At 48.9% G+C, this 142,155-nt stretch overlaps 9 protein-coding genes across 10 annotated transcripts; 7 read left to right on the top strand and 2 right to left on the bottom strand.

The window, feature by feature from the left end:
* Positions 1-4,848: 4,848 nt before the first annotated feature.
* On the bottom strand, positions 4,849-5,397 carry LOC130041207 (high affinity copper uptake protein 1-like). The gene has a single exon (XM_056133267.1). It carries the CDS (start codon positions 5,395-5,397, stop codon positions 4,849-4,851), a length of 549 nt encoding a protein of 182 aa, XP_055989242.1.
* Positions 5,398-16,857: 11,460 nt separating this feature from the next.
* LOC130041206 (high affinity copper uptake protein 1-like) lies at positions 16,858-17,445 on the top strand. Its single transcript, XM_056133265.1, has one exon. It carries the CDS (start codon positions 16,858-16,860, stop codon positions 17,443-17,445), a length of 588 nt encoding a protein of 195 aa, XP_055989240.1.
* A 22,898-nt stretch (positions 17,446-40,343) lies between these two features.
* LOC130041205 (high affinity copper uptake protein 1-like) lies at positions 40,344-40,892 on the bottom strand. Its single transcript, XM_056133264.1, has one exon. The coding sequence runs from the start codon at positions 40,890-40,892 to the stop codon at positions 40,344-40,346; it is 549 nt and encodes a 182-aa protein (XP_055989239.1).
* Positions 40,893-53,226: 12,334 nt separating this feature from the next.
* On the top strand, positions 53,227-53,837 carry LOC130041204 (high affinity copper uptake protein 1-like). Its single transcript, XM_056133263.1, has 2 exons — positions 53,227-53,508; positions 53,571-53,837. The coding sequence occupies exons 1-2, from the start codon at positions 53,227-53,229 to the stop codon at positions 53,835-53,837; spliced, it is 549 nt and encodes a 182-aa protein (XP_055989238.1).
* Positions 53,838-56,675: 2,838 nt separating this feature from the next.
* On the top strand, positions 56,676-57,287 carry LOC130041202 (high affinity copper uptake protein 1-like). The gene has a single exon (XM_056133262.1). It carries the CDS (start codon positions 56,676-56,678, stop codon positions 57,285-57,287), a length of 612 nt encoding a protein of 203 aa, XP_055989237.1.
* A 22,441-nt stretch (positions 57,288-79,728) lies between these two features.
* Positions 79,729-80,208, top strand: LOC130041201 (high affinity copper uptake protein 1-like). Its single transcript, XM_056133261.1, has one exon. The coding sequence runs from the start codon at positions 79,729-79,731 to the stop codon at positions 80,206-80,208; it is 480 nt and encodes a 159-aa protein (XP_055989236.1).
* Positions 80,209-83,861: 3,653 nt separating this feature from the next.
* Positions 83,862-84,437, top strand: LOC130041200 (high affinity copper uptake protein 1-like). Its single transcript, XM_056133260.1, has one exon. It carries the CDS (start codon positions 83,862-83,864, stop codon positions 84,435-84,437), a length of 576 nt encoding a protein of 191 aa, XP_055989235.1.
* A 3,171-nt stretch (positions 84,438-87,608) lies between these two features.
* On the top strand, positions 87,609-88,217 carry LOC130041198 (high affinity copper uptake protein 1-like). Its single transcript, XM_056133251.1, has one exon. The coding sequence runs from the start codon at positions 87,609-87,611 to the stop codon at positions 88,215-88,217; it is 609 nt and encodes a 202-aa protein (XP_055989226.1).
* Positions 88,218-98,261: 10,044 nt separating this feature from the next.
* On the top strand, positions 98,262-137,713 carry GOLGA5 (golgin A5). 2 transcript variants are annotated; one of them, XM_056133516.1, is made up of 13 exons: positions 98,262-98,359; positions 100,403-100,970; positions 106,800-107,024; positions 108,780-108,999; positions 110,369-110,492; positions 114,013-114,216; positions 119,188-119,358; positions 123,483-123,611; positions 127,702-127,800; positions 132,302-132,527; positions 133,366-133,471; positions 136,334-136,397; positions 137,261-137,713. In XM_056133516.1, exons 2-13 carry the CDS (start codon positions 100,433-100,435, stop codon positions 137,339-137,341), a joined length of 2,187 nt encoding a protein of 728 aa, XP_055989491.1. In that variant the 5' UTR covers positions 98,262-98,359; positions 100,403-100,432; the 3' UTR covers positions 137,342-137,713. The 2 variants fall into 2 exon arrangements, with proteins under 2 accessions (XP_055989491.1, XP_055989492.1); XM_056133517.1 differs by lacking the exon at positions 98,262-98,359 and adding an exon at positions 98,945-98,977.
* Positions 137,714-142,155: the final 4,442 nt, after the last annotated feature.

Here is a 142,155-nt window from a genome sequence, read left to right as displayed (position 1 = left end):
CATGGAGCTGGAGAAGTTCTATAAAGAAGACCACACCTTCTACAAGATCATCGTGGGTGATTTTAATGCCAAGATAGGACCGAGAAGATCAGCTGAAGAACTTCACATCGGGACCTATGGCCTAGAATGGAACGAACAGGGTGAGAGATTGTCTGAGTTCATCATGTCGAACAAGACCATCCATGATAACTCACAGTTCCAGAAGGCAGAATCTAAATATTGGACATGGGAGTCTCCCGGTGGACGATTCCACAACGAAATAGACCACATCATATTCAATCAACGGTTTTGCCTGACCGATGTCGCTGTTATCCCAAAATTTCGAACAGGATCAGACCACTGTCTCCTTCGTGCAAAATTCTACTTCATAGTGCGGGGAGAAAGGGCTGCAAAGTTCAAAAAGAGAACTCCCAGAATGACCACCAACTGGGAACTCTTTGGCACTATTGCGGCAACAAGGGAAGATGCCATTGTTGACAACATTGACGAGGAATACGATCGACTGGTTCAGCACCTCCATGAATGTGCGAGGAACGCCAAGACAGAGATAGCCACAAAAAAACGCCTGTCTTCGAAAACTCTTGAGCTAATTTGCAAGTGTGGTTTGGTGCATGCCTTAGGCAACTGCAAGCTAACGTCCAAGCTCGCAAAGCAGTGCTGAGATGCGATCAAGGAAGATCTCAAAGAGAGAAGAGCAGAAGTACTTGTAGATGCGTCAGAAGCTGGGAAAAGTATTCCTTACACCCACCTGTCCTTCGCCAACTACAAGACAAAGAAGACTGCCCTCTGACGTCCTGATGGATCTATCACATCCTCCAGAACGGAAATGGAGAGGATTATTCATGACATCTACTCAAATCTCTTCGATAGCCATGTCCACTTGCCGACATACCAAATTCCACAGGATGGATATGTCATTCCCAACGTTCTCCCTTCCAAAATCCGACACACCATTTCGTCGGTAAAGAAACAAACAGCACCCGGCCCAGACAAGGTCAAACCTGAACACCTGAAGAACCTGCCATCAGTACTCATCAATACACTGGCTCGGCTCTTCACTCGCTACCTGTCTGAATGCAAGGTTCCGTCCCAGTGGAAAACCAGCAGGACCGTACTACTGTTCAAAAAGGGAGACATCCATGACATTGGCAACTATTGCCCGATCTGCCTATTGTCTGTCATCTACAAGTTGTTCACTCGAGTCATCATAAATAGGATTGGCAGAACACTAGATGAAGGACAACCATGCGAGCAAGTCGGGTTCCGCAAAGGATTCAGCACCATCGACCCTATCCACACGATAACCAAGCTCATTGAGGTTTCTCTGGAGTTCAAGATGCCGCTCTGTTTAACGTTCATTGATTTAAAGAAGGCCTTTGATTCTGTTGAGACGGAAGCGGTCATTGAAGCCCTAGCCAATCAGGGCATTCAAGCCCAATACATCAAGATCCTCCGTGAGCTGTATTGCGGATTCACTACCAAGATCTCACCATTCTACAAAGAAGTGATCGTTGATGTCAAGAGAGGGGTTCGGCAGGGTGATACCATTTCACCGAAACTCTTCAGTGCCACCCTCGAGAACATCATGCGACGACTGGAATGGGAAGGAATGGGAGTGAAGATAGATGGTCGGGACCTACACCACCTCCACTTTGTTGATGACATTGTTTTAATAACACCAAACATCCGCCAAGCGGCACAAATGCTGACCGACTTTGACCGTGAATGTGGAAAGGTAGGACTACAGCTGAATCTTACGAAGACAATGTTTATGAGAAACAGCCTCGTTCCTGATGCCCCATTCGCTCTCAATGGAATGACCATCTCCGAATGCAACAGCTATGTGTACCTAGGTCGAGAAGTCAACATGACAAATGACCTGGCAACCAAGCTACGCAGGAGGAAGAGAGCGGCTTGGAACACCTTCAAGAACGTTGAAGAAATAGCTAAGAGGACGAAGAACCTCTGGCTCCGGGCACATCTCTTTGATTCCACTCTTCTTCCTGCATTATCATATGCCTCAGAGACCTGGGCCCTATGCAAACAGAATGAGAACGCTATTCAGGTCTCCCAAAGAAGAATAGAAAGAGCTATGCTTGGAATATCACGTTTCACTCAAATGAGAGAAAAAATCCGGAGTTCCGACATCTGTCGACAATCAAGAATCAGGGATGCTGTCTCATTTGTCAAGGTTTCAAAAATCAGATGGACTGGTCACGTAATGAGATTTAAAGACGACCGCTGGACTAGAGCTATTACTGACTGGATTCCACGGGATGTCAAAGACCGCGTGGCCGCCCACCTACCAGATGGTCAGACTTCTTTGAGAAGATCACGAACGATCGGTTTGAGGCTCTTCATGATCCCAGAGCGAACAGATGCCATTGGGCTACACTAGCACGTGACAGGGACAAATGGAGACGTTACTGGCGTCCGCTCGAGCAAATCGACGACTAACGGGAAGTTAAGTGATTAAGTGAATAGCACTGCACGGTAGCACTGTCCAACCATTGTTCATCGATTTGCTTGAGTGGGCACCAGTAACTTTTCCATTGTGAAACTTGTTGTTACTGTTTTCAGCATATTGGATACGCCATTGTGAGCTTGCCAGGCTCTGCAATGCAGGCAGTATATTCTCGGTAACTTGCTGGGCTCTCTGAGAGGGACAGAGGAATCTAACCTGGGTCAGCTGTGTGCAAGGCAAATGCCCTACCCACTGTGCTATCGCTCTGGCCCACCAATAATAATAATGCACTGTCACTGTACACTGTCCCCCCATTGTTCATTGATTTGCTCAAGCCGGCCCAGTAACATCTCCATCTTGAGACTTGTTGTTAATGTGCTTGGTATATGGAATACATCACGAGAAGCTTGCCGGGCTTTGCCGTGCAGGCGAGATACTCTTGATAGCTTGCTGTGCTCTCTGGGAGGGACGGAGGAATCTAACTCAGGTTGGTCACATGGGCCATTTGGACCTCGTGCAAGTCAAATGCCCTACCCACTGTGCTATCACTCCAGCCCAATAATAATAATAATAATAATAATAACTTGTATCACTTTTATTACTTGTCATCCTATTGATAGTCGATTTGCTCAAGCAGGTGCCAGTAACCTAGTTCCTTTATGCACTCATTTAATTTTGGGTATTTAGGTTGTTTCCAGATTCTGGTTATTGTGACTGGTGCTGCAATGAACATAGGAAATGAAGATGGCGTTTTTGCTGTGTGTTTTTGGCCACTTGGGTATATTCCCATAAGTGGCACTGCTGGGTCATAAGAACTCCATGTCTAGTATTTCTTTGGAAAACAATCCCCATACTGTTTTCCAAGAAGGCAGGCCCAGTTGGCCTTCCTACCAGCACTGAACGAGTGTTTCTTTCTTCCCGCATCCGGGCCACCTTGTTCTTTTTCTTTTGGTAGTGCGGCAGACTCTCTGGTGGGAAATGATATCTCGTCGTTGTTCTGGACAGCATCTCCCAATGATTAGTGATGTGAGCAGAATTTCTGTTCACAGGACTGTGTTCCCCTTCCTGGGAAATAGAATAGTGCTGATATGCATTTTTCCTGTCTTGGATTTTTTAATTACTTCCATTGAGGCTTTCCATCTGAGATTGGCTCAGAGGGAGGGATTGCAGGGAGAGTCTCTAAGGAGGGTCAGGGTACTCCAGAGAGGACCAGGGAAGGTTTAGGGTGGGTCAGGGAGGGTCAGGGAGGGTCAGGGAGGGTCTCCTCCCAGACTACATAAGAGGAGGGGCCCTGACTAGCCTCACCTGGTGTCTGCCAGAGACTCTGAGAAGAGGCTGCAGCACGGGACTTCATCATCCTTCCAGACTCTTCTACGACGCATCTTTTCCTGGGACAATGGCCTATTTGCACGATCATGCAGGAGTGAGCCCTGTGGGCCATACCAGCGCCCTGGGATCTTCTCACCACCCCACGGCCACCCCATGGCCTCAATCCCATGGCAACACGATGAAGACGGCGCCCTGGACCTTCTACTACAAGAACATGGATCTGCTGTTTGCTAAACTGGCCGTTTGCTTCGCTGTAGCCATAGCTTTCCTGACTGTGTTTCTGCTAGCGATATGCTGCGATAAATTCAAGAGAGTTCGCGAGAGGCTTCTGCGCAAGAGCAAGTGGGGCTTTGTGCCCAGTGCTTGCCTTTCAGAGACCTGGAACGTGCCCCAAGCAGATGCCCCGGTAGCAGATGCTGATCGCTGCTCACCTCCAGCAGATGACCCTGCATGTGCCCCAGGTGGTCCTGTGCCAACTGCTGATGCTGACTGCCATGGCAACCAAGCATTCCTCAGCTGGCATCACTACTGGCTCTCAGGTGGAAAGAAGGCAGAGCTGGGGAAGTCAGAGAACCATGACAAGAATGTGGTCTTGGTCAAGGTCAGTGAGAGTGACAGTGGAAACTGAATCCCGCTGGGCGATGAGACCACATTTCTCGCCCCTACAGACTCCTCGACTTGCCACCTGGGTGGCAGCCATTCTAATGAGTTTGACGACCACGGAGCTAACGGGCAGCTACTTCTGGCCACTGTTTCCCCATGAGCTGCAAAACTCACAGGAGATGAAGTCCCTGGCTGCCCTGCCCCCTGGGTTTCAGGTCCACGTCCGTGCCTTGTCTAATGTACAGCCTCCCTCCTGGCTCCTCTGGTGACCGTGTTCCTGCTTTGTGTCTGTCTCTGGGGTTATCCTGGGGGAGGGCATGGACAGGGATGAGCTCCTTCAGCCTGAGCTTCGGCCAAAGGCGTTTGTTATTCTCAGTGAACCCAGAAGCCAAACTTGACAATAAATGCCTATTTGTGCTCTTTGATGCGAACTTTGCTCTCTCTGTTTGGGGTTAAACATCGAAAGGACATAGTAGAGGGCAGAGTTGGGCGAACCAATGACTGAGAGGAGAGTGTCCGAGGATGCTTCTCAGGGTGATGGGATCTTCCCTGGGAAGGCCTAGGTAGGCGTTGTAGGTCATGGCGGTCAGCATCAGCAGGTAGCTCAGGCCCACCTGGAACACGTGCAGCGCCATCTGCAGGAGGTGAGCGGTGCTCAGCAGCTGCGGCCGGGGCGTCTCCTTGGGGCAAGCTCCGTCGGGTCTGGGGAAAGGCGAGCACTGGGCATGGAGTCTCTCACAGGCTCTCTTGAGTCCCTTGTAGCCCAGGGCCAGCAGACACATGGCCACGACAGCCACAGCCATGGCCGCAGCCGAGTCGATCAGCAGCCCCGAGAACAGCAGCTCCAAGTTCCTGTAGCCGAAGTAGAAGATCATGGGCATCATGTGTGTGCTGCCCCCGTGGGAGTGGGGCCCCGAGGTGGCCGGAGGCTGGGGTGGAGGAGCCAGGGTGCTGGGGTGGCCCATGATGCTCATCCCGGAGTGATGGTGCGAGTGGTCCATGGTCCCAGGAATGAATGTGTCATAGAAGATTCTGGAAGTCTGATGGAGTCCTGCACTGCAGCCTCTTCTCAGGGTCTCTGGCAGACACCAGGTAAGGCTCCTCGGAGCCTTGACTCTTATGTACACTGCGAGGAGACCCTCCCCGACCATCCCCAACCCTACCTGACCCTCCCTGAACCTCCCTGACTCTCCTGGCCCTCCCTGATCCTCCCTGACCCTTTTTTAAACAGCTGCTTTGAAACACTAGTTGGCGTTCCTCTCTCTGAGCCAATCTCAAATTTTTTTTTAATTTTTTTTTTATTAGTGAAACACCATGAGGTACAGTCATAGATTTACAATTTTTTGTGCTTGGGTTTGATTATACAATGATCAGATACCCATCCCTCCACCAGTGCCCATTTTCCACCATCATGGATAATATCCCCCCCACCCCCATTCCCCCATCCCCCCCTGCCTCTGTGGCAGGGCAATCCCCTGTGTTCTCTCTCTCCTTTTGGGTGTTGTGGTCTGCAAAAGAATCTCAAATTTTAAAGCCTCAATAGAAAGTAACTGACAAATAGAAGACAGAAAAAAAAAAGATACATCAGCAAGGGCTCTATTTCGCAGAGATCGAGCAGCTATCCATCCCAGGAACACTTGATATTTGGTTCTGAGACCAGTCACCCAGCCCAGCTAGCTCCCTCCCTCCCTTGGGTAGGTTGCAGAGCCCTAGCATGCTGGTCTGAATAAAACCCTGCTTGAATTCCTGCAGGAATGTTGTCTGTCTGGTCTCTCCGTGCCTCCCAGTGCTAGGGAACTCCCGACCCCAACACAACAAGTCTCAAAAAACGTAGATGTTACTGGGCCTGCTTGAGCAAATCGATGAACAACGGGAGGGCAGTGCTATAATGCTACATGTGGGGCCAGCACACTGCCACGGGTCACTCCTGAGCACGCTATATTGTCCCCTGAGCCTATCAGGAGCAATCCCTTGTTACAGAGCAAGAAGCCCAAAGAATCACCAGGTGTTATCCAAAAAACAAACAAACAAACAAAACAAAACACCTGAGTTAATCCTGTCCCACCAGAACTCCACCTGGTGATCTTCCTTCATCTTTATTTCCTCTCTAAATGTGCCCACCTCCTCCCACAGTGCTCACCATCAACGCAATTCTTCTCCCCATTTCCCTGAGGAAATGAACCATCAGTAGAGGAAGTGAACACCCACCTGGGACACCCACCCTCTGTCTGGGCTGAGACCCACATCTTCACTGTGTCTCAGCAAGCAGTCCTCACCCCAGGAAGCCTGTTTCGAGCCCCTAAGCTGAAGGAGTGGAAACAGGGGTGAACCCTAAAACGTGAAACACAGCCCCCACAACCACAGCTTAAAAGCATCCTGTCTAAATAATCTTTGTGACTCTTTTCGGTTTATGCCTAGCTTATTTTTAAATTCTCCTAAAGAGCCTTGAATATAATCTCAGGGCTAGGATGAAAGAGACGTTACTGGGGCCTGCTTGAGGCAATCGAAGAATAACAGGATGATGAAATGAAAATTTTTAAATTTAAAGTAGCTTGGGGTCCTTTCTCTATCTCAGCTGCCTTTCCCCCCCCCCCGACCCCCAGCATATGAGACCAGATTCAAAGCCATGGAGCAGTCCTCCTGGGACCACCAAGTAATTGATGCTTGGAGGGCTCGCTCAGGATGAGAGATGTGTGCTGAAAGTAGACTCTGGATCGATCATGATGGCCAGTTTAGTACCCATACTGTGAACCATACACCCAAAAAGAGAGAGTAAGAGAAAATGTGCCTTCCACAGAGGCAGGTGGGGATGGGGGTGGAAGTGGTAGGAGGGATACTGGGAACATTGGTGGTGGAGAATGGGCACTGGTGAAGGGATGGTTCACGATCATTGTATGACTGAAATGTAATCACAAAAGTTTGTAACTCTGTAACTATATCTCAGAGTTACAAACTTTTGTGATTACAAAAAGTTTGTAACTCTGTAACTATATCTCAGGGGAGCGGGTTGAGCTTTCCTCCCCGCCCCGACCAGGGCTACGGCAGCCGAAGACCTCCAGGACCAGCCACCACCATGCTGAGACCACTCTCCGCACACATGAAGGTACTGGCAGAGGGACAAAGCCACGCGGGTTCCGGGGCCGAGACCTCCAAGCCTACTCGAATTGGAGTCGAGCATCTTCCACCCAATTCCTCCAAATTCCAGTAGGCGGGGGTCACACCCACCACCTGGCCCCCTGGCGCCGTGTAATCCCATCAGCGGCCAAGACTCAGAGACTATAAAATCCAGATCCCGGACGAGAACAGTGCAGTCTCTGCCCCCGCGCCTGGGTGTTCCTTCCCGGAGGCCCTTGGAGGGGAGCGGGTTGAGCTTTCCTCCCCGCCCCAACCAGGGCTACGGCAGCCGAAGACCTCCAGGACCAGCCACCACCATGCTGAGACCACTCTCCGCACACATGAAGGTACTGGCAGAGGGACAAAGCCACGCGGGTTCCGGGGCCGAGACCTCCAAGCCTACTCGAATTGGAGTCGAGCATCTTCCACCCAGATCCTCCAAACTCCAGTAGGCGGGGGTCACACCCACCACCTGGCCCCCTGGCGCCGTGTAATCCCATCAGCGGCCAAGACTCAGAGACTATAAAATCCAGATCCCGGACGAGAACAGTGCAGTCTCTGCCCCCGCGCCTGGGTGTTCCTTCCCGGAGGCCCTTGGAGGGGAGCGGGTTGAGCTTTCCTCCCCGCCCCAACCAGGGCTACGGCAGCCGAAGACCTCCAGGACCAGCCACCACCATGCTGAGACCACTCTCCGCACACATGAAGGTACTGGCAGAGGGACAAAGCCACGCGGGTTCCGGGGCCGAGACCTCCAAGCCTACTCGAATTGGAGTCGAGCATCTTCCACCCAGATCCTCCAAACTCCAGTAGGCGGGGGTCACACCCACCACCTGGCCCCCTGGCGCCGTGTAATCCCATCAGCGGCCAAGACTCAGAGACTATAAAATCCAGATCCTGGAACCGCGCGGCCGCATTTGTGGCCGCGCGACATCTTAACAGAACTTTTTTTTTTAATGACATCTTATTGTCTTATTCCTACTTTGGACAAACTTGCAGGCTATCGAATGTAGCCTGCCCACAGGGCAGAGTCTGGCAGACTCCCCGTGGCCTACCTAATATGCCAAATACCAGTAACAACGATGGGTCTCATTCTCCTAAATAGCCTTGAATATAATCTCAGGGCTAGGATGAAAGAGACGTTACTGGGGCCTGCTCGAGGCAATCGACGAATAACAGGATGATGAAATGAAATGAAATGAAAAACATAAATGAATATAAAAAACAGTAAAGTAGTTTAGGAGACTGAGTGATAGTACAGCCGGTAGGTTGCTTGACTTGGACACTGCCAGCAAGAGTTTGATCCCAGCATCCCATATGATCCCGCAGTCCTGCCAGGAGTGATCCCTGAATGCAGGGCCAGCTGTAGCCCTTGGTACAGTTGGGTGTGGCCCCAAACCACAAACAAACAAACAAACAAAATGAAGTAGTTTAGAAATCACTTGATCACTTGATCATATAATATCCCTTTACTCATTGATTTGCTTAAGCGGGCGCCAGTAACATCTCCACTCGTCCCTGTCATGTGCTAATATAGCCCAGTGGCGTCTGCTTGCTCCAGGAACATGAAGAGCCTCAAACTGATTGTTCAGGGCCTTGATGAAGAAGTCTGACCATCTTGTAGGTGGCAGCCACGTGATCTTTTGACATCCTGTGGAATTCAGTCGGTAACGGCTCTACTTCAGAGGTCGTCTCCAAATCACATTACATGTCCAGCCCATCTAATTTTTGACGCCTTGGCAAATGAGACAGCTTCCCTGATTCTTGATTGTCAATGGTCAGAACTCCAAATTCTTTCTCTCACTCGAGTGAAGCGTGATACTTCAGGCATAGTTCTTTCGATTCCTCTTTGGGAGACCCAAATAGCATTCTCATTCTGTTTTCGTAGGGCCCAGGTCTCTAAAGTGTATGTTAATGCAGGAAGAACAGGGGAATCAAAGAGATGTGCCCAGAGCCGGAGGCTCTTCATACTCTTAGCTATTTCTTTGACACTCTTGAAGGCATTCCAAGCCACTCTCTTCCTCCTGCGCAACTCAGGTGCCAGGTCATTCGTCATGTTGACTTCTCAACCTAGGTATACATAACTGTTACATTCAGAGATGTTTGTTCTGTCATAAGTGAATGGAACATTAGGGATGAGAACGTTTCTCATAAACATTGTCTTTGTGAGAGTCAGCTGTAGTCTGACCTTTCCACACTCATGGTCAAAGTCGGCCAGCATTTCTGTTGCTTGGCTAATGTTTGGTGTTATTAGAATGATGTTATCAGTGAAGCGGAGTTGTGTAGTTGCCAACCATCTATCTTCACTCCCATTCCTTCCCATTCCAGTCATCGCATGATGTTCTGGAGGGTGGCACTGAAGAGTTTCAGTGAAATGGTATCACCCTGCCGAACCCCTCGCTTGATATGGATGATCGCTTCCTTATAGAATGGTGAGGTCCTGGTAGTGAATCCGTAATACAGCTCACGGAGGATCCTGATGTATTGAGTTTGAACGTCCTGTTTGGCTAGGGCTTCGATGACTGCTTCAGTATCAACAGAATCAAAGACCTTCTTTAAATCAATGAACGTTAGACAGAATGGCATCTTGAACTCCTGAGAAACCTCAATGAGCTTGGTTAGCATTTGGATATGGTCGATGGTGCTGAATCCTTTTTGGAAGCCGGCTTGCTCACATGGTTGTCCTTCATCTGGTGTTCTGCTAATCCTATTCAGGATGACTCAAGTGAACAGCTTGTAGAGGACAGACAAAAGGCAGATCAGCCGATAGTTGCCAATTGTTGCCTACTGACGAAGGAAAAGAATGCTTGATTTTTCATTCCCCCTTTTTTGTCCTGCTCAAAGCTGGGCAACTTCCCAGTACAGGAGGTTTCAGTTTGGGGAAAATGCACCCTCGTAAATGATTTGTAAATGATGTATGAGGAACAGCACAGTCTCTATGAATATGTCAAAACTGTAACAAAGCAGGCCGCTCCGACCAGTAGCATTAGGTCGAAAGGGTCACCAGGTGGCTGACCAACGGTGCATGGCTCTGCCCACTGTGACTGACCAACAGTGCATGGCTCTATTCATCGACCCATCCACTTTCCCATGTCCCATCCCCTTTTCCTTTCTTTTGGGTGGGTTGTGCAAACATACTTAAGTCTGTACCTGTGCTCTGAATAAACGCACGCACGCATTCAGACCATCTCCTGAATGACGGAACCCTGTGTGACTTGAGTGCTGATTTCAACCTGACAGCTCTCCCCTGGCTCGGCCCCACAGCGCCGGATGCGGCAAGTGGAGGTCCCACTGAGATCAGGTACGAGGGAGAACCGGACAGGGCTCACCTGCGCATAGGCAGGGGGAGAGCCTGCGTATAGGCAGGGGGAAAACCCGCATATAAGCGGGGGATTAAACAGTGCATGGTACCATGGGAAATTCTGACTCAAAAACTCGGCTGGCCACCGAGTTGACTGAGTTACTGAAACAGCAGGGAACTGCTATTAAGTTTAGGACCGCGCTCGAGTTCATTACAGTAATAGGGGAAGTCAGCCCTTGGTCCCTGACAGGGGGAGATTTCAAAATCTGTGACTGGGAACAGGTTAAGATAGATCTACAGAGAGCCCTCAGAGATAGGGGGTCGGATAGGGTTCCCGTCGCTACATTCTCCCTCTGGAGATTGGTTAAAGATGCGCTGTCAACCACCTGTGTCCGGGTGCAGGAACAGCTGTGTGACCTCCAAAAAACCTTCGGGGAAATCCAGGAGGAAGTAACAGGGCGCTCTCTGCAGGGGGACGCTGGCAATGATATAGCAGAACATGAATATGCCGAAGTTCCCGTGATTTCTGAATGTGGGAGCCAGACTCCTCTTGCCCCCGATCTAGACACAGAAGAAAAGCAGCTCCTCTCTGGTCCCAGACCTCCCCACCAATCTTTGGGGGCGAGATACACTCTCGGCCATTGGCGCAGTTCTAGTCACACCGCCTGGCCACCTCCAGACCCCCCTCCGACCCCCGGTTTCTTTCCGGACCATAACCCATATTACTAGTGATTATCCAGCCCTGGGACAAGGGGACCCCATAACTCTGATGCCCGTGGAAGAACTGGAAGGGGCCCCAACCCCTGGGCCGGAACATAAGCCTTTTTAATTGGGGCCAATGTTGAGCGGCCTCCCCCCACCCCCATTACCTGGAAATCAGATGATCCAGTCTGGGTGGAGCAGTGGCCCCTACCTAAAGAGAAATTACAGGCCGCACATGCCCTAGTATCTGAGCAATTAGAAAAGGGGCACATTACCCCATCCACATCTCCCTGGAATACCCCAATCTTTGTTATAAGGAAAAGGACAGGCGGGTGGAGATTATTGCAAGATCTCAGAGCAGTCAATGCCACCATGCATCCAATGGGGGCCCTGCAGCCAGGGCTCCCCCATCCCTCCGCTATACCAAAGTCCTGGCAATTGTTAGTGATAGATCTTAAAGATTCTTTTTTCAATATTCCATTAGCTTGTAAAGATTGTCAAAGATTTGCCTTCTCTCTACCTTCCCCCAATTGGAGTTGAGCATCCTCCACCCAGATCCTCCAAATTCCAGTAGGCGGGGGTCACACCCACCACCTGGCCCCCTGGCGCCGTGTAATCCCATCAGCGGCCAAGACTCAGAGACTATAAAATCCAGCTCCCAGAACCGCTCAGCCGCATTTGCGGCCGGGCTACATCTTATCAGGACATCTTTTTATGACATCTTATTATCTCATTCCTACTTTGGACAAACTTGCAGGCAGGGCAGAGTCTGGAAAACTCCCCGTGGTGTACCAAATATGCCAAATACCAGTAAGAATGATGGGTCTCATTCTCCTAAAGAGCCTTGAATATAATCTCAGGGCTAGGATGAAAGAGACGTTACTGGGGCCTGCTCGAGGCAATCGACATTTGGGCCCTGAATCCTGAGCCGACGTGTCTCATTTGTCAGAGACCAGATTTGCAGGGTTGATCGGCAAATCACTCAAATTCACTTTACGCAGCTGAGAGAAACTAGCAAAGTGCAGCCCTATTCAGAGAGATATTTCTAATGGGCTTGGGAAGTCTCTTCCTTTCTCTGTTGCAGTAACCTCATCTTGTGGCCAGTACCAGAAAATGCAGGAGAAGAAGGAGTACAGACCGGACCCGTAAGAAACCCCGGATCTCTGAACGAAGAGATCCCCATCACCCCTCTACCCTACCCCTGCTCCTCTTTTCTGAGCCATGCTCCATTCTGGTCAAGCCACACTGGGTCCTGCTCGGTCTGGTAGAAATGTCACGAATCCTCCCCTGTGCCTCCTCACGGTTAAGGAAGTATGCCCTTGCCCAGGACACCCAATGACGGGCAACTTCCGTCACCGCCGCGCACACCTAAGACAGGGGCTAAAGCATTCTCCCCAATGACAGGTACCACGGCGGGGCGACGGACGACCTAAGACAGGGGTCCTGGTGTGCCATAATTGGAAAAAAGGGGTGAGATGTTGCCTACTGACCAAGTAAAAGAATGCTTGATTTTTCATTCCCCCTTTGTCCTGCTCAAAGCTGGGCAACTTGCCAGTACAGGAGGTTTCAGTTTGGGGAAAATGCACCCTCGTAAATGATTTGTAAATGATGTATGAGGAACAGCACAATCTTTGCAGATATGTCAATGCCATATCAAAGCAGGTCATTCCGACCAATAGCATTAGGTCGAAAGGGTCACCAGGTGGCTTACCAAAGGTGCATGGCTCTGCTCATTGTCCCATCCACTTTCCCACGTCCCATCCACTTTCCTTTCTTTTGGATGGGCTATGGAAACATACTTAAGTCTGTACCTATGCTCTGAATAAACACACGTATTCATGCCATCTCCTGAATGATGGAACCCTGTGTGACTCGAGTGCTGATTTCACCCTGACGGCCCTCGCCTGGCTCAGACCCGGAGTGCCGGACGCGGCATATGGTCACATTTTTCTGTGCTTTTGGAAACAAGTCGCACATATAGCATGTCTATGTTCAGATCTCCACTATTATCGGCTTGTGTGATTTTTTTTTAATTTGGTTTATGTGCTGGAGCGATAGCACAGGGGTAGGGTATATTGTGTTCTACTTGGCCAACCTGGCCGACCCGAGTTTGATTCCTCCACCCCTCTTGGAGAGCCTGGCAAGTTACCATGAGTATCTTGCCTGCACGGCAAAGCGTGGTAAGCTCCTTATTAGATACACCAAACACAGTAACAACACAGTAACAAATCTCAGAATGGAGCCCTTCCTGGGCCCACTCAAGAAAATCGATGAACAAAGGGAGAACAGTGCTACAGTGCTATTTGGTTAATGGGGGTGGTAGAACCACACTCAGTGATACTCAGGGACGAGTCCTGGCTCTGTGCTCAGGAGTGACTCCTGCAGAGCTCAAAGCACATTCCGTGTTGCTAGAGGCCAAAGGCTCTGGTTGCTTGCAGGTAAGGCAGGCATCTTATTTCCTGCACTATGTCTCTGGTCCCGAGTTTGTAAGATTTTTGCACGGAAAGTCAAGAGTGGGAACGTGCTACTTAGATTGTGTTTGGTCTCTCTGGCTTTAAAGTACTCTTCTTTTGGCTCACAATTTGGGGAGTATTTCACCCCAGGGCCACCAGGAATGAGGCACTCTTCACCCCCATGTCTTAAGCTCATTTGCACTAAACCTGGTAAAGCCCCACCTCTTGGAAACTGCATCATAAAGAGCCTCAAACCGATTGTTCATGATCTTGATGAAGAAGTCTGACCATCTGGTAGGTGGGCGGCCACACAGTCTTTTAACTTCCCGTGGAATCCAGTCGGTAACAGCTCTAGTTCAGCAGTCGTCTTTAAATCTCATTACATGACCAGCCCATCTGATTTTTGACACCTTGGCAAATGAGACAGTGTCCTTGATTCTTGATCATCGACGGATGTCGGAACTTCGGATTCTTTCTCTCATTTGAGTAAAACGTGATATTCCAAGCATAGCTCTTTCAGTTCCTCTTTGGGAGACCCAAATAGCGTTCTCCTCCTGTTTGCATAAGGCTCAGGTCTCTGAGGCATATGTTAATGCAGGAAGAACAGTGGAATCAAAGAGATGTGCCCGGAGCCAGAGGTTCTTCGTCCTCTTAGCTATTTCTTCGAAGCTCTTGAAGGCGTTCCAAGCTTCTCTCTTCCTCCTGCTCAGTTTGGGTGCCAGGTCTTTTGTCATGTTGACTTCTCGACCTAGGTACACATAGCTGTTGCATTCAGAGATGGTCGTTCCGTTGAGAGCAAATGGGGCGTCAGGAACGAGGCTGTTTCTCATAAACATTGTCTTCATAAGATTAAGCTATAGTCCGACCTTTCCACACTCACGGTCGAAGTCGGCCAGCATTTGTGCCGCTCGGCTGATGTTTGGTGTTATTAAAACAATGTCATCAGCAAAGCGGAGGTGGTGTAGTTGCCGACCATCTATCTTCACTCCCATTCCTTCCCATTCCAGTCATCGCATGATGTTCTCGAGGGTGGTACTGAAGAGATTCAGTGAAATGGTATCAACCTGCCGAACCCCTCTCTTCACATCGATGATTACCTCTTTGTAGAATGGTGAGAACCTGGTAGTGAATACGCAATACAGCTCATGGAGCATCTTGATGTATTGGGCTTGAATGCCCTGATTGGCTAGGGCTTCAATGACCGCTTCTGTCTCAACAGAATCAAAGGTCTTCTTTAAATCAATGAACGTTAGACAGAGTGGCATCTTGAACTCCCGAGAAACCTCAATGAGCTTGGTTATCATGTGGATATATTCGATGGTGCTGAATCCTTTTCGGAACCCAGCTTGCTCGCTTGGTTGTCCTTCATCTAGTGTTCTGCCAATCCTATTTAGGATGACTCGAATGAACAACTTGGAGATGACAGACAATAGGCAGATCGGGCGATAGTTGCCAATGTCATGGATGTCTCCCTTCTTGAACAGTAGTACAGTCCTGCTGGTTTTCGCCTGGGATGGAACCTTCAATTCAGACAGGTAGCGTGTGAAGAGCCGAGCCAGTATATTGATGAGTACTGATGGCAGGTTCTTCAGGTGTTCAGGTGTGACCTTGTCTGGGCCGGGTGCTGTTCGTTTCTTTACTGACGAAATGGCATGTCGGATTTCAGGAGAGAGAACATTGGGAATGACATATCCATCCTGTGGAATTTGGTATGTCGGCAAGTGGACATGGCTATCGAAGAGATTTGAGTAGAAGTCATGGATAATCTTCTCCATTGCCACTGAGCCCACTCGAGTAAATCAATGAATAATGGGAGAACAGTGCTACAGTGCTATTTGGTTAATGGGGATGGTAGAACTACACTCAGTGATACTCAGTGACGATCCCTGGCTCGGTGCTCAGGAGTGACTCCTGAAGAGCTCAAGGCACATTTTGTGTTGCTAGAAGCCAAGGGCTCTGGTTGCTTGCAAATAGGGCAGGCACTTCATTTCCTGCACTGTGTCTCTGGTCCTGAGTTTGTAGGATTTACATGTGGGCAGTCAAGTGTGGTAATGTGCTGCTTAGATTGTGTTTGGTCTCTCTGGCTTTAAAGTACTCTTTGTTTGGCTCACAATTTGGGGAGTATTTCACCCCAGGGCCACCTGGAATGAGGCGCTCTTCACCCCCATGTCTTAAGCTCATTTGCACTAAACCTGGTAAAGCCCCACCTCTTGGAAACTGCATCTTCTGGCAACCAGAGAATTTACACTTGGCCCAGCCCAGAGACTCAATCAATAATCATGGTATTTTGAAATCAGCTTTCACATCATTCTTGGGCTCTATTTTGCTTCATGTGAACCCACTTGAGAGGGCAGAGTGATGGTACAGCGTGTAGGGCACTTGCCTTGCACACGGCTGACCTGATTTTAATCCCTGGCATACTATCTCAAGCACTATCAGGAGCAATTCCTGAGTCCAGAACTCCAGTAACACCTGAGCATCTCTGTGTATGGCCCCAAACCAAAAGAAAAAAAAATCTTAGTCTCAGAAGGGAGAACTGCTTTTGCTCCAGAAGGATCGATTCTCCTCCTACGTTAATGAAACTTGGATAGACCTAAGAATATTATTTCTCTTTTTGCTTGTTTTGAGATTTTAGCCATTATGACCAGCAAAGCTGGTCTGAAGAATTGATCTCTCAGTCAACAAGGGAGGGTGTCTTGGGAGGGTCTCTAGGGAGGGTCAAGGAGGGTTGAGGAGGGTCAGGGAGGGTCAGGGTGGGTCTCCTCCCAGTGTACATAAAAGGCAGGACTCCTCCGACCCTTACGTGGTATCTGCCAGTGACCCTGAGAAGAGGTTGCAGTGCAGGACTCCATCAGACTTCCAGATTCTTCTGCGACACATCCATTCCTGGGACCATGGACCACTCGCACCATCACTCCGGGATGAGCGACATGGGCGACCCCAGTGACCCGGCCCCTCCACCCCAGCCTCCGGCCACCACGGGACCCCACTCCCATGGGGGCAGCGCACACATGATGCCCATGACCTTCTACTTCGGCTACAGGAACATGGAGCTGCTGTTCTCGTGGTTGGTGATCGACTCGGCTGCAGCCATGGCCGTGGCTGTCGTGATCGTGTTTCTGCTGGCCCTGGGCTACGAGGGACTAAAGGGAATCCGCAAGGGACTCCAGCGCAAGGCTCAAGAGCGGCTCCGTGCCCAGTGCTCCACTTTCCTCAGACCTGACGGAACCCGCCCAAAGGAGACATCCTGGCCGCAGCTGCTGAGTGCCATTCACCTCCGGCAGACGGTGCTGCACATGCTCCAGGTGGGCCTGAGCTACCTGCTGATGCTGACCGCCATGACCTACAACGCCTACTTCGGCTTGGCCTTGCTGGCAGGGGCTGGCGTCGGCTACTGGCTCTTTGGCGGGAGGAAGGCCGAGGACATGGAGTCCCAGACCCATGACGTGAACAAGGTCGAGCTCCATGAGATTGGCAGCTGAAACTCTCCTGGCCTGCAGGAATGAGCCCTCACCTCCTGTCTCTCCTGAGCCCTCTGGATCTCAGTGGTTCTGAGTTTGACTTGCTCAAGAGGCAACTGCTCCTGGACACTGTTTCCTGTGAGTGGAAACACTCACAGGAGATGAAGCCCCTGGACCGCCCAACATCCTGGTCTATGTTCTGTGTCTTGTGTAATGCACGGACTCGATCCCTGGCTCCCCAGGATTTATGCTTTCATTTATGTGTTGTGCTTGTGATGGTTTCTTTTTTTCCCTTTCATCATGAGAACTGTTGCCAAGTGAACCCAGAACCAAAATTTCACAATAAAACGCTTGATCTTTTGGGCTCAATGAGTGGGAACTCTCTACAGCATGTTCTTGTGTGTGATAATCTTGCCAGGAATTTCTAGCATAGACACACGGTGGAGTGTGAAGATCAGGAAGAGGGGCGCTGCCCATGGATTTCTGTTCTGGGGGAGGCAGGCTCTTTCACGAGGGTCCTGCTGCTCTTTGGGTTTAATAATCATGTCAATTTGGGAAGTTTCTCATTTCGCCAGAGAGAACATACAGGGGGTTGGTTGTGTGCAGTTAGCAGGGTTCAATCCTGGTCTCCCAGGCTCTTTCCCCCTCTTGGTACTGGTCCATACCTGATGGGGTATATTTGGAAATCTTATGTAGCACCTGAGAGCATAAACACCAGAGCTGTTGGATTCTGCTCTTGGCATATGGGACATGGAGGATTTGAACTCGCGACCACACTCTGTAAGGCAGGCGTTCTCAGATACAGTGCTCTAGCGAAGCACTCCTCATGTCTTTTGTTGTAGGGTAGTTATTATTATTATTGTTATTATTATTTATTTGGCAAGGGGGTCAATCCAGCTGATCTCCACGTATAACTCCTAGTTAGTAATTCTGCACTTGTGGTAGGGCTAGGGGGACCATAATGGGTGTCGGGAATCTAACCCAGGTCAGCAACATACAGGACATATGTCCTACTCTCTGTAATATGATTCAGGTCCCCAAAGCAATATTATTTGATCTTCACACTTGGTCACCCATTCTTTGTAATTGGATTATTCTGTGGCATAAATAGTGGTTCTTCCTGAGAGACAGTGCAATGGTCAGGCTTGCCTTGCATGCGGCTGACCAAGGTTTTTATCCCAAGCCCTCCATATGGTCTCCTGAGCCCACCAAGAGTCATGCCTGACCAAAAAACCAGGAGTGAGTCCCCTCCCAAAAAAAGGGTGCCTCTCCTATAGGCCCACACTAGCCGATAACCTGCAAAGGCCCACATCCTAAAACGTCACAGCCAGATTTGGATTCCACACTCAGTTTTCTTTGGCAAAAACCATTCAGTCACCAGCAATAGTTTCAGATTCATTTTTTTAAAAATTTATTTATTGAATTACCGTGAGAAAAGTTACAAAGCTTTTAGGTTTAAGTCTCAGTCATACAATGATCAAATACCCCTCCCCCACCAGTAATTATTTTTCACCACCAAGAACCCAAATATATCCCCCTCCACCGATGCCTGTGAGGCAGTTGATTTCTACTTAATTCTCTCTCTACTTTGAATACATTCATTATTTTGACAAAAGATGCACCATTATTGTTTGGAATTTCTCCCCAACAATCAGAACTGCTGAAAAAGCATTCTGAAATAATTTGTTTCCCATTGCTGGTTGTGAAAACCCTATGATGTCAAGCGGGCGCTATTGCGGCCACAGGATTTTGGATTTCTGATGCTTTATTAATTGATGGTGGGATTTCTGCCAAGAGCCGGTTAATTATGAGATTGTTTTTTGTGTGTCTGGTGCCATGGCCGTGCCGGAGAGCCGCTCATGGGGGGCAACTCCTGGCCTCGGTTGGGTGTGAAGGATGAGCCGGTTCTCAGATTCATTTTGATTCACTTGGATATCAAGCTCAACAAGAGCCGTGTGCATTGAATTTTGATATTTGGATCACATCGAGGCAGACAGGCTTTTTCATTTCTATTCCTCATTTATTTTGCGGGGCTGGGGTTTCCCCCCCGGGACTGGAGCCAGCAAAGCAAGAGCCGGCTGTGTATAGGGGGCCATGGAAGGGACAGAGCCCCGCCCCCAAGCACAGCAGTGAGACAGGAGCCCTGGAGACACACTCCCAGCCCTCCATCAGCATTTCTACCCTTGAGGTGTTAGAAATTGCCTTTTCTTTTCATCCCTTCCCCCACACCAAAATATCTCTCCCAGCCCTCAGGAAAAAAATCCCAGTGGTGCTTGGGGTTCTCTCCTGGCAGTGCCCAGGGGCCATATGTGGTGTTGTGGTGTTGGAGATGGAGGCAAAGTGTGTCCCAGGCTGTGCTGCCAGTCTTTTTTGGAGACAGAGAGGCCACATCAGTGCCTCTGTGCCCTCTGCTGGAACAGATGTTTGCCAACAAATCCCTTTGCCAACCAAGGGGATTTTCCCAGGTGTTGTTCATTAGGGGATTAGTTTACTCTGTGGTGGCTTCTTTGTCATGGTTTGGGGGCTACATGTTGGGATGCTCTGGGGGTAATCCTGGCTCAGGACTCAGGAATTTCCTCTGAAATTGTTCAGGGAACCCTGTATAATTACTGTCTTTACTGATATCCTCTAGTTGATGAGTTATTCTTACCATACTTATTTTTTGTTCGTTTTTTTTTTTGTTGTTTATCTTTTGTTTTGCTTTGGGATCACAGCAGTAGTGTTCAGGTCTTCCTCTTGGTCCTGAAGTTAGGGATCATTTCCAGCAGGGCTCAGGGTTCTGGGGATTGAACTTGGATCAGCTGTGTGCAAAGAAAACATCCTACCCACTGTATTACTGCCCCAGTCACTTTACTTTTTTTTATTGTGAAATGATATTTTATTTTATTTATTTTTTAATCATTTTTTATTAGTGAATCCCCATGACGTACAGTTATAGACTTATAAATTTTTGTGCTTGGGTTTCAGTTATACAATGACCAAGTACCCATCCCTCCACCAGTGCCCATCCTCCCCCACCACAGGTCCTAGCATCCCTCCCCCCCCATCCTCCCCCATCCCCCCCCCCGTCCCACCCTGCCGCTGTGGCAGGGCATTCCCCCTTGTTCTCTCTCTCTTCTTTTGGGTACTGTGTTTTACCAGAGAGGCATTGAGTGTCAATCATGTTTGGTCTATAGACTGCTTTTAGCATGTCTCTCCCACCCAGGGGGGGTCTTCACAACACCCTTTATTTGGTGCTCTCTTCTCTATCTGAGCTTCCTTTTCACCTAGCACATGTGGCTGGCCTTCAAGTCATGGAGCAAAATTCCTGGTACTAATCTCAGCCATTCCTGGGTGTTAGTCTCCCGTTTTGCTGCTTTATGTTCCCCAGATGAATGCAATCTTTCTGTGTCTATCCCGCTCTTTCTGACTCATTTCGCTTAACATGATACTTTCCATGTAGTACCACTTGTATGTAAATTTCATAAGTTCATCTTTTCTAACAGCTACATAGTACTCCATTGTGTAAATATACCAAAGTTTCTTTCACCAGTCATCTGTTCTCGGGCACTCAGGTTTTTTCCAGATTCTGGCTATTGTAAAGAGTGCTGCAATGAACAAACAATTGCAGATGTCACTTCGACTATACCTTTTTGACTCTCTGAGATAGATTCCCAGGAGTGCTATAGCTGGGTCAAATGGGAGATCAAATTCTAATTTTTTGAGAATCGTCCATACTGTTTTCCAAAAGGGTTGGACCAGCCGGCATTCCCACCAGCAGTGAAGGAGGGTCCCTTTCTCACCACATCCGCGCCAGCACCTGTTGCTTTTGTTCTTGTGGATGTGGGCCAGTCTCTGTGGTGTGAAATGATCTCTCATTGTTGTTTTGATCTGCATCTCCCTGATGATTAGTGATGTAGAGCATTTTCTCATGTGCCTTTTTGCCATTCGGATTTCTTCTTTGCGAAAGTTTCTGTTCATTTCCTTGCCCCATTTTTTGATGGGGTTGGGTGATTTCTTCTTGTGTAGTCTAACCAGTACCTTGTATATCCTTGATATCAACCCCTTGTCGGATGTGTATTTGGTGAATATTCTTTCCCATTCTGTAGGCTGTCTTTGTATTTTGGTCACTGTTTCTTTTGAGGTGCAGAAGCTTCTTAGTTTAAGATAGTCCCATTTGTCTATCTTTGTTTTCACTTGCTCAGCCAGTGGTGTGGCATCTTTGAAGATACCATTAACTTCAATATCGTGGAGAGTTTTGCCAACTTTGTCTTCAATAAACATTATGGATTCCGGTCTGATGTTGAGGTCATAAATCCATTTCGATCTTACTTTTGTGCATGGCGTTAGGCAGAGATCTGAGCCCACTATTTTGCATGTAGCCGTCCAGTTTTGCCAGCACAATTTATTAAAGAGGCTTTCCCTGCTCCATTTCGCTTTTCTTGCCCCCTTATCGAAGATTAGATGATTATATGTTTGGGAGGAGATGTCAGTATATTCAACTCTGTTCCATTGGTCTGCAACTCTGCCTTTGTTCCAGTACCATGCTGTTTTGATTATTACTGCTTTGTAGTAGAGCTTGAAGTTAGATAGGTTGATTCCTCCCATTTTCTTTTTCCCAAGAATTGCTTTAGCTATTCGTGGGGGCTTATTGTTCCATATAAATTTCAGGAGTGTTTGCTCCATTTCTTTGAAGAATGTCGTGGGTATCCTTATAGGGATTTCATTGAATTTGTACAGTGCCTTAGGAAGTATTGCCATTTTGACAATGTTGATTCTCCCCATCCATGAACAGGGGATATTTTCCCATTTCCTCATGTCCTATTTAATTTCCTGAAGTAGCATTTTGTAGTTTTCTTTGTACAGATCCTTTACTTCCTTAGTTAAGACGATTCCTAGGTACTTGATTTTCTGGGGCACAATTGTGAATGGAATTGTTTTCTTCATGTCACTTTCTTCTCTTTCACTATTTACATATAGGAAAGCCATGGATTTTTGCCCCAGTCACTTTAGATTCTTTGCACATAATTGTTTTAGCTGCTTCAATGACCATATGTGGGTTTTTTTTCTTTTTGGGTCACACCCGGCGATGCACAGGAGTTACTCCTGGCAGTGCTCAGGGGACCATATGGGATGCTAGAATTGAACCTGGGTTGGCTGCGTGCAAGGCAAACACCCTACCCACTGTTGCGTTGTTGCTCCAGTCCCTGACAATGTATGTTCAACCCAACATCTCAGACCATTTATAATGATTGTTCTCACCCTACCTCCACCCCCGTGCATGGTTACAATCCTTTTTTTTCTTTCTGGCGACTCCATGGATTCTTAACTCTTAAGGTACATATAATAGCATCTGTGTTTTGATCTCCCTGGGTGTGTGTGGGGTTTTGTTTCGGGGAAGGAATGGTAACTTCTGTCTGTTTATGACTGACTTGAACTCCTTTTAGAGAGTTCCTCTCTGCGATTGTATATTCCAACTGATGTTGCTGTTCAGTATGACTTACCCCTTGTGTCTATTTCCAAGACTGTGTGTTACATCAGTGTCAACACAAAAAACATCAGTGAACCAAGGACTAATAGAGTGATGCTGAGACATCTGAAGCCAGTCAGGCTTTCGCCCTTTCCTGATGGATCTTTGACATCAAGAAGAGTTAGGGAACTCCTTCAAAGCCCAACAGCTTTAAGACTGCCCTGACTTCTATTCCAGTAGTTTTGCCATAGTCTTCCACCTGTCTGCATGGTCCTTTAAGGATGTGTGAATGAGGGGCTCCCCACATAGTCTCTGAGCTTCCACAGGGTGGACACAGTGTATTGGATCTGTACTGCATGGTGCTGCTGATTGCAGCCCACGTCTACCATCAGTTACCTTTAAGCCCCTGTTAAATCTTTGCAACCTCAGGCGACGGTGGTGTTAGCATTCCTAACTGAGCTTCCTCCTGAGACTCTTCGTACTCTACTTCCGGCCAAGTCAGTCTCCAGTAGGCACACAGCTGCTGGATTTCCAGCTCTCCTGGACCACTAGATCACAAGGAGGTGGAGGTAGAGGAGGCCTTTGGAAGCCCTTCCTGGCTCAAGTGTCAGAAAACTTCACTAATCTTTATATATATATTTTTTATTTTTATAAAAGTAGTTCACAGTAGTTCATTACAGATAATATTCAAAAACACCAGTCCCATCACCAAGCACCTTCCCACCACAATAAGAGGTGTGTGAGGGTTGTTGCATTTCATTCTGGAGCCATTTAAGCCCGAATATAAGAGAATACAAGCAAGTATGTTAGAAACCAAACAAATGTGTGATACTTTTGATAAGTAAGTGAAGTCGAGTATAAGAGGTCGCATGGCCGCCAATGCAGCCACACGCTCCAGAAATTCTGCGGTGCTCTCTTCTGGGAGCTTTCGTTTATAGTCTCTGGGTCTTGGCCATTGTTGAGTTTATATGGCACTGGGGCCAGTTTGTGGGTATGACTGCCAAACTACTGGAAAACTGGGGAGCTGGGAGGAGGAGGACGAGTCCCCATCTGAGCTTGCTTGGAGATCTCAGTCATGGGTTCCCATGTACCTGGGTTTTCCTGCCAATCTGCTCTCCATGGAGGTTCATCCTATCTTGAGTGAGGCTCGTCCCTTCTTGGGTGAGGTTGTCGAAACACTCACTACTCTTACTTAAGGTTCAGTTTTTATAATGCTTCATTTTTGTTTTTCTTTTGTTTTGTTTTGTTTTTGACCACACTCAAGGATGCTCAGGGGTTTCTCCTGGTTCTGCACTCAGGAATCACTCCTGGAGGACTCAAGGGACTGCCAGGATTGAACCCAGGTTGGCCATGTACAAGGCAAGCTCCCTACATGTTGAACTATCTTTCTGGCCCTACTTCATTTCTGTTTTGCATGTGGTCAATTGTTGCCTACTGACCAAGTAAAAGAATGCTTGATTTTTCATCCCCCCTTTGTCCTGCTCAAAGCTGGGCAACTTGCCAGTACAGGAGGTTTCAGTTTGGGAAAAATGCACCCTCGTAAATGATTTGTAAATGATGTACGAGGAACAGCACAGTCTCTATGGATATGTCAAAACTGTAACAAAGCAGGCCGCTCCGACCGGTAGCGTTAGGTCGAAAGGGTCACCAGGTGGCTGACCAACGGTGCATGGCTCTGCCCACTGTGACTGACCAACGGTGCATGGCTCTATTCATCGTCCCATCCACTTTCCCACGTCCCATCCCCTTTCCTTTCTTTCGGGTGGGTTGTGGAAACATACTTAAGTCTGTACCTGTGCTCTGAATAAACGCGCGCATTCATGCCATCTCCTGAATGACGGAACCCTGTGTGACTCGAGTGCTGATTTCACCCTGACGGCCCTCCCCTGGCTCGGCTCTGCAGCGCCGGACGCGGCAAGTGGAGGTTCCACCGAGATCAGGTACGAGGGAGAACCGGACAGGGCTCACCTGCGCATAGCAGGGGGAGAGCCTGCGCATAGCAGGGGGAGAGCCTGCGCATAGCAGGGGGAGATACCGCATATAAGCGGGGGAAACAGTGCATGGTACCATGGGAAATTCTGACTCAAAAACTCGGCTGGCCACCGAGTTGACTGAGTTACTGAAACAGCAGGGAACTGCTATTAAGTTTAGGACCGCGCTCGAGTTCATTACAGTAATAGGGGAAGTTAGCCCTTGGTTCCTGACAGGGGGAGAATTCAAAATCTGTGACTGGGAACAGGTTAAGATAGATCTACAGAGAGCACTTAGAGATAAGGGGTCGGATAGGGTTCCCGTCGCTACATTCTCCCTCTGGAGATTGGTTAAAGATGCGCTGTCAACTACCCGTGTCCGGGTGCAGGAACAGCTGTATGACCTCCAAAAAACCTTCGGGGAAATCCAGGAGGAAGTAACTGGGCGCTCACTGCAGGGGGACGCTGGCAATGATATAGCAGGACATGAATCTGCTGAAGCTCCCGTGATTTCTGAATGTGGGAGCCAGACTCCTCTTGTCCCCGATCTAGACACAGAAGAAAGGCAGCTCCTTTCTGATATAGAGGATATTAAGAATAAAATTAAGCAATTGGAAACTAAAACCTCGGACGGGGCAATCTCCCTAGAACCGCCCAGGTCCTCCCAGTCCCCAGTCTCTCCAGTTGCCCCACCACCATATATAGAGCCCCCTGCTACTCAGCTCCCTCCCCCGCGCATCGACCTAACCCGTGAAGGACGTGAGCCTAAGGGAGTAACCCTCCTCTGCCATCAAGGCTTCCCGGTGCTGGAACGCCTTGATGCACAGGGCCGTCCCCAACGGCGGCATGAACCCATCGGTTTTAAAGAACTTAAAGGCGCTAAGGAAGCAGTGACAAATTACGGATCTCAGGCACCATTTACTCTCTCTTTGATTGAGTCTTACCAAGCTGATTGGCTGACCCCTAGTGACTGGCAACAACTCTGCCGAGCAGCTCTCTCAGGAGGGGATTACCTCCTGTGGCGCAGTGAATTTCAAGAGTGCTGCTCAGAGGTCGCCAGGCTTAATATCCAAGCTGGCAGGCCTCAGCATAACACGGACATGTTGACGGGCTCGGGACAGTACTCCTCAATCGATGCTCAAATAGATTATGAGGGAGGCACCTATGCCCAAATTGCAGCAGCTGCCATCAAAGCTTGGAAACGCCTCCCCTCTGGCAGCCCCGGAGAGCAAATCTCCAAAGTCCTTCAGGGACCGTCCGAGCCCTATGCCGATTTTGTTTCAAGATTGCTGCAACTTGCAGGGAAAATTTTTGGCAATATAGAACAGGCCATGCCCATAATTCAGCAATTGGCTTATGAGAATGCCAACAAATTCTGCCAAGAGGCCCTTAGGAACAACCGTAGAGGGACCCTTAACGACATGCTCCGCACATGCCGTGACATAGATGCTACTCACATCCAGGGCCAGGTTATGGCCGCTGCCATTAAACAAGGTTTCCAGGCTTTCAGGGATTCCCCACAAAAGCCCCAGCAAGGCTGCTATCAATGCGGACAGCCAGGCCATTTCAAAAAGGAATGTCCCAATAACCCCTTGAGGAAGAAGGGGGGATCACCTGGGCTGTGTCCCAGATGCAAGAAAGGCAATCACTGGGCAGCCGAGTGTCGTTCCCGACGGGATAACTTAGGCAATCCACTGCCGCAGGGAAACGGCGGGAGGGGCCTGCCTCGGGCCCCACAAGCCTTCAGGCACGAGGCCTATCAGACATCGGGTCAAAGCATCAGCCCGCTCCCGATAGCTTCCCTCCCTCTGTCAGGGGCTCCTCAATTCCCAGCTCAGGTCTAGACCTTTATGCCTCTGTCCGGGCGGTACTAACACCATCTATGGGAATTCAAAGTTTGGAGACGGGGGTCTATGGCCCCCTACCGCCCGGAACCACTGGCCTCATTCTAGGGTCAGAAAAGGCTCTCCTGCAAGGATTGCAGATACACCCAGGATCTATCACAGAGAGCTACATAGGACAAATTCATGTCTTGGCAGATTCCCCCCGTGGCATTGTGACGATAGAAAAGGGACAGCTGATTGCACGCCTGCTCCTCCTCCCGACGTGGCAAGGCCCCACCTCGACGCTCTCGGTCCAGGGTCAGACAAACGGAGACTTCTCAGATAATCCAGCCCAAATATTTTGGATTGCCCATATGGCTTCCCGACCACGCTGTGCGCTAAGAATCAACTCAAAGGAATTCTCTGGGCTATTAGATACTGGGGCGGATGTCTCAGTGATATCCAGTAAATATTGGCCTGCCAACTGGCCTGCCACAATGGCTACAGCCGTTTTGCAAGGACTTGGCCAAGTCCGACCCAGCCGTAGCGCCCAAGTATTGACCTGGGAGGACGCCGAGGGCCGTAAGGGCCAGTTCCAGCCTTATATTGTCCCAGACCTCCCCACCAATCTTTGGGGACGAGATATACTCTCAGCTATGGGCGCAGTTCTGGTTACAGCATCCAGTCACTCGCAAACATCCCCAGTCTCCTTTAAGACCATAGCTCATATCACTAGTGACTGCCCATCCTCCGGGCAGGAAAATCCTGTGACTTTAATGCCCATTGAGGAACTGGAAGAAACTACCCCTTTTTAATCGGGGCCACTGTCGAGCGGCCTCCCCCTACTCCAATCACCTGGAAATCAGATGATCCAGTCTGGGTGGAGCAGTGGCCCCTCCCTAAAGAAAAATTACAGGCCGCACATGCCCTAGTATCTGAGCAATTAGAAAAGGGGCACATTACCCCATCCACATCTCCCTGGAATACCCCAATCTTTGTTATAAGGAAAAGGACAGGCGGGTGGAGATTATTGCAAGATCTCAGAGCAGTCAATGCCACCATGCATCCAATGGGGGCCCTGCAGCCAGGGCTCCCCCATCCCTCCGCTATACCAAAGTCCTGGCAATTGTTAGTGATAGATCTTAAAGATTGTTTTTTCAATATTCCATTAGCTCCTAAAGATTGTCAAAGATTTGCCTTCTCTCTACCTTCCCCCAATTTTCAGGAGCCCTATCAGCGCTACCAATGGGTAGTCCTTCCCCAGGGCATGACTAATAGTCCCACTATGTGTCAGATATATGTTGCAGCGGTTTTAGCACCAGTCCGGGCTCGTTTCCCCAATGCACTTTTGATTCATTATATGGATGACATCTTAGCCGCCTGCCCCACCAAAGACCTGTTACTTCAACTCTATGATCATGTCCGGGTCGCCCTGGAATCAGCAGGCCTTGTAATCTCCCCGGACAAGGTACAGCTCTCTCACCCATACAGATATTTAGGATACACCATAAACAAGGTGGGAATAGCGCCTCAAAAAATACAGTTTGCCACCTCTCATTTAAAGACTCTACACCAGTGGCAACAGTTTTTGGGAGAACTCCAATGGCTCCGACCATCCTTCTCCCTGCCCACGGGAGAGCTCAAACCTCTTTTCGAACTATTGAAGGGGGATTCTGACCCCTCATCACCTCGTCAATTGACCCCAGAGGCACAATTGGCTCTTAGAAAAGCAGAGGATGCCTTAGAAGAAATGCAAATACACCATATTGATTATAATCTACCACTACAATTTATAGTGCTTGCTTCAGAGTTTGCCCCAACTGGAGTTTTCTGGCAGATTGGTCCATTATATTGGGTCCACCTCTCTGCTTCCCCAACCCGAACGGTGATTCCCTATCCCACCTTAGTTTCTCAATTACTCTGGAAGGCCAGAACCATAGGGTGTGCACTCTTTGCTAAGGATATGGACATATTGGTCGTTCCCTATTCCAAAGACATGATTAATAATCTGATGCAATATGATGATTCCTGGTGCCTTTTTGTCTGCTCCTTTAAAGGCCAAATTACACAGGTATATCCCAAACATAAACTCCTGCAAAGCTTCAGGATTTGCCCTATTATCTTCCCTCGAATTGTTAAGACCACCCCCCTTCCGGGCGCACGGACCCTCTTTACTGATGGCTCTAAAAGCGGTCGAGCCGTAGTGGTTGATGGGCAGGTTGTTCACGCCATACAGCTTGCAGAAACCTCGGCGCAATTTGCAGAAGTATCGGCTGTATTATTGGCCTTGCAGACATTCCCTAATGAGCCCCTCAATATTTACACTGATAGTGTGTATGTTGCCAATATCTTCCCCCAATTAGAAACAGCACCCCACATAGGTGAGGCCTCGAAAATTTTATCTCAATTACAAACATTGCAACTGTTGATTTGGGCCAGAAAGGACCTCCTCTTTGTGGGTCATATTAGAGGACACTCTGGCCTCCCGGGACCCTTTGCAGACGGCAATGAATGAGCAGATAAAGCAACCCGCTTAATAATGACATCCCTAGAATATGATAAGGCCATGCAGCTACATAAAAAATTCCACCTTAATGCCCAGTCTCTTCGTTTTCATACGGGTTGTTCCAAAGTCGAGGCTCTCTCCATAACCACTGTCTGTCCCGCTTGCGCTCCTTATATACATTCCCCGTCCCTAGGAGTCAATCCTAGAGGATTGAGAGCAAATGATATTTGGCAAATGGATGTGACCCACACTAACTCATTGGGTAACCGGCATTATCTCCATGTCTCGATAGACACACACTCGGGCATGATTTTTGCCTCACTACATGCCAGGGAAAAAACGAAACATGTTATAGATCACCTTACTGCCGCTTTCTCATATATGGGAAATCCCAAGCAAATTAAAACTGACAATGGACCGGCCTATACAAGCCGTGCCTTTCATTCCTTTTGTGAAACCTGGGATATTGCACATACAACAGGCATTCCCTATAACCCCCAAGGACAGGCTATCATAGAGCGAGCGCACCGACATCTCAAAACTTACATTTCTAAAACAAAAGAGGGTGAGATCTACCAAGGCTGTCAAGGGCCAAAAGCGCTCCTATCCACAACCTTATTCATTTTAAATTTTTTGCTCCTCGATGATTCAGGCCGCAGTGCAGCCCAACGTCACTTTGCTACTCCGGCTCCCCTTAAAGCAATGGTGAAATGGAAGGATCTGTCCTCAGGAACCTGGCAACCACCAGCAGCGATACTTGCCAGAGTCAGAGGCGCAGTCTGTGTATATCCAACTAATGCAGAAAAACCCATTTGGGTACCGGAACGCCTGGTCAGGCCAATACATGAGCCCCCCGATCATTTGTCCCCCACAGCTGGGAAAAATAATGAAACTCACCTCCAGGGTACTTAGCCCTGAGACAAACTTCTCTTTTTCCACAGGAACAAAATGACCACAACGACGCTTGTCGCCTGGACCCTCGCTATATTATTAATGAAGGACCCAACCGAAACTCATGCCAATCGACACCAACCATTCAAGCAGACCTGGGTCATAAGGAGTGGAGAGGACTATGAGGTTTGGAGTACCACAAGCTGCGACGCAGCACCCCTTAATCAGTGCTTCCCTGACTTATATTTTTCCCTGGAAGACGCCTACCCCTTTCAGGATGGTTTTGAAAGGCCCGGGGCCAGAGCCTCTATGAGACGCAATGGCTTTTTCACCTGCCCCGGGTTCCGGACAGGCCAATGGAGGAGAACCTGCAGTGGCCCTGAATCTTACTATTGTGCCAGCTGGTCTTGCATAGATTCTAATGATGGCTATTGGAAATGGTCGGTTGACCACGACCTGGTTAATATTTCTTATGCCGTGCCACTGAGATATGGCTCATATTCTGTGCAATACCACCCCCATATGCTTCTGGTCAAAATCTCCTTCACTGATAAGGGAAGGTCGGAGACCCGATGGGTCAACGGCCTGAATTGGGGACTTATGTGGTATAGCAGGCCATGGCATGGGGTTATCCTGCAGATCCTCTTGAAAATCGAACCCGTGCAGCAGGTTCCGCTAGGCCCTAACCAGGCACTTGAGGCTCCAAAACCCCCTCTTAAGCCCACCATCATTACCACGGCTGGCCCTAAGGCGACACCAGCTCCTGTTACAGCCGGCCTATCCATCCCAAAACCCAGTTTTGGCCCAATCATTAACCCCCTCAGGAGTCTTATCGATGCCACATATCAGACTCTGAATGCTACTGCCCCAAACCTGACTGAAGCCTGTTGGCTGTGCTATAGCCCCACACCACCGTTTTATGAGGCTATGGGTATTAACGCCTCCTACAATGTTAATTACAGAGCTCCTGGAGAGTGGAAGGCCCGCCCCCAGGGATTGACCATGACCCAAATTAGCGGTCAAGGGACATGTGTAGGTACAGTCCCTCAAAACAAGAAAGAGTTATGTGCACAGAATGTGGAGTCCCCAGGGTGGAGTAACTCCGCCTGGATCTCACCAACAATGGGAGCTTGGTGGGCCTGTTCACGTTCAGGATTAACTTCCCACTTGGCAGGCTCAGTATTTAATGCCTCCCAAGAATTTTGTCTTATGGTTATTATTGTCCCAAAAATTATATACCACCCTGCTTAGGTACTCCTTGACTATTGGTCCAATTCCCCTGATGTCCTGCGTAGAAACCGCAGGGAACCCATATCCACACTAACCATCGCCACTCTGATTGGCATAGGCTTGGCAGGTGCCGGCACTGGCATCGCTGCTCTGGTAACCCAGTATTCTGGCCTATCTTCTCTAAGAGCAGCTATTGATGAGGACCTGGACAGAATAGAAAAATCTATTAGCCATCTTGAAAAGTCCTTGACCTCCCTGTCGGAAGTAGTCTTGCAAAATAGGAGGGGGCTCGACTTGCTCTTCCTTAAAAACGGAGGGCTGTGTGCAGCGCTGGGAGAAGAGTGCTGCTTTTACGCCGACCACACGGGAGTAGTCCGAGATTCCATGGCTAAGCTGAGAGAAGGCCTGGAATGGCGTAAAAAGGAGAGAGAGGCTCAGGAAGGGTGGTTCGAGTCTTGGTTTAATCAATCCCCCTGGTTCACCACCCTGATATCTACTATAGCAGGCCCTCTGATCATACTATTACTGATGCTTACATTCGGACCCTGCATCCTGAATCGACTTGTCTCATTTGTCAGAGACCAGATTGGCAGGGTTGATCGGCAAATCACTCAAATACACTTTATGCAGCTGAGAGAAACTAGCAAAGAGCAGCCCTATTCAGAAAGGTATTTCTAATGGGCCTGGGAAGCCTCTTCCTTTATCTGTTGCAGTGACCTGATCCCGTGGCCGGTACCGGAAAACGCAGGAGGAGAAGGAGTGCGGACCGGACCTGTACAGGAACCCTGGATCACTGAACGAAGAGATCCCCATCACCCCTCTACCCTACCCCTGCCCCTCTTTTCTGAGCCACGCTCCATTCTGGTCAAGCCACACTGGGTCCTGTCTGGTCTGGTAGAAATGTCATCAATCCTCCCCTATGCCTCCTCACGGTTAAGGAAGTATGCCCTTGCCCAGGATACCCAATGACGGGCAACTTCTGTCACCGCCGTGCACACCTAAGACAGGGGCTAAAGCATTCTCCCCAATGACGGGTACCACGGCGGGGCGACGGACGACCTAAGACAGGGGTCCTGGCGTGCCATAATTGGAAAAAAGGGGTGAGATGTTGCCTACTGACCAAGTAAAAGAATGCTTGATTTTTCATCCCCCCTTTGTCCTGCTCAAAGCTGGGCAACTTGCCAGTACAGGAGGTTTCAGTTTGGGAAAAATGCACCCTCGTAAATGATTTGTAAATGATGTACGAGGAACAGCACAGTCTCTATGGATATGTCAAAACTGTAACAAAGCAGGCCGCTCCGACCGGTAGCGTTAGGTCGAAAGGGTCACCAGGTGGCTGACCAACGGTGCATGGCTCTGTCCACTGTGACTGACCAACGGTGCATGGCTCTATTCATCGTCCCATCCACTTTCCCACGTCCCATCCCCTTTCCTTTCCTTCGGGTGGGTTGTGGAAACATACTTAAGTCTGTACCTGTGCTCTGAATAAACGCGCGCATTCATGCCATCTCCTGAATGACGGAACCCTGTGTGACTCGAGTGCTGATTTCACCCTGACGGCCCTCCCCTGGCTCGGCTCTGCAGCGCCGGACGTGGCAGTCAATTTTCTGAGTTTTGAAACAATGGTCTGAATCACAACTTTGTGCATTTGTCATTACTTCTTGGCAAGAGGATCACAAAGTTCTTGACCTCATCTTTATAGAAGTGGGAATAAAGAACTGCTTGTTGAGGGGCTGGAGCAATAGCACAGCAGGTAAGACATTTGCTTTGCACACAATTGAATCTGGTTCAATTCCCAGAACAGCTATATGGTCCCCTGAGCATCAGCAGGAGTGAACTCTAAGTATAGATCCAGGAGTAAGCCCTGAGCATTGCGGGATGTGACCCCAAACCAACTAACCAACAAAACATAAGACCTATTCAAACCTTTTACGGGAGAGGGCTGAGAATACCCAGCAGTTCTCAGGGGCCTATTCTTGGTTCTGTGTTCAAAAGTGACTCCTGTGAGTCTCAAGGGACTCAAGGTGGTGCCGGAGATTCTAACCAGGGTCAAGCCACCCGAGCCACATCTGATGGAAACACACCTTCTCCTCTCCCTTTACCCTTCCCTTCTCAATGTCTTTGCTGTGCTGATCAAGGAGTGGTGCTGGAGGTGGGGGTCAAACATAACATTTGGCTGTTGCAGAAAGGATTGGGCTGCTCCCACACTTGGCTGTCCAGGGTCACCACTCCATTAGCTGGCACACTGGCACACGCGCCCCTGGGGAGTGGACCCTTTTCATTGTGAAGGTTAGGCATACTCTGAGCCTTGTGCTCCCCTCTTGACTGGCTGTGCTGCTCACACATTCACTCAGTGTTTTTGTGTGTGGGTGGGGTAGGGGGTCACACCTCATGGCTGTGGTGGTCATACGTTTTAGTTGAGATGCTGCTAGAGCTGCAGCCTTGAGTTGGGCTGCTCACAGGTTCAGAGGCTGGTGCTGCCGGAAGCTGCCAATGATGCCCAGGTCAGAGCAGAGCTTCAGGGCTCCGGAAGTACAGCCATTGGGATGTGTTCAGTCATTCAGCAGCCACAGCATGAAAGCAGTGGCATAGGAACCCAACACAAAGAAAGAAGAAAAGGACAACAGAAAAGAATTCCTCCCAATGTTTTACTGGACAGCACGGGTAAGGGATAACTTTAAGGAGTAAATGACCTTACACTCGTTTCTTAACTTCTTTGAGTTTTAATTTCCAGGACTTTAAAATGAGGATTCTTGGGGACTATATTACAGTCTGTCGATAGGACCAAGTTGCCCAAATGCAGAGAACAGGTAACAACTGAGTATTTGTTGAATCACTGATAGCGGATTGTAGAGAAATTCTGAAAGGAACATTATGCATGACTACAATACTGTAGCATAGAGAGTCCACTCCGTGCTTTGATTCTCAGCCAAAAGATGACCTTGTTAGACAACTCTCCACATTTAAAGTACTTAATCCACGCTGAGTAAAATGAGTCAGAAGGAGAGGGAAAGATATAGAATATCTGCATTCATTTGTGGGATAGAAAAAAATATATATATATATAACTAATTTCCAAGGCCAGGGAAAACAGGGGCCATGAAGTCTGGTCAATGGTTGGGAGCTGGCCACAAGAGTGTCTAGGGGATAGATAGAGAAGGAACCAGTAGGACAATAGATGGAAATGACCAGGAACTAAGTGTTAAAGGTAGGTAAAGGGATATACCTGCGAACCTGGGTGTGGCCCCCAAACCAAATCACGATCACAACCATCCTGCTGTTTGTCAATTTCCTCGAGAAGGCCCCAGTAACGTCTCCTTTGTCCTAGCCCTGAGATTTTTTAAAAAGTGCCATATAAAAGGCTCTTCCAGGGTTAGAAGAATGAGACCCATCATTGTTACTGGTATTTGGCATATTGGGTACACCAAAGGGAGTTTGCCAGACTCTGCCATGTGGGCAGGTTACATTCGGTAGCCTGCCAGGTTGTCCAAAGTAAGAATGAGATAATAAGGTGTCGCACGGCCGCAAATGCTGCCGCGTGCTTCCAGGAGCTGGTTTTTCTAGTCTCTGTGTCTTGGGCTATTGATGGGATTACACGACGCCAGGGGGCCAGTTGGTGAGTGTGACCCTGCCTACTAAAATTTGTAGGATCTGGGTGGAGGATGTTCATCCCCGATCCAAGCAGGCTTGGAGATCTCAGCCCCGGGACCAGCATGCCTTTGTTCCTCTGCCGGTAACTTCATGGGTGTGGAGAGTGGTCTCAGCATGGTGGTGGCTCGTTTTGTTCATGTGTTCATAAACACATCACAGGTTAATTTCAAAAACCCTTTTACTCCGAAAGTTAATTGTCACTAGCAAATGAAGCATTTGAAGATTCCTATTCAAGCCAAATAATTAAAATAGCTACACTTAAAACGGTCATTGGTCTGACCGAGACAAGAAGGCACGAATCTCACCATGCCATTTTCAACACTGGAGAAGAATTGTTCCTCGGAACATGCGACAAAAGAGGTGTCGGAGGCGTCGGTGTCCTTGTCAACACAAACTTGGCCAAGAGCATTGATTCATTCGAATGCCTAACAACCCGAATCGGACGTTTACATTTGAATAGATGTGACTCACTGCCTACAGTTTCTATCTTCGTTGTCTACGCACCAACATCTCATTATGATGAAAGAGAAATCGAGAAGTTCTACATGGAGCTAGAGAAGTTCTATAAAGAAGACCACACCTTCTACAAGATCATCGTGGGTGATTTTAATGCCAAGATAGGACCGAGAAGATCAGCTGAAGAACTTCACATCGGGACCCATGTCCTAGAATGGAACGAACAGGGTGAGAGACTGTCTGAGTTCATCATGTCGACCAAGACCATTCATGGTAACTCACAGTTCCAGAAGGCAGAATCTAAACGATGGACATGGGAGTCTCCCGGTGGACGATTCCACAACGAAATAGACCACATCATATTCAATCGACGGTTTTGTCTGACTGATGTCGCTGTTGTCCCAAAATTTCGAACGGGATCGGACCACCATCTCCTTCGTGCAAAATTCTACTTCACAGAGCGGGGAGAAAGGGCTGTAAAGTTCAAAAAGAGAACTCCCAGAATGACCACCAACTGGGAACTCTTTGGTACTATTGCGGCAACATGGGAAGATGCCATTGTTGACAACATTGACGAGGAATACGATCGACTGGTTCAGCACCTCCATGAATGTGCGAGGAACACCAAGAGAGAGAGAGCCACAAAAAATCGCCTATCTTCGAAAACTCTTGAGCTAATTCGCCAGCGTGGTTTGGCGCATGCCTCAGGCAACCGCAAGCTAACGTCCGAGCTCGCAAAGCAGTTCAGAGATGCGATCAAGGAAGACCTCAAAGAGAGAAGAGCAGAAGTACTGGTAGATGCGGCAGAAGCCGGGAAAAGTATTCGTAATGCCCGCCTGTCCTTCGCCAACTATAAGACCAAGATGACTGCCCTCCGACGTCCTGATGGATCCATCACATCCTCCAGAACGGCAATGGAAAAGATTATCCATGACTTCTACTCAAATCTCTTCGATAGCCATGTCCACTTGCCGACATACCAAATTCCACAGGATGGATATGTCATTCCCAACGTTCTCCCTTCCGAAATCCGACACGCCATTTCATCGGTAAAGAAACAAACAGCACCCGGCCCAGACAAGGTCAGACCTGAACACCTGAAGAACCTGCTGTCAGTACTCATCAATACACTGGCTCGTCTCTTCACTCGCTACCTGTCTGAATGCAAGGTTCCGTCCCAATGGAAAACCAGCAGGACCGTACTACTGTTCAAAAAGGGAGACATTCATGACATTGGCAACTATCGCCCGATCTGCCTATTGTCTGTCATCTACAAGTTGTTCATTCGAGTCATCCTAAATAGGATTGGCAGAACACTAGATGAAGGACAACCATGCGAGCAAGTCGGGTTCCGCAAAGGATTCAGCACCATCGACCATATCCACACGATAACCAAGCTCATTGAGGTTTCTCGGGAGTTCAAGATGCCGCTCTGTTTAACGTTCATTGATTTAAAGTAGGCCTTTGATTCTGTTGAGACGGAAGCGGTCATTGAAGCCCTAGCCAATCAGGGCATTCAAGCCCAATACATCAAGATCCTCCGTGAGCTGTATTGCGGATTCACTACCAGAATCTCACCATTCTACAAAGAAGTGATCGTTGATGTCAAGAGAGGGGTTCGGCAGGGTGATACCATTTCACCGAAACTCTTCAGTGCCACCCTCGAGAACATCATGCGACGACTGGAATGGGAAGGAATGGGAGTGAAGATAGATGGTCGGCAATTACACCACCTCCGCTTTGCTGATGACATTGTTTTAATAACACCAAACATCAGCCAAGTGGCACAAATGCTGGCCGACTTTGACCGTGAATGTGGAAAGGTAGGACTACAGCTGAATCTTACGAAGACAATGTTTATGAGAAACAGCCTCGTTCCTGATGCCCCATTTGCTCTCAATGGAACGACCATCTCCGAATGCAACAGCTATGTGTACCTAGGTCAAGAGGTCAACATGACAAATGACCTGGCACCCGAGCTGTGCAGGAGGAAGAGAGCGGCTTGGAACACCTTCAAGAACGTTGAAGAAATAGCTAAGAGGACAAAGAACCTCTGGCTCCGGGCATATCTCTTTGATTCCACTGTTCTTCCTGCATTAACATATGCCTCAGAGACCTGGGCCCTACGCAAACAGGATGAGAACGCTATTCAGGTCTCCCAAAGAAGAATAGAAAGAGCTATGCTTGAAATATCACGTTTCACTCAAATGAGAGAAAAAATTCTGAATTCCGACATCCGTCGACAATCAAGAATCAGGGACGCTGTCTCATTTGCCAAGGTGTCAAAAATCAGATGGGCTGGTCACGTAATGAGATTTAAAGACGACCGCTGGACTAGAGCTGTTACTGACTGGATTCCACGGGATTTCAAAAGACCGCGTGGCCGCCCACCTACCAGATGGTCAGACTTCTTTGTGAAGATCACGAACGATTGGTTTGAGGCTCTTCATGATCCCAGAGCGAACAGATGCCATTGGGCTACACTAGCACGCGACAGGGACAAATGGAGACGTTACTGGCGCCTGCTCGAGCAAATCGACAACTAACGGGAAGTTAAGTGATTAAGTGAATAGCACTGCACGGTAGCACTGTCCAACCATTGTTCATCGATTTGCTCGAGTGGGCACCAGTAACTTTTCCATTGTGAAACTTGTTGTTACTGTTTTCGGCATATTGGATACGCCATGGTGAGCTTGCCAGGCTCTGCAATGCAGGCAGTATATTCTCGGTAACTTGCTGGGCTCTCTGAGAGGGACAGAGGAATCTAACCTGGGTCAGCTGTGTGCAAGGCAAATGCCCTACCCACTGTGCTATCGCTCTGGCCCACCAATAATAATAATGCACTGTCACTGTACACTGTCCCCCCATTGTTCATTGATTTGCTCAAGCCGGCCCAGTAACGTCTCCATCTTGAGACTTGTTGTTAATGTGCTTGGTATATGGAATACATCACGAGAAGCTTGCCGGGCTTTGCCGTGCAGGCGAGATACTCTTGATAGCTTGCTGTGCTCTCTGGGAGGGACGGAGGAATCGAACTCAGGTTGGTCACATGGGCCATTTGGGCCTCGTGCAAGGCAAATGCCCTACCCACTGTGCTATCACTCCAGCCCAATAATAATAATAATAATAATAATAATAATAACTTGTATCACTTTTATTACTTGTCATCCTATTGATCGTCGATTTGCTCAAGCAGGTACCAGTAACCTAGTTCCTTTATGCACTCATTTAATTTTGGGTATTTAGGTTGTTTCCAGATTCTGGTTATTGTGACTGGTGCTGCAATGAACATAGGAAATGAGGATGGCGTTTTTGCTGTGTGTTTTTGGCCACTTGGGCATATTCCCATAAGTGGCACTGCTGGGTCATAAGAACCCCATGTCTAGTATTTCTTTGGAAAACAATCCCCATACTGTTTTCCAAGAAGGCAGGCCCAGTTGGCCTTCCTACCAGCACTGAACGAGTGTTCCTTTCTTCCCGCATCCGTGCCACCTTGTTCTTGTTCTTTTGGTAGTGCGGCAGACTCTCTGGTGGGAAATGATATCTCGTCGTTGTTCTGGAAAGCATCTCCCAATGATTAGTGATGTGAGCAGAATTTCTGTTCACAGGACTGTGTTCCCCTTCCTGGGAAATATAGGAGTGCTGATATGCATTTTTCCTGTCTTGGATTTTTTAATTACTTCCATTGAGGCTTTCCATCTGAGATTGGCTCAGAGGGAGGGATTGCAGGGAGAGTCTCTAAGGAGGGTCAGGGTACTCCAGGGAGGACCAGGGAAGGTTTAGGGTGGGTCAGGGAGGGTCAGGGAGGGTCAGGGAGGGTCTCCTCCCAGACTACATAAGAGGAGGGGCCCTGACTAGCCTCACCTGGTGTCTGCCAGAGACTCTGAGAAGAGGCTGCAGCACAGGACTTCATCATCCTTCCAGATTCTTCTACGACGCATCTTTTCCTGGGACAATGGCCTACTTGCACGATCATGCAGGAATGAGCCCTGTGGGCCATACCAGCTCCCTGGGATCTTCTCACCACCCCACGGCCACCCCATGGCCTCAATCCCACGGCAACACGATGACGACGGCGCCCTGGACCTTCTACTACAAGAACATGGATCTGCTGTTTGCTAAACTGGCCGTTTGCTTCGCTGTAGCCATAGCTTTCCTGACTGTGTTTCTGCTAGCGATATGCTGCGATAAATTCAAGAGAGTTCGCGAGAGGCTTCTGCGCAAGAGCAAGTGGGGCTTTGTGCCCAGTGCTTGCCTTTCAGAGACCTGGAACCTGCCCCAAGCAGATGTCCCGGTAACAGATGCTGATCGCCGCTCACCTACAGCAGATGACGTTGCACGTGCCCCAGGTGGTCCTGTGCCAACTGCTGATGCTGACCGCCATGGCAACCAAGCATCCCTCAGCTGGCATCACTACTGGCTCTCAGGTGGAAAGAAGGCAGAGCTGGCGAAGTCAGAGAACCATGACAAGAATGTGGTCTTGGTCAAGGTCAGTGAGAGTTACAGTGGAAACTGAGTCCCGCTGGGCGATGAGACCACATTTCTCGCCCCTACAGGCTCCTCAACTTGCCACCTAGGTGGCAGCCATTCTAATGAGTTTGACGATCACGGAGCTAACGGGCAGCTACTCCTGGCCACTGTTTCCCGATGAGCTGCAAAACTCACAGGAGATGAAGCCCCTGGCTGCCCTGCCCCCTGGGTTTCAGGTCCACTTCTGTGCCTTGTCTAATGTACAGCCTCCCTCCTGGCTCCCCTGGTGACCGTGTTCCTGCTTTGTGTCTGTCTCTGGGGTTATCCTGGGGGAGGGCATGGAAAGGGAAGAGCTCCTTCAGCCTGAGCTTCAGCCAAAGGCGTTTGTTATTCTCAGTGAACCCAGAAGCCAAACTTGACAATAAATGCCCATTTGTGCTCTTTGACGCGAACTTTGCTGTCTTTGTTTGGGGTTAAACATCGAAAGGACATAGTAGAGGGCAGTGTTGGGTGAACCAATGACTGAGAGGAGAGTGTCCGAGGATGCTTCTCAGGGTGATGGGATCTTCCCTGGGAAGGCCCAGGTAGGCGTTGTAGGTCATGGCGGTCAGCATCAGCAGGTAGCTCAGGCCCACCTGGAACACGTGCAGCGCCGTCTGCAGGAGGTGAGTGGCGCTCAGCAGCTGCGGCCGGGGCGTCTCCTTGGGGCAAGCTCCGCCGGGTCTGGGGAAAGGCGAACACTGGGCATGGAGTATCTCACAGGCTCTCTTGAATCCCTTGTAGCCCAGGGCCAGCAGACACATGGCCACGACAGCCACAGCCATGGCCGCAACCGAGGCGATCAGCAGCCCCAAGAACAACAGCTCCAAGTTCCTGTAGCCGAAGGAGAAGGTCATGGGCATCGTGTGTGTGCTGCCCCCGTGGGAGTGGGGCCCCGAGGTGGCCGGAGGCTGCGGTGGAGGAGCCGGGGCGCTGGGGTGGCCCATGACGCTCATCCCGGAGTGATGGTGCGAGTGGTCCATGGTCCCAGGAATGGATGTATCATAGAAGATTCTGGAAGTCTGATGGAGTCCTGCACTGCAGCCTCTTCTCAGGGTCTCTGGCAGACACCAGGTAAGGCTCCTCGGAGCCTTGACTCTTATGTACACTGCGAGGAGACCCTCCCCGACCATCCCCAACCCTACCTGACCCTCCCTGAACCTCCCTGACTCTCCTGGCCCTCCCTGATCCTCCCTGACCCTTTTTTAAACAGCTGCTTTGAAACACTAGTTGGCGTTCCTCTCTCTGAGCCAATCTCAAATTTTTTTTTAATTTTTTTTTATTAGTGAAACACCATGAGGTATAGTCGTAGATTTACAATTTTTTGTGCTTGGGTTTGATTATACAATGATCAGATACCCATCCCTCCACCAGTGCCCATTTTCCACCACCATGGATAATATCCCCCCTACCCCCATTCCCCCATCCCCTCCCTGCCTCTGTGGCAGGGCAATCCCCTGTGTTCTCTCTCTCCTTTTGGGTGTTGTGGTCTGCAAAAGAATCTCAAATTTTAAGGCCTCAATAGAAAGTAACTGACAAACAGAAGACAGAAAAAAAAAAGATACATCAGCAAGGGCTCTATTTCGCAGAGATGGAGCCGCTATCCATCCCAGGAACACTTGATATTTGGTTCTGAGACCAGTCACCCAGCCCGGCTAGCTCCCTCCCTCCCTTGGGTATGTTGCAGAGCCCTAGCATGCTGGTCTGAATAAAACCCTGCTTGAATTCCTGCAGGAATATTGTCTGTCTGGTCTCTCCGTGCCTCCCAGGGCTAGGGAACTCCCGACCCCAACACAACAAGTCTCAAAAAACGTAGATGTTACTGGGCCTGCTTGAGCAAATCGATGAACAACGGGAGGGCAGTGCTATAATGCTACATGTCGGCCCCAGCACACTGCCACGGGTCACTCCTGAGCACGCTATATTGTCCCCTGAGCCTATCAGGAGCAATCCCTTGTTACAGAGCAAGAAGCCCAAAGAATCACCAGGTGTTATCCAAAAAACAACAAACAAACAAACAAACAAAACAAAACAGCAGAGTTAATCCTGTCCCACCAGAACTCCACCTGGTGATCTTCCTTCATCTTTATTTCCTCTCTAAATGTGCCCACCTCCTCCCACAGTGCTCACCATGAACGCAATTCTTCTCCCCATTTCCCTGAGGAAATGAACCATCAGTAGAGGAAGTGAACACCCACCTGGGACACCCACCCTCTGTCTGGGCTGAGACCCACATCTTCACTGTGTCTCAGCAAGCAGTCCTCACCCCGGGAAGCATGTTTCAAGCACCGAAGATGAAGGAGTGGAAACAGGGGTGAACCCTAAAATGTGACACACAGCCCCCACAACCACAGCTTAAAAGCATCCTGTCTAAATAATATTTGTGGCTCTTTTTGGTTTATGCCTAGCTTATTTTTAAATTCTCCTAAAGAGCCTTGAATATAATCTCAGGGCTAGGATAAAAGAGACGTTACTGGGGCCTGCTCAAGGCAATCAACGAATAACAGGATGATGAAATGAAATGAAATGAAAATTTTTAAATTTAAAGTAGCTTGGGGTCCTTTCTCTATCTCAGCCGCCTTCCCCCCCCCCCCCCGACCCGCAGCATATGAGACCAGATTCCAAGCCATGGAGCAATCCTCCTGGGACCACCAAGTAATTGATGCTTGGAGGGCTCGCTCAGGATGAGAGATGTGTGCTGAAAGTAGACTCTGGATCGATCATGATGGCCAGTTTAGTACCCATACTGTGAACCATACACCCAAAAAGAGAGATTAAGAGAAAATATGCCTGGCACAGAGGAAGGTGGGGATGGGGGTGGAAGTGGTAGGAGGGATACTGGGAACATTGGTGGTGGAGAATGGGCACTTGTGAAGGGATGGTACACGATCATTGTATGACTGAAATGTAATCACGAAAGTTTGTAAATCTGTAACTGTATCTCACAGTGATTCATTTAATAATATTTTAAAAACATAAATGAATATAAAAAACAGTAAAGTAGTTTAGGAGACTGAGTGATAGTACAGCCGGTAGGTTGCTTGACTTGGACACTGCCAGCATGAGTTTGATCCCAGCATCCCATATGATCCCGCAGTCCTGCCAGGAGTGATCCCTGAATGCAGGGCCAGCGGTAGCCCTTGGTACAGTTGGGTGTGGCCCCAAACCAAAAACAAACAAACAAACAAAATGAAGTAGTTTAGAAATCACTTGATCACTTGATCATATAACATCCCTTTACTCATTGATTTGCTTAAGCGGGTGCCAGTAACATCTCCACTCGTCCCTGTCACGTGCTAATATAGCCCAGTGGCATCTGCTTGCTCCAGGAACATGAAGAGCCTCAAACTGATTGTTCAGGGCCTTGATGAAGAAGTCTGACCATCTTGTAGGTGGCAACCACGTGATCTTTTGACATCCTGTGGAATTCAGTCGGTAACGGCTCTACTTCAGAGGTCATCTCCAAATCACATTACATGTCCAGCCCATCTAATTTTCGACGCCTTGGCAAATGAGACAGCTTCCCTGATTCTTGATTGTCAATGGTCAGAACTCCAAATTCTTTCTCTCACTCGAGTGAAGCATGATACTTCAGGCATAGTTCTTTTGATTCCTCTTTGGGAGACCCAAATTGCATTCTCATTCTGTTTTCGTAGGGCTCAGATCTCTAAAGCGTATGTTAATGCAGGAAGAACAGTGGAATCAAAGAGATGTGCCCGGAGCCGGAGGCTCTTCATACTCTTAGCTATTTCTTCGACACTCTTGAAGGCGTTCCAAGCCACTCTCTTCCTCCTGCGCAACTCAGGTGCCAGGTCATTCGTCATGTTGACTCCTCAACCTAGGTATACATAACTGTTACATTCAGAGATGTTTGTTCTGTCATAAGTGAATGGAACATTAGGGATGAGAACGTTTCTCATAAACACTGTCTTTGTGAGATTCATCTGTAGTCTGACCTTTCCACACTCATGGTCAAAGTCGGCCAGCATTTCTGTTGCTTGGCTAATGTTTGGTGTTATTAGAATGATGTTATCAGTGAAGCGGAGTTGTGTAGTTGCCAACCATCTATCTTCACTCCCATTCCTTCCCATTCCAGTCATCGCATGATGTTCTGGAGGGTGGCACTGAAGAGTTTCAGTGAAATGGTATCACCCTGCCGAACCCCTCTCTTGATATGGATGATCGCTTCCTTATAGAATGGTGAGGTCCTGGTAGTGAATCCGTAATACAGCTCACGGAGGATCCTGATGTATTGAGTTTGAACGCCCTGTTTGGCTAGGGCTTCGATGACTGCTTCAGTATCAACAGAATCAAAGGCCTTCTTTAAATCAATGAACGTTAGACAGATTGGCATCTTGAACTCCTGAGGAACCTCAATGAGCTTGGTTAGAATTTGGATATGGTCGATGGTGCTGAATCCTTTTTGGAAGCCGGCTTGCTCACATGGTTGTCCTTCATCTGGTGTTCTGCTAATCCTATTCAGGATGACTCAAGTGAACAGCTTGTAGAGGACAGACAAAAGGCAGATCAGGCGATAGTTGCCAATTGTTGCCTACTGACCAAGTAAAAGAATGCTTGATTTTTCATTCCCCCTTTTTTGTCCTGCTCGAAGCTGGGCAACTTCCCAGTACAGGAGGTTTCAGTTTGGGGAAAATGCACCCTCGTAAATGATTTGTAAATGATGTATGAGGAACAGCACAGTCTCTATGGATATGTCAAAACTGTAACAAAGCAGGCCGCTCCGACCGGTAGCATTAGGTCGAAAGGGTCACCAGGTGGCTGACCAACGGTGCATGGCTCTGCCCACTGTGACTGACCAACAGTGCATGGCTCTATTCATCGTCCCATCCACTTTCCCATGTCCCATCCCCTTTTCCTTTCTTTTGGGTGGGTTGTGCAAACATACTTAAGTCTGTACCTGTGCTCTGAATAAACGCACGCACGCATTCAGACCATCTCCTGAATGACGGAACCCTGTGTGACTTGAGTGCTGATTTCAACCTGACAGCCCTCCCCTGGCTCGTCCCCACAGCGCCGGATGCGGCAAGTGGAGGTCCCACTGAGATCAGGTACGAGGGAGAACCGGACAGGGCTCACCTGCGCATAGGCAGGGGGAGAGCCTGCGTATAGGCAGGGGGAAAACCCGCATATAAGCGGGGGATTAAACAGTGCATGGTACCATGGGAAATTCTGACTCAAAAACTCGGCTGGCCACCGAGTTGACTGAGTTACTGAAACAGCAGGGAACTGCTATTAAGTTTAGGACCGCACTCGAGTTCATTACAGTAATAGGGGAAGTCAGCCCTTGGTCCCTGACAGGGGGAGATTTCAAAATCTGTGACTGGGAACAGGTTAAGATAGATCTACAGAGAGCCCTCAGAGATAGGGGGTCGGATAGGGTTCCCGTTGCTACATTCTCCCTCTGGAGATTGGTTAAAGATGCGCTGTCAACCACCCGTGTCCGGGTGCAGGAACAGCTGTGTGACCTCCAAAAAACCTTCGGGGAAATCCAGGAGGAAGTAACAGGGCGCTCTCTGCAGGGGGACGCTGGCAATGATATAGCAGAACATGAATATGCCGAAGTTCCCGTGATTTCTGAATGTGGGAGCCAGACTCCTCTTGCCCCCGATCTAGACACAGAAGAAAAGCAGCTCCTCTCTGGTCCCAGACCTCCCCACCAATCTTTGGGGGCGAGATACACTCTCGGCCATGGGCGCAGTTCTAGTCACACCGCCTGGCCACCTCCAGACCCCCCTCCCACCCCCGGTTTCTTTCCGGACTATAGCCCATATTACTAGTGATTACCCAGCCCTGGGACAAGGGGACCCCATAACTCTGATGCCCGTGGAAGAACTGGAAGGGGCCCAAACCCCTGGGCCAGAACATAAGCCTTTTTAATTGGGGCCAATGTCGAGCGGCCTCCCCCCACCCCCATTACCTGGAAATCAGATGATCCAGTCTGGGTGGAGCAGTGGCCCCTACCTAAAGAGAAATTACAGGCCACACATGCCCTAGTATCTGAGCAATTAGAAAAGGGGCACATTAACCCACCCACATCTCCCTGGAATACCCCAGTCTTTGTTATAAGGAAAAGGACAGGCGGGTGGAGATTATTGCAAGATCTCAGAGCAGTCAATGCCACCATGCATCCAATGGGGGCCCTGCAGCCAGGGCTCCCCCATCCCTCCGCTATACCAAAGTCCTGGCAATTATTAGTGATAGATCTAAAAGATTGTTTTTTCAATATTCCATTAGCTCGTAAAGATTGTCAAAGATTTGCCTTCTCTCTACCTTCCCCCAATTTTCAGGAGCCCTATCAGCGCTACCAATGGGTGGTCCTTCCCCAGGGCATGACTAATAGTCCCACTATGTGTCAGATATATGTTGCAGCAGTTTTAGCGCCAGTCCAGGCTCGTTTCCCCAACGCACTTTTGATTCATTATATGGATGACATCTTAGCCGCCTGCCCCACCAAAGACCTGTTACTTCAAATCTATGATCATGTCCGGGTCACTCTGTAATCGGCAGGACTTGTAATCTCCCCGGACAAAGTACAGATCTCCCACCCATACAGATATTTAAGATGCACCATAAACAAGGTGGGAATAGCGCCTCAAAAAATACAGTTTGCCACCTCCCATTTAAACACTCTACAAAAATGGCAACAGTTTTTGGGAGAACTCCAATGGCTCCGACCATCCTTCTCCCTGCCCACGGGAGAGCTCAAACCTCTTTTCGAACTATTGAAGGGGGATTCTGACCCCTCCTCACCTCGTCAATTGACCCCAGAGGCACAATTGGCTCTTAGAAAAGCGGGGGATGCCTTAGAAGAAATGTAAATACACCATATTGATTATAATCTACCACTACAATTTATAGTGCTTGCTTCAGAGTTTGCCCCAACTGGAGTTTTCTGGCAGACTGGTCCATTATATTGGGTCCACCTCTCTGCTTCCCCCACCCGAACGGTGATTCCCTATCCCACCTTAGTTTCTCAATTACTCTGGAAGGCCAGAACCATAGGGTGTGCACTCTTTGCTAAGGATATGGACATATTGGTCGTTCCCTATTCCAAAGACATGATTAATAATCTGATGCAATATGATGATTCCTGGTGCCTTTTTGTCTGCTCCTTTAAAGGCCAAATTACACAGGCATATCCCAAACATAAACTCCTGCAAAACTTCAGGATTTGTCCTATTATCTTCCCCCGAATCATTAAGACCACCCCCCTTCCGGGTGCACGGACCCTCTTTACTGATGGCTCTAAAAGCGGTTGAGCCGTAGTGGTTGATGGGCAGGATGTTCACACCATACAGCTTGCTGAGACCTCGGCGCAATTTGCAGAAGTAACGGCTGTATTATTGGCCTTGCAGACATTCCCTAATGAGCCCCTCAATATTTACACTGATAGTGTGTATGTTGCCAATATATTCCCCCAATTAGAAACAGCACCCCACATAGGTGAGGGCTCGAAAATTGTATCTCAATTACAAACATTACAACTGTTGATTTGGGCTAGGAAGGACCCCCCTCTTTGTGGGTCATATTAGAGGACACTCTGGCCTCCCGGGACCCCTTGCAGAAGGTAATGAACGAGCAGATAAAGCTACCCGCTTAATAATGACATCCCTAGAATATGATAAGGCCATACAGCTACACAAAAAATTCCATCTTAATGCCCAGTCTCTTCGTTTTCATACGGGTTGTTCCAAAGTCAAGGCTCTCTCCATAACCACTGTCTGTCCCGCTTGCGCTCCTTATATACATTCCCCATCCCTGGGAGTCAATCCTAGAGGACTGAGAGCAAATGATATTTGGCAAATGGATGTGACCCACACTAATTCATTGGGTAACCGGCATTATCTCCATGTCTCGATAGACACACACTCGGGCATGATTTTTGCCTCACTACGTGCCGGGGAAAAAAAGAAACATGTTATAAATCACCTTACCGCCGCTTTCTCATATATGGGAAGTCCCAGGCCAATTAAAACTGACAATGGACCGGCCTATACAAGCCGCGCCTTTCATTCCTTTTGTGAAACCTGGGATATTGCACATACAACAGGCATTCCCTATAACCCCCAAGGACAGGCTATAATGGAGCGAGCGCACCGACATCTCAAAACTTACATTTCTAAAACAAAAGAGGGTGAGATCTACCAAGGCTGTCAAGGGCCACAAGCGCTCCTATCCACAACCTTATTCATTTTAAATTTTTTTGCTCCTCGATGATTCGGGCCGCAGTGCAGCCCAACGTCACTTTGCTACTCCGGCTTCCCTTAAAGCAATGGTGAAATGGAAGGATTTGTCCTCAGGAACCTGGCAACCACCGGCAGCAATAATTGCCAGAGTCAGAGGCGCAGTCTGTTTATATCCAACTAATGCAGAAAAACCCATTTGGGTACCGGAACACCTGGTCAGGCCTATACATGAGCCCCCCAATCATTTGTCCCCCACAGCTGGGAACAATAATGAAACTCACCTCCAGGGTACTTAGCCCTGAGACGAACCTCTCTTTTTCTTCCACAGGAATAAAATGACCATACCGACGCTTGTCACCTGGACCCTCATTATATTATTAATGAAGGACCCTACCGAAACCCATGCCAATCGACACCAACCATTCAAGCAGACCTGGGTCATAAGAAGTGGAGAGGACTACGAGGTTTGGAGTACCACAAGCTGTGATGCAGCACCCCTTAATCAGTGCTTCCCCGACCTATATTTTTCCCTGGAAGACGCCTACCCATTTCAGGATGGTCTTGAAAGGCCTGGGGCCAGAGCCTCTATGAGACGCAACGGCTTTTTTACCTGCCCGGGTTCCGGACAGGCCAATGGAGGAAAACCTGCGGTGGCCTTGAACCTTACTACTGTGCCAGCTGGTCTTGCATAGATTCTAACAATGGCTATTGGAAATGGTCGGTTGACCACGACCTGGTTAATATTTCTTATGCTGTGCCACTGAGATATGGCTCATATTCTGTACAATACCACCCCCCACAATACCACCCCCGAAAGCTTCTGGTCAAAATCTTCTCCACTGATAAGGGAAGGTCGGAGACCCGATGGGTCAACGGCCTGAACTGGGGACTTATGTGGTATAGCAGGCCATGGCATGGGGTTATCCTGCCGATCCTCTTAAAAATCGAACCCGTGCAGCAGATTCCGCTAGGCCCTAACCAGGCACTTGAGGCTCCAAACCCCCCTCTTAAGCCCACCATCACTACCACAGCTGGCCCCTAAGGCTGTTACAGACAGCCCATCCATCCCAAAACCCAGTCTTGGCCCAATCATTAACCCCTCAGGAGTCTTATCGAAGCCACATATCAGACTCTGAATGCTACTGCCCCAAACCTGACTGAAGCCTGCTGGCTGTGCTATAATCTCACCCCACCATTTTATGAGGCTATGGGTATTAATGCCTCATACAATGTTAATTACAGAGCCCCTGGGGAGTGAAAGGTCTGCCCCCAGGGATTGACCATGACCCAAATTAGCGGCCAAGGGACATGTGTCGGTACAGTCCCTCAAAACAAGAAGGAGTTGTGTGCACAGAATGTGGAGTCCCCGGGATGGAGTAACTCCGCCTGGATCTCACCAACAATTGGAGCTTGGTGGGCCTGTTCACATTCAGGATTAACTCCCCACTTGGCAGGCTCAGTATTTAATGCCTCCCAAGAATTCTGTCTTATGGTTATTGTTATCCCAAAAATTATATACCACCCTGCTGAGGTACTCCTTGATTACTGGTCCAATTCCCCTCATGTCCTGCGTAGGAACCGCAGGGAACCCCTATCCGCATTAACCATCGCCACTCTGTTTGGCATAGGCCTGGCAGGTGCCGGCACTGGCATCGCCGCTCTGGCAACCCAACATTCTGGCCTATCTTCTCTAAGAACAGCCATTGATGAGGACCTGGACCGAATAGAAAAATCTATTAGCCATCTTGAAAAGTCCTTGACCTCCCTGTCGGAAGTAGTCTTGCAAAATAGGAGGGGGCTTGACTTGCTCTTCCTTAAAAACGGAGGGCTGTGCACAGCGCTGGGAGAAGAGTGCTGGTTACGCCAACCACACTGGGTTAGTCCGAGATTCCATGGCTAAGCTGAGAGAAGGCCTGGAACGGCGTAAAAAGGAGAGAGAAGCTCGGAAGGGTGGTTTGAGTCTTGGTTTAATCAATCCCCCTGGTTCACCATCCTGATATCTACTATAGCAGGCCCTCTGATCATACTATTACTGATGCTTACATTCTGTTACATACTGTTCCTGCGCCTGGCTGTTCCTCGCCGGGGTCCCTTGGAGGGGAGCGGGTTGAGCTTTCCTCCCCGCCCCGACCAGGGCTCCAGCAGCGGAATACCTCCAGGACCAGCCACCACCATGCCGAGATCACTCTCCGCACACATGAAGGTACTGGCAGAGGGACAAAGCCACGCGGGTTCCGGGGCCGAGATCTCCAAGCCTACTCAGATTGGAGTTGAGCATCCTCCACCCAGATCCTCCAAATTCCAGTAGGCGGGGGTCACACCCACCACCTGGCCCCCTGGCGCCGTGTAATCCCATCAGCGGCCAAGACTCAGAGACTATAAAATCCAGCTCCCGGAACCGCTCAGCCGCATTTGCGGCCGGGCTACATCTTATCAGGACATCTTTTTATGACATCTTATTATCTCATTCCTACTTTGGACAAACTTGCAGGCAGGGCAGAGTCTGGAAAACTCCCCGTGGCGTACCAAATATGCCAAATACCAGTAAGAATGATGGGTCTCATTCTCCTAAAGAGCCTTGAATATAATCTCAGGGCTAGGATGAAAGAGACGTTACTGGGGCCTGCTCGAGGCAATCGACATTCGGGCCCTGAATCCTGAGCCGACGTGTCTCATTTGTCAGAGACCAGATTTGCAGGGTTGATCAGCAAATCACTCAAATTCACTTTACGCAGCTGAGAGAAACTAGCAAAGTGCAGCCCTATTCAGAGAGATATTTCTAATGGGCTTGGGAAGTCTCTTCCTTTCTCTGTTGCAGTAACCTCATCTTGTGGCCAGTACCAGAAAATGCAGGAGAAGAAGGAGTACAGACCGGACCCGTAAGAAACCCCGGATCTCTGAACGAAGAGATCCCCATCACCCCTCTACCCTACCCCTGCTCCTCTTTTCTGAGCCATGCTCCATTCTGGTCAAGCCACACTGGGTCCTGCTCGGTCTGGTAGAAATGTCACGAATCCTCCCCTGTGCCTCCTCACGGTTAAGGAAGTATGCCCTTGCCCAGGACACCCAATGACGGGCAACTTCCGTCACCGCCGCGCACACCTAAGACAGGGGCTAAAGCATTCTCCCCAATGACAGGTACCACGGCGGGGCTTCGGACGACCTAAGACAGGGGTCCTGGTGTGCCATAATTGGAAAAAAGGGGTGAGATGTTGCCTACTGACCAAGTAAAAGAATGCTTGATTTTTCATTCCCCCTTTGTCCTGCTCAAAGCTGGGCAACTTGCCAGTACAGGAGGTTTCAGTTTGGGGAAAATGCACCCTCGTAAATGATTTGTAAATGATGTATGAGGAACAGCACAATCTTTGCAGATATGTCAATGCCATATCAAAGCAGATCATTCCGACCAATAGCATTAGGTCGAAAGGGTCACCAGGTGGCTTACCAAAGGTGCATGGCTCTGCTCATTGTCCCATCCACTTTCCCACGTCCCATCCACTTTCCTTTCTTTTGGATGGGCTATGGAAACATACTTAAGTCTGTACCTATGCTCTGAATAAACACACGTATTCATGCCATCTCCTGAATGATGGAACCCTGTGTGACTCGAGTGCTGATTTCACCCTGACGGCCCTCGCCTGGCTCAGACCCGGAGTGCCGGACGCGGCATATGGTCACATTTTTCTGTGCTTTTGGAAACAAGTCGCACATATAGCATGTCTATGTTCAGATCTCCACTATTATCGGCTTGTGTGATTTTTTTTTAATTTGGTTTATGTGCTGGAGCGATAGCACAGGGGTAGGGCATATTGTGTTCTACTTGGCCAACCTGGCCGACCCAAGTTTGATTCCTCCACCCCTCTTGGAGAGCCTGGCAAGTTGCCATGAGTATCTTGCCTGCACGGCAAAGCGTGGTAAGCTCCTTATTAGATACACCAAACACAGTAACAACACAGTAACAAATCTCAGAATGGAGCCCTTCCTGGGCCCACTCAAGAAAATCGATGAACAAAGGGAGAACAGTGCTACAGTGCTATTTGGTTAATGGGGGTGGTAGAACCACACTCAGTGATACTCAGGGACGAGTCCTGGCTCTGTGCTCAGGAGTGACTCCTGCAGAGCTCAAGGCACATTCCGTGTTGCTAGAGGCCAAAGGCTCTGGTTGCTTGCAGGTAAGGCAGGCATCTTATTTCCTGCACTATGTCTCTGGTACCGAGTTTGTAAGATTTTTGCACGGGAAGTCAAGAGTGGGAACGTGCTACTTAGATTGTGTTTGGTCTCTCTGGCTTTAAAGTACTCTTCTTTTGGCTCACAATTTGGGGAGTATTTCACCCCAGGGCCACCAGGAATGAGGCGCTCTTCACCTCCATATCTTAAGCTCATTTGCATTAAACCTGGTAAAGCCCCACCTCTTGGAAACTGCATCTTCTGGCAACCAGAGAACTTACACTTGGCCCAGCCCAGAGACTCAATCAATAATCATGGTATTTTGAAAACAGTTTTCACATCATTCTTCTGCTCTATTTTGCTTCATGTGAACCCACTTGAGAGGGCAGAGTGATGGTACAGCGTGTAGGGCACTTGCCTTGCACAAGGCTGACCTGAGTTTAATCCCTGGCATCCTATCTCAAGCACTATCAGGAGCAATTCCTGAGTCCAGAACTCCAGTAATACCTGAGCATCTCTGTGTATGGCCCCAAATCAAAAGAAAAAAAAAAACATCTTAGTCTCAGAAGGGAGAACTGCTTTTGCTCCAGAAGGATCGATTCTCCTCCTACGTTAATGAAACTTGGATAGACATGAGAATATTATTTCTCTTTTTGCTTGTTTTGACATTTTAGCCGTTATGACCAGCAAAGCTGGCCTGAAGAGTTGATCTCTCAGTCAACAAGGGAGGGTCTCTTGGGAGGGTCTCTAGGGAGGGTCGAGGAGGGTCGAGGAGGGTCGAGGAGGGTCAGGGAGGGTCAGGGTGGGTCTCCTCCCAGTGTACATAAAAGGCAGGACTCCTCCGACCCTTACGTGGTATCTGCCAGTGACCCTGAGAAGAGGTTGCAGTGCAGGACTCCATCAGACTTCCAGATTCTTCTGCGACACATCCATTCCTGGGACCATGGACCACTCGCACCATCACTCCGGGATGAGCGACATGGGCCACCCCAGTGACCCGGCCCCTCCACCCCAGCCTCCGGCCACCACGGGGCCCCACTCCCATGGGGGCAGCACACACACGATGCCCATGACCTTCTATTTCGGCTACAGGAACATGGAGCTGCTGTTCTCGTGGTTGGTGATCGACTCGGCTGCAGCCATGGCCGTGGCTGTCGTGATCGTGTTTCTGCTGGCCCTGGGCTACGAGGGACTCAAGGGAGTCCGCAAGGGACTCCAGCGCAAGGCTCAAGAGAGGCTCCGTGCCCAGTGCTCCACTTTCCTCAGACCTGACGGAACCGCCCGAAGGAGACATCCTGGCCGCAGCTGCTGAGTGCCATTCACCTCCGGAAGACGGTGCTGCACATGCTCCAGGTGGGCGTGAGCTACCTGCTGATGCTGACCGCCATGACCTACAACGCCTACTTCGGCTTGGCCTTGCTGGCAGGGGCTGGCATCGGCTACTGGCTCTTTGGCGGGAGGAAGGCCGAGGACATGGAGTCCAAGACCCATGACGTGAACAAGGTCGAGCTCCATGAGATTGGCAGCGGAAACTCTCCTGGCCTGCAGGAATGAGCACTCACCTCCTGTCTCTCCTGAGCCCTCTGGATCTCAGCGGTTGAGTTTGACTGTGCTCAAGAGGCGACTGCTCCTGGACACTGTTTCCGGTGAGTGGAAACACTCACAGGAGATGCAGCCCCTGGACGCCCAACATCCTGGTCCACGGTCTCTTTCTTTTGTAATGCACGGACTCCATCCCTGGCTCCCCGGGGTTTATGCCTTCATTTATGTATTGTTCTTATGATGGTTTCTTTTTTTTCCCTTTAGTCATGAAAATTGTTGCCCACTGAACCAAGAACCCAAACTTCACAATAAAACACTTGATCTTTTGGGCTCAATGAGTGGGAACTCTCTAGAACGTGTTCTTGTGTGTGATAATCTGGCCAGGAATTTCTAGTATGCACACAGGGTGGGGTGTGAAGATCAGGAGGAGTGGCGCTGCCCATGCATGTGTGTTCTGGGGAGGTTGGCTCTTTCACGGGGTTCCTGTTGCTCTTTTGGTTGCAATAATATTGTCAATTTGGGAAGATTCTCGTTTGGCCAGAGAGAACATAAGGGGTCGGTTGCGTGCAGTTAGCAGTGTTCAGTCCTGTTCTCCCAGGCTGTTGGACCCTCTTGGTACTGGTCCATACCAGATGGGGCGTATTTAGAAATCTTATGTAGCACCAGGGAGCATAAATACCAGGGTTGTCAGATTCTGCTCTTGGCATATGGGACATGGAGGATAAGAACTCACGATCCAACTGGTGCAAGGCAGGGTGGGTTGGGGGGTTGGGGGTGGGTGGGATACTGAGATCCATGGTGGTGGAAAATGGGCACTGGTGGAGGGATGGGTACTTGATCATTGTATAATCAAAACCCAAGCACAAAAATTTGTAAATCTACAACTGTACCTCATGGTATTTCACTAATAAAAAAATCTTTAAATAAAAAATAAAATAATAAAAAAGGTGCTGCTCCTCCAGGCCAACACTGACCAATCTCTCTCAAAGGCCCAACCCTAAAACCATCAGAGCCAGAGTTGGATTCGCACATCAACTTTCTTTGGCAAAAACCATTCAGTCACCAGCAATCGTTTCAGATTCATTTTGATTCAACTGGATATCAAGCTCAACAAGAGCCTTGTGCATTGAATTTCGATACGTGGATCACTTTGAAGCAGACAGGTTTTTCCATTTCTATTCCTCATTTATTTTGAGGGTCTGGGGATTACTCGACGGGACTGGAGCCAGCAGAGCAGGGCCAGGCTGTGTCTAGTGGGCCATGGAAGGGACAGAGCCCCGGCCCCAAGAACAGCAGCGAGACACGAGCCCTCGTAATACCCTCCCCAGCCTCAATCAGCATTATCTATACATGTGGTGTTAGAAATTGCCTTTTCTTTTTTTATTTGTTGTTTAACAGTGGGTTGTTTACTCTACTTGGCTTCTTAGTCATGGTTTGTTTGGGGGCTACATGTTGGGATGCTCTGGGGAAAATCCTGGCTCAAGACTCAGGGCTTGCCCCTAATGTTCAGGAACCCTGCATAATTACTATCTTTGCTGCTATTCTCTAGTTTAAATATTGTCATAATTTTCCTTAGATATTTTTGGACAGAAATGTGATAGTTGCTTCAAGAACCTTGTTTTCTAAATCCTCCATCTCAGATCATTTATAATAACTATATCCCAAGTGTATGGTCACATTTTGGTACCATACTAGTTCTTTTGTAAACTAGTGACACATATAGTATTTCTATGTTCAGATCTCCACTATTATCGGCTTGTATGATTTTGGGGGGGTGTTTCTGGGGGTGGTAGAACCACATTTAGTGATAATAAGGAACGAGCCCAGATTCTGTGCTCAGGAGTGACTCCTGCAGAGCTCAAGGCACATTCCGTGTTGCTAGAGGCCAAAGGCTCTGGTTGTTTGCAAGTAAGGTAGGCACCTTATTTCCTGCACTATGTCTCTGGTCCCGAGTTTGTAGGAGTTATGCGCGGGCAGTCAAGTGTAGTAACATGCTGCCTCGGTTGTGCATGGTCTCTCTCTGGCTCCAATGTACTGGGCTTATGTGCCTCAATTCTCTGTCCAGTGGCCCACAATTTGGGGAGTATTTCACCCCACAGCACCTGGAATGAGGCGCTCTTCACCCCCAGGTATTAAGCTCATCTGCACTAAACCTGGTAAAGCCCCACCTCTTGGAAACTGCATCTTCTGGCAATCAGAGAACTTACACTTGGCCCAGCCCAGAGACTCAATCAGAATAATCATGGTATTTTGAAGTCAGCTTTCACATCATTCTTGGGCTTTATTTTGCTTCATGTGAACCCACTTGAGAGGACATAGCGATGGTACATTGGGTAGGGCACTTGCCTTGCACACGGCTGACCTGGGTTCAATCCCTGGCATCCTATCTCAAGCACTGTCAGGAGGAATTCATGAGTGCAGAAGCCCAGGGAACCCTGAGCATCTCTGGGTGTGGCCCCAAACCAAAAGAAAAAAAATCACATTTTAGACTCAGAATGGAGAACTGCTTTTCCTCTAGAAGGACCGATTCTCCCCAACGTTAATGAAACCCGGATAGAGCTGAGGATATTATTTCTCTTTTTGCTTGTTTTGAGATTTTAGCCATTGTGACCAGCAAAGCTGGTGTGAAGAGTTGATCTCTCAGTCAACTAGGGAGAGTCTCTTGGGAGGGTCTCTAGGGAGGGTCGAGGAGGTTCGGGGAGTATCAGGGTGGGTCTCCTCCCAGTGAACATAAGAGGCAGGACTCCTTCAAGCCTTACGTGGTATCTGCCAGAGACCCTGAGAAGAAGCTGCAGTGCAGGACTCCATCAGACTTCCAGAATCTTCTACGACACATCCATTCCTGGGACCATGGACCACTCGCACCATCACTCTGGGATGAGCGCCATGGGCCACACCAGTGCCCCGGACACTCCTCACCACCGTCCGGCCACCACGGGGCCCCACTCCCACGGGGGCAGTGTGCAAACGATGCCCATGACTTTCTACTTTGGCTACAGGAACGTGGAGCTGCTGTTCTCGGGGCTGCTGATCAAATCGGCTGGGGCAATGGCCGTGGCTGTCGTGGCCGTGTTTCTGCTGGCTCTGGGCTACGAGGGACTCAAGAGAGTCCGCGAGGGGCTCCAGCGCAAGACCCAGGAGGACCTCCGTGCCATGTGCTCCCCTTTCCCCAGACCTGACAGAAGCCACCTCAAGGAGACGCCCCGGCTGCAGCTGCTGAGCGCGACTCACCTCCTGCAGACGACGCTGCATGTGCTCCAGGTGGGCCTGAGCTACCTGCTGATGCTGACCGCCATGACCTACAACGCCTACCTCGGCCTGGCGGTGGTGGCGGGGGCCAGCGCTGGCTACTGGCTCTTTGGTGTGAGGAAGGCAGAGGACGTGGAGTCCCAGACCCAAGACGTGAACAAGGTCGAGCTCCATGAGATTGGCAGCGGAAACCCTCCTGGCCTGCAGGAATGAGCCCTCACCTCATGTCCCTCCTGAGCCCTCTGGATTGCAGCAGTTTTGAGTTTGACTGTGCTCAAGAGGCGACTGCTCCTGGACACTGTTTCCTGTAAGTGGAAACACTCACAGGAGATGAAGCCCCTGGACGCCCAACATCCTGGTCCACGTTCTGTGTCTTGTGTAATGCACGGACTCCATCCCTGGCTCCCAGGGTTTATGCTTTCGTTTATGTATTGTGCTTATCATGGATTCTTTTTTTCCTTTAGTCATGAAAATTGTTGCCCAGTGAACCCAGAAGCCAAACTTCACAATAAAACGCTTGATCTTTTGGGCTCAATGAGTGGGAACTCTCTACAGCATGTTCTTGTGTGTGATAATCTTGCCAGGAATTTCTAGCATGCACACACGGTGGGGTGTGAAGATCAGGAGGAGTGGCGCTGCCCATGGATGTGTGCTCTGGGGGAGGTTGGCTGTTTCACGGGGTTCCTGCTGCTCTTTGGGTTTAATCACTTAATCACTTAATCACTTAACTTCCCGTTAGTCGTCGATTTGCTCGAGCGGGCGCCAGTAACGTCTCCATTTGTCCCTGTCGCGTGCTAGTGTAGCCCAATGGCATCTGTTCGCTCCGGGAACATGAAGGGCCTCAAACCGAACGTTCATGATCTTGACGAAGAAGTCTGACCATCTGGTAGGTGGGCGGCCACGCGGTCTCTTGACATCCCGTGGAATCCAATCAGTAACAGCTCTAGCCCAACGGTCGTCTTTAAATCTCATTACGTGACCAGCCCATCTGATTTTCGACACCTTGGCAAATGAGACAGCGTCCCTGATCCTTGATCGTCGACGGATGTCAGAACTCCGGATTCGTTCTCTCATTTGAGTGAAACGTGATATTCCAAGCATAGCTCTTTCTATTCTTCTTTGGGAGACCTGAATGGCGTTCTCATCTTGTTTGCGTAGGGCCCAGGTCTCTGAGGCATACGTTAATGCAGGAAGAACAGTGGAATCAAAGAGATGTGCCTGGAGCCGGAGGTTCTTCATCCTCTTAGCTATTTCTTCGACGTTCTTGAAGGCGTTCCAAGCCGCTCTCTTCCTCCTGCGCAGCTCGGGTGCCAGGTCATTTCTCATGTTGACCTCTCGACCTAGGTACACATAGCTGTTGCATTCGGAGATGGTCGTTCCATTGAGAGCGAATGGGGCGTCAGGAACAAGGCTGTTTCTCATAAACATTGTCTTCGTAAGATTTAGCTGTAGTCCTACCTTTCCACACTCACGGTCAAAGTCAGCCAGCATTTGTGCCACTTGGCTGATGTTTGGTGCTATTAAAACAATATCATCAGCAAAGCGGAGGTGGTGTCATTGCCGACCATCTATCTTCACTCCCATTCCTTCCCATTCCAGTCGCCGCATGATGTTCTCGAGGGTGGCACTGAAGAGTTTCGGTGAAATGGTATCACCCTGCCGAACCCCTCTCTTGACATCAACGATCACTTCTTTGTAGAATGGTGAGATCCTGGTAGTGAATCCGCAATAGAGCTCACGGAGGATCCTGATGTATTGGGCTTGAATGCCCTGATTGGCTAGGGCTTCAATGACCGCTTCTGTCTCAACAGAATCAAAGGCCTTCTTTAAATCAATGAACGTTAAGCAGAGCGGCATCTTGAACTCCCGAGAAACCTCAATGAGCTTGGTTATTGTGTGGATATGGTCGATGGTGCTGAATCCTTTGCGGAACCCTGCTTGCTCGCATGGTTGTCCTTCATCTAATGTTCTGCCAATCCTATTCAGGATGACTCGAGTGAACAACTTGTAGATGACAGACAATAGGCAGATCGGGCGATATTTGCCAATGTCATGGATATCTCCCTTCTTGAACAGTAGTACGGTCCTGGGTTTAATAATCATGTCAATTTGGGAAGATTCTCACTTGGCCAGAGAGAACATACAGGGCGTTGGTTGTGTGCAGTTAGCAGGGTTCAATCCTGGTCTCCCAGGCTCTTTCCCCCTCTTGGTACTGGTCCATACCTGATGGGGTATATTTGGAAATCTTATGTAGCACCGGGGAGCATAAACACCAGAGCTGTTGGATTCTGCTCTTGGCATATGGGACATGGAGGATTTGAACTCGCGACCACACTCTGTAAGGCAGGCGTTCTCAGATACAGTGCTCTAGCGAAGCACTCCTCATGTCTTTTGTTGTAGGGTAGTTATTATTATTATTGTTATTGTTATTTAGTTAGCAAGGGGGCCAATCCCGCTGATCTCCACGACTGACTCCTACTTAGTAATTCTGCACTTGTGGCAGGGCTAGGGGGACGGACCATAACGGATGTCGGGAATCTAACCCAGGTCAGCAACATACAGGACATATGTCCTACTCTCTGTAATATGATTCAGGCCCCCAAAGCTATATTATTTGATATTCACACTTGGTCACCCATTCTTTGTAATTGGATTATTCTGTGGCATAAAGAGTTGTTCTTCCTGAGAGACAGTGCTATGGTCAGGCTTGCCTTGCATGTGACTGACCAATGTTTTTATCCCAAACCCTCCATATGGTCTCCTGAGCCCACCAAGAGTCATGCCTGACCAAAAAGCCAGGAGTGAGTCCCCTCCCAAATAAAGGGTGCCTCTCCTATAGGCCCACACTAGCCGATAACCTGCAAAGGCCCACATACTAAAACGTCACAGCCAGATTTGGATTCCACACTCAGTTTTCTTTGGCAAAAACCATTCAGTCACCAGAATAGTTTCAGATTCATTTTTTTTTAAATTTTATTTATTGAATTACCGTGAGAAAAGTTACAAAGCTTTCAGGTTTAAGTCTCAGTCATACAATGATCAAACACCCCTCCACCACCAGTAATTATTTTTCACCACCAAGAACCCAAATATCTCCCCCTCCCCCGATGCCTGTGAGGCAGTTGATTTCTACTTAATTCTCTCTCTACTTTGAATACACTCATTATTTCGACAAAAGATGCACCATTCTTGTTTGGAATTTCTCCCCAACAATCAGAACTGCTGAAAAGGCATTCTGAAATAATTTGTTTCCTATTGCTGGTTGTGAAAACCCTGCGATGTCAAGCGGGCGCTATTGCGGCCACAGGATTTTGGATTTCTGATGCTTTATTAATTGCTGGCGGGATTTCTGCCAAGAGCCGGTTAATTATGAGATTTTTTTTTGTGTGTCTGGTGCCTTGGCTGTGCCAGAGAGCCGCTCGTGGGGGGCAACTCCTGGCCTCGGTTGGGTGTGAAGGATGAGCCGGTTCTCAGATTCATTTTGATTCACATGGATATCAAGCTCAACAAGAGCCTTGTGCATTGAATTTTGATATATGGATCACATCGAGGCAGATAGGCTTTTTCATTTCTATTCCTCATTTATTTTGCGGGGCTGGGGTTTCCCACCCGGGACTGGAGCCAACAGAGCAAGAGCCGGCTGTGTCTAGGGGGCCATGAAAGGGACAGAGCCCCGCCCCCAAGCACAGCAGTGAGACAGGAGCCCTCAAGATACCCTTTCCTCCCTCCATCAGCATTTCTACCCTTGAGGTGTTAGAAATTGCCTTTTCTTTTCATCCCTTCCCCCCCACACAAGTATCTCTCCCAGCCCTCAGGAAAAAAATCCCAGTGGTGCTTGGGGCTCTCTCCTGGCAGTGCCCAGGGGCCATATGTGGTGTTGTGGTGTTGGAGATGGAACAAGAGAGAGAGAGAGAGAGAGAGAGAGAGAGAGAGAGAGAGAGAGAGACAGAGAGAGAGACAGAGAGACAGAGAGACAGAGAGAGAGAGAGAGAGAGAGAGAGAGAGAGAGCTGCTAGCCTTCTGAAAACACAGGACCTCGGGCAGGGACAGGCCTGCGCCCTGTGTTCTCTGTGGGGAAGGCAGCTGCCCAGGGCTGGGCCAGGCTCTGCCCATCAGCCATCTGGAGAAGGACCAAGGGAGGCTGCTGGGTAGGACACAGCGGGGGCAAAGTGTGTCCCAGACTGTGCTGCCAGTCTTTTTTGGAGACAGAGAGGCCGCATCAGTGCCTCTGTGCCCTCTGCTGGAACAGATGTTTGCCAACAAATGCCTTTGCCAACCAAGGGGATTTTCCCAGGTGTTGTTCATTAGGGGATTAGTTTACTCTGTGTTGACTTCTTTGTCATGGTTTGGGGGCTACATGTTGGGATGCTCTGGGGGTAATCCTGGCTCAGGACTCAGGGATTTCCTCTGAAAGTGTTCAGGGAACCCTGTATAATTACTGTCTTTACTGATACCCTCTAGTTGATGAGTTGTTCTCACCATACTTTTTTTGGTTGTTGTTTTTTGTTTTGGGATCACAGCAGTAGTGTTCAGGTCTTCCTCTTGGTCCTGAAGTTAGGGATCATTTCCAGCTGGGCTCAGGGTTCTGGGGATTGAACTTGGATCACCTGTGTGCAAAGAAAACATCCTATCCACTGTATTAGTGCCCCAGTCACTTTAGATTCTTTGCACATAATTGTTTTAGCTGCTTCAATGACCTAATGTGGGTTTTTTTTCTTTTTGGGTCACACCCGGCGATGCACAGGAGTTACTCCTGGCAGTGCTCAGGGGACCATATGGGATGCTAGAATTGAACCTGGGTTGGCTGCATGCAAGGCAAACACCCTACCCACTGTTGTGCTGTTGCTCCAGTACCTGACCATGTATGTTCAACCCAACATCTCAGACCATTTGTAGTGATTGTTCTCACCCTACCTCCACCCCCGTGCATGGTTACAATCCTTTTTTCTTTCTGGCGACTCCTTGAATTCCTAACTCTTAAGGTACATATCATAGCATCTGTGTTTTGATCTCCCTGGGAGTGTGTGGGGTTTTGTTTCGGGGAAGGGATGCTAACTTCTGTCTGTTTATGACTGACTGGAACTCCTTCTAGAGAGTTCCTCTCTGCAATTGTATATTCCAACTGATGTTGCTGTTCAGTATGACTTACCCCTTGTGTCTATTTCCAAGACTGTGTGTTACATCAGTGTCAACACAAAAAACATGAGTGAACCAAGGACTAATAGGGTGATGCTGAGACATCTGAAGCCAGTCAGGCTTTGGCCCTTTCCTGATGGATCTTTGCCATCAAGATGAGTTAGGGAACTCCTTCAAAGCCCAACAGCTTTAAGACTGCCCTGACTTCTATTCCAGTGGCTTTGCCATAGTCTTCCACCTGTCTGCATGGTCCTTTAAGGATGTGTGAATGAGGGGCTCCCCACATAGTCTCTGAGCTTCCACAGTGTGGACACAGTGTATTGGATCTGTACTGCACGGTGCTGCTGATTGTAGCCCACACCTACCATCAGTTACCTTTAAGCCCCTGTTAAATCTTTGCAACCTCAGGCGACGGTGGTGTTAGCATTCCTAAATGAGCTTCCTCCTGAGACTCTGGCTCTTCATACTCTACTTCTGGCCAAGTCAGTCTCCAGTAGGCAAGCAGCGGCTGGGTTTCCAGATCTCCTGGACCACTAGATCACAAGGACGTGGAGGTGGAGGAGGCCTTTGGAAGCCCTTCCTGGCTCAAGTGTCACAAACGTTCACTAATCTTTATATATATATATATATAAAAGGTAAGGTAAAGGCCCTCCCGTTGATCGTCGATTTGCTCGAGCGGGCCCAGTAACGTCTCCATTGGAGACTTTGTTGTTACTGTGTTTGGCATATCGAATACTCTCGGTAGCTTGCCGGGCTCTCCGAGAGGGGCGGAGGAATCGAACTCGGGTCGGCCATGTTGGCCGCTTGTAAGGCGAACGCCCTACCCGCTGTGCTATCGCTCCAGCCCATATATATATATATACATATATATGTATTTTTTATTTTTAGAAAAGTAGTTCATTACAGATAATATTCAAACACCAGTCCCATCACCAAGCACCTTCCCACCACAATAAAAGGTGTGTGAGGGTTGTTGCATTTCATTCTGGAGCCATTTAAGCCCGAATATAAGAGAATACAAGCAAGTATGTTAGAAACCAAACAAATGTGTGATACTTTTGATAAGTAAGTGAAGTCGAGTATAAGAGGTCGCATGGCCGCCAATGCAGCTGCACGCTCCAGAAATTCTGAGGTGCTCTCTTCTGGGAGCTTTCGTTTATAGCATCTGGGTCTTGGCCATTGTTGAGTTTATATGCACTGGGGCCAGTTTGTGGGTATGACTGCCAAACTACTGGAAAACTGGGGAGCTGGGAGGAGGAGGCCGAGTCCCCATCTGAGCGGGCTTGGAGATCTCAGTCATGGGTTCCCATGTACCTGGGTTTTCCTGCCAATCTGCTCTCCACGGAGGTTCATCCTATCTTGAGTGAGGCTTGTCCCTTCTTGGGTGAGGTTGTCGAAACACTCACTACTCTTACTTAAGGTTCAGTTTTTATAATGCTTCATTTTTGTTTTTCTTTTGTTTTGTTTTGTTTTTGACCACACTCAAGGATGCTCAGGGGTTTCTCCTGGTTCTGCACTCAGGAATCACTCCTGGAGGACTCAAGGGACTGCCAGGATTGAACCCAGGTTGGCCATGTACAAGGCAAGCTCCCTACATGTTGAACTATCTTTCTGGCCCTTCTTCATTTCTGTTTTGCATGTGGTCAATTTTGAGTTTTGAAACAATGGTCTGAATCACAACTTTGTGCATTTGTCATTATTTCTTGGCAAGAGGATCACAAAGTTCTTGACCTCATCTTTATAGAAGTGGCAATAAAGAACTGCTTGTTGAGCGGCTGGAGCAATAGCACAGCAGGTAAGACATTTGCTTTGCACACAGTTGACCCTGGTTCAATTCCCAGAACAGCTATATGGTCCCCTGAGCACCAGCCGGAGTGAACTCTAAGTATATATCCAGGAGTAAGCCCTGAGCATTGCGGGATGTGACCCCAAACCAACTAACCAACAAAACATAAGACCTGTTCAAACCTTTTAGGGGAGAGGGCTGAGAATACCCAGCAGTTCTCAGGGGCCTATTCTTCTTGGATCTGTGTTCAAAAGTGACTCCTGTGATTCTCAGGGGACTCAAGGTGGAACCGGAGATTCAAACCAGGGTCAAGCTCCCCGAGCCACATATGATGGAAACACACCTTCTCCTCTCCCTTTCCCCTTCCCTTCTCAATGTCTTCGCTGTGCTGATCAAGGGGTGGTGCTGGAGGTGGGGGTCAAACATAACATTTGGCTGTTGCAGAAAGGATTGGGCTGCTCCCACACTTGGCTGTCCAGGGTCACCACTCCATTAGCTGGCACACTGGCACACGCGCCCCTAGGGAGTGGACCCTTTTCATTGTGAAGGTCAGGCATACTCTGAGCCTTATGCTCCCCTCTTGACTGGCTGTGCTGCTCACACATTCACTCAGTGTTTTTGTGTGTGGGTGGGGGTAGGGGGTCACACCTCATGGCTGTGGTGGTCATACGTTTTAGTTGAGATGCTGCTAGAGCTGAAGCCTTGAGTTGGGCTGCTCACAGGTTCAGAGGCTGGTGCTGCCGGAAGCTGCCAATGATGCCCAGTCAGAGCAGTGCTTCAGGGCTCCGGAAGTACAGCCATTGGGATGTGCTCAGTCATTCAGCAGCCACAGCATGAAATCAGTGGCATAGGAACCCAACACAAAGAAAGAACAAAAGGACAACAGAAAAGAATTCCTCCCAATGTTTTACTGGACAGCACGGTTAAGGGATTTCTTTAAGGAGTAGATGACCTTACACAAGTTTCCTAACTTCTTTGAATTTCAATTTCCAGGACCTTAAAATGAGGATTCTTGGGGGCTATGTTACAGTCTGTCGTTAGGACCAAGTTGCCCAAATGCAGAGAACAGGTAACAAATGAGTATTTGTTGAATTACTGATAGTGGATTGTAGAGAAATTCTGAAAGGAACATTATGCATGACTACAATACTGTAGCATAGAGAGTCCACTCCGTGCTTTGATTCTCAGCCGAAAGACGACCTTGTTAGACACCTCTCCACATTTAAAGTACTTAATCCACGCTGAGTAAAATGAGTCAGAAGGAGAGGGAAAGGCATAGAATATCTGCATTCATTTGTGGGATAGAAAAAAAAAAAATATATATATATATAACTAATCTCCAAGGCTAGGGAAAACAGGGGCCATGAAGTCTGGTCAATGGTTGGGAGCTAGCCACAAGAGTGTCTAGGGGATAAAGGGCAGTTAGATAGAGAAGGAACCAGTAGGACAATAGATGGAAATGACCAGGAACTAAGTGTTAAAGGTAGGTAAAGGGATATGCGTGCGAACCTGGGTGTGGCCCCCAAACCAAATCACCATCACAACCATCCTGCTGTTCGTCAATTTCCTCGAGAAGGCCCCAGTAACGTCTCCTTTGTCCTAGCCCTGAGATTTTTTAAAAAGTGCCATATAAAAGGCTCTTCCAGGGTTAGAAAAATGAGACCCATCATTGTTACTGGTATTTGGCATATTGGGTACACCAAAGGGAGTTTGCCAGACTCTGCCATGTGGGCAGGTTACATTCGGTAGTCTGCCAGGTTGTCCAAAGTAAGAATGAGATAATAAGGTGTCGCACGGCCGCAAATGCAGCCGCGTGCTTCTAGGAGCTGGGTTTTCTAGTCTCTGTGTCTTGGGCTATTGATGGGATTACACGACGCCAGGGGGCCAGTTGGTGAGTGTGACCCCTGCCTACTAAAATTTGGAGGATCTGGGTGGAGGATGTTCAGCCCCAATCCGAGCAGGCTTGGAGATCTCAGCCCCAGGACCAGCATGCCTTTGTTCCTCTGCCGGTAACTTCATGGGTGTGGAGAGTGGTCTCAGTTGAGAGTGGTGGCTGGTTCTGTTCATGTGTTCATAAACACATCACAGGTTAATTTCAAAAACCCTTTTACTCCTAAAGTTAATTGTCACTAGCAGATGAAGCATCTGAAGATTCCTTTTCAAGCCAAATAATTAAAATAGCTACATTTAAAACATTCAAAATGAAACAGCACAGGACTGCTGATATAGTTGAGCACATGAGAGAGACCACATGGCCTTCAAAGGACACTAGTTTCAGTGCAGCTGGCTGTGTTCCTTATAAATTTTTTAATGGCTAGAGTAATAAACAATAATAATAAATGAAATATTAACGGAATATGTTGTGGCTGTGGTCATACAAGCACAATGTTCAGCCAATCATCACTGAAAATGAATTAGTTTACTTTTAAGGTACAGTAACATCCAAACATATTCCAAAACCTCAAGTAGATGCCTGAAATCTCCACCCCACAACAGACAAACATATGTAATATATGTGCTATAGACACATTTTACTCTATCCATGTACATATCTATGATAAAGCCTTACTAACAAATTGCACGGCAAAAATTTAACAGTAAAAAATAGGACAATTATAACAATATACTACAATCCCCCTAACCAAATAATAATAGTAATAATAATAATAAATAGCACTGCACTGTAGCACTGTCCTCCCATTGTGCATCGATTTGCTCAAGCGGACACCAGTAACGTTTCCATTGTGAGACTTGTTGTTAGTGTTTTTGGCATATTGGATACGCCACGGTGAGCTTGCCAGACTCTGCCATGCGGGCAGGATACTCTTGGTAACTTGCTGGGCTCTCTGAGAGGGACAGAGGAATCAAACCCGGGTCAGCTGTGTGCTAGGCAAATGCCCTACCCGCTGTGCTATCGCTCTGGCCCACCGATAATAATAATGCACTGTCAATGAACACTGTCCTCCCATGTTCATTGATTTGCTCAAGCGGGTCCAGTAATGTCTCCATCGTGAGACTTCTTGTTACTGTGTTACTGTGTTGGCATATGGAATACGTCATGGATAGCTTGCCGGGCTTTGGTGTGCGAGCGAGATACTCTGGATAGCTTGCTGGGCTCTCTGAGAGAGGCGGAGGAACTGAACTCAGGTTGGTCACATGGGCCATGTGGGCCATGTGCAAGGCAAATGCCCTACCCACTGTGCTATTGCTCCAGCCAAGTAATAATGATAATAATGATGATGATGATGATGATAACTTGTATCACTTTTATCACTTATCATCCCATTGATCGTCGATTTGCTCAAGCAGGTACCAGTAACCTAGTTTCGTTATGCACTCATTTAATTTTGGGTATTTAGGTTGTTTCTAGATTCTGGTTATTCTGACTGGTGCTGCAATGAACATAGGATGTGAAAATGGCGTTTTTGCTGTGTGTTTTTGGCCACTTGGGTATATTCCCATAAGTGGCACTGCTGGGTCACAAGAACTCCATTTCTAGTATTTCTTTGGAAAACAATCCCCATGCTGTTTTCCAAGAAGGCGGCCCAGTTTTCCTTCCTACCAGCACTGAACGAGAGTTCCTTTCTTCCCACATCTGTGCATTCTTGTTCTTATTCTTTTGGATGTGTGGAGTCTCTCTGGCGGGAAATGACATCTCGTCGTTGTTCTGGACAGCATCTCCCAATGATTAGTGATGTGAGCAGAATTTCTGTTCACAGGACTGTGTTTCCCTTCCTGGGAAATAGAATGAGGGCTGATATGCATTTTTCCTGTCTTGGATTTTTTAATTAAATCGAGGCTTTCCATCTGAGATTGGCTCAGAGGGAGGGACTGCAGGGAGAGTCTCTTAAGGAGGGTCAGGGTACTCCAGGGAGGACCAGGGAAGGTTTAGGGTGGGTCAGGGAGGGTCGGGGAGGGTCAGGGAGGGTCTCTTTCAGACCACATAAGAGGAAGGGCCCTGACTAGCCTCACCTGGTGTCTGCCAGAGACTCTGAGAAGAGGCTGCAGCACGAGACTTCATCATCCTTCCAGACTCTTCTACGACGCATCTTTTCCTGGGACAATGGCCTATTTGCACGATCATGCAGGAATGAGCCCCGTGGGCCACACCAGCTCCCTGGGACCTCCTCACCACCCCACGGTCACCCCATGGCTTCAGCCCCACAGCAACATGATGACGATGGCGCCCTGGACCTTCTACTACAAGAACATGGATCTGCTGTTTGCAAAACTGGCCGTTTACGTCGCTGTAGCCATAGCCTTCCTGACTGTGTTTCTGCTAGCGATATGCTACGATAAATTCAAGACAGTTGATAAATTCAAGAGAGTTCGAAAGGGGCTTCTGCACAAGTGCAGGAGGGGCTTTGTGCCCAGTGCTTGCCTTTCAAAGACCTGGAACCTGCCCCAAGCAGATGCCCCGGTAGCAGATGCTGATCACCGCTCACCTCCTGCAGATGACCCTGCACGTGCCCCAGGTGGTCCTGAGTCAATTGCTGATGCTGACTGCCATAGCAACCAAGCATCCCTCAGCTGGCATCACTACTGGCTCTCAGGTGGAAAGAAGGCAGAGCTGGCGAAGTCAGAGAACCATGACATGAATGTGGTCTTGGTCAAGGTCAGTGAGAGTGACAGTGGAAACTGAGCCCCACTGGGCCATGAGACCACGTTCCTCGCCCCTACAGGCTCCTCGTCTTGCCACCTGGGTGGCAGCCATTCTAATGAGTTTGAAGACCACGGAGCTAACGGGCAGCTACTCCTGGCCACTGTTTCCCGATGAGCTGCAAAACTCACAGGAGATGAAGCCCCTGGCCGCCCTGCCCCCTGGGTTTCAGGTCCACTTCCGTGCTTTGCCTAATGTACAGCCTTTCTCCTGGCTCCCCTGGTGACCGTGTCCCTGCTTTGTGTCTGTCTCTGGGGTTATCCTGGGGGAGGGCATGGACAGGGATGAGCTCCTTCAGCCTGAGCTTCAGCCAAAGGCGTTTGTTATTGTCAGTGAACCCAGAAGCCAAACTTGACAATAAATAGCTATTTGTGCTCTTTGATGCAAACTTTGGTGTCTTTGTTTGGGGTGAAACATAGGAAGGACATAGTAGAGTGCAGAGATGGGTCAAACAATGACCAAGGGGAAAGTGTCCGAGGATGCTTCTCAGGGTGACGGGATCTTCCCTGGGATCCTGCTCCTCTTGAATTGAAAATTGTGTTAGCAACAATGACAGACAAGGGGAGCAGACTAATCTCATCTTGTATTCAAACCCTGAACTCTCTCCTTTACCTGTATGGTCCCAGTTGAATGGCAGCAGGGCTGCAGAGTTCGGTCAAGGGGTGAGGCTGTTGACTTGCACACAGTTAACCCATGTTCGGTCCTCTGCACTCCATCTGCTCCCCTGAGCCTGTGTGGAATAATTTCTGAGCACAGCATAAACCCTGAGCACAGCTGGCATTGGTTAAAAAGCAGATATTCACTGAATGTCAAGAGAGATCGATTTTTTGGAGGGGGAGGATTAGAAAGAGTAGAGTCCCAGGGATATTCAGCCCGATCTGTGGCATGATGGTTTAGTGCCAGGCCTGACATGTGTGTTTGTGGCCTTTGTACCACGCCTGGTGGTGTCAGGGTCTGCAGGCTTCACCCTGCATGTCAGGCAAAAAGCCCTGCGTGGCCAGGTCAGGGTCCTTGCCCCGCCCCGCCCACAGCCCAGCACATCACCCAGTGAATGAGCTGGCTCAGGGCTGCTGTCCTCAGAGAACATGGATGGACACTGGGCAGCAGAGGTCACTCCTCTGAGTTGCTGCCAATTGACACGGGCCAGAGACCCAACCTAACCCAAGGACACATGTCTGGGCCCTGCACCGAGACAGGCTCCCCGCCCCCTCCCGGGGTAGCTGGGGAAACTGGGCATGGGACTGAGTCACCCCAGGCTGAGCCCAGACACCACAGGGAGAGCCTAACAGCCTTCAGCCATCCAGGGTTAGTCACCCTCTTGGTGTCAAGCAGAGTTGGGGTTACCCGGCGCTGCTCAGGGCTCCCCCAGCTATGCTCTGGAGCCACGGGCCACCCTCAGTGAGGATCTGCCTGGACTCAAGAGATGGTTTGTTTCTCGATGCAGGGAGGCGGAGCCTGATTAGGCCCCTTGGTGGGGCTCGGGGTGGCTCTGTGGCCCCTCTTCTTGCTCCTGCAGGCTCCGATCCAACCCAGCCCCAGCAGGAAACAGACTGTTTTCCTTTACACGAGCTCATTCTGTTAAAGTTCCTGGGAAATATATACTGAGAGTGTGAATCAATGAACTGTGAACTGTTTCCAGCATTTGCTACCATCTGCATGTCCTGTGATTCAGCATTATCTATGACACGGTTTCCCCAAAATACCATTTCTTCTTAAAAGCTGCTGTGTATTTCTAGCGGCTTTAAATTTTAAAATAAATTAGGCCAAAACAAAGACAATTTACAAATATGACTAGACATCCTCCACCCAGATCCTCCATCTTCCAGTAGGCAACTCACCCCCGGGCGCCACGCAATCCCATCAATGGCCAAGACCCAGAGACTACAAAACCCAGCTCCCAGAAGCGACATCTTATTATTTCATTCTTACTTTCGGACAACCTGGCAGGCTACCGAATGTAACCTGCCCACATGGCAGAGACTGGCAAACTCCCTGTGGCATACCCAATATGCCAAATACCAGTAACAATGATGGGTCTCATTCTCCTAGCCCTGAAAGAGCCTTGAGTATGGCACTTCAAAATCTCAGGGCTAAGATGAAGGAGACGTTACTGGTGCCTGCTCGAGGCAATTGACGAACAACAGGATGATCGTGATCGTGATTGTGACTAGACTGGATTCTTCTGTCCTGTGGTGGTCCTTGGGGCTGTGTGTCAAGTCTCAAGGCTTACCACTCTTTCCATTTGTTCGGTTTAGGGTCTTGCATGTCGGGGCAAGATTTGGATCTCAGCAGCGATTGGTGTTGTCCGGAGCCATATGCATCCTCTTCTGATGGTTCATTTTCTCAGAGAAATGGGGAGCAGGAACTGTGCTGGAGGTGAGCACTTTGGGAGGAGTGGATGCAGCCCAGAGAGGTAATAAACATGGACAAAGGCCATAAGGGGAGGCTCTTGGGAGAGGATTAACATTTTTGGCTTTTTCAGATGGCACCCAGCGAGTGGTGCTTTGGGCTTATTTCTGGCTCTGTGTTCAGGGATTAGTCCTCGCTGGCTCAGGGAACCGTATGCAGAGACCGGGATGCAATCTGGGTCAGCCACGAGCAAGGTAAGTGCTCTCTGCACTGTACGATGGCTCAAGCCTACATGAGGACAACAGGTTTAGAATCCTTATAGCAGAACATGCATAAAGGTTCACCCTGCACCCCAGTCCCACCCCAGCCCTGTACCAAGTGAGGATGCAGCAAGACCACCAGCCTGCCAACCAGCAAGAGAGACTGCAGCAGAGAACAAATTGGCCAGTGTCTGAATTTGGTTTTTGTCTCCTTGGTTTGATTTCTGTTTGGTTTGCGTACTTTTGGGGCCAGGCTACAAGAATCATTGACTGTCTGGGACACAGAGCAAGTCTAGGGCCAACAGCAACCCACGACAACACCCCAAAGCAGAAGAAAGCTATTCATACGCTTGTTTCATTGGATATGATGACCCAGGCACCAGACAAAGTGAAATGTTCTTCAGATTTCTTTCTGAAATGAAATTTTTCTTTTTGCCCATCAATTTTAATTGTGTGTGTGTGTGTGTGTGTGTGTGTGTGTGTGATTCTGGTTGCTGGCAAGTGGTGCTTGTAGGTGCTCTTGTCTCTGCTCAGGGATCACTCCTGGTGGAGCACAGATGAGGAAGCAGGGATTGAACCTGCTGACTGCATGCAAGGCAAGCACCAACCCCCTGTATGTTAACTCTGGCTAAGTGACAAAATTCCAAATTGGCAAAATTATTGCAATCCAAAGAGCAACAGGACCCCCATGAAAGAGCCAACCTACCCCAGAACACACATCCATGGGAAGTGCCCCTCCTCCTGATCTTCACACCCCACCCTGTGTGCATACTAGAAATTCCTGGCCAGACCATCACACACAAGGAACACACTCTGGAGAATCTCCTTTCCATTCATTGAGGCCAAAAGCTCAAGTGTTTTATTGTGAAATTTGGGTTCTGGGTTCAAAACAATTTTCATGACTGATAAAAAGCAAAAAACCCATGATAATCACAATACATAAACGAAAGCATAATATCCAGGGAGCCAGGGATGTAGTCTGTGCATTAGAACATGGACCATAAACCAGGAGTCCGGGGCGGTCCAGGGACTTCATGTCCTGGCGTGTTTCCGCTCATCAGGAGACTGTGTCCAGGAGCTGTCGGTCATGGGCATCGTTTGCACACTGCCCCCCTGGGAGTGGGGCCCCGTGGTGGCCGGAGGCTGGGGTGGAGGGGCCAGGGCGCTGGGGTGGCCCATGGCGCTCATTCTGGAGTGATGGTGCGAGTGGTCCATGGTCCCAGGAAAAGCTGTGTCGTAGAAGATTCTGGAAGGTTGATGCAGTCCTGCTCTGCAACCTCTTAGAATCTTTGACAGACACCAGTAAGGCTCCTCGGAGCCTTGACTCTTAAATACACTGGGAGGACACCCTCCCTGACCCTCTCCAACCCTACCTGACCCTCCCTGAACCTCCCTGACTCTCCCGGCCCTCCCTGACCCTCCCTGACCCTTTCTAAACAGCTCCTTTGAAACTCTAGCTGGCGATCCTCTCTCTGAGCCAATCTTAAATTTTAAAGCTTCAATAGAAAGTAACTGACAAACAGAAAACCATTACCGACTGGATTCCATAGGACGTCAAAAGGACACGTGGCTGCCCACCTCCGAGATGGTCAGATTTCTTCATCAAAACGGTGAAGAAATGGGCAGAGGCTCTTACTGTTGCAGGAGCAAACAGATGCCATTGGGCTACACTAGCACACGAGAGGGACAAATGGAGACATTACTGGCACCCGCTCGAGCAAATTGACGATCAACAGCATGACAAGTGATACAAGTTATTATTATTATTATTATTAGGCCGAAGTGATAGCATAGTGGGTAGGGCATTTGCCTTGCACACAGCTGACCCGGGTTCGATTCCTCTGCCCCTCTCGGAGGCTTACCGAGAATATCCCGCCTGCACAGCAGAACCTGGTAAGCTCACCTTGGCGTATTCAATATGCCAAAAACAGTAACAACAAGTCTCACAATGGAGTCATTACTGTGCCCACTCGAACAAATCAATGAACAATGGAAGGACAGTGCTACAGTCCAGTGCTATCATTGTTATTATTATTTGGTTTGGGCACCACACCCGGTGATGTCCAGGCTCTGCCTGAGGAATTACCTGTGGTGGTGCTAGGGGGACCATATTGGATGTCGGGAACCTAACCCAGGTCAGCAGCATGCAAGGCATATGCCCTACCCTCAGTACTATGCCCCAAAGGTTGTATTATTTGATCTTCACACCTGGCCACCATTCTTTGCAATTCGCTTAATGGGTGGCATAAAGAGAGATTATGCAATGGTCAGGCTTGCCTTGCATGTGGCTGACCAAGATTCAATCCCCAGCCCTCCATATGGTTTCGTGAGCCCACCAAGAGTGATGCCTGGTGAAAAGGCCAGGAGTAAGTGAGGAAGCCCTGAGCACAGGCAGGTTGGCCCCAACTCTAGTCCTGCCCTCACAAAAGGGGTGCTTCTCCTACAGAACAACACTAACCAATCACTCTCAAAGGCCCAACCCTAAAACCATCACAGCCAGAGTTGGATTTCACACAACTTTTTTTGGCAATAACCATTCACTCACGAGCAATAGTTTCAGATTCATTTTGATTCACCTCAATATCAAACTCAACAAGAGCCTTGTGCATTGAATTTTGATATATGGATCACTTTGAAGCAAACAGGTGTTTCCATTTGTATTCCTCATTTATTTTGAGGGGCTACGGTTTCCCCACAGGACTGGACCTAGCAGAGCAGGGCCAGGCTGTTTCTTGAAGGCCATGGAAGTGACAGAGCCCTGGCCACAAGCACAGCAGCGAGACATGAGCCCTCAATCAGTATTTGTCCACTTAAGGTGTTAGAAATTGCCTTTTTTTTTTTCATTTGTTGTTCATCGGTGGGTTGTTTATTCTGCATTGGCTTCTTTGTCGTGGTTTGTTTGGGGGCTACATGTCGAGATGCTCTGGGGATAATCCTGGCTCAGGACTCAGGGCTTGCTCCCGAAAGTGTTCAGGGAGCCCTGCAGAATTACTGTCTTTGCTGTTATTCTCTAGTTGAAGCACTGTCATAATTTCCCTTAGATTTTTTTGGACAGAAATGTGATAGTTGGGCTGGAGCGATAGCACAGTGGATAGGGTTTTTCCTTGCATGCGGCCCGACCCGGGTTCGATTCCCAGCATCCCATATGGTCCCCCAAGCACACAGCCAGGAGTAATTCCTGAGTGCATAAATCAAGAGTAACCCCTGTGCATTGCTGGGTGTGACCCAAAAAGCAAAAAAAAAAAAAGAAAGAAAGAAATGTGATAGTTGCTTCAAGGACCTTGTTTTCTAAAACCACCTTCTCAGATCATTTATAATAACTATACCCCTAGTGTATGGTCACATTTTCCTGTTCTTTTGGAAATAAGTTGCTCATATAGCATTTCTATGTTCAGATCTCCACTATTATCGGCTTGTGTGATTTTTTTTTTTTTTTGGTTTATGTGCTGGAGCGATAGCACAGTGGTAGGGCATTTTGCCTTGTACTCGGCCAACCAGGCTGACCCGAGTTTGCTTCCTCCGCCCCTCTTGAGAGCCTGGCAAGCTACAGAGAGTATCTCTTCTGCACGGCAAAACCTGGCAAGCTCCTTATTCGATATGCCAAACACAATAACAACAAGTCTCATAATGGAGCTGTTACTGGGCCCACTTGAGTAAATCGATGAACAAAGGGAGAACAGTGCTACAGTGCTATTTGGTTAATGGGGGTGGTAGAACCACACTCAGTGATACTCAGGGACGAGCCCTGGCTCTGTGCTCAGGCATGACTCCTGCAGAGCTCAAGGCACTTTTTGTGTTGCTAGAAGCCAAAGGCTCTGGTTGCTTGCAAATAGGGCAGGCACCTTACTTCCTGCACTATGTCTCTGGTCCCAAGTTTGTAGGATTTATATGTGGGCAGTCAAGTGTGGTAACGTGCTGCTTCGATTGTGATTGGTCTCTCTGGTTTTAAATTACTCTTCTTTTGGCTCACAATTTGGGGAGTATTTCACCCCAGGGCCACCTGGAATGAGGCGCTCTTCACCCCCATGTCTTAAGCTCACTTAATCACTTAATCACTTAACTTCCCGTTAGTCGTCGATTTGCTCGAGCGGGCACCAGTAACGTCTCCATTTGTCCCTATCGCGTGCTAGTGTAGCCCAATGGCATCTGTTCGCTCCAGGAACATGAAGGGCCTCAAACCGATCGTTCATGATCTTGACGAAGAAGTCTGACAATCTGGTAGGTGGGCGGCCACGCGGTCTTTTGACATCCCGTGGAATCCAGTAAGTAACAGCTCTAGTCCAATGGTCGTCTTTAAATCTCATTACGTGACCAGCCCATCTGATTTTTGACACCTTGGCAAATGAGACAGCGTCCCTGATCCTTGATCGTTGACGGATGTCAGAACTCCGGATTCTTTCTCTCATTTGAGTGAAACGTGATATTCCAAGCATAGCTCTTTCTATTCTTCTTTGGGAGACCTGAATAGCGTTCTCATCCTGTTTGCGTAGGGCCCAGGTCTCTGAGGCATATGTTAATGCAGGAAGAACAGTGGAATCAAAGAGATGTGCCCGGAGCCAGAGGTTCTTCGTCCTCTTAGCTATTTCTTCGACGTTCTTGAAGGCATTCCAAGCCGCTCTCTTCCTCCTGTGCAGCTCGGGTGCCAGGTCATTTGTCATGTTGACTTCTCGACCTAGGAACACATAGCTGTTGCATTCGGAGATGGTCGTTCCATTGAGAGCGAATGGGGCGTCAGGAACAAGGCTGTTTCTCATAAACATTGTCTTCGTAAGATTCAGCTGTAGTCCTACCTTTCCACACTCACGGTCAAAGTCGGCCAGCATTTGTGCCGCTTGGCTGATGTTTGGTGTTTTTAGAACGATGTCATCAGCAAAGCGGAGGTGGTGTAGTTGCCGACCATCTATCTTCACTCCCATTCCTTCCCATTCCAGTCATTGCATGATGTTCTCGAGGGTGGCACTGAAGAGTTTCGGTGAAATGGTATCACCCTGCCGAACCCCTCTCTTGACATAGATGATTACCTCTTTGTAGAATGGTGAGATCCTGCTAGTGAATACGCAATGCAGCTCATGGAGGATCTTGATGTATTGAGCTTGAATGCCCTGATTGGCTAGGGCTTCAATGACTGCTTCCGTCTCAACAGAATCAAAGGCCTTCTTTAAATCAACGAACGTTAGACAGAGCGGCATCTTGAACTCCCGAGAAACCTCAATGAGCTTGGTTATCGTGTGGATATGTTCGATGGTGCTGAATCCTTTGCAGAACCCAGCTTGCTCGCTTGGTTGTCCTTCATCTAGTGTTCTGCCAATCCTATTTAGGATGACTCGAGTGAACAACTTGTAGATGACAGACAATAGGCAGATTGGGCGATAGTTGCCAATGTCATGGATGTCTCCCTTCTTGAACAGTAGTACGGTCCTGCTGGTTTTCCATTGGGACAGAACCTTGCATTCAGATAGGTAGCGAGTGAAGAGCCGAGCCAGTGTATTGATGAGTACTGACGGCAAGTTCTTCAGATGTTCAGGTCTGACCTTGTCTGGACCGGGTGCTGTTTGTTTCACCCTACCCAGATAAATACCCCACTGGCAGACTTCCACTCTCGACACTACTTCCACTACCCAGCCGTCGCCACACTCCAGGACGCTTTCCAGACCCGCGCGGCCGCTCCAGCTGAGACCCACGCACGACTGAAGACCCACAGAACAAGATAAGCGGAACTCTCTGAGACCTTGGACTCCAGGCTCGGTGGACCCAGGGACAGAGCTTCTCTACTTGCTCCCACCACCACAGGTGACAAAGGGATTCTAATCAGGAGCCCCACCGTATCCTGCCCTGTCTGCTTCCATCAACCACCCAGGGATCGAATTGTGCACAGGAGACCCACCCTACCCAGATAAATACCCCACTGGCAGACTTCCACTCTCGACACTACTTCCACTACCCAGCCATCGCCACACTCCAGGATGCTTTCCAGAACTGCGCGGCCGCAATTGGCCGCGGGACACATCATAAGACACTAAATACCCATCTTCCGGAATTGTCGTACCATATTTGATAGGGTTCATATGGTAACACCTACAAGGGTGATTAGAAGTTGCCCCAAAAGCCTCTATCCCTCTCGGAAAGACTGGCAAGCTACCGAGAGTATTCCGCCTGCACAGAAGAGCCTGGCAAGCTATCCGCTGTGTATTCGATATGCCAAAACCAGTAACTACAACTGGTCTCATTCACCTGACCCTGAAGGCTTCACCGACATGGCAGCACTGAGAAGGATGAGAAAGGAGAGGCCGACAAAATCTCAAGGCCGACCTAGGCTGCCACAACGAAGGAAGACAAAAATGATCGTCTGTACTTTCAATGCACGTACGCTAGCATCAGATGCATCCATCGAGGACCTGATGGTACAAGTGCGAATGATCAAGTACGACATTATTGGTCTGACCAAGACAAGAAGACACGAATCTCACCATGCCGTTTTCGACACTGGAGAAGAATTGTTCCTCGGAACATGCGATAAAAGAGGTGTTGGAGGCTTCGATGTCCTTGTCAACACAAACTTGGCCAAGAGCATTGATTCATTCAAATGCCTAACAACCCGAATCGGACGTTTACATTTGAATAGATGTGGCTCACTGCCTGCAGTTTCTATCTTCGTTGTCTACGCACCAACATCTCATTATGATGAAAGAGAAATCGAGAAGTTCTACATGGAGCTAGAGAAGTTCTATAAAGAAGACCACACCTTCTACAAGATCATTGTGGGTGATTTTAATGCCAAGATAGGACCGAGAAGATCAGCTGAAGAACTTCACATCGGGACCCATGGCCTAGAATGGAACGAACAGGGTGAGAGACTGTCTGAGTTCATCATGTCGACCAAGACCATTCATGGTAACTCACAGTTCCAGAAGGCAGAATCTAAACGATGGACATGGGAGTCTCCCGGTGGACGATTCCACAACGAAATAGACCACATCATATTCAATCGACAGTTTTGCCTGACTGATGTCGCTGTTGTCCCAAAATTTCGAACAGGATCGGACCACCGTCTCTTTCGTGCAAAATTCTACTTCACAGAGCGGGGAGAAAGGGCTGCAAAGTTCAAAAAGAGAACTCCCAGAATGACCACCAACTGGGAACTCTTTGGTACTATTGCGGCAACATGGGAAGATGCCATTGTTGACAACATTGAGGAGGAATACGATCGACTGGTTCAGCACCTCCACGAATGTGCGAGGAACGCCAAGAGAGAGATAGCCACAAAAAATCGCCTATCTTCGAAAACTCTTGAGCTAATTCGCCAGCGTGGTTTGGCGCATGCCTCAGGCAACCGCAAGCTAATGTCCGAGCTCGCAAAGCAGTGCAGAGATGCGATCAAGGAAGACCTCAAAGAGAGAAGAGCAGAAGTACTGGTAGATGCGGCAGAAGCTGGGAAAAGTATTCGTAACGCCCACCTGTCCTTCGCCAACTATAAGACCAAGATGACTGCCCTCCGACGTCCTGATGGATCCATCACATCCTCCAGAACGGCAATGGAGAAGATTATCCATGACTTCTACTCAAATCTCTTCAATAGCCATGTCCACTTGCCGACATACCAAATTCCACAGGATGGATATGTCGTTCCCAACGTTCTCCCTTCCGAAATCCGACACGCCATTTCGTCTTAAGCTCATCTGCACTAAACCTGGTAAAGCCCCACCTCTTGGAAACTGCATCTTCTGGCAACCAGAGAACTTACACTTGGCCCATCCCACAGACTCAATCACAATAATCATGGTATTTTGAAGTCAACTTTCACACACATCATTCTTGGGCTTTATTTTGTGTCATGTGAACCCACTTGAGAGGGCAGAGTGATGGTACATCGGTTAGGGCACTTGCCTTACACAGGGCTGACCCGGGTTAAATCCCTGGCATCCTATCTCAAGCAATATCAGGAGCAATTCCTGAATGCAGGACCCCAGGAAGCCCTGAGCATCTCTGGGTACGGCCCCAAACCAAAAGAAAAAAAAATCACATTTTAGTCTTAGAAGGGAGAACTGTTTTTCCTCCAGAAGGATCGATTCTTCTCCTACATTAATGAAACCTGGATACAGCTGAGAATATTATTTCTCTTTTTGTTTGAGATTTTAGCCATTGTGACCAGAGTCTGAAGAGTTGATCTCTCAGTCATCTAGGGAGGGTCTCTTGGGAGGGTCTCTAGGGAGGGTCGAGGAGGGTCAGGTAGGGTCAGGAGGGTCAGGGTGGGTCTCCTCCCAGTGTACATAAGAGGCAGGACTCCTCCGAGGCTTATGTGGTATCTGCCTGAGAAGAAGCTGCAGTGCAGGACTCCATCAGACTTCCAGAATCTTCCAGGACACATCCATTCCTGGGACAATGGACCACTCCCACCATCACTCCGGGATGAGCGCCATAGGCCACCCCAGTGACCCGGCCCCTCCACCCCAGCCTCCGGCAACCATGGAGCCCCACTCCCACGGGGGCAGCGCACACACGATGCCCATGACCTTCTACTTCGGCTACAGGAACATGGAGCTGCTGTTCTCGGGGATGCTGATCGACTCGGCTGCGGCCATGTCCGTGGCTGTCGTGGCCGTGTTTCTGCTCGCCCTGGGCTATGAAGGACTCAAGAGAGCCCGCGAGAGGTTCGGCGCCCAGTACTCGACTTTTCCCAGACCTGACGGAACCCTCCCCAAGGTGACACCCAGGCAGCAGGTGCTGAACGCCACTCACCTCCTGCAGACGGCGCTGCACGTGCTCCAGGTGGGCCTGAGCTACCTGCTGATGCTGACCGCTATGACCTACAACGCCTACCTCGGCCTGGCCTTGCTGGCAGGGGCTGGCATCGGCTACTGGCTCTTTGGCGGGAGGAAGGCAGAGGACGTGGAGTCCCAGAACCATGACGTGAACAAGGTCGAGCTCCATGAGATTTGCAGCTGAAACTCTCCTGGCCTTCAGGAATGAGCACTCACCTCCTGTCTCTCCTGAGCCCTCTGGATCTCAGCGGTTCTGAGTTTGACAAGTTCAAGAGGCGACTGCTCCTGGACACTGTTTCCTGTGAGTGGAAACACTCACAGGAGATGAAGCCCCTGGACCGCCCAACATCTTGGTTCCTGGTCCACGTTCTGTGTCTTGTGTAATGCATGAACTCCATCCCTGGCTCCCCAGGGTTTATGCTTTCGTTTATGTATTGTGCTTATGATGGTTTCTTTTTTTCCCCTTAGTCATGAAAATTGTTGCTCAGTGAACCCAGAACCCAAACTTCACAATAAAACGCTCGGTCTTTTGCGCTCAATGAGTGGGAACTCTCTACAGTGTGTCCTTGCGTGTGATAATCTGGCCAGAAATTTCTAGCATGCACAAAGGGTAGGGTGTGAAGATCAGGAGGAGGGGCACTGCCCATGGATTTGTGTTCTGGGGGAGGTTGGCTCTTTCATAGGGGTCCTGCTGCTCTTTGGGTTGCAATAATGTTGTCAATTTGGGAAGATTCTCACTTGGCCAGAGAGAACATACTGGGGATTGGATGCGTACAGTTAGCAGGGTTCAATCCTCGTTTCCGAGGCTGTTTCACCCTCTTGTATTGGTCCATACCTGATGGCGTATATTTGGAAATCTTATGTAGCACCGGGGAGCATAAACACCAGAGCTGTCAGATTCTGCTTTTGGCATATGGGACATGGAGAATTTGAACTCGCCACCATAGTTGTGTAAGGCAGGTGTTTTCAGCCACAGTGCTATACCAAAGCACTACTCCTGTCTTTTGTTGTAGGGTATTTATTATTATTATTATTATTATTATTTATTTACTTATTTAGCTTGGGGGCCAAACCCGCTGATGTCTACGACTGACTCCTAGTTAGTAATTCTGCACTTGTGGCAGGGCTAGGGGGACTATAATGGGTGTCGGGAATCTAACCCAGGTCAGCAGCATGCAGTACATATGTCCTACTCTCTGTAATATGATTCAGGCCCCCAAAGCTATATTATTTGATCTTCACACCTGGCCACTATTCTTTGCAATTCGCTTAATGGGCATAAAGAGAGATTATGCAATGGTCAGGCTTGCCTTGCATGTGGCTGACCAAGCTTCAATCCCCAGCCCTCCATATGGTTTTGTGAGCCCACCCAGAGTGATCCCTGGAGAAAGAGCCAGGAGTAAGAGAGGAAGCCCTGAGCACAGGCAGGTTGGCCCCAACTCTACTCCTGCCCTCACAAAAGGGGTGCTTCTCCTTAAGCACAACACTAACCAATCACTCTCAAATGCCCAACCCCAAAACCATCACAGTCAGAGTTGGATTTAGCACAACTTTTTTTGGCAATAACCATTCACTCACGAGCAATAGTTTCAGATTCATTTTGATTCACCTCGATATCAAACTCAACAAGAGCCTTGTGCATTGAATTTTGATATATGGATCACTTTGAAGCAAACAGGTGTTTCCATTTGTATTCCTCATTTATTTTGAGGGGCTACGGTTTCCCCACAGGACTGGACCTAGCAGAGCAGGGCCAGGCTGTTTCTTGAAGGCCATGGAAGTGACAGAGCCCTGGCCACAAGCGCAGCAGCGAGACATGAGCCCTCAATCAGTATTTGTCCACTAGAGGTGTTAGAAATTGCCATTTTTTTCTCATTTGTTGTTCATCCCTGGGTTATTTATTCTGCATTGGCTTCTTTGTCGTGGTTTGTTTGGGGGCTACATGTCGGGATGCTCTGGGGATAATCCTGGCTCAGGACTCAGGGCTTGCTCCCAAAAGTGTTCAGGGAGCCCTGCAGAATTACTGTCTTTGCTGTTATTCTCTAGTTGAAGCACTGTCATAATTTCCCTTAGATTTTTTTGGACAGAAATGTGATAGTTGGGTTGGAGTGATAGCACAGCGGATAGGGTTTTGCCTTGCAAACGGCCCGACCCGGGTTCGATTTCCAGCATCCCATATGGTCACCCAAGCACACGGCCAGGAATAATTCCTGAGTGCATGAACCAGGAGTAACCCCTGTGCATCGCTGGGTGTGACCCAAAAAGCAAAAAAAAAAAGAAAGAAAAAGAAAGATATATGATAGTTACTTCAAGAGCCTTGTTTTCTAAAACCGCCATCTCAGATCATTTATAATAATTATACCCCAAGTGTATGGTCACATTTTTTTGTTCTTTTGGAAACAAGTCGCACATATAGCATTTCTATGTTCAGATCTCCACTTTTATCAGCTTGTGTGATTTTTTTTTAATTTGGTTTATGTGCTGAAGCAATAGTAGAGTGGTAGGGCATTTCGTCTTGTACTCGGCCAACCTGGCAGACCCGAGTTTGATTCCTCCACCTCTCTTGGAGAGCCAGACAAGTTACCATGAGTATCTAGGCTGCAGGGCAAAGCCTGGCAAGTACCTTATTCGATATGCCAAACACAGGAACAACACAGTAACAACAAGTCTCACAATGGAGCTGTTATTGGGCCCACTCGAGTAAATAAATTAACAATGGGAGAACAGTGCTATAGTGCTATTTGGTTAATCGGGGTGGTAGAACTACACTCAGTGATACTCAGGGACGAGCCCTGGCTCTGTGCTCAGGAGTGACTCCTGGAGAGCTCAAGGAACATTTTGTGTTGGTAGAAGCCAAAGGCTCTGGTTGCTTGCAAGTAAGGCAGGCACCTTATTTCCTGCACTGTGTCTCTGGTCCCAAGTTTGTAGGATTTATGCACAGGCAGTCAAGAGTGGTAACGTGCTACTTAGATTGTGATTGGTCTTTCTGGCTTTAAATTACTCTTCTTTTGGCTCACAATTTGGGGAGTATTTCACCCCAGGGCCACCTGGAATGAGGCGCTCTTCACCCCCATGTCTTAAGCTCATCTGCACTAAACCTGGTAAAGCCCCACCTCTTGGAAACTGCATCTTCTGGCAACCAGAGAACTTACACTTGGCCCAGCCCAGAGTCTCAATCAGTAATCATGGTATTTTGAAGTCAGCTTTCACATCATTCTTGGGCTTTATTTTGCTTCATGTGAACCCACTGGAGAGGGCACAGCAAAGGTACAGCTGGTAGGGCACTTGCCTTGCACACGGCTGACCTGAGTTTAATCCCTGGCATCCTATCTCAAGCACTATCAGGAGCAATTCCTGAGTCCAGAACCCCAGTAACACCTGAGCACTTCTGGATGTGGCCCCAAACCAAAAGAAAAAAATCACATTTTAGTCTTAGAAGGGAGAACTGCTTTTCCTCCAGAAGTTTTGATTCTCCTCCTACGTTAATGAAACTTGGATAGACCTGAGAATATTATTTCTCTTTTTGCTTGTTTTGAGATTTTGGCATTGTGACCAGCAAAGCTGGTCTGAAGAGTTGATCTGTCAGTAAACCTGGGAGGGTCTCTAGGGAGGGTCTCTTGGGAGGGTTGAGGAGGGTCGGGGAGGGTCGGGTAGGGTCAGGGTGGGTCTCCTCCCAGTGTACATAAGAGGTAGACTCCTGCGAGCCTTACGTGGTATCTGCCAGAGACCCGGAGAAGAGGCTGCAGTGCAGGACTCCATCAGACTTCCAGATTCTTCTACAACAAATCCATTCCTGAGACAATGGACCACTTGCACCATCACTCCGGGATGAGCACCATGGACCACACAGGCGCCCCGGCCCCTCCACCCCAGCCTCCAGCCACCACGGGGCCCCACTCCCACGGGGGCAGCGCACACACGATGCCCATGACCTTCTACTTCGGCTACAGGAACGTGGAGCTGCTGTTCTCGTGGTTGCTGATCGACTCGGCTGCGGCAATGGCCGTGGCTGTCGTGATTGTGTTTCTGCTGGCTCTGGGCTACGAGGGACTCAAGAGAGTCCGTGAGGGCCTTCTGCGCAAGGCCCAAGAGAGGCTCCGTGCCCAGTGCTCCCATTTCCCCAGAACTGACGGAACCCGCCCCAAGGAGACGCCCCGGCCGCAGCTGCTGAGCACCACTCACCTCCGCCAGACGGTGCTGCACGTGCTCCAGGTGGGCCTGAGCTACCTGCTGATGCTGACCGCCATGACCTACAACGCCTACTTTGGCTTGGCCTTGCTGGCGGGGGCTGGCATCGGCTACTGGCTCTTTGGCGGGAGGAAGGCAGAGGACGTGGAGTCCCAGACCCATGACGTGAACAAGGTCGAGCTCCATGAGATTTGCAGCGGAAACTCTCCTGGCCTGCAGGAATGAGCCCTCACCTCCTGTCTCTCCTGAGTCCTCTGGATCTCAGCAGTTCTGCGTTTGACAAGCTCAAGAGGCGACTGCTCCTGGACACTGTTTCCTGTGAATGGAAACACTCACAGGAGATAAAGTCCCTGGACCACCCAATATCCTGGTTCCTGGTCCACGTTCTGTGTCTTGTGTAATGCATGAACTCCATCCCTGGTTCCCCAGGGTTTATGCTTTTGTTTATGTATTGTGCTTATGATGGTTTCTTTTTTTCCCCTTACTCAAGAAAATTGTTGCCCAGTGAACGAAGAACCCAAACTTCACAATAAAACACTTGAACTTTTGGGCTCAATGAGTGGGAACTCTCTACAGCATGTCCTTGTGTGTGATGATCTGGCCAGAAATTTCTAGCATGCACACAGGGTGGGGTTTGAAGATCAGGAGGGGCGATGCCCATGGATGTGTGTTCTGGGGGTGGTTGGCTCTTTCACGGGGTTCCTGCTACTTGTTGGGTTGCAATAATGTTGTCAATCTGGGAAGATTCTCACTTGGCAAGAGAGAACATACAGGGGGTCGGGTGCTTGCCTTACATGCAGTTAGCAGGGTTCAATTCTGGTTTCCCAGGCTGTTGCATCCACTTGGTAATAGTGCATTCCCGATTGGGCATATTTGGAAATCTTATGTAGTACTGGGGATCATAAACACTGGAGCTGTCAGATTCTTAACTCGTGACTCCACTCGTATTATTATCAGTTGACTGTGGGCCACACCCAGTGATGTCCAAGGCTCTGCCTGTGGAATTACCTGTGGTGGTGCTTAATCACTTAATCACTTAACTTCCCGTTAGTCGTCGATTTGCTCGAGCGGGCGCCAGTAACGTCTCCATTTGTCCCTGTCGCGTGCTAGTGTAGCCCAATGGCATCTCTTCGCTCCGGGAACATGGAGGGCCTCAAACCGATCGTTCATGACCTTGAACTATATCAGATATCAGGAATCTAACCCAGGTCAGGCGCATGCAAGGCATATGTCCTACCCTCAGTACTATGCCCCAAAGGTTGTATTATTTGATCTTCACACCTGGCCACCATTCTTTGCAATTTGAGTAATGGGTGGCATAAAGAGAGATTATGCAATGGTCAGACTTGCCTTGCATGTGTCTGACCAAGGTTCAATCCCCAGCTCTCCATATGGTCTCCTGAGCCCACCAGGAGTGATCCCTGATGAAAGAGCCAGGAGTAAGTGAGAAGCCCTAAGCACAGCCAGGTTGTCCCCAACTCTACCTCTACCCTCAAAAAAAGGTGCTAGTCCTACAGGCCAAGACTGACCAATCACTCTCAAAGGCCCAACCCTAAAACCATCACAGCCAGAGTTGGATTTCGCACATCAACTTTCTTTGGCAAAAACCATTCAGTCACCAGCAATAGTTTCAGATTCATTTTGATTCACCTGGATATCAAGCTCAACAAGAGCCTTGTGCATTGAATTTTGACATATGGATCACTTGAAAGCAGACACGGTTTTCCAATTCTATTCCTCATTTATTTTGAGGGACTGGGGTTTCCTCCACGAGACTGGAGCCAGCAGAGCAGGGCCAGGCTGTGTCTTGGAGGCCAGGGAAGGGACAGAGCCCTGAGCCCAAGCACAGCAGTGAGACCCAAGCCCTTGTGACACCCTCCACACCCACAGTCAGCATTATCTACCCATGAGGTGTTAGAAATTGCTTTTCTTTTTTCGTTTGTTGTTCATCGGTGGGTTGTTTACTCTGCTTGGCTTCTTAGCCGTGGTTGGTTTCAGGGCTACAGGTTGGGATGCTCTGGGGGCAATCCTGGCTCCGAACTCAGGCCTTTCCCCTAGTGTTCATGGAACCCTGCATAATTACTATCTTTGCTGCTATTCTCTAGTTGAAGTATTGTCATAATTTTCCTTAGATATTTTTGGACAGAAATGTGATAGTTGCTTCAAGAACCTTGTCTTCTAAATCCTCCATCGCAGGTCATTTATAATAACTATATCCCAAGTGTATGGTCACATTTTTCTGTTCTTTTGTAAACTAGTCACACATATAGCATTTCAATGTTCAGATTGCCACTTGTATGATTTCTTTGGGGGGCGGTTACTGGGAGTGGTAGAACCACATTTAGTAATAATCAGGGATGAGCCTGGCTCTTTACTCAGGAGTGACTCCTGCAGATATCAAGGCACATTCCTGTTGCTAGATACCAAAGGCTCTGGTTGCTTGCAAGCAAGGCAGGCAAGTTATTTCCTGCAGTATGTCTCTAGGCTCGAGTTTCTGGAGTTACATATGGGCAGTCAAGTGTAGTAACAGGCTGCCTCGGTTGTACTTGGTCTCCCTGACTCTAAGGTACTCTGCTTTTGAGCCTCAATTCTCTGTCCAGTCGCCCACAATTTGGGGAGTATTTCACCCCAGAGCCACCTGGAATGAGGCACTCTTCAGCCCACATGTCTTAAGCTCATCTGCACTGAACCTGGTAAAGCCCCACCTCTTGGTAACTGCATCTTCTGGCAACCAGAGAACTTACACTTGGCCCAGCCCAGAGCCTCAACCACAAGAATCATGGTATTTTGAAGTCAGCTTTCACATGATTCTTGGGCTTTATTTTGCTTCATGCGAACCCATTTGAGAGGGCAGAGCAAAGGTATAGCGGGTAGGGCACTTGCCTTGCACACGGTTGGCCTTTGGTCAATCCCTGGCATCCTATCTCAAGCAGTCAGGAGCAATTCCTGAGTGCAGAACCCAAGGAAGCCCTGAGCATCTCTGGGTGTGGCCCCAAACCAAAAGAAAAAAAAATCACATCTTAGTCTCAGAAGGAAGAACTGCTTTTCCTCCAGAAGGACCAATTCTCCTCCTACGTTAATGAAACCCGGATAGAGCTGAGAATATTATTTCGCTTTTTGCTTGTTTTGAGATTTTAGGCACTGTGACCAGCAAAGCTGATCTGAGAGTTGACCTCTCATTCAAGTAGGGAGGGTTTCTAGGGAGGGTCTCTAGGAAGTGTCGAGGAGGGTCTGGGAGGGTCCGGGTGGGTCAGGGTGGGTTTCCTCCCAGTGTACATAAGAGGCAGGACCCCTCCGAGCTTTACATGCTATCTGCCAGAGACACTGAGAAGAGGTTGCTGTGCATGACTCCATCAGACTTCCAGATTCTTCTACGACACATCCATTTCTGGGACCATGGACCACTCGCACCATCACTCTGGGATGAGCGCCATTGGCCACACCAGTGCCCCGGCTGTCCCTCACCACCCGCTGACCACCACGGGGCTCCACTCCCACGGGGGCAACGCACACACCATGCCCATGACCTTCTACTTCGGCTACAGGAACGTGGAGCTGCTGTTCTCAGGGCTGCTGATTGACTCGGCTGTGGCCATGGCCGTGGCTGTTGTGGCCATGTTTCTGCTCGCCCTGGGCTACGAGGGACTCAAGAGAGTCCGCAAGGGGCTCCAGCGCAAGGCCCAGGAGGACCTCCGTGCCACGTGCTCCCCCTTCCCCAGACCTGACGGAACCCACCCCAAGGATATGCCCCGGCTGCAGCTGCTGAGTGCGACTCACCTCCTGCAGACGATGCTGCACGTGCTCCAGGTGGGCCTAAGCTACCTGCTGATGCTGACCGCTATGACCTACAACGCCTACCTTGGCCTGGCGGTGGTGGTGGGGGCTGGTGCCGGCTACTGGCTCTTTGGGAGGAAGGCAGAGGACGTGGAGTCCCAGACCCATGACGTGAACAAGGTCGAGCTCTATGAGATAGGCAGCGGAAACTCTCCTGGCCTGCAGGAATGAGCCCTCACCTCCTGTCTCTCCTGAGCCCTCTGGATCTCAGCGCTTCTGAGTCTGACTGTGCCCAAGAGGCGACTGCTCCTGGACACTGTTTCCTGTGAGTGGAAACACTCACAGGAGATGAAGCCCCTGGACCGCCCAACATCCTGGTTCCTGGTCCACTTTCTGTGTCTTGTGTAATGCATGAACTCCATCCCTGGCTCCCTGGGGTTTATGCTTTCCTTTATGTATTGTGCTTATGATGGTTTCTTTTTTTTCCTTTAGTCATGAAAATTGTTGCCCACTGAACCCAGAACCCAAACTTCACAATAAAACACTTGATCTTTTGGGCTCAATGAGTGGGAATTCTCTACAGCTTGTCCTTGTGTGTGATCTGGCCAGAAATTTCTAGCATGCACACGGGTGGGGTGTGAAGATCAGGAGGAGGGGCCCTGCCATGCATATGTTTTCTGGGGGAGGTTGTCTCTTTCACGGGGGTCCTGCTGCTCTTTAAGTTGTAATATTTATGTCAGTTTGGGAAGATTCTCAATTGGCCAGAGAGAACATCCAGGGGGTCGGTTGCGTGCAATTAGCAGGGTTCAATCCTGGTCTCCCAGGCTGTTGCACCCTCTTGGTACTGGTCCGTACCCAATGGGGTATATTTGGAAATCTTATGTAGCACCGGAGAGCATAAATACCAGAGCTGTCAAATTCTGCTCTTGGCATATGGGACATGGAGGATTAGAACTCACAACCACAGTCATGCAAGGCAGGCATTCTCTGCCACAGTTCTCTACCGAAGCACTCCTTATGTCTTTTGTTGTAGGGTCTTTATTATTATTGTTGTTATTTTTATTTATTTGGCATTGGGGCCAAACCCCATGAAGACAGATGGTCGGCAACTACACCACCTTTGCTTTGCTGATGACATTGTTCTAATAACCAAACATTAGTCAAGCGGCACAAATGCTGGCCAACTTAGACTGTGAGTGTGGAAAGGTTGGACTACTGCTAACTCTCACAAAGACAATGTTTATGAGAAATGGTCTCATTCCTGATGTTCCATTCACTCTCAGTGGGATGAACATCTCTGACTGCAACAGTTATGTGTACCTAGGTCGAGAAGTGAACATGATGAATGACCTGGCACCTGAGTTGCCCAGGAGGAAGACAGTGGCTTGGAATGCCTTCAAGAGCATCGAAGAAATAGCTAAGAGGACGAAGAACCTCTGGCTCCAGGTACATCTCTTCGATTCCACTGTTCTTCCCGCATTAACATATGCCTCAGAGACCAGGGCCCTACAAAAACAGGATGAGAATGCTATTTGGGTCTCCCAAAGAGCAATCGAAGGAGTTATGCTTGAAGTATCATATTTCACTCAAATGTGAGAAAGAATCCGGAGTTCCAACCTCCATCGATGGTCAAGAAAGAATCAGGGGCGCTCTCTCATTTGCCAAGGCATCAAAAATGAGATGGGCTGGACACGTAATGAGATTTGGAGACTACCACTGGACTAGAGCCAATTCTGACTGGATTCCAAGGGACTTCAAAAGACTGCATGGCCACCCACCTACCAGATGGTCAGCCTTCTTCGCCAAGACCCTGAACGATCGAGTTGAGGTTCTTCGTGTTCCTAGAATGAACAGACACCATTGGGCTACATTAGCACGTGACACGGACAAATGGAGACTTTACTGGCACCCACTCGAGCAAATCGTTGATTAACGGGAAGTCAAGTGATCAAGTGGGGGCCAAACCCACTGATGTCCCCGACTGACTCCTGGTTAGTAATTCTGCACTTGTGGCAGGGCTAGGGGGACCATAATGGATGTCGGGAATCTAACCCAGGCCAGCAACATGCATGACATATATCCTACTCTCTGTAATATGATTCAGGCCCCCAAAGCTATATTGTTTGATCTTCACACTTGGTCACCCATTCTTTGTAATTGGATTATTCTGTGGCATAAAGAGTGGTTCTTCCTGAGAGACCGTGCAATGGTCAGGCTTGCTTTGCATGTGGCTGACCAAGGTTTTATTCCCAGCCGTCTATATGGTCTCCTGAGCCCACCAAGAGTCATGCCTGATCAAAAAGCCAGGAGTGAGTAAGCCCTGAGCACGCCAGGTTGGCCCTAACGTCCCCTCCCAAAAAAAGGGTGCTACTCCTATAGGCCCACACTAGCCGATAACCTGCAAAGGCCCACATCCTAAAACGTCACAGCCAGATTTGAATTCCACACTCAGTTTTCTTTGGCAAAAACCATCAGTCACCAGCAATAGTTTCAGATTCATTTTTTTAAAAAATTATTTATTGAATCACCGTGAGAAAAGTTACAAATCTTTCAGGTTTAAGTCTCAGTCATACAATGCCTGTGAGGCAGATGATTTCTACTTAACACTCTACTTTGAATACACTCATTATTTCAACAAAAGGTGCACCATTATTGTTTGGTTTTTCTCCCCAACAATCAGAACTGCTGAAAAGGCATTGTGAAATAATTTGTTTCCTATTGCTGCTTATGAAAATCCTATAATGTCATGCAGCCGCTATTGCGGCCACACGATTTTGGATTTCTGCTGCTTTATTAATTGTCTGCGGGATTTCTGCCAAGAGCCGGATAATTATGAGATTGGTTTTTGTGTGTCTGGTGTCATGGAAGGGACAGAGCCCTGGCCCCAAGCATAGCAGTGAGACATGAGCCCTCGAGACACCCTCCCCACCCCTCATCAGCATTTCTACCAGTGAGGTGTTAGAAACTGCCTTTTCTTTTCGCCCCTTCCCCCACCACCAAATATCTCTCCCACCCCCCAGGAAAAAATCCCAGTGGTGCTTGGGGCTCTCTCCTGGCAGTGCCCAGGGGCCATATGTGGTGCTTGGGGATGGAACCCAGATCAGCCACAGGGAAGTCAGCGCCTTCCCCGCTGTGCTGTCTCTCTAGCCAGAATACCTTTGTCCCCACACTCTCGGCAACATGCTGCAGGAAAGGTTCTCATAGGTCTTTAATTCAGCAGGACCCTGGCATTGACACAACCAAACACAACATGACCAAAGCATTGAATGGAGACTTGCACACTGACAGCCCTGAATCCCAGGTGGCCACCCTCATTTCAGAAATAAAGCCTGGGACATCACGTGGTTGGCACAGGTCGCGGGGTTGGAACTAGGAAGGCACATTTAGAATCAGGATGTTGTGAGTCTGGAGAGTCTGGTTCATCACAGTCTTTCCTCTGATGATGACTCTGAGCTGCAGTGAGATGAAGTCTCTGGAGACCAGTCAGGCCCAGAGCATCTGATTCCCGCCTCTTCTCCATGGGACCTTGTAGGATAACATTTCCACAGGGGGCTGCAGTTTATTGGATACACCCACCACAGTGCTCCCGAGTCACTCCCATTCCTCTGTATTTATCTGTAAACTCTTCTCTGTGCTCTCCTCCCCAATTCGCTAATCACCTTTTATCCCTAATCAGATTCTGTTAGCTTGTAAGATCAGATCCTTCTAAGAAGCTGAACTTATATTATAAGTTATGTCTTAAAGCAATGGGGCTGGAGCGATAGCACGGCGGTAGGGCGTTCGCCTTACAAGCAGCCAACATGGCCAACCTGAGTTCAATTCCTCCGCCCCTCTCGGAGAGCCCGGCAAGTTACCGAGAGTATTCGATATGCCAAACACAGTAACAACAAAGTCTCCAATGGAGACGTTACTGGGCCCGCTCGAGCAAATCAACGATCAACAGGAGGGCCTTTTCCTTTTCCTTTTCCTTAAAGCAATGTCCTTTCTGTATGGACAGAGGAAGACAGTTAATGTTATGCTTTTGTAACTTGGGAGTTGTAACTTGTGACTCTGAATAATATTTACTCCTGGGCATCAGCTTTCTTAACTCAGTTGCCTTAGTTCCTAGCACCCCAAAAGCAGGGTCCCAACAAGGGACTGAATGAACCCAAGGCAAGCTGTGAGCTACCATGGTATCAAAATGGGCCAGGCCAAAGCGCCATGATACTCAACTACAAGTTGAGGGCATGATCATGTACAAATGCTGTCATCATCCAAAAGGAACGACTCTAGACTAGGACCCTGCTGGGGTCAGGAAGACTAACCTGGCCTGAGGACTGAGATATATATATATCAGAATATAAAGATATATAGATATATATAGATATCTATATATCTATATATAGATATATATATCAGAATAGGAAGTGAGATGTCCTCAGGAAGAACCAAACTGTAAATTTATATCTCTTACAGAATGATATTGCTAGAAATATTAGAAGTAGATTTACTACAACTATTTAAGTGGATTACTAACTGAGGAAAGAACACACCCTCATTGGAATCCCATTCTTGAGCAGATCTCCTAGTAATCTGGAGTAATCTCTTTAGATGAGATTTTATCCTTGAGTTACACCTCTCTTTATTGATTTGTTAGTGTTCAACCAACCTTTGTGTCACCACCCTATGTGATGCTATATAAACTAATACTGTAAGATGGAGGGAGCTCGGGCTCCAGGGGGCAGAGTCCGGGGCCTCCCCGGGGTGGGGAAAGCGGCCCAATACCACTGAACACAGGTGGGGAGAGAGACGGGGGGGGGGGGGGGGAAGGAGGGAGGGAGAGAGAGAGAGAGAGAGAGAGAGAGAGAGAGAGAGAGAAAGAGAGAGCGGTTCCAGCCTTCTGAAAACACACAGGACCTCGGGCAGGGACAGGCCTGCACCCTGAGTCCTCTGTGGGGAAGGCAGCTGCCCAGGGCTGGGCCAGGTTCTGCCCTTCAGCCACCTGGGGAAGGGCACGGCAGGGGACAAAGTGTGTCCCAGGCTGTGTTACCAGTCTTTTTTGGAGACAGAGAGGCCACATCGGTGCCTCTGTGCCCTCTGCTGGAACAGATGTGGTTCCCTTTGCCAACCAAAGGGATTTTCCCAGGTGTTGTTCATTAGGGGATTAGTTTACTCTGTGGTGGCTTCTTTGTCATGGTTTGGGGGCTACATGTTGGGATGCTCTGGGGGTAATCCTGGCTCAGGACTCAGGGATTTCCTCTGAAAGTGTTCAGGGAACCCTGTATAATTACTGTCTTTACTGATACCCTCTAGTTGATGAGTTATTCTCACCATACTTGTTTTTTGTTGTTGTTTTTTATTTTGGGATCACAGCAGTAGTGTTCAGGTCTTACTCTTGACCCTGAAGTTAGGGATCATTTCCAGCTGGGCTCAGGGTTCTGGGGATTGAACTTGGATCAGCTGTGTGTAAAGAAAACATCCTACCCACTGTATTACTGCCCCAGTCACTTTAGATTCTTTGCACATAATTGTTTTAGCTGCTTCAATGACTATGTGTGGGTTTGTTTGGGTTTTTTTTTTTTTGCTTTTTGGGTCACACCCGGCGATGAACAGGAGTTACTCCTGACTCCTGCACTCAAGAATTACTCCTGGCAGTGCTCAGGGGACCATACAGGATGCTAGAACTGAAACTGGGTTGGCTACGTGCAAGGCAAACGCCCTACCCACTGTGCTATTGCTCCAGTCCCTGACCGTGTATGTCCAACCCAACATGTCAGACCATTTGCAGTGATTGTTCTCACCCTACCTCCACCCCCATGCATGGTTACATTCCTTCTGTTCTTTCTGTTGGCTTCTTGGATTCTTAACTCTTAAGGTACATATCATAGCATCTGTGTTTTGTTTTGTTTTGTTTTGTTTTTGGGTCACACCTGGCTCTGCACTCAGGAATTATCTCTGGCAGTGCTCAGGGGACCATATGGGATGCTGGGAATCGAATCCGGGTCGGTCGCATGCAAGGCAAACGCCCTACCTGCTGTGCTATCGCTCCAACCCAGCATCTGGAGTGTTCGGGGTTTTGTTTCAGGGAAGGGATGGTTACTTGTGTCTGTTTATGATTTACTTGAACTCTTTCTAGAGAGTTCCTCTTCCCAATTGTATATTCCAACTGATGTTGCTGTTCAGTATGACTTACCCCTTGTGTCTATTTCCAAGACTGTGTGTTACATCAGTGTCAACACAACAAACATCAGTGAATCAAGGACTAATAGGGTGATGCTGAGACATCTGAAGCCAGTCAGGCTTTGGCCCTTTCCTGATGGATCTTTGCCATCAACATGATTTAGGGAACTCCTTCAAAGCCCAACAGCTTTAAGACTGCCCTGACTTCTATTCCAGTAGTTTTGCCATAGTCTTCCACCTGTCTGCATGGTCCTTTAAGGATGTGTGAATGAGGGGCTCCCCACATAGTCTCTGAGCTTCCACAGGGTGGACACAGTGTATTGGATCTCTACTGCATGGTGCCACTGATTATAGCCCACACCTACCATCAGTTACCTTTAAGCCCCTGTTAAATCTTTGCAACCTCAGGCGATGGTGGTGTTAGCATTCCTAACTGAGCTTCCTCCTGAGACTCTGGCTCTTTGTACTCTACTTCCGGCCATGTCAGTCTCAGTAGGCACACAGCTCCTGGACCACTAGATCACAAGGAGGTGGAGGTGGAGGAGGCCTTTGGAAGCCCTTCCTGGCTCAAGTGTCAAAAACGTTCATTAATCTTTATATATATATATATATTTTATTTTCATAAAAGTAGTTCACAGTAGTTCATTACAGATAATATTCAAACACCAGTCCCATCACCAAGCACCTTCCCACCACAATAAGAGGTGTGTGAGGGCTGCTGCATTTCATTCTGGAGCCATTTAAGCCCGAATATAAGAGAATACAAGCAAGTATGTTAGAAACCAAACAAATGTGTGATACTTTTGATAAGTAAGTGAGGTCAAGTATAAGAGGTTGCAAGGCCGCCAATGCAGCCGCATACTCCAGAAATTCTGCAGTGCTCTCTTCCGGGAGCTTTAGTTTATAGTCTCTGGGTCTTGGCCATTGTTGAGTTTGTATCACACTGGGGCCAGTTTGTGGGTATGACTGCTAAACTACTGGAACACTGGGGAGCTGGGAGGAGGAGGCCGAGTCCCCATCTGAGCCGGCTTGGAGATCTCAGTCATGGGTTCCCATGTACCTGGGTTTTCCTGCCAGTCTGCTCTCCACTGAGGTTCATCCTATCTTGAGTGAGGCTCTTCCCTTCTTGGGTGAGGTTGTCCGAAACACTTACTACTCTTACTTAAGGTTCCGCTTTTATAATGCTTCATTTTTGTTTTTGTTTTGTTTTTGACCACACTCAAGGATGCTCAGGGATTCCTCCTGGCTCTGCACTCAGGAATCACTCCTGGAGGGCTCAAGGGACTGTATAGAATGGATGACAGGTTTGAACCAAGGTTGGTCATGTACAAGGCAAGCTCCCTACTTGTTGAACTATCTTTCTGGCCCTTCTTCATTTCTGTCTTGCATGTGGTCAATTTTCTGAGTTTTGAAACAATGGTCTGAATCACAACTTTGTGCATTTGTCATTATTTCTTGGCAAGAGGATCACAAAGTTCTTGACCTCATCTTTCTAGAAGTAGCAATAAAGGGCTGCTTGTTGAGGGGCTGGAGCAATAGCACAGCAGGTAAGACATTTGCTTTGCACACAGTTGACTCTGGTTCAATTCCCAGCACAGCTATATGGTCCCCTGAGCACCACCAGGAGTGAACTCTGAGTACAGATCCAGGAGTAAGCCCTGAGCATTGCGGGATGTGACCTAAAACCAACTAACCAACAAAACATAAGACTTGTTCAAACCTTTCGGGGGAGAGGGCTGAGAACATCCAGCAGTTCTCGGGGGCCTATTCTTCTTGGGTCTGTGTTCAAAAGTGACTCCTGTGATTCTCAAGGGACTCAAGGTGGTGCCGGAGATTCAAACCAGGGTCAAGCCACCTGAGCCACACATGACGGAAACACACCTTCTCCTCTCCCTTTCCCCTTCCCTTCTCAATGTCTTTGCTGTGGTGATCATGGGGTGTTGCTGGAGGTGGGGGTCAAACATAACATTTAGCTGTTGCAGAAAGGATTGGGCTGCTCCCACACTTGGCTGTCCAGGGTCACCACTCCATTAGCTGGCACACTGGCACACGCACCCCTGGGGAGTGGACCCTTTTCATTGTGAAGGTCAGGCATACTCTGAGTCTTGTGCTCCCCACTTGACTGGCTGTGCTGCTCACACATTCACTCAGTGTTTGTGTGTGGGGGGGGTGGAGGGGGTCACACCTCATGGCTGTGGTGGTCATACTTTTTAGTTGAGATGCTGCTAGAGCTGCAGCCTTGAGTTGGGCTGCTTACAGGCGCAGAGGCTGGTGCTGCTGGAAGCTGCCAATGGTGCCCAGCTGAGAGCAGAGCTTCAGGGCTCCAGAAGCACAGCCATTGGTATGTGCTCAGTCATTCAGCAGCTGCAGCACGAAAGCTGTGGCATAGGAACCCAACACAAAGAAAGAACGAAAGGACAACAGAAAAGAATTCCTCCCAATGTTTTACTGGACTGCAAGGGTAAGGGATATCTTTAAGGAGTAAATGACCTTACACAAGTTTCTTAACTTCTTTGAGTTTCAATTTCCAGGACCTTAAAATGAGGATTCTTGGGGGCTATGTTACAGTCTGTCGTTAGGACCAAGTTGCCCAATGCAGAGAACAGGTAACAACTGAGTATTTGTTGAATCACTGATAGTGGATTGTAGAGAAATTCTGAAAGGAACAGTATGCATAACTACAATACTGTAGCATAGAGAGTCCACTCCGTGCTTTGATTCTCAGACAAAAAATGACCTTGTTAGACACCTCTCCACATTTAATCCATGCTGAGTGAAATGAGTCAGAAGGAGAGGGACAGACATAGAATACCTGCATTCATTTGTGGGATAGAAAAAATATATTTATAAAACTAATCTCCAAGGCCAGGGAAAACAGGGGCCATGAAGTCTGGTCAATGGTTGGGAGCTGGCCACAAGAATGTCTGGGGGATAAAGGGCAGTTAGGATAGAGAAGGAACCAGTGGGACAGTAGATGGAAATGATCATTTTGGATAGGAACTAAGTGTTAAAAGTAGGTAAAGAGATATACCGGTGAACCCTTCAGTATCTATTGCAAACCACAAGGCCCCAGAGAAGAGAGAGAGAGAGAGAGAGAGAGAGAGAGAGAGAGAAGGGCCCCCATAGAGGTGGGAGTGGGGGAGGGGACCGGAGGGAAACTGGGGACATTAAAAAAAAAATAAAATAACAGTACTTAATCCAGGGACAGGGGGTGGAGCTCAGAGTAGAGTACTTATTTCCAATAAATGATCATAAAGTACTTCTCTACCACCAATAAACTTACTGTTTACTTCCAGTTCTGGTACCCTGCGAAACTATCTCATCAATTTATTTATTAACAGGCACTAGAAAGTGAGTGAAATCAGGCACCGGTTTTTTTAAGCTTTGGAGCCAACACCCGACGATGCTCAGGGGTAACTTCTGACTTTGCACTCAGACATCATTCCTGGCGGTGCTCAGGGGACCATATGGGATGCAGGGATGGACCCGGGTCTGTAGCGTGCAAAGCAAAGCCCCCTACCTGTAGGATTGGGGTAGGATGCTTAGCCATCTCCCCAGCCCCTGGCATACGGTTTAACTATTCTACACGCATCCCGCGGTGATCACGAGAATCCTCATCTGTACAATCCAAGGAACAGGTTAGGAAAACGGAAAGGTGTCGGGTGAAGGTTTACCTGAGTTCCACAAGCCACCCAGCCGCGTCTTCAAATTCCTCCCAGGTGGGGCCCCGCCTCGGTCACCCTACAGGGGCAGCAGTGGGCGGGGCCTAGTCCTGCTCACCCACCTAGGCGGCAGTGGGCGGGGCCCAGCCTCGGCCACCCACGTGAGCAGTAGTGGGCGGGGCCCACCTACGGTTTAATCACGTGGTCTGTAGTAGGCGGGACCTCCTTTGCGCTCCAGGCAGCGCGCAGGTGTCCGGTCCCCGGAAACGAGCACGCAGCCCCGCCTCCGCCGGCGGAAAAGGGGCGTGGCTCAGCAGGACCCCATAGCCGCCCGAGCCACCGCCTGAATGAAGTGCGTGCCGGCGGCCGCCCTGCAGCCCCCCTCCAATCAGGCAGCTCGGAAGTCGCTCTGTTTTGGGGTCCTGGCCGCCCTTCCACGTCTCCCGGAAGCAGCGCGGCGCCGCTGGAGCGGAGGCCGGTCGGTGCTGGCGTCCCTCGGGCCGGACCCCCCCCCCCCGGGCGGCCGCGGGGTAGCCCCCGCAGAGTGGTCAGGTGAGACGCCGGGCTTGCGGGGACCCCCGGCGTCGTGCCCTCAAGCTCCGACCGCCCCCTCGGCCCGGTGCTGCTGGGTGGCTGCCCCGCCGGGAGAGGCGGTTGGACAGCGAGCCGAGGGTGGGGGGTGTGTTCGCCTTCCTAGGCCCGTCCTGGTGATTAACAACCCCCGGCCCGGGCCGCGCGCCCCCAGCCTGCGGGCCCGCCCCCGCCCCGGCCCGTCGGGGGCTTGTGCAAAGCTGGACGTTGGCGTTTGTGCGTTGCAAAGGACGAGGCCAGCCGGGAGCAGCGAACGCGCGGCCTGGCTGGCCCCTAAAACAGCCACTCGGACGTGGGCGAACGCTGGCGTCTGTGTTCAGGGTGTTCTCCTCTGTTTGGGGTCCGCCTTGGCACCCTGCAGCCACTACCGGTGGGCGTGCGCGGGGAGCCCGGTGCGCTGCCCAACCTCTCCCTCTCCGCATTTGATTGACGTCGTGCCCGCTGTGCGACCCCCCCCCCCCCCCCACCCCTGGGCTGGTGGTGGTCCGGTTCCGTAAGGAGCGCGGCTGGAAGGGCGAGTTTCTAATTTTCCGACTTGGTTTAGGTACTGAGAAGCGGGGAGACGAGGGCTGCGTCCAGGTGGTTCTGGCTAACCCAGATGGGAGCCTGGGCGCGCCCCTCCCGGCTCTAGGATCTGTCCAGACCTCCCCCCACCCCACCCCCGCCCACCCCCCCAGCGTGAAACGGTGGATGACAAGGCAGCTGGCACTTGGACAGGACTGCTTGCAGCAGAATTTATGGGTGCTGATCGCGATCACGATCATCCTGTTGTTCGTGGGTTGCCTTGAGCAGGCACCAGTAACATCTCCTTCGTCCTAGCCCTGAGATTTTATAAAGTGCCACATTCAAGGCTCTTTCAGGGTTAGGAGAATTGTGGGTGCCAACCTGCCGTATATGCCCGGGGCAGGGAGTGCCCCAGAGCAAACGGGACATGGCTTTCGCTCCACCCCCTTCCGTGCTGGACGCGGAGAGAGAAAAAAAGAAAGCAAACCAAACCTGAAGGGCCCTGTCGGGAAAGAGAGGGCACGAGCCAGGGCCGATGGGACCCCCACTTAAGAAGCTGTTTTTAAGAACAGATGCCATGCAAGTGGAGACCACGGAAATGCATCCGGAAAGAAGCCCCCCAGGCAGGCCAGAGGAAAAGTCTGAAGGGCTAAGAAACGGTGGTTGAGTTTTTTTCTGGAGGGGGCGGGTGGAGTTGAGGCCAAACCCAGCGGTACTCAGGAGCTGCTCCTGGCCCTGTGCTCAGGACTGACCCCTGCCAGTGCTTGGGACCATGTGGTCTCAGGGTGGAATTAGGGTTTTCGGCAGGCGAGGCAGGCTTCCACCTGGAGATGATCCCCAGCACTCCTAGGGCTGCAGTTTTACATTAACTTACTATGAATCAGAAGTTTTTTTTCAAACATTGGTAGCTTGAAGTAAACTTCAGAGAATCATTTGTTTTTATTTGTGTAGATCAGAATCTTGTTATTGATTATTGGATACATTTGGATGTTTTTGCTAGATTAATTTTTACTTCTTCCCTTCTTTCTGTGTTGAGGCCTCACTAGTCAGTGTTCAGGGCTTATACCTGGCTCCAAGCGCAGAGGCCACTCCTGGTACTGCTTGGGGGACCATATATGGTGTCAGGATTTGAACCCGGGTCAGCCCCGTTCAAAGCAAGTTCCTTAACCCGCTTGCTATCTCTCTAGCCCTAAGTTTTGCACTTTGTTTACTTGGAATAATAATAGTGGTGGTTATAATTAGGGCAAAGCCAGTACTAAAATGAGGGCTGACTGTGTATCAGATTGTTTTGCCAAGTATTTTTGCATCTTCCTAGGCTGTCCAGTAATGTGAGTATCCTTGCTTTCCTCACTTGTAGAGATTCTCGGTTTCAGGGAAGTGGTTAGCTCAAGGTTCCATGGTTAAGAAGAGCAGGGTTAGGGTTTCAACCCAGGACTCTGCCTCCGTGGCCTTCACCACACAGTCTGTGGTTTCACATTGATCCGTTTGTCCTTTTCACAGGGTCACAAGTAGGATTCTTCGGCGACCATCATGTCTTGGTTTGCTGACCTTGCAGGAAAGGCAGAAGATCTTTTAAACCGAGTTGACCAAGGGGCTGCAACAGCACTTAGCAGGAAAGAGAACAGCAACAGCACCAAATACAACAGAAATACGGACTATCCCGAACTCCACCAGCAGAGCACACATCAGACCTACCAGACTGGAACCAAAGCTTCGTATATTTCCGCAGCAGCGGACAACGTTAGAAATCAAAAAGCCACTCTCTTAGCTGGCACCGCCAACGTGAAAGCATCTCGGACCTCTGCGGAGACCTCCCCGACTGCTGAAAACGCCACTGTTCCTCGGCCTTCGTCCCAGTTTGTCCGAAGGAAAAAGTCAGAGCCAGATGATGAGCTGCTGTTTGATTTTCTTAATAGTTCCCAGAAGGAGCCTGCCGGGAGGGTAGAGATCAAGAAAGAGAAGGGCAAGGCACCTGCCCCCCTGAATTCTCAGGCAGGTGTCAGTTCTGTGAACGCCAGTAACACCGCTGTCAAAACCACCGAAGAAAATCCTCGGAGCGAAAGCCGGGGTACGTAGTCAGCCTCCTTGGAGTTTTTGACTTGTGCGTATTGCTGTTTAATTAGCTTTTTTATTTTTGTTTTATTGTTGTTTTTGCAAAACCAGGGTTCAAGCCCAGGTCCCCATACTTCCAGTGCACCATTGAGCTGTATCCCCACCCCAGCCCTCTTGATTCATTCATTCTTTCTAAATTTTATTTATTTACTTTTTTTTTTTTTTTTGTCTTTTGGGTCACACCTGGCTGTGTTTAAGACTTACTCCTGGCTCTGTGCTTAGGGGTCACTCCTGGCGGACTGTATGGGATGCCGGGAATTGAACCTGGGTGGCTGCATGGAAGACAAACACCTTTCCTCGTTGTGTTGTCACTCGGGCCTTTCTTATTTATTTTGGAATTAAGCCAGCTGGATGTGTCCTTGAAGCCTAAAACATTCTGGTAGCATTTCTCCTAACAGTCCTGCATACAAGGCAAACGCCCTGCCTAACAGTTCCACTGGTGTGAGAGGTTCTTAAGTGTGTGCTGATTACAAGGCTGACAGCTTGGCGAAGTACTGTCGGTCATTACACAGCTCTGACTGGGACCTTTGATGGTCTGTGGGACCATGGTACCCAGCCCAGCACCTACAAAGTTGTTGGGTCTGGAGCGAGAGTATTGCAGCTAAGGCACTTGCCTTGTACATGACTGACCCCAGCTGGATCCCCAACACTTCGAATGCTCCCCTGAACCTGTCAGGAGTGATCCCTGAGCGCAGAGTCAGAAATAAAACGAGCACAGCTAGGTGTGACGCCTACCCCCCCCCAAAAAAAAAAAAAACGAGGAAAAAAAAGTTACGACAACAGTTATGTCTCTGAGATAGCTTAAGGTGGAAAATTGGAATCGGAAAGAAATGAAAGCCTTTTGGATTTGGAACTGTTTCATTTGAGTTATTGTCATTGGGGGAGCTGGAGCGATAGCACAGCGGCAGGGCTTTTGCCTTGCTCGCAGCCAACTCAGCTGAGCCGGGTTCGATTCCGATTCCTCCGCCCCTCTCGGAGAGCTTGCCAAGCTACCGAGAGTATTCAGTATGCCAAACACAGTAACAAGAAGTCTCACAATGGAGAAGTTACTGGGCCCGCTCGAGCAAATCGATGAACAACGGGAGGACAGTGTTTGTTTTTGTTTATTGTCATTGGGATTATAAAAATGATGGGGACGTATTTAATACATAATCTGGACTGTGAGGTTTTATTTATTTTTTTTTCTTTTGTCCTCTTCTCCTTGTTGTTGCTGTGGGAATCAGCGCTTGCACACTTGGTTGTGGAGCTAACACATACCTTCCCGTGTGCTCTCTGGGCTTAGTTAATGGAGAGAAGGCACATCACACTACTGCCACGATTGTGCTTGGTGATGTGTGTCTGGGAGCGGGCAGGTTGCCAGGGGTCAAATGTAGTCTCACTTTTTTTTTTTTTTTTTTTTTGCCTCTTGCGTCATACCCAGGCAATGCTCAGGGGTTTCTCCTGGCTCTGCACTCAGGAACTGCTCCTGGCAGTGTTTGGGGGACCCTGTGGGATGCCGGGGATTGAACCTGGGTCAGCTGCGTACAAGGCAAACACCCTCCCTGCTGTGCTATCATTCCAGGCCTGTAGTCTCACTTCTGCAAGCAGGTGCTCTCCCTCTCAGCCACATCCCAGACCCTATGAGTGTTTAGGTTTTCGTTTGTTGTTGTTTTGTTGTTGTTGTTGTTTTTCCTTTTCCTTTTCTACAGCATCCCCCAGAAATAAAGCTGAGAAATTAAACTCTAATTCAAGCTGAACGGTGGAAGGCAGTGAATTAAGAGCTAAGCATTCTGGTTTACAGTTATGGGGCTGTGAAATTACCTCTACTGTGTATCTGCTTACCTACAAAATGAGTTTAGCACAGTAGTGTGGCTAATTCAGTATCTGCCTAGCCTTTTAAAATAGTAAACATGCAAGTTCTTTGCCCCCCTTTTTGTTATTGTTGTTGTTTATCCTCCTGACTGTGCTCAAGGATGATGAGGATCAAAGAGAAGTGCTCTGTCCATTATACTATCTCTGCAGTCCCGACAAGATACATTCTTGCAGGAATCTCTTGGAAAGTTTTGTTTATTTTTGAACCCAGAGTCTCACACATTCTAGATCATTGAGCCATGTTCCTAATTCCTGTTCCCATGTTCTTCTTTTTATAGGCCGGGGAAGGGTGTAAGGGGTGTTTGGGCGACACTCAGTGCTCGGGGTTTACTCCTAAATCTGTGCTTAGGAATCACTCCTGGTAGTGCCAGGGATTGAACCTGGTCTGCCTCCTGCAAGGCAATACCTTACCTGCTGTACCATCTCTCAGGCCCCTGTGCCAGTATTCTTAAGTACTAGAACCTCAGGCTTGCAAAATATGCGCTTTCATGTGAACTAACTACATCCCCAGCCAGACTGTATTTTATTTTTTGGCATTGGGGTCATACCCAGCAGTGCTTAGGGCTTATTCCTGACTCTGTGCTTAGGGATTACTCCTGGTGGGCTTGGGGGACAGTTTGGGGTGCCAGGGATTAAAACCCGCATCAGCTGCATGCAAGGCAAGTGTCCTACCTGCTGGCCCGCCAGTCTGTGTTTTAAAGGTAAAAACAGAAGTTGTATAGGAGAGCACTTGCTTTGTATCCTCAAGGTCCTGGGTTCAGTCCCCAGCTCTGCAGAATAACAGTAAAGAGAGAGCTGGAGTAGCAGTTGATTAATTATATCTGTGTACTCGTAAATTTCTTAGCTGTGCTTTGATTAGTTATGTAGGCATTCATTGAGAATATGCTGGGTGTCAAGATTCAGAAGAGGAAGGTTATTGTTAGTGGGCAAGATAAATACCCAAACAGAGAGTTACATGCTGTAATTAATAAACACTGTAATCGGGCTGTGAGTGGTATGGAAGCCCAGGAAGAGTAGCTTGGTGCTTAAAGTATCAGGTGATGGACATGGCGAGTTTCGTGAGTAAAACAAGTCAGAAGGAGAGGGGCAAAGAGTGATCATGCTCATTTGTGGGATTTTTAAAACATAGTAGGAGACTGTTACCGAAGAACAGTAGAAATGAGGGACAGGAGGACGGGTCCATGGTTGGAAGCTTACCAGTGGGTGTGGGGAAGCAGTTAGGACAGAGAAGGGACCACTATGACAGTGATAGTTGGAGATGGTCACTCTTGGATAGAACTGAGAACTGAAAGGAAATAAAGGGATACACATGGTGACCTTTCAGTAACAGTGTTGCAAAACGCAATGCCCCCAAGGGGGGGAAAAGGAGAGGGGAGGGGAGGGGAGGGGAGGAGACCAAGAGCAAAGTCCTGCCGTGAAGGCAGATGGGCTGCCCAGTGGAAGGAGGGAACCGGGACATTGGTGGTGGGAAATGTACACTGGTAAAGGACTGATACTGAAACGTTGGATGATAGAAGCCCAAGCTTGAATAACTTTGTAACTATGTATCTTACAGTGGTTTAATTGTGGGGGGGGGGGGGGAAGTAGTCAGTGGAGAATTCAGTTAGGGTCTGTAATTTGAGCTGGGTCTTTAAAAATGAATCATTGTCCAGGAACAAACAAGGGTTGGAGACAACAGCCCATGCAGATTCTTTATTTTCTCTAAATTTAACTTTTTGGTCACACCCAGTGATGCTCAAAGGTCATCCTGGTTCTGCGCTCATGGATTGCTCATGGTGGTGGTCAGGGGACCTGATGGGATTCCGGGGATCAAACCCGGGTCAGGTAATACAAGACAAGTGCCTTCCCCACTGGACTATCTCTCCAGTCCTCTATGCAAAATCTTGAAAAGTGGTAAGGTGAAAAACGGTTTTAAAAGTCCTGGATGGCCGTGAAGAAAATTAAGCCAGCAGAGACCGTTGTAAGTTGAAGGAAAAGCCTCTTATATGCCGTTGTTTGGTTACTTAAACTGGTTTATTCCTATAAACCATCATTTCTCCAAGAAGTGGCTCCTGGCTATCCGGCATTCAAATTACTTCGGTGATTAGTAATAAATGAATTACTGAGTCTTTCCACAGGCCTTCAAAGTCAGATTTTCTGAGGATGGAGCCAGAGAATCTGACTTGTTTTTTCCTCCAGCTCAGTAAAAGTTCAGAGTGCCATAGTAAGCCCGGAAGACAGGAGAGTGACACAAGATCTTTAAGTTTTAGTGTTACGGTTACGTTAGCCCTGTAAAATGAATAGGGAAGTATTCTGTTCTTTTTGTTGTAAATATTTGATATGGCTCATCTTTTTATTCCAGATATTTGCTAGAGCTCAGCGTTAAAATTTTCATGGTCTAGCACATTCTTTGGGGGGGGGGGGGCGGCATGGGGGGGTTGGGTTATACCCAGTGGTGCTCTTTGTACATGTCTTTGTATGGTTAGCTTTATCATTTATACATATTTTTTAAAAACACAAGCTTTTTTTTTTTTTTTTTTTTTTTTTGCTTTTTGGGTCATACCTGGCAATGCTCAGGGTTTACTCCTGGCTCTGCACCCAGGAATTACCCCTGGCGGTGCTCAGGGGACCATATGGGATGCTGGGAATCGAACCCAGGTTGGCCGAGTGCAAGGCAAACGCCCTCCCCACTTTTCTGTCATTCCAGCCCCCCAGTACACACAATTTTTGAGGGAAATATGGGCCCAGATAGCTGTGCTCAGGGTGGAATCCTGGCTCTGTTCAGGGATCTCCTGGCGATGCCCGGGGAACCGTTTGCTGGGGATCCCCCAGGTCAGCCTGGGTGTGCCAAGCAGGCTCCTCCCTCTCCGTGTACCATCTCCCTGGCATTTAACGGCTGCTTTTAGGAGTAAATAAGCAGTATATTTGTAAAGCAAAATGAATCTGAATTCATTTGTCTCTGTCTCTCTGGGCAAGGCATTTTGGATTCCAGCTTGGTGTATAAAAATTTGCTCTCATTTGTTATTACTGTCCTTGGCTTAAGCCCACAGCTGCTCTTTGTGCCTTCCTGCTACAAATCGGCAATGTTAAGACTTCTCTGTTTTTCAAAGATGGTTCCTAGAAAAGGAAAACCAGTGCTCAGGAGTCACTCCTGGGGGTACTTGGGGATCATGGAGTGGCCAGGGGTTGAACCTCCTGCATGCAAAGCATGTGTACTAGCTCCCCTCTTTTTAAAGCTTTGAACTGTACCCAGCAGTGCCAGTGCAGTGCTGGGAATGGATTTGGGAATCAAACACAGGCCTCTTGCCTGCCAAGTGTGTGCTCCTGTTCTGTTCTTTGACTCTGTTCTTTGACTTCTGTTTTCAAAACAATCAAAAAATTTTTTAAATTAATTTTGGGGAAGAATGGATTGGGCCACACTTGACAGTACACAGGGCCTAATCCTGGTTCTTTGCTCAGGAGTGACCCCTGGTGGTACTCCTGGGACAAGGTATGGTACCAGGAGTCGATCCAGCGTGGTCACTGGCTGCATGCAGGACAAGTTGCCCTGCCTCCTGTGCTGTTTCCAGCCTTCCCCATACTTTCCCGAAACCTTTCTTTAGTCTGTACCCAGCCACTTAAGCTAGCTCTGATTTTCTCTTTCTAGAATTGTGTTGTTGTGCCCTTTACGCTTTTATTCAGAATATCCAAACAGAATACTTAGGACAGCCTTGGAGATCTTGTATGCTAAGGACCTTAAAGGCCTTTGTATCCATAATGGATCCCAGGCTCCATGTACATAGGGGAAATTTAAGCAGGCGGCAGAATACTTGGAATTGAAGCTTACATGTTAAGATATTTTAGCTCTCACACCCCACTCGAGTAAAAGGCTGTGTCCCAAAGGAAATCAGTGTATATCTAATGAGACTTCCTCTGACATGAAAATGTATTCCTGTTCTTTTTTTCTTTTAAACAGAAACTTCTAATACAGATTCTGACCACGAAAGCCAAGAGGATTCCGCAAAACAAAATGAATCATCCACTGCTGCCTACACGGATCCCAGCCCAGCGTCTAGTGATGATGGAAAATCACACGAGCTGTCGAACCTCCGGCTGGAGAATCAGCTACTGCGGAACGAAGTTCAGTCTTTGAATCAAGAAATGGCCTCCTTACTTCAAAGATCCAAGGAAACTCAAGAAGGTAGGGCCTCATTGGAATTATCCAGGATTAGGAATTTTGTGTGGAAAACTGGATTAATGTGTGAGAGTTGTGAAGTAGCGTTTTCATAGCGTAAATAGGCTCCGGACTTGGCAATAGGACCGACGGCCCTCCTGCCAAACCCAGAAGCCAGTGTCGGTTGGTTTGGTCATTCCTCTAGAGCCATGACATTTAAGGACCCCAAAGAACAGACCACTAACAGCTTACGGTCTGTTTCAATTGATTGTTTTATCCTGCACCTGCAAGTTCAGACCTGTTCAGGAACCACCGATGGGATCAAACGGAGTCGTGGGCCCTGGTAGCCAGGTCACGTTGTCACTCTGCTTAGGGCCATCGGATGAACCCGGGGGTCAGTTTGAGTAGTGGTCTGGAATAGGGCACGTAGGCTGCCCTGGAGTAGCCTCTGTTCTTCAGAAGTAGGTCATTAGGAATAAAGAATTCCCCCAGTCTAACGAGAAAACAGAAGAGGACTTTCTGCCTGGGATCCAGGAGGTAATTAGAAAGGAACATGGGGCAGGTAGAAAAGTTTTACCAACCAGTCGATGGAGGACCGAAGAATATTACATTGACTTGAGAAAAGACCTTGAGGCTGGAGCGCCAGTACAGGGTTAAGTGTTGCCTGCGTGCTGCTGACGCATATTTCACAGAATATGGTCGCCTGAGCGCACAGCCAGGAGCAAGAGCTGAGTCCAGCTGAGTGTGGTTCAGAGCCCACCCGGCCAAGAAGTTTCACTCTGCCCAGACTGCCGTAGACACAGAGCTTTTCTGAGACATAGTAAAGTTGCTTCAGTATTACTTTGGGGCCACACACCCAGCAGTGCTTGGGGCTTACTGCCTGCTCTGTGCTGAGGGGTCGCTCCTGGTGGGGCTTGGGGAACCCCATGGGTACCGGGGATCGAACCTGCTTGGCTGCGTTCAGGACAAACACCCTACCTGCTGTCCTGTGGCACCAGTCCCTCAAAATTGCTGTTTTGCTAGCGAATTTTAACTGTAGATGACATATGTAGGAGGGAATGTAAATCTGCATTTCATTGTCTTTTTTTTTTTTTTTTGCACCTGTGTTGAAAAGTGAAATCTTTTTGCCATGGTAATTAGAAGAAATAGGCTTGGCTTATTCCTGTGTTTATCATTGGGTTTTGATTTTGTTTGTCTAGGTCTTCTGGGGATGGAGATACATTTTCCTCTGATTTGGATTTGTATTATCCTAACTATCTACTGCAGGGTCAGAGTGATAATACAGTGGCTATGGCATTTGCCTTACATACAGCTGACCCAGGTTCGATGCCCAGCATCCCATATGGTCCCCTAAGCCTGCCAGGAGTAATTCCTTAGTGTAGAGCCAGGAGTAACGCCTGAGTATGCCAGGTGTGACCTAAAAGCAAAAGCACACACACAAATTATGTAGCAGATCTCTACACACCCACTAATCATCTTAGCTTGTGAACTCTCATAAGTTTTGATTTCCCAAAACTTTATGGGGAAAAAAGAAGCATTTGGCAGAGCAACTGTCTTCATGTCCCTTTCCAGCATATTAACTGTCCTACCCATGTGACTGTTAGTCTTGAAAAATGGACGTACTTTTTGGAACAACCACCGCCCAACAAGAAAAGGAACATATTTGTAAACTCCTAATTTTGGAAATAAGCACTAAAGGGACTAAGAGGTGTTTGTGTGCTCTGAGAAAGCTGTGTTTTACTTACAGAGAACCTGTGTTGTTGTTGTTGTTGTTGTTTTAAGAATTGAACAAAGCAAGAGCAAGAGTGGAGAAGTGGAATGATGACCATTCCAAGAGTGACCGCATGACTCGGGAGCTGCGTGCGCAGGTGGATGACCTGACAGAGGCAGTGGCCGCCAAGGACTCCCAGCTGGCCGTGCTGAAAGTGCGCCTGCAGGAGGCCGACCAGCTGCTGAAGACGCGCACCGAGGCCCTGGAAGCCTTACAGAGTGAAAAGTCACGGTAGCTGATTGTCCTAATGGCCCCAGGGGAGCCAGAATGAGTCTCCCCACCACCACCACCACTGTCTAGCCCTAAGCATTGGGCTGTCTCCTCCCTTCGTAAACTTTAGCTTTTGCTAAAAGAATATTTAGCTTTGGATAATGCTGGAGTTGGAGTGATAGCACAGCTGGTAGGGCATTTGCCTTGCACGCAGCCGACTCTGCCGACCCAGGTTCGATTCCTCTGCCCCTTCCAGAGAGCACGGCAAGCTACTGAGAGTATCTCACCCGCACGGCAAAGCCTGTCAAGCTCCCCGTGACGTATTCGATATGCCAGACACAGTAACAACATGTCTCACAGTGGAGACGTTACTGGGCCCACTTGAGCAAATCGCTGAACAACGGGAGGACAGTGCTACAGTGCTGCAGTAATGCTAGAGAAGTATACTTATTTATTTGTTTGCTTTTTGTTTGGGGGCCACACCCAGCGATGCTCAGGGATAACCCCTGACTGTGCACTCAAGAAATTACTCTTGGAGGTGCACACTGGGGACCATATAAGACACTGGGACTGGACCTGGGTCATCAAGGCAAGCGCCCTAGCCGCTGTACTAATGCTTTGGCCCCCCAAATTCTGAATTTTAGAATTGAAGAGTATGGTGTTTTTCATGATGTATGATACGTGGTTCTATTCCGATACTAAAAATACAGCTTAAATGCCATTAAAAAGGGAAAAGGTTTCTTTAAGAACCATCCAGCCATCTTTTTTTGTTTTGTTTTTGTTTGAGGGCCACACCCACCAGTGCTCAGCGCTTCCTCTTGACTCTGTGCTCAAGGATCACTCCTGTCGGGGCTTGGGGAACCATAAGAGGTGCCAGGAATCGAACCAGGGTCAGCTGCCCCCAACCATCTTTCTTTGGTTTTGAGGCCACACCCGACAATGATCAGGGGTTACTCCTGGCTCTATACTCAGGAATCATTTCTGACAGTGCTCTGGGGACCATGTTGCATGTTGGGGATCAAACCTGGGTGGGCTGCATGCAAAGTAAACACCCTACTCACTGTACTATGTCTCCAGCAACCCCCCCCACCACCACCACCATCTTTTGTTTGTTTGTGTGTTTGTTTTGGGTCACACCCAGCGATGCTCAGGGGTTTCTCCTGGTTCTGCATTCAGGAATCACTCCTGTCAGTGCTCGGGGACCATATGGGATGCTGGGGATCGAACCCGGGTAGGTTACATGCAGAGCAAACACCCTTTCCACGTTGTGCGATTGCTCCAGCCCCAACCATCTTTTTTATACTAACAAGCCAAGGTTTCTGAAAAATTAACTCTTGCTACTGCTTGTCTGTTGTGGAAATGAGGTATTTCAAACAGTCTTCTCTTTTAGGATAATTCAGGATCACAGCGAAGGGAGTAGCCTGCAGAATCAAGCCCTGCAAACTCTTCAGGAGAGACTTCATGAGGCAGACGCCACGCTGAAGAGAGAGCAGGAGAGCTATAAACAGATGCAGGTCAGCTGGGGTGGGGCTTTGTGCTGCTACCCGACCTATTTCAGTCTTCCCAGCTCATTTCCCAAAGTTCAGGTTCTGTGAGAACATAGGTTTGAAACATTAGCTTGACTCCTGCCAAAATAATTTCATTGCATGTATAAAAATAGAGTTAAAGTATCTAAAGTACATCTCTTCTGTTCGTGTTTTGTTTGGGGGCCATACCCTGCTGTGCTCAGGGTTCACTCCTGATTTTGCACTCAGGAGTCACTCCTGGCAGTGCTCGGGGGACCAAATGGGATGCTGGGGATCGAACACGGGTCAGCCACATGCAAGGCAAACGCTCTACATTGCTCCAGCCTCCTGACATCTTTTAATTTGATTGTGCAGCCAACACTATGTTTGGGCCTCTTTTTTATTCTTTTAAGTTTTGTCTGGTTCTTTTTGTTGTTGTTTTTGTTAGTTTGGGGGCCATACCCAATAATGCTTAGGGCTTACTTCTGACTCTACTCTCAGGAATAACTCCTAGTGGTGTTCAGGAAGGACCACATGGGATGCTGGCGATTAAACCCAGGTCAGCCACATGCAAAGCAAGCTCCTTACCAGTTGTGCTATATCTTTCCTGACATAGTTTTGTCTGATTCTGGTTTAGTTTTTTAATTTCTTTGGGAGAAAATGTTATTTTGGGGATCACACACAGCGGTGTTCAGGGCTATTCCTGGTTCTGTGCTCAAAAAACATACTTACATGCATTATTATAATAGCCCCAAACTGGATAAAAATGTGCTTGTCAATAGTCACTAACTGGATAAGCAAAACATGGTTTATCCACGTAAAGGAGGTATCATTCAACAAGAAGAAAGAGTAAACTATCGATTCATACTAATGGATGGAGTAACCTTTAAGATTCTCCGCTAAGAAAAAGAAGGCAGACTTATAAAATGCTTGTATTTATATAGGATGTCCAGAACATGCAAATCTATAGAGAAGGTAGGTGAATGGTTGTTAGGACTGGCAGGGAAGAAGGAACGGGTAGAGGATTTCTTTCGGGGGTAATAATGTTCTGAAATAAAACTGGCGGTAACGATCACAAAATTCTGAATATTTTAAAATCCCACTGGATCCAACACATCAAAAGAGCTGGGCATGTGACTCCAGTGGGCGGAGCACAGGAGCCCTGGGCTGATCCCAAGCTGCCCTGGCCGCTAGGTGTGACCCCCATCTCCTGCCTTCTGGCATCTCTGGGTGTGGTCCTGTCCCGGGAGCACCACCAGAAATGGCCCGCACAACTGCGTTTAGAGGGGAGTGGGTTGGGCCACACCTGGCAGTGGTCAGGGCCTACCGTTGCCTCTGTGCTCAGGGCCCACTTGGGACCGTGGGCAGTGCCAAGTGTCCAGGTCTTAGCCACATGCCAGACAAACACCTTTAACCCCATACTTCCTCTCTGGACCTCAGTATTTTTCTTTTTTTTTTTTTTTTTTTTTTTTTTACTTTTTGGGTCACACCCAGTGATGTACAGGGGATACTCCTGGCTGATGCACTCAGGAATTACTCCTAGTAGTGCTCAGGGAACCATATAGGATGCTGGGAATCAAACCCAGGTCGGCCGCATGCAGGCAAATACCAGACCTGCTGTGCTATCACACTAGCCCCAATATTTTTCTTAAAGATGCTTTATGACTGTGTAGATTATGTCTCGATAGATGTTATTAATTAAAGGATTAGTTTAGACTTAAAGTGAATGAAACTTCAAAAATTCAGATCTGAGTTATATTGGACATACTCCACATGCTCCAGAAACATTAGCGAGAGTCCACAGTTCCTTTCCTTCAAAACAGGCGCTAACGTTAGATTAGAGGCTTGTGGGCATTCTGATTCTTGGTGCAGTTAGAAATGTGTTTTGACAGGGCCAGAGTGGACGGTGGGTTGAGTGTTTGCCTTGCAAGTGGCCAACCTGGATTTGATTTCCAGCACTCTGCATGATCCCCCGAGCCCGCCAGGAGTCATCCCTGACCACAGAGCCAGGGATAATTCTTGAGCATAGTCAGATATGGCCTCAAAACTTAAAAAGCAACTTCTTTAACTTCTTCCTTCTGAAGTTTCTTTATTTTTCATTTTATGGTCATGCTAGGTGATGCTCAGGGCTTACTCCTGGCTCTGACCTCAAGGATCCCTTCCGGTGGGCTTGGGAAGCAGGTTGGGGTGGGCATATGGGATTCCAGGGATCAAATCTGGGTTGGCGCTGTATGCAAGGCAAGTGCCCGACCCACTGTGCTGTCACTCCGTGACCCACCTTCTGAGTTTTATAGTGATAGGAGACTTTGCGTCCATGTAAGGGCTGGGTAGAGAGTACCAGGTTAAGGTGTGAGCCGTGCATGTGGCCGACCCCAGTTGAGTTCCCCATACTGCATGGTACCCGGGCACCACTGCTCGAGGTCCCTGGGCACCAGCATCACTGTATCCCCCCGTTGTCTAAGAATTGCCTGGGAGAGCCCCTGGGCTTCCCAGGCACAGCTTTACAATTTATTAGGCCCAAAAATTGCATTAAATAGCTCATTAGAAAATTTGAAACAAAGGGAAAAACAGTCATGATACAGAAAAGATCTGATTATTTTTTTCTTCTTTGGGGAAGCAAATTTTTACATAGACTTAGCTGCAAGGGGAGAGAAGGAGAGAAAGTGCATGTTTAAGGGAGAACATAGGGTTCTCCAGAGTGGAAAGAGCAAGCCAAGATACAGACTAGCGAGCTGTTGTTCAAGGGAGAGCACGCGCTTCCGAGCAGGCCAAGATCTAATTCGTACCTCATCCTTTTGTTTCCTAGTCGACTTTCTCATTTTCCGTAGACCGTTTTATCTCTTGATTATCCGACCAGTCACAATAGTCAAGTGAGCAGCATCACTGGGGAAAGCTCTTAAACAGAACCCCAAGCCCTGTCCTAGAAATTCCAGTTCAGTAAGCCTGGGAAAGGATGTGGGTGGCTGGTTTTTTGTTGTTTGGATTTTTTTTTCTTTTTGGGTTCCCCTGGCGATGCTCAGGGGTTACTCCTGACTCTGAACTCAGGAATTACCTCTGGGTGTGCTCGGGAGACCACATGGGATGCTGGGGATCAAACCTGGGTTAGCTGTGTGCGAGGCAAATGCCCTCCCCACTGTACTATTGCACCAGCCCTGGGTGGCTGAATTTTTAATAGATTTCCTAACTGATTTTGATGCATTGCCATGTTTGAGAATCACAGCCTCAGTAGGGAATCCTTTTCTAGTCCCTAACAGATGAATTTTTTTTTTTACTCCCTGCTATGTGGTTGAGCTGACCTAACAGATTCCATAAGATATCTGAATGGTGCGCATGCATGCGTGCTTGGCATGCAGGATTCCCTGGTCCAATCCCTGGCACTGCCAGGGGTAACCCTTCAGGACTGTCATAAGTAGCTCCTGAGCACCACCACGTTTGGCTCAAAAACACAAACATAATCTTAATGGATGGTTGTAAAGTACATCTAAAAGTCAAAAATGATGTAACTATAATAAAAAAAAATGTATCACAGAGTGAGTATGCTGCACGCCTTAATAAAATGGAAGTGGAACGTCAGAATTTGGCAGAATCCGTTACTCTGGCAGAGAGAAAATACTCCGATGAGAAGAAGAAGATTGAGGAACTGCAGCAGCAAATCAAAACGTACAAGTCCAACTTGGAGTCCTCCAAGCAGGAGCTACTTGACTACAAGCAGAAAGCCACAAGAATACTGCAGGTAAGCGGGACTGTCCACACGTGCGTTAAAATGTGCTGATGGGAAGGCCCTCGGGCTCTGTGTCCGGGGGACTTGATTGGGTTGTGTCCGACTCGTTCCAGTGCCATATAAACACTTGGTAAAGGCAGAAGTTTCTGTCCCTGGCACTGCATATGGTTCCCTGAGCCCCTATCAGAAGTGATCCCTGAGAAGTACAGGGCCAGGAGGAAGCCCTAAACACTGCTAGCTAGAGCCCCCAAACCAGTAATAATAACTAGTGCAATATTGGGGTTTGGAGAGATGGTACCATGGGGACGGCACTGGCCTTGTATGGACCCAGTTGATCCTCATCACTGCATAGGGTCTCCCAGCTCTGCCGGGAGTGACAGCTGGGTACACAGCCCAGAGGAAGCGCTGATGACTGCTGACTGTGGCCCAAACACCATAATTTATTTATTTATTTATTTATTTTGCTTTCTTGGGTCACACCCGGCGACGCACAGGGGTAACTCCTGGCTCTGCACTCAGGAGTTACTCCTGGCGATGCTCAGGGGACCCTATGGGATGCTGAGAATCGAACCTGGGTTGGCCGCGTGCAAGGCAAATGCCCTACCTGCTGTGCTACCGCTCCAGCCCACACCGTAATTTTAAAAAGCAATTTGTCATCACCTAGTTCATGCCTGCAACCCCTCACCTGAATCGTTCTGATAATATTAATGCTTGTTGTTCAGTCACTGTATTCTTCCAGGTAGATTCTCTGTCGAACTTTCCAGCTTTCAGATCACTTACCCAGTAGCTTTTGTCCTCTCTTCGATCTGAGGTGATCTTACTTTCTGATGAAAAGGACAGCAGTATTCAACTTTCCTGCCTTTCCCACGAGAGGGAAAATGTCCTTTTCAATGTTTCCGAGCTTCTTTCCTTGCATCAGCCCTTCTCACTTCATTTTAGGCTTATGAATCACAAAACTCCAAGAAATAGCATATTCTTTGCCTCAAAATCCTTCTTTATAATTTTTTTTGTTGCGTGTATTTATTTCATTACTCTTGTTTCTTGGGGGGGGGGGGGGGGGGTAGGTTGGGCCCTGCCTGATAGTGCTCAGTGCTCAGGGGATCTTATGTGGTGCTGGAGATCAAACCTCGGTCAGCCCCATGCGAGGAAAGCACCTGTACTACCTCTCTGCCCGTCCTCTTAGTTTTTAATTCAATCTAGAAGGAGCTACTGAAAAATGTTCAAAGATAAATAAAAGGCACGTAGTGAGAACCCAGTTGTTTATGAGATATGACAGTAGGTGTTGCCAGTACAAAGCTCAGTAAGGCATGCCCCCCACCCTTTTTTCTTTTTGGGTTACACCCAGCGATGCACAGGGGTTACTCCTGGCTCTGCACTCAGGAATTACTCCTGGCAGTGCTCAGGGACCATATGGGATGGTCGGAATCAAATCCGGATCGACCGTGTGCAAGGCAGATGCCCTACCCACTGTGCTATCACTCCAGCCCCAGATATGGCCTCTTAAGAGGCATTCAATTCAATGAAAAGAAGCAAGAATAAGGGGCTGGAGCAATAGCACAGCGGGTAAGGCGTTTGCCTTGCACGCAGCCAACCCAGGTTCAATTCCCAGCATCCTATATGGTCCCCTGAGCACCGCCAGGAGTGATTCCTGAGTGCATCGCCAGGTGTGATCCAAAAAGAAAAAGAAAAAAAAAAGCTAGAATAATTGATAAAATGAAGTTACTAGTGCCGCGAGGCCTAGGAGAAGAGTCCCTGATTCTGACATTCCAGAGGAGAGGGTCTGAGAGAAGCCATGGGGCCATGGGAGATACTGCAGAAAGAGGGAGCTGGAGGTGGAGTCGGCAGGCTGTCCCCGAGGCCCCTGCGTCCAGCCGTCCATCCATCCATGGGTAGGACAGTCTGGCAGGAGCACAGGGATCCAAGGGAACAGGGCGCATTCACAGGACTGCTGCCAGTTTCCTGCGCTGGATAAGAGGTTCCGAGATGGGAGGTAAAACTCACTAGTGGGTGGAAGCCGTCCCTGGAGGCTAGCTTACCACGCAGAGAGGTTGTGATTTTATCGTCTCGATGCTAGAGAACATGAGCGGCCTGATCAGATTCCAGTGCAGGTGAAGTCAGGAGCTGTCTGGATCTCTCTCGTTTTTCCTTCTGTCTCCAGCACAGAGCCTGGCTCTAGTAGGTGCTCAGTAAATTGTGGACTGCATTGGCAGTGAGCCACCGACGGCCAGGAGTTGATGATCACAAACGACAGGAAGGAGAATCTGGTGTGAGTCAGTGTGGCAGTAGGGTGGCCAAGAGGACAGCTAAGAGAAGTGTGGGGAAGTCCTCGAGGAGAGTTGGGGATTGAACTGGAGGAAGAGGGCAGGAAGGCGAAGAGAATTCCGTGTGCTGTGTGCGATTTCCTGGAACTCCAGAAAGGAAGGCAGCAGCAGCAGCAACCAGCGAGGCTTGGTGGGGATGATAAAAAGTCCCGGGGAGCTTGCAGGAGTGACACAACGTGAAACTGACATCGAAGCTCCAAGAAAGAAATGTAGGCCGGAAACTCGCAGATGGCCTCAGCCACTTGGAGTTGGCCAGGTGGGAAATGGGTACAAAGCCCGGCTGGGGTCTAAGACCCCGTCTTCCTGAGCACCCGCACTTACACGCTGGTGAAACGGAGCCACAGAAGAAGGGCACTGGGAAGGGAAGTGGGCAGAGGCTGGAGAGGACATCCAGGAAGAGGCCCCGACTTCTAGGGGAACCGAGAAAGGGGGCAGTTTGCAGTGTGGCCTGTTCTTCCCGGGCAGAGAGCTCTGTGAGCCAACGACTGAGCAGGTCTAGGAGGCCCCTGCAGGCAACTGGGAGGTGAAAAAATGAAAACACAGACACGAGGCAAGGCCGGCAGCTGCGTGAGGGAATAGGGGGAAGGTTCTGTAATTTTAAACACTGATTGTATAAGTGAAGGTGTTGGTAGAAACATTGAAAAATACAGGAAGTTGTTTAAAGGACCCACCCATAATTCTGCCACCAAAAAATGCAGCTTTTGTTGGAGGAACATTGACTTTCAAATATTTGTATTTAAGTGGAAGAGTTGAAAGTCTTTTCATATTATTGGTATAAAATTGTAGCCGAGTTTTGGAGGGTGGGGCCCACACCCAACTGTGCTTAGGAGTTCCTCCTGGCTCTGCACGCAGAAATCACTTGGGATTGAACCCGGGTTTACTGCATGCAGGGGAAACACCTTCCCTGCTGTACTGTCACCCCGGCCCCACATACAGCACATTTTACAAAGGCAGTGTCCAGTACGGACCGTGCATGTCGCACGGGCAAGGCCTGCCCTGTGCTCTAAGCTGTTCCCTCCCCTCCCCCCCCCCCCCCCCCCCCCCCCCCCCCGCCTGGGGACTGCTGGTGCCACGTTTCCTGCTGGCCAGGGCAGCACTTGTGAACTAGCCACTCACCTCACTTCCCCTCTTCCACTAGGGGTGGTTCCCTATAGTAGGAGTTAGCAAGCAGACTTCCTATTAAGATGTGCACATGGGGCTGGAGCGATGGCATTTGCCACACAATTGACCTGGGTTCAATCCCCTGGCATCCCATTTGGTCCCCCGAGCACTGCCGGGAGTAAATGCTGAGTGCAGAGCCAGGAGTAACCTCTGAGCATCGCCAGGTGTGACCCAAAAAGCAAAAAAAAAAAGACACGCACAGTTATACTTCAGGTTTTAGGGACCATATCTGATCTTGTCATATACTTGTTTTGTTAATGTTTTTTCTGCCTGTGGTTGGAAGTGGGGGTTGGGGTTGGTATTGGGGGTGGCTCCCAGCAGTGCTGCCTCCCACTCTGCAGGCCTGATAGGATTCAGGCCAACAGAACTACCCCAGCAGGCCTCAGGGGCCTGAGCTGGTGCAAGCAAGTGGGCGCACCAGTCCTTTGGGATGTGTCTCTGACCTGTCTGGGCTTCTTGCAATCCTTTAACCATGTAAAAACCCTTTTTGCGGGCTATACAAAAACAGACAACAGGGCACCTCGGTTAGAATCTTCCTCACTCCCCACCCCGTCAGCACCTGGGGAGTCGCGTGGTTCTGTGGGATTGAACCCAAGGCTCTGCACATTTTAGGTGTGCACATATTCCATCACTCGCGCTGCATTCCACACCACACCTAGTTCTGTACACAAATGGTTTGTCCTACTGCCAGGTCAGCCTTTCTGGTTCCACCACTTCCCTCCTCCCTTAGGCTCCAGGCATGTTGATCTGGCATCTGAATCCCCCACGCAGTGGTCCTGATGGACTCTCCAACGCTGCTGAGAGTAGCTTGGGTGTTGGTGTGAGTGAGAGAACACGGGTGTACATGAATACACGGACATTTGTGTACACACATTCTCTGTGCTCTACTGAGGAACTGTTCTCAGCCTTCACAGTCTGTTTTTGTGGGCCCTTGTTTTGGCTTTCATACTTGGCTCCGTTTGCTCTGCATCTTTTAAGAGCGAGCTGTTTTCAGGGCTGCCTGCTTGCATGAGCACTGTGTTTCATGGGAAGGCTTCTCTCCCCCGGAAGTGGTTTCTTCTCACGCTCCAGCTTGTTTCATTGCCCTCTGCTGGGTACCCTGGGCACCGTGAACTTCCCTTTGGGTTTTTATAAGGCAGAGGGCACGTTTAGAGTGACAGACACCTGTATGACCTGGCACATTTAGTAGAACACCAAACTGTTGTTGACACATCATAAATATTTTTCGACTGGATTGTGTGGGGAGCATGGGAAAATGTATGAGAAAAATCTTGTCAGCCACTTTGACGGCCACACAGTTTGACACCAAAGTGCAAAGGACGCTGCGTCCTAACGCCCTGTTGTATTTTTATCCCCTTGGATTTAACAATCTCTGGACTTTGGCAAATACAGTTGGAACGTTTCCAAGGTAGTTTTATTTCTATAAGGTAGATGATGTTCAATGTACAAGCTAATCTCCCCTTCACCTAAAGATAGTTATTTTTTCTCCCTCAAAAAATAGTCTAAGGAAAAATTGATCAACAGCCTGAAGGAGGGGTCTGGCTTTGAAGGCTTGGACGGCAGTGCTGCCAGCAGCATGGAGCTCGAAGAACTCCGACACGAGAAGGAGATGCAGAAGGAGGAAATACAGAAGCTGATGGGTCAGATCCATCAGCTGAGATCTGAGTTACAGGTAAGATTTACTGTGGTCCAGTATCCCAGACAACCATTTACTAAACCTCTTAGCCAGTTGCAAGGGGAAGATATTACTGAAAACACTTGTGAAAATTTTGCTGGAATTTTTTTTTTCTTTTGGGTCACATCCAGCGATGCTCAGGGGTTACTTCTGGCTCATGCACTCAGGAATTACTCCTGGCGGTGCTTAGGGGACCATATGGGATGCCGGGGATCGAACCTGGGTCGGCCGCTGTGCTACCACTCCAGCTCCTTTTGCTGGAATATTGGTCACTGTATTAAAGTGAACCTAAAGCCACAGCTTTCTTCTCAGCCGGGTCGCTATAAAGTACAGGAATAAGAGACATTGGTGTCTTATAAGAAACTCCTAGATAAGGGATGTAGGTGTCTCATAAGAAATAAGCTTCATTTGTTCATAAGAAGGCACCCCTTATACTGTCTGTCTGGCATGTACTAGGCTTTGAAGTAATAAAAGCCGGAGAAGGGCAGTAGTCCAGTAGGGAGCGCACTTGCCTTTCACACAGCCATCCCTGGCAGCATGTATGGTCCCCAGAACCCTGCCAGGAGCGATCCCTGAGTGCAGGGCCAGGAGTTAGCACTGAGCACAGCCAGGTGTGTGCCAAAACCAGAAAAAGACAAAAGCCTTTTTTTTTTTCTTTCTTTCTTTTTTTTTTGGTGGACCTACTGCCAAGTGGTCAGGATGTTAGATCTGGTCTCTGTGAACAGGGAACATTTTCTGATGTTGCAGTGGGCTCGGGAAGAGTCTTTTCCTTATGGTTTCATGCCAATCTATAATAATCTTTTATGATTTATATTTACTATGCTTAAGAGTAAAACTGGGCCACTTTTTTTTTCACTTAAACCTTTTGGTTTAACATAAATATCCCAGAGTTTTTTAGCTTAACATAATATTCCAGAGAAATATCACGTCTCTGAGTGTGAGAGGAACTCTTTGCAGGGAGTGTTCATCTGTGCATTTGTTCCGCCGTGTGTGGCTGTCAACTGCACGGGATCCTGCACAGGGAGGTGTGCAGGTGTGTGCGTGCAGGTGTGTGAGGAGGGGCTCCAGACTCAGGTACCGGCTTGCCCGGGGCTGCTCACTTTCTCCATTCACTGCCCCTTATATCTAAGAAACATTTACGCAACACCCACTGCGTTATTCGTCATCCATTGTCTCGCCGGCCCCAGTAACGTCTCCTTCGTCCTAGCCCTGAGATTGTAAAAAGTGCCATATTCAACGCTCTTTCAGAGTTAGGAGAATGAGACCCATCATTGTTACTGGTATTTGGCATATTGGGTACGCCACGGGGAGTTTGCCAGACTCTGCCGTGTGGGCAGGTTACATTCGGTAGCCTGCCAGGTTGTACAAAGTAGGAATGAGATGAATTACCGCTGCATAGGTAAGTAAAAAGATGTGTACACGTCAGTTACTGATAATCTAAAGGAATTTCTTTTAAAACAAGTATTAAAGATATTGTTTGACCCTCCCCCACACCCCCCATCCCCATGTTCACAACCCCTTCTGGAGTCACCACTTCTGGGGGATGCCCAGCCGCGGAGGGCCTCGTCAGGAAAAGAGCATCTGCTCAAAGGGCCACAGGTCCTGCCTGGCCTGGACTCACCTCTCAGGAAGGAGAAGCTGCTAGGACCGAGGAGATAGTACAGCCACCAGGCACTGGCCTTGCACACAGCTGGCCCGGGTTTGATCCCCAGCACCGCATATGAGCATGTGAGCTCATACAAACACCACATATGCCTGAGCCCTCCCCTGACCACTGCCGGATGTGGCTCAACCCTCTTCACCTCACCACCAAGTTCCCATCCCCAAAGTAGCTGCTGCTGGTCTGAAATATATTTTTTTAAATAGAAATTTTTGTTTATTTTTACTTTGGGGGCCACACCCGGCACTGCCCAGGGATTACCCCTGGCCTGGCACTCAGGAATTACATCTGGTGGTGCTCAGGGGACCGTATGGGCCAGGGATCAAACTCTAGTCAGCCGCATGCAAGGCAAGCACCCTCCCCACTATAATGTCTCCCCGACCCCAAAATAGGATTTATTTTTATAAATAATTTTGAGCTCCAGGGAATTCAGTCCTGTGAACTTAGAAATTGAGTCAGTGCAGAAGTTTGCCCATTATCAACCCTGAATCCTGCCTCTTCCATGTCTTTAGGCTAGATCACGAAAAATTAGACTCATTTCCTGTAAAATTTCTTCCCTATTGATGATCGATGACCCTGAGCCGTTTTCCTACCCTTCCTCAAGAAGCTCGTGAAATCTGTAATAAAGATGATTCCATTACACTGGGTGAAATGGAAGCGTGGTTAGTTTTATAATAGCTGTTTCCTGGGCACTTAAGTGCCAGACTCATCACAAAGCACTTACCGTGCATTTTTGGATCTCCCTACCTTAGCCCTGAGATATGGGCTAAGCTGGACGAAGGGAGGTCAGCTCTCTGGGACGAGTGAAAGTGGCAGAGACACGATTAGACCCTCGTTGTCCAACTCCGGAACGTGTTGCTCGCCACTGAGCGTGCTGCCGCCTCTCACGGGGCCACAGGATTCTCTCAGATTGAGGATGAAGATAAATCAGTCTACCTTCTGCTGACCTTGAAAATGGCGTTGTAAGGGGAAATAGTTGCGATGCTTGCGGTTTCCTCTGTCTACGAAATTGTATGAGTTGCCAGCACTCCCCTGTGATAACCAGTCTGGAAGTATTATTGATCTGCCAATTCTTTCAGACAGCATATGGAGGGCCAGAGTTTCTAGAGATGAATATGAAATAGCATGCCTACAGATGAGAAGTAGAACTGATGCCAGTTTTATTTTATTTTTTTATTTTTTTATTTTTTTGCTTTTTGGGTCACACCCGGCGATGCACAGGGGTTCCTCCTGGCTCTGCACTCAGGAGTTACTCCTGGCGGTGCTCAGGGGACCCTATGGGATGCTGGGAATCGAACCCAGGTTGGCCGCGTGCAAGGCAAATGCCCTACCCGCTGTGCTATTGCTCCAGCCCCTGATGCTAGTTTTAAATTTATGTAGTGCTAGATCTGTGGCGTTACTCTTTCTCCATAGAAGACAAGTATAGAAACCTAGAGTTCACTCTTTGCCACTGGCAGATAACACAGGAACTAAGCGGGTAGATTGTGAATTTGAAAACTGAGACTAGTGATACCACGTGGAAAGGGTAGGCTAAGAAATAGGGGAAGATAGTAATAAAGGTAATACAAGAAAAAGGTATGTTAACCTCCGGTGATATGAGAAAAGAACTGCATTCATATGATTTATTCGTTACTGATGCACTCCCAAAAATAATTATGAGCTGCAGTTTGAGGGGACTCAGGCAGTGATGCTGGTCCTGAGGTCTGACTGACTTGACAGAAGATACTGCTTTCAGGTATACAATATGTGATTGGATACTTATAGATTATGAAATGGTCTCCCCAATATGGCATTAATATCCATCACCATACATAATGTTAAGTTTTTCTAGTTCTTTCTCTGCAGAACCCGGCAGGCTACCAAAAGTATCCTGCCCACACGGCAGAGTCTGGCAAACTCCCTGTGGTGTATTCAATATGCCAAAACCCAGTAACAATGATGGGTCTCATTCTCCTGTCCCTGAAAGAGCCTCGAATGTGGCACTTTCCAGAATCTCAGCGCTAGGACGAAGGAGCCGTTACTAGGGCCTGCTCGAGGAAATCAATGAATAACAGGATGACAGTGATACAGTGAAGAACTTTGAAGATCTACCCTTTACAACTTTGAAACACTGTATTATTGTCCCTATGCTGTATGTTATGTTAATGGTCTGTCTCTGTGGTTTTTTTAAAAATTGATCTTAAAAAAAATTGATAGCTCTCCAATAAACACAAGCTGGGGGTGGGGCTGCCACCCCCTGCCGAGCTCTGTTAAGCATTTTCCTAGGTAATGGAGTGTGACTTTATTTACACTTTGTTTCGCTGGGGCTGTCTTGCTCCCTTTACCAAGGTCTTGCCTGCTAGGCGCTTCATGGCGCAACACCATGAAGCTGCTTGGTAAACACTGAACTGGCCCATTAGTTACTGTTTTCACACTCAGGCTTTTTCCTCTTAGTTTCCTTTTCCTTTCTTTTCTTTTTCAGGATATGGAGGCCCAGCAGGTTAATGAAGCCGAGTCAGCCAGAGAACAGTTACAAGATCTGCAAGAACAAATCGCTGGGCAGAAAGCATCTAGACAAGAGCTGGAGGCAGAGCTGGACCGGCAGAAGCAGGTGGGTGTTCTAGAGCAGTTCGTTCTCAGGGTCAGCCTTGCCCCCGAGGGGTCACGTGAGGAGGCTTCCCAGGAAAGCAGCTTATGGACGCTCCCAGGGGTTCTCGGGCATCGCTGTGCTGGGGACCCTCCCACCTTATTCTCCTGCCGTGACTCCTCATTGTTTGCTTTTCTGTGTTTAATTTTCTTTGGGGGCCACACCTGCTGGTGCTCAGGGCTTACTCCTGTCTCTGTGCTCAGGGGCCATTCCTGGTGGTGCTCAGGGAGCCATATGCAGTGCCAGGGACCGAACCAGGGTCAGCTGCATTCAGGGTGAGCACCCTGCTCACTCCACTGTATCGCTGGCCCCTCGTTGCCTGCTCTTTTTTAACATGAGAAATAGAGGCACAAAATGCGTTGAGACTTACCTTTCAGAGACTTGCTACACAGCTGATCAGAGAATGAGATGGAACGCACAATTTCTGTCCCAGAATCCAGAATCCTTTCTACTTTTCTATTTTGGTTTTTTTTGTTGTTGTTTATTTGTCACATCTCCTTGTCAGGTTTCATCTGTGTAGGACGCTTGAAAAGCACCAACTGATTTTTATATTTCATTACATTTACATTTCTTAGAAGGAACAAACAATATTAATCGAAATGCAAATGTAATATCAGTACCGTATTTCACTCCTTCTGTTTGAGATAAAAATACAAATCCTGTTGAGGTGGGTTTTCTTTTTTAGTTGTTGTTGCTCCTTTCCGTTTTTGGGTCACATCCAACAATGCTCAGGGTTTACTCCTGGCTCTGCACTCAGAAGTTGCTCCTGGCAGTGCTCAGGGGACTGGATGGGATGCTGGGGATTGAATCCAGGTTGGCCACTTGCAGGGCAAACGCCCTACCCACTGTAATTTCTCTCCAGCCCCGACAAACCATATTCGAAAGTATATTTTACTGTCAGCAGACGTCTCCTACCTAAACCAAATTACTTTACATTAATAACTTACATCATCATGTCACTATGGACATAGTTAAACATACTTAGAGCTACATTTTAGAAGCAAGATTCTGTAATGTTCCTAACAGTGTAATTTACTGAATGACGGCATTATCAGAGGACTCAGTACATATTATCGTAGTCAGTTCTCAGATCATCACTGTTCATTCTACAGCAGAGAAAAACACGCTTATGGTGTGAGTAGCGTTTAGGACATTCTCTGCTTATTCTTTAATGTTTGGGCTCCACCCAGTTGTGCTCAGGGCTTACTCCTAGCTCAGATCATATGCAGTGTCCAGGATTGGACCCAGGTCTGCTGCATACAAGGCAGGCGCCTTATTTGCTCAACTCTCTCTCCAGCCCTGCTTATTTTTAGTCTTTAATGGTTTGTATTTTTAAGGGCCACACCCAGCGTTGCTCTGGGCTAACTCCTGGTTCTGTGGTGAAGGTTCACTCCTAGCATGTTTGGGGACCATCCTGGGTGTCATAGATTGAATCCAGGTCAGCCGCATGCAAGGCAAGCGCCCTATGCACTATCCAATCTCTCTGGGCATAATTTTATTTATTTATTTATTGAATCTCAGTTACAAAGCTTTCAGGTTTAAATCTCAGTCTTACAGTGACCAAACACCCATCCCTTCACTAGTGCACATTCTCCACCACCAAGAACCCCAATATACCCCCCATCCCACCCCTCCCTGTGCCTGTGAGGCAGATGATCTCCACTTTCTCTTTATTTTGATCACACTCATCATTTCAACAAAAGATATACCATTATTATTTGGAATTTTCCCCCAACAGTCAAACCTGCTGAAAAGGCATCGTGAAATAATTTTTTTTTCTATTGCTGGTTATGAAGACCATATGATGTCTGATATTTACACGGCAGTGCCTGGCAAGCTACCCGTGACGTATTCGATATGCCAAACACAGTAACAATTGTCACAATGGAGACATTACTGGGCCCGCTCAAGCAAATCAATGAACAACGGGAGGACGGTGGCAGTGACAGTGATATTTTACTAAGTAAATCTGGAAGGATTTCTGTCAAAAGCCATGTAGTTCCGAGATTGGTTTGTGTGCCTCTGGGGCCATGGCCATGCTGGAGAGACGCTCGTGGGGGGCAGCTCGTGGTCTCAGTGGGGCAAGAAGGACGTGCCAGTTCCACTCCCCATCCCATGAGGCCACAGTTACCCTGTCACCGCCAGTTCATACCTGGCTGTCCATTAAGCTCTGAGGCGGTAGCCACCATGCCACTGGGGGGGAAAAAGGCGGAAGAGACAGACACCCTTTCCCTCCCAGCGGGGCAGGGGGAACGGGCACGGCGCCATAGCTTAATGCATAGTCCGTTCACATTTCTGCCAGAAGCTGCTGGGTTCCAAATTAGGTCTGTGGTGCCTCTGGCCGTAATTCTTTAAATATTTTTTTTTAAGTTTTTGGCTTTGGGACCATACCTGGCAATGGTCAGGGGTCACTCTGGTTCTGCACTCAGGAAATCAGTGTTGGTTGAGGGGCCATAAGGGATACTCGGGATTGAACTTGGGTCAGCCACCCTGTCCAAAGCAAGTACCTTACCCGCTGTACTATCTCTGTAGCCCCTGTATTTTCTCAGTTAGTATTTATGACTTCTAAAATTTATTTTATTCTCGGAGAAATGACTCATTTTAATTTTGAAATCACATAAGTTGTTCTCTGTAGTGAGAGCAAAATTCACTGAGTAGCAAAACCTGCAGGCTACATTTAAGCTCTGCTAGATAATGCAGTTATAGGATTAGCTGTCCTTCTGGACATTGCATTTAATTTATTGAAGGACCTCTCATATTTTAAAATAAAAAAAATGTAATGTTCTTGTTGGCTAATGAGATCATTCTCATTTTATTATGGCAGATGGTCTTAACCACATCCACTTCCAGTGTCCTTTTGGAAAAAAAAAATCTGGGAGTAATGAGGAAAGTGCAACTGAACGTATCTGCAGGCTCTTCCGCCAGAATCAGATGTAAAGGGCTTAGTCTAGGACTAAACAGCCCCTTAGTACTCCTTACCAATTCAGGTCATTTCCATCTTAAATTTTTATGTTAGCCTTGAACTTAAAAGAAATCAGGCAATCCATCTTACAATCCATGTGATTCTCCCACCCTAATTTCCCCCCGACTTTTTCCTTATTTCATTTTTTTTCCCCTTTTTTCGAGGCGTGGGAGGAGATTTGGGCTGTGCGTAGTGGTACTCGGGTTTCCTGGCTCTGCCAGGAGTAAACTCTGGTGGTGCCCAGGGGACCATATGTGGTTCTGGGGGTTCAAACCAAGACACACAGAACGCAGAGCAAGAGCCTTCACCCTGTACTGTCATCTCTCCAACCCAGCGTCTCATTCTTTGCAGTCTGTGAAACAAGCAGGTTCAGCTTCATGTCTAAAGTTGATGTGACACTTTGATGCTATGTCACATTTACTACCTCACGTAGCTCCCAGCCTGATGCCAAAGGTACACAAAAAAGATGCTCAGCATCATTAAATGCGCATTGAGACCTCAGTGCATGCCCTCAGAGCGACATCCCTGCATGCCCACAGTGAGATATCCCTGCATGTCCTCAGAGCCACATCTCTGCATGCCCACAGTGAGACATCCCTGCATGCCTGATGTGCAATAACTGTAACTCGTCTTACTGTAGAGTGTTACAGGTTATTTTGAAAACAGGGTGCTTTCTTCACATGCAAGCCAACCTCATTCAGTGACTGCCACTGCATATGGTACCCTGAGCACTACCAGGAGCAACCCCTGAGCCCAGAACCTGGAAGAGCACTGTAGCATCTCAGGATGTGGCCCAGCACTCCCCCACTCCCCCCAAAATTCAGAGTTTTAGGTTATACACTTAATCAGATGATCCAGTTGTCATTTCTCTATTTCTACTCAGGAAAACTAAGAACATGACCACATAAAGCTTGTGTGTGGAAAGTTGTATGTGCTGAATTGGTGACTTTCCGTCACACCTCTTCAAGACTGTTCATCTCTTCCTTCAGTATGTGTTCAGCAAATATTGACGATCTGCTATGCGTCAACACTGCCTAAGGCACTGGGGATGGACTCGCGATTTAGCTGTTGTGTGTTTCTGCTTCACTGTAGGAATTCCGCTACGTAGAAGAAGACCTGTATCGAACAAAGAACACGTTACAAAGCAGAATTAAAGATCGAGAAGAGGAAATTCAGAAGCTCAGGAATCAGGTATGACTTAGCAACCATAATTTGTAAAACGCGATATCTGGATATATAGGTTTTTTGGTTTGGTTTTTTTTTTTTTAAGGGAACAGCCATGACTTTTCCCTCTTCTGTATATCTGAGATCTGTTGTTCCAATAGAGCGGTAAGTGATGTCAGCCTGATACAGAATTTCCACCCAGTGCTATGTCGGTCTGTAGCTCGCTTATAGAGGTATCTTAGAGACAGAATGATGAAAAGGGATGTGAATTCCTCCCAAGTTCTCTACCTTCTGATTCTCATGGTAGTTATGCTACTTGCCAATTTCTTGTTTCTCCTTCCTAAATCTTTTTTGGGAGGACACCCAGTGGTGCTCATTATTTCAAGCTCTGCACTCAGGAGTCACTCCTGACAGTGCTCGGGTCCATGTGGAATGCCAGGATCGAACCCCGGTTGACCGTTTGCAAGGCAGGTGCCCTACTGCTTGCTCTCCTGTCACTGCCGTCCCTGATGATAGATCTTCTTTCAAGATGTCTATCTTTTAGAGTCAGGATGTGACTCAGTTTTCGACTCGTACTGGCACCTGTGAGACCCTGGGTTCATTCCCTGCCGCTCCAAGAGAGAAAAACTTATTTTTAAAAAATCTGTCTTGGCCCAGAGAGAGAGTTCAGGGCTTTGTCTTGTCTTGCATCGGCCGGAGAGGCAGTGCAGCTAATGTGTTTGCCTTGCATGCAGCTGACGTGGCATCCTGTCTTTATTCCCGGCACCACATGTGGTCACCTGAGCGCTAGCAGTTTTGCTCCTCCACGCACAACATACATACATGCCTGTCTTTATAAAGTGCCTAAGATCTTTTTTCTGGTTGGCTTTTTTTTTTTTGGCTTGGGGCCACACCCCACTGTGCCTGGGGGCTTCTCCCAGCTTGGTGCTCCAGCGGTGTTCTCTGCGTTACTTGGAGAACTAGGTGGTGCTGGGAATCAAACCCGAGGCCTCCCTATGGAGGGGAAGTGCCTTACCACTGAGCCACACGCATGGCCTGCCGAGACCTTGTAATTCTGAAAAGGAATTACAAGGAAATACAAAATTGTGGAAATTACAAGGAAATATAAAAACTAAAGGAAAATAATAGGTGCCCACCACCCCATTCACCCACACTTTCTTGTGTTAACCCCTAGAATCAGGTAGTCCTTCCTCTTGGAAAGAGCTCGTTCTTTCGCAGTTAGCAGATTGTCTTAAGTAATGGACTCAACAATCATTGACTTCCTTTGAACATGAAAAGCAAATCATTTTTGTTTTTTAAGTTTCAAGCTTTCTAGTAACCCACAGTTGAAAATCCCACAGGGCAGAGTCTGGCAAACTCTCCGTGGAATACCAAATATGCCAAATACCAGTAACAATCATGGGTCTCATTCTCCTAAAGAGCCTTGAATATAATCTCAGGGCTAGGGTGAAAGAGATGTTACTGGGGCCTGCTCGAGGCAATCGACGAATAACAGGATGATTTGTGATTTGTGACAGTTGAAAATGTTTTGCGTTTTAATTTTGCCTGTTTGCTTGCTTTGGGGCCTTTGCTCCTGGCCAGTGCTCTGGGAGACCACCCTGCTGTGCTGGGGACCAAACCCTGGGCTCAGCACCAGAGTCTCTGCCCTGCCCTTTGAGCCGTCGGGAAGGACACAAAAAAACACTTAGCCATGGATGAAAATTATGATGGATTGGATTTGGTCAAAGTTAACATTTTATCACAAGACTCTAATCAAGAAAATGAAATGAGACTAACCACAGGCCGGGGAAACATTTACAAGGCCCTGTAACCAAGATAAGGAGCCTTGATAATTAAATGAAGATGCACCACTAACATGCATTTTTTAGGGGCAGGGGATCAAACCCAGGGTCTCACCAATGGAACGCATAACTTGAGTTTCCAGATGTGTAAAGCATTTAAATACTGTGTATAAATATTGGTAAGAGTGACCAAACAAGCACCTGAATAGATGCTCAAAATCTCAGCCTTCAGAGGGATGCAAATTCAGACCCACAAGCTGCATTACTAATACACTCGCTAGAATGGATGGCAATTCAATAGCAGAGGTGTGGTACTGTTCAGTAAGACTGACAGGTTGCTGTCCATCTTACTAACCTTCTAGCTCAGTACAGGTGAAGCCACATCATCCGGATGGCTCGTATGTATCACAGTTGGAAGTAGTCAAAATAACTCAGCAGCACCTAAATGGGTAAACAAGTTGCAGACTTCTCAGCAGTAAAAAGGCACTGATAATACAAGGAATCGCTTGGAGCATTCTTTTTATTTTTATCGTAATGTGTCACTTCCATTAATCAGAAATGGAAGTATAGGCAAGACTCAATACTGGTTCCCCAAGCAACGCAGAGGGCACCCTGTGTTGTATGGGCGTGATGGAAACCGTCTCTACTGTGAACTGCACATCGATTAACCAGTTGCGCGTTTGTCAGCTCACTACCTGAGATCTGGGCCCCAGTGCATTTCCCCTCAGCTCACACGTGCCAAAGTAGGGAGTAAGTTAATCAGCCCCAGTGCTTCTCAGCGGGGGCTGTGTGACACTCTGTGGGCCCCCGGGATATTCCATGGCAGGGCATGCATGAAAATCACATACACAGGGCATCATGGCACAGACTAGGGGACCAGCCCATAGGAGAGGGGTCCCAGGAAGGAAACATAGCGGGCAAAGGTTGAGAAACACGGGGCTCCAGGGGCTATGTTTGATTTATTTTCACTTTTGGGGTCACAACCGGTGATGCACAGGGGTTACTTCTGGCTCATGCACTCAGGAATCACTCCTGGCGGTGCCTGGAGGACCCTATGGGATGCTGGGAATAGAACCGGGTTGACCGCATGCAAGGCAAATGCCCTCCCCACTGTGCTATCGCTCCAGCCCCCCAGGGGCTATGTTTTGTCCCTTTGTAAAAACTAGCATTTCTGCTTTCATGCAGATCCGTTGCTTCTCTGTTCACTGAGATTCCAGGTGATGGTTTGCTATGGGCCAACCCGGCACCAGATTGTGGGAGTGCTGAAAGGGATTTCGGGGAAAGGGAGCTTCTTTCCATCTGTCCTGTGTTCAGTGTTTTGTTTTTTTTTTTTTCCATTTGCCACCATCCCAGGAGCAGGGAAACTGAGGCTGAGACTGGGCAGACGGTTGTAGCTTAAAGTGGCAGAGCTGGGGCTGTAAACTTCACTCTCTTTTCCAGACTGCACGCAGGCGGTGATTCCTACCTTTGGAGCCCACTGGCCATTTCCCTGAGGAGTCAGGGTTAGTCCCACTGAACAGAGCTGCCGAGTGACCACGGCCAGCCCAGTGGGAAGCCTGGGGTGAAGGGCCCAGGGGGTGGTGCTGCTGGCCGTGTAGTCTGGGTACCCAGGCCGCCCCAAGCGATGTCAGGACTTAGCACCACACACCTGGCAATGCGCAGTGGACCGTGTGTTTCCAGGAATGTGACCTGGGTCAGGCCTGTGCCTGGCATGTGCTAACCACTGTACTATCTCCCAGTCCCGCAGTGGGGATCTGAGGTCAGCAAGGGCTCGAGTAGAAAGGACTACAGGGAGATTCTCGGCTCAGGTGGGGTTTGGGGGGGTGGAGGGACCGATAAGAATGGGGAGGAGGGAAATGGTGGTAGCAGAGAGCGAATAGAAGTAAGGTGAAGCACACAGCCGACCCGGGTTCGATTCCCAGTATCCCATAGGGTCCCCCAAGCACCGCCAGGAGTGATTCCTGAGCGCAGAGCCAGGAGTAAGCTGGGGGTGGCCCCCAAACCAACAGACATGAACAACCAACCGTCAGCCTGTCCCGGCTAGGGAGTTTTTCTGTGAATACTGGTGAGAGCCGTCAGCCACGGGCGCGTTTCCCTCACTCAGCGAACAGAGAGTGCGGAGAAGGCGCAGCCGATTGTCCGGAGTCTGAGTCGGGGGAACAGCAAGGCAGGCACTGTGCTAACAGCTGCTGGATTGTAAGGGCTGTGGGGGCCTTAAGTCTGTTTAGATTTCACTGGATGGAATTCACGTAGAAGGATGCAAGGGGAGAGAAGGAGGGAAGTCCGTGCTCCAGAGAACTCGGGCTTCTCCAGAGCTGAAACAGCAAAGAGCCACAGACACAGGCGGGCGAGCTGGATTCAGGGAAGAGCAGGGCAGATTGGGAAGGATTTTGAATTGAGGGCGAGAAGTTTGGACGGCGTCCTGTGGGCCGGCACTTTCAAATATTTTTCACGGTTGGTGCCACAGGAAGCCAGTTTGTGGCACATGTCCAGAGTCACACTCATTTAACACATCCAAAACAAAAGGGAAGTTTGCCAGAACCTACACCCGGGCCTCCCCAGACCGTGTGCTCGGATAACATCCACTTCTGCTGTTTGCCGGCTGGGGCTCCTCGGGTTGGTTTCGTGACCCACGGCTGGAGTTTGGAAACCTTCTCCAAGGACTGAGTTAAACGCCCCGGTTCTCACCCGTGGGGATCGAATCGTGGGGTGTCTGCCATGTGACTCGTGACCCTCTGCCCTTTCAGCTCACCAACAAGTCTCTAAGCAACAGCAGCCAGGCCGAGTTGGAGAATCGCCTCCACCAGCTGACGGAGACGCTCATCCAGAAGCAGACCATGCTGGAGAGCCTCAGCACCGAGAAGAACTCGCTGGTCTACCAGCTGGAGCGCCTGGAGCAGCAGATGAAGGCCGCGCCGGGCGGCGGCAGCAACGGGTCTGCCATCAGCATGCCGGGGCTCGACGGCGGAGACGGTAATGCCAGGAGGGGCTCCCAGGACAGCTCGCGGGCCGCGTTTCCAGCTGTGCTCGGTGCTGAGGGTTTTGGAAAGCGACCTTTTTACGGAGTGGGGAGAAGTTTCCACCAGTGCAGCACCCGCTTCTCCGCTGCCCAGCCTGGGGCACCCGTGATGTGACCAGAACCTGGTCGGTGGGCCCCGCAGGACCCCTCACCAGGAAGGGATCTGGGAGAAGGGGACCAGGGGGGCAGGAGTCATGTTAAGGGGCTGGAGTGACCGTATGGCAGGGAGGATGCTGGTTTTGCACATGGCTGACGTGGGTTTGGTCCTCGGCACCCCATGTGGTCCCTAAAGCCCACCAGCCAAAACAAAAAATCATATTAAATATTTAAGACTCTGAACAGCGTGTTAGAGGTGAAAATGGGAGGATGGGAACGCCTTTGGGCAGTAGTGGAAGGCATATTTTGAAAGACAATATTTGCTTTAATTAACAATTTTTCATGAGTTTTTTTTTTTTCTTCTAGTGCAGCAAGATAGTTTTGTGGTGGTGGTGGTTTTGTTTGGATTCTGGTTTTTGAGCCACACCCAGAGGTGCTCAGGGCTCGCTCCTGACTGCACTCAGGGATCACTCTTGGCGGTGCTTGGGGGACCCTGTGGGGTGCTGGGGATTGAACCCAGGCCGGCCGCGTGCCAGGCAGGTGCCTTACCTGCTGTGCTCTCTCTCGGGCCTGGAGTGCAATGTTCTGAAAGTTGGCTGTGGGGGTGTCTTACATGGAATGTCTATTCAGATGTGACTTTCTTAGGAAGCTGGTTTTGGGATCTGCTTGAATTTGCCGTATTTTTCTTTCAAACAGGCACACGCCTGCGGAACATGCCCGTGCTTTTTAATGACACAGAGAGTAACCTGGCAGGAATGTACGGGAAGGTCCGCAGGGCGGCCAGCTCCATTGACCAGTTCAGGTGAGTGACAGGAGCGGTGACCGACCGGGCCTGGGACATTGCCCAGTATCTTCAGGCTGATGCTCGATTTCTTTCACAGTATCTCAGTGTTGTGCAGTGATTTCTGGAGGCCTACCTGTGTTTTACTGGATGGTCAACTGACCATTTCTTAAGAATATGAACTCAATTTAAAAGGCTCTCCTTAAATATTACTGAGAGGGGTCATTACAGCAGGTAAAGGCATTTGCCTTGCACACAACTAACCGGGTTCAATCCCCGGCACCCAGTAGGGTCCCCTAGCCCCCACCTGGAGTAATCCCTGAGGCGGCACCAGGAGTAAACCCTGAGCACAGCTGAGAAGACCCCCCTTCCTGTCCACCCCCCCCCAAAAAAAACAACAAAACCCCAAAAACAAAAATATAGAGAAAGCCTCTATTGCACACAACTGCATCCGTGTAAATATGTCATCCTGGGCCCATGATACAGGTCATTAGTAGAGCACGTGGTTTTCTTTGTATGAAGTCCTAACTCTGTTCCCCAGCACCCAAAATAAATGCAATGAACGTTTTATCCCATTAATTTATCATCTGATTAGAATTTAACATGCTATAATGGATAAATGAACAGCACTCAGTTCATATTTTATATACGCCTGTGTGTGTGTGTGCATATGTGCGTGTACACGTGTTTATGTGCGTGTGTGTGTGCGCGCAGGCATGCTTGTGTGTGTGCATGTGTTTGTGCGTGTGTGTATGTGTGTGCGTGTGTGTGTGCGCAGGCATGCTTGTGTGAGTGCCTGTGTGTGTGTGTGTGTGTGTGTGTCTGCACACACGCGTGCACATGGTCTAGCGACCTGGCCATGCAGGTCAGACCTAGGTCCCCCACAGGCAAGCTGTGGACTCCAGTCCGTGAGCATCTCCCAGCCCTCTTCTCTCTATATTTTTTTAATGAACTTTTTCTTTGCCGGGGCTCCTTCTGAGACTCCGGAGCACTGGGGCTCCAGTGCGCAGAGGGTAAGGAAGTGGTCGGAAACAGACCTTGGGTCCTGTGTCTGCGAGGAGTTCTCTCCTCGGGCCTGAATAAGTCTGTTCAGTCCGACGTCTGCCCTGTCCTTCGGGGCTGCGGAGCTGGGGTGTGGCTCTGTGGTGGGACGCATGGCTGGGTTCTCGCCCCGTGGACTGGAGGCCACACGTGTGCACATTCATCAACATAGGAGCTCATGTGTACGGATGTGCTCTGCCATCGGCCCACATCCTAGACCCTAAAAATAGGGGATTTTTTTTATTTTGGGTTTTTGTTTTTTTTCTTTTGATTGCGGGGTTGGAGCATACCCAACAGTGCTTAGGGGTTACTCCTGGCTCTGTACTCAGGAATTATTCCTGGCAGGAATCAAGGGACCATAGGGAATGCCGGGGACTAAACCTAGGTAGGCTATGTGCATGGCAAGCACCCCACCTGCTATGGTGCCGCGACAGCCCCTGTTTGAATTGCTTAGAGAGCCTGGAGGAACTTCTGCCCAAAAAACCCCCCAAGCGCTCGCCCTTTAGCGTGTGTGAGCAGCAGTTAGTTGTGGCTTTGTGTATAATGTGCCCTTGCCTTTTTGTGTGAGAAGAGAAGTGTTGTATTCAAATAAGGGGAGTGAGTTCATAAAAATTCCTGAAGCCATAGGCTTAGGGGTCATCTTCTTTTTTAAAAATTTATTTATTTTTTTTTTATTAGTGAAACACCATGAGGTACAGTTGTAGACTTACAAACTTTCGTGCTTGGGTTTCAATCATACAATGATCGAGTACCCATCCCTCCACCGGTGCCCATTCTCCACCACCATGGATCCCAGTAGCCCTCCCACCCCTCACCCCATCCCCCACGCCCGCCTCTGTGGCAGGGCATTCCCTTTTGCTCACTCTTTCCTTGAGGGTGTTGTGGTTTGCAATAGAGGTATTGAGTGGCCATCGTGTTCGGTCTATAGTCTACTTTTAGCATGCATCTCGCATCACATCTTCTCCAAAGTGTACAGCACATTTATTTAACTGTTTAGTTAACAGGCATAATTTTTAGAAACCTTAGGAAGCGCAAGGGCTATGTGGAGGCAGGGGAAGAGGGGGCTGCCGGTGGGCCTCTCCCTGGGTGCAGCTGAGGAGGGTGGGAGGAGGGACTGAGTTGCAGAGGATCAAGGCATTAGGTCAGGACAGCAGTCCCACTCGGAGACTTTGTGTTTATCGAGTCTTTATAGAGCCAGGTGGCCTAACGGAACCTTCCAGATTTGATTTGATTTGATCTGGTATTTGGGACACAAATCGGCGAAGCTTATGACTTACTCCTGGCTCTGCACTCAGGGATCACTCCTGTCAGGGCTCAGGAAATCCTATGGGGTGCCAGGGATCGAACCCGGGTCAGCCTTGTGCAAGGCAAGTGCCCTGTCCACTGTCCTGTCACTCTGGCCCCACCCGGCTTTAAAAAAGAAAAAAAAAATCTTGGACTTAATCTTTGCAGATCAGTGCCAAAGCCAACATTTCGTCTGTTTGTTTATTTTCCTGTCCCGTTCGTGTGTCCACGCTGCTCCGTGATAACTTTTTTTAGTTCCGCAAAGAAAAATGATTTGGCGAGGCACCAAGCTTGCCTCCTGCGTTTGGCACAGAGTGGAGAGAAACAGCGTGTGCGGAAGCTCGTAGCCAGAACACAACGAGTATTTGCCAGCATGCCGTCGCTTGGTTTTTAGTTCAAGTCTAATCACCGCATCATACACTGCTAGAAAAATCTTCCTGGTTCTGGTGAATTCTGAAGTGTCGTTAGGTGTCCCAGTGGGCAGGCAGTTCGTTTAGGCAGTTCGTTTGAGAGTAACTGTCCTCCTCTTTCAACCCCCCCCCCCCCCCCACCGCACAGCATTCGTCTGGGGATTTTTCTCCGAAGATACCCCATTGCGAGGGTCTTCATAATCATCTACATGGTAAGTGGGCTCCTGGCGGTCGGCTAGTCCATCCCAGCTGCTCGTCCTCCCTCTCTGGTTTGCTTCTTTCACGAGAAGCAACTCCTCGGGGCTCTCAGCGCCACCAGGGCGAGTGTGGGGGGACCCAGACCCCCCCCTCCCAAGTTGGCACTCCGGCCCCAGCAACTGCTGAGTTTTCTGTCTCAAGCTCAGCACTTCATTTTTTTTTTAAATCATTTCTTTATTTTGCTTTTGGGGTCACACCCAGGGATGCACAGGGGTTCCTGCTGGCTCTGCACTCAGGAATTACCCCTGCCGGTGCTCAGGGGACCATATGGGATGCTGGGAATCGAACCCGGGTCGGCTGCATGCAAGGCAAACACCCTACGTGCTGTGCCATCGCGCTAGCCCCTCAGCACTTCGTTTTGAACGAGACTTGTCTATCCTTTATCATTGTTTTTTTTTTCTTTCAAAATGTGCATGTAAATGGTAGACAATTCATTTCACCTAAAGTAAATATTGCTCAAGGCCTCTTCCTGCCAGGAAAAATAGATGTCACTGCATTTTAACAGCTAAGTACACTCAGCCCCTTTAAGTGATAAAGTAGAATACCAGAATACCTAGTTATTTTACTGAATTCAGTCTATTTATGGGACTGTACAAGCCCCATCCAGGGGCCCTCCCATCAGTCCTTGCTAGCTGGGCTGATGGGTCAGCCGTGGGTCCCTGGTCCTGCTTGGACCCTCAGTTACCCCCTCCCCCCGGCCCCTTGTTCACTTTGGGCCCAGGCAGTGCCGGGGGTCGGAAGTGCAAAGCGCGTGGTCAGCGGGCCTCTGGTGGGGGTGGCCTCCAGGCTAATGCAGCGATTGTGTGTCTGTCTGCAGGCCTTACTCCACCTCTGGGTCATGATTGTCCTGTTGACTTACACACCGGAAATGCACCATGACCAGCCCGGCGGCCAGTGATGGCCAGTGATGCGAATCGTCATCTCCATGATGGGGAAGAGGTTGTCCAGGTTTCAGACATGGCGTCTGCGGAAGGGCCGGGGAGAGGGGCCCCGGGGCCTCAGTGCTGCCCGCTCTTCACTTTTTAAGTTATTGTACAAGCACTTTGCTACCTACACTAATGTAATTCCCTTCCGTTGGTCAGAGTTTCTGAAGCAGATGGACTGGCCGCAGGCTGTGCCCTGCCTGGGGGCAGCGGTCACAGGGACGTATGTCCACACCGTGATTGCTGGGGTCGGTCCCCTGTACAGTGTTCTGGGTGGCACCGTTCTGGGTTAGAATCAGGGAAACTAATTGTAGTGATATAAATAAAATGTTTTCCTTTTGATAATTCAGCCTGCTTTCCTGTTTTTATGTATTTAACTTGGCAAATTTGGATCTGGTTTTTACCTGTTAAACTCTTGATTTTATGTCTTTTTTATAAATATGTAAATAAAAAGAATCGGTTTTTTTTTAACAGATTTTATTTCTGAAGTTTGAGGTTTACAGCAAAATTGGAAAGTACGTACTTCCATATTCCTATAGCCTACTCTCTCTTTCCCTCTCTCCCTCTTCCTCCTCTCTCTCTCCCTCACCCTCTCTCTCTTTCCTTCTCTCTCCCTCTCTCCCTATCTCCCTCTCTTATCTCTCTCTCTCTCTCTCTCTCTCTCTCTCGCTCTCGCTCTATCTCCCTCCCTACCTCCCTCCCTTCCTCTCTCACACACACACGCATATACATACAGTGTCTTCTATTACCTGGTACCACTGGTATTTGTAACTGCCGATGAGGGTGATCATGAGTCCTCCTCATCCAACAGGCCCTTTCTGTAACCCACAGCGAGCAGAGCAGACCCAGTGCCAAACCCTACCTGAAGGCGCCCGCTCTGCCTCAGTGTCCCTGTCTGCGTCCCCTCCCTCAGGGCCTCCCTTCGCCATCTGACCCCCCTCTCCCTCCTCCAGCCCTGCCCTCGGGTGCGCTCAGCTCAGCCCTGGCTCCCACTGAGCGTTTTTATTCCAATCTGTTTTACCAGCTTTGCATTTTGAAAATACTCTGATGCAGCAACAACGCATATTAAAAAAAGGCATTTTCCGGTGCAACATCCTGCTTCCTCGACACCTCAGATCTTACTCTGGCAGCTGTGGGCGGGGGTCTCATTGTTCTATTGGCAAGGTCTGCAGCGTCCATGCGTGGCTGCCGTTCCCTAACCCCCCACCCCGCTGCCTCTCTCTGCGCTCGCGCGTGCGTGCGTGCGCACACGCGCACACACACACGTCCAGCACTGCACACCACGTACTCCGCCACAAGCCACAACTCTTGTGCCAAGTGTCGGTTCCTTAATGATTCCCCTTCCGTGATGGTAGTTGACCGATGAACGTTTCCAAAATGTGGGGCGCAGGAAATTGGCGGTGTTCCATTCAGGGTCATCTTAGTGGGACCCTCAGCTTGGTTTGAAGGAGCAGATTTGTGGGGACCGTGGGGCAGAGCGGCCCTGTGGGATCTCTCCAGAGCAGGGCGTCAGGTGAGCCTTTCCAGGGTGAGTGGCAAGACCAGGGCTGCCCCAGACACGAGTGAGCCTTTCATCCCCCCTTCCATGTCCATGAAACCCTCTCCTCCCCCCACCCCCCCCATTTGGAAAGACTGCTGGAAAATGATTTAAACCAGGTTCCAGCCTGAAAGTGGAAAACAGCTCAGGCTTCGTCAGGGCCTTGCTGTCGGCCTTCCCGTTCCTGCACGTCCTCCTGTCGGCGTGTCTGAACCTCCTGTTCAGTCTCCTCAATCTTGGATTTAGAAATCGTTTGACAAAGTGTTTCCGAGATTATTTTTCTGCCTTAATGAAAGACTTAAATCTTTCATTAAGTTTTGGTTTCAGTATTTAAACGGCCACTAACTGGGAGAGGCTTAAAGGTGCTCCCCGTTCACTTGTCCTCAGATAACATCAAAGTTTCGAACCTTCTCCCAAGGGGAAGAGCTTTGTGACAGCTGGGGGCTCTCTTAGGCCATGGGGCATTTTCGAACTCTGTGTGTGTTTGTGTGTGTGTGTGTGTGTGTGTGTGTTTGGCTCACACATGCACGGATCATTTTAGAACAGTGTGTGTGTGTGTGTGTGTGTGTGTGTGTATGTGGTACACAAGCATGGGTTATTTTAAAACTGTGTGTGTGTGTTTGGCTCACACATGCACGGATCATTTTAGAACTCTGTGTGTGTGTGTGTGTGTGTGTGTGTGTGTGTGTGTGTGTGGTACACATGCATGTGTCATTTTAAAACTGTGTGTGTGTTTGGCACAAACATGCACGGATCATTTTAGAACAGTGTGTGTGGGGGGGGCAGTACACATGCATGGGTCATTTTAAAACTGTGTGTTTGTGTGTGTGTGTGTGGTACACATATTTACACACCTCCCATCCATGCCGAGCTACCAGACTTAGAGCTGTCCTTTGGAAAATGAATTTTTTTATTTTTTCCAAATGTCCCATTCGAGGGGCTGAGTGATAGTATAGTGAGGAGAGCGCTTGCTTTGCACGTGGCAAATCAGGGTTCGATCCCTAAGCACCGCCAGGAGGGATTCCTGAGTGCAGAGCCAGGAGTAAACCCTGAGCATCCCTGGGTATGACCCAAAAAGCCAATAAATAAAATGTCTCTCTCCCAGGGGGTACCTAGATCACCCTTGACCCAAGAGTATATGAAGGAGAAGGGCAGGAGAGGAAAGAAATTGAGGGAGAAAGAAGAAGAGTTGTCAGGAATGATGCGGGGGGGAGGGCTCGGGATCAAGGGCCCCGGGTGTAGGGATGATGGAGAGGGTAGCAGAGCTGCCCACGCAAACCATAGCGTCAACAAAACAGCAGGAGACTCAAACTGTAACAACCAAACATAAAAAATGTACCTGTCCGGGGCTGGAGCAATAGCACAGCAGGTAGGGCATTTGCCTTGCACATGGCCAACCTGGGTTTGATTTCCAGCATCCCATATAGTCCCCTGAGCACCACCAGGAGTAATTCCTGAGTGCATGAGCCACGAGTGACCCCGTGCATCGCCGGGTGGACCCAAGAAGAAGAAGAAAGAAAATAAAAAGAAAGTAGACTGTCTCTAGAAATTGGAAAGACCAGGAAAAGTGTCTGCAGGGTGTTTCCTCGCAAGCAGGAGTCTCCTCATAGGAACACAGCCCTGCCAATCCCCTGGCATCTAAGAGTAAAGCCCACCTCCTACTTCTGACCCCCTGACCAAGAGAGAGTAAGCCCATGTTGCCTGAAACCACGGTTCAAGGTTTATGAGCACCCACAGCACATAGGAGTTCCCTTATTCTACTTACTTGGCAGAAGTGAATCATCTCTTTATCACCCCAGGGAGACTCTGGACTTGATTATCTATCTCATCGCAAGTGTATCTTTAGAGACCAGGTGGGTGCGAGGCGGGGAGGTATTCAGTGGCCGTGCCCAGAAAGCATCTTTCAGAACTAGGACTCTTGCGTGACAGCGGAGGAGAAATTAAACTGGGTGCTGCCACTGTCCTATTGACTTTACCAGCTGCAGTGCCCGGCAAGTCCCGACACCTCTCCAACCCTCCAGCTCCTTATCTCTAATGGAGTTGGAAGAGCTGGGAAGAACCACAATAACATCCACAAGGAAGTAAAAAGAACACTTGGACTTGAGAGTATTTAAATATCCACTGAGTGATATTGATTTCAAAGCGGGTCATGGAGAGAGGAAAACTACCCTGACAATAATCATGCACCTTTGCTGAAATACGAACCAAATTCCCATCAGCACCAAATACTCCAAACATTGGCAAGGCCACTGTGTGAGCATGAAAGTTACACTCACACGCACACGAGCATAAAAATTATTAGACGCCATAGACCCCACCCAGGAGCCTTGCTCCATTCTGCGCAATTGCTGACCTCTTACCAATGACAACTTGAATCTCATAATTCTTCTCAGTGACTAACGACTGACATATCCAAACATGGGCTGGAGCGATAGCACAGCGGTAGGGCATTTGCCTTGCACGCAGCCAAATGGCCGACCCGAGTTCGATTCCTCTGCCCCTCTCGGACAGCCCGGCAAGCTACCGAGAGTATCTCGCCCGCACGGTAGAGCCTGGCAAGCTCCCCATGACGTATTCGATATGCCAGACACAGTAACAACAAAGTCTCCAATGGAGACGTTACTGGGCACGCTCAAGCAAACCGACGATCAACGGGAGGGCCTTTAATGTGCTCCATCAGAACTGAACTGATGCGTGTCTGTCCCTCCCACTTTCCATAATTCCAGAGCCCTCACTCCCCACTCCCCTACTGAGACATGGTCTTCCTTTCTGCAGCAAACATGATAAACCCAACGTTGGGAGGTAGACGGTTTTGATTACAAACGCACTCTTTATTTCTTTGACTTTGTTTCTGAGGGACTTTCCTGCATCATCTAGTATGAGGTTCCTATACTGAGAAAAATCAATGATGTAGCCCTCTGTCGTCACATTCCCTTGCTTAGAAAGCCACGCCTAAATCCAAAATCTATTCTGCAAGTCTCTGAAGATGTGGTGAATGGGTTGTACCCTGGCCTTCTACACCTTTCAGTCCCGGCCACGGTGCACCGTGGTAGCAACACACAGAGACCACACAGACCTGCATGCTAACCCAGAAGCAACTTCCGGAACAATGAGCCGGAAGCAGAAGTAGATGATGCTCCCGTGATGACCCAAACGTGCTCTCGAATGAGCTGGCTCTGAGAGAAACGCCCCGTGTCCAATCCTATCATCCGACAGATAAGCCAATATGCCCTGAGACCCATCCAAGTCCCT

This window comes from Sorex fumeus, unplaced genomic scaffold (genome assembly GCF_029834395.1).
Source record: "Sorex fumeus unplaced genomic scaffold, SorFum_2.1 ptg000098l, whole genome shotgun sequence".
In the NCBI taxonomy this organism is placed as follows: Eukaryota; Metazoa; Chordata; class Mammalia; order Eulipotyphla; family Soricidae; genus Sorex; species Sorex fumeus.
This window is presented reverse-complemented; position numbering and strand designations above follow the sequence as displayed.

Excerpts from the sequence above, each read along its gene's own strand:
- LOC130041200 (XM_056133260.1), top strand. The coding sequence starts at position 83,862 with ATGGACCACACAGGCGCCCCGGCCCCTCCACCCCAGCCTCCAGCCACC.
- LOC130041207 (XM_056133267.1), bottom strand. The coding sequence starts at position 5,397 with ATGGACCACTCGCACCATCACTCCGGGATGAGCATCATGGGCCACCCC.
- LOC130041201 (XM_056133261.1), top strand. The coding sequence starts at position 79,729 with ATGGAGCCCCACTCCCACGGGGGCAGCGCACACACGATGCCCATGACC.
- LOC130041202 (XM_056133262.1), top strand. The coding sequence starts at position 56,676 with ATGGACCACTCGCACCATCACTCTGGGATGAGCGCCATGGGCCACACC.
- LOC130041204 (XM_056133263.1), top strand. The coding sequence starts at position 53,227 with ATGGACCACTCGCACCATCACTCCGGGATGAGCGACATGGGCCACCCC. Across the intron at positions 53,509-53,570 it reads GCAAGGGACTCCAGCGCAAG|GAGACATCCTGGCCGCAGCT; the intron begins GCTCAAGAGAGG and ends AACCGCCCGAAG.
- LOC130041206 (XM_056133265.1), top strand. The coding sequence starts at position 16,858 with ATGGACCACTCGCACCATCACTCCGGGATGAGCGACATGGGCGACCCC.
- GOLGA5 (XM_056133516.1), top strand. The coding sequence starts at position 100,433 with ATGTCTTGGTTTGCTGACCTTGCAGGAAAGGCAGAAGATCTTTTAAAC. Across the intron at positions 133,472-136,333 it reads AGCTCCATTGACCAGTTCAG|CATTCGTCTGGGGATTTTTC; the intron begins GTGAGTGACAGG and ends CCCACCGCACAG. Across the intron at positions 136,398-137,260 it reads TCTTCATAATCATCTACATG|GCCTTACTCCACCTCTGGGT; the intron begins GTAAGTGGGCTC and ends GTCTGTCTGCAG.
- LOC130041198 (XM_056133251.1), top strand. The coding sequence starts at position 87,609 with ATGGACCACTCGCACCATCACTCTGGGATGAGCGCCATTGGCCACACC.
- LOC130041205 (XM_056133264.1), bottom strand. The coding sequence starts at position 40,892 with ATGGACCACTCGCACCATCACTCCGGGATGAGCGTCATGGGCCACCCC.